Source organism: Loxodonta africana, chromosome 3 (genome assembly GCF_030014295.1).
Source record: "Loxodonta africana isolate mLoxAfr1 chromosome 3, mLoxAfr1.hap2, whole genome shotgun sequence".
NCBI classification, from domain to species: domain Eukaryota; kingdom Metazoa; phylum Chordata; class Mammalia; order Proboscidea; family Elephantidae; genus Loxodonta; species Loxodonta africana.
The window spans coordinates 76,256,272-76,400,450 of NC_087344.1; the positions used below are offsets into that span (position 1 = coordinate 76,256,272).

Consider the following 144,179-nt stretch of genomic DNA (forward strand, 5'->3'; position numbering starts at 1 on the left):
AGAACCTCTCGAAAGTGTTGAAGAGCAAAGATGTCACCCTGAAGATTAAGGTGCACCTGACCCAAGCCATGGCACTTTGAATCACATCATATGCATGTGAAAGCTGGACAATGAATAAGCAAGACTGAAGAAGAATTGACTCCTTTGAATTGTGGTGTTGGCAAAGAATATTGAATATACCATGGACTGCCAAAAGAACGAACAAATCTGTCTTGGAAGAAGTACAACGAGAATGCTCCTTCGAAGCACGGATGGCGAGACTGCGTCTTACATACTTTGGACATGTTGTCAGGAGGGATCAGTCCCTGGAGAAGGACATCATGCTTGGCAGAGTACAGGGTCAGTGGAAAAGAGGAAGACCCTCAAGAGGTGGATTGACACAGTGGCTGCAACAATGAGCTGAAGCGTAGTAACGAGTGGAAGGATGGCTCAGGACCGGGCAGTGTTTTGTTCTGTTGTGCATAGGGTCACTATGAGCCGGAACCGACTCGATGGCACCTAACAACAACAACATCATACTCAAAGTTGTACTTTGACTCTCGTGGGCTTGTTCTAATTTTCTTCATCTTCAAGTTGAACTTGCATATGAGCAATTGACAGTCTTTTCCACACTCAGCCCCTGGCCTTGTTTTGACTGATGATATTGAGCTTTTCCATTACCTCTTTCCACAGATGTAGCTGATTTGATTCCCATGTATTCCATCTGGTGAGGTCCATGTGTATAATCGCCATTTATGTTGGTGAAAAAAGGTATTTGCCATGAAGTTGTTAGTCTTGCAAAATTCTATTATGTGATCTCCAACATATGGCAAAGGCCATATTTTCCAACTACCGATCCTTCTTTGTTTTCAGTTTTCACATTCCAATCACCAGTGATTATCGATGCTGAAGATGATAATACTGGTTAACATTTACTGAGTACTTTGTATGAACATGGCTCAGTGGCAAGTGTTTCACTTCACATTTGCTATCGCTTAATTCTCACAACATCCTGATGGAATTGGTATGGTTATTATTCCCATTTAAAGATAAGAATCAAAGAGATGAGGCTCAGAGAGATGAACAACTGGACAGAGGTCACAAAGTGTTTCCCACGGTCCTGGGAGCCACTCAGGGCTGGAGCCGTCATCTCTCTGGTGCTTGGCTGCTGCTGTCCACCAGGGGGCAGAGAGAGCCAGGAATTCAGACACAGGCTGCATGTTTTCCTGAACTTCCTTTAGCCTCTTTTTGTGGCAAGAGATCTCGGTGATCAAGGAGTCTGACCTCTTCACTTTACCATAGGGTAAACTAAGCCCAGGGAGAGACAGTGGCCCACCCAGGTGGCAGAGCAGATCAGGGGCAGACCTGGGGTCTAAGCCCAGGACTCCAACATCCCAGTAACTTTTACCTGGAATCTAGGGTCAGTTTACCCCCAGCACTGGGGTGGGGGTGCAGGGGAGTATGGGGTGGTTTTAGAAGTCACAACTTTGGCTGAGGTTCTGGATCCAGCCTGTGGGTTTCATAGGCCCCAGACAGTCCTCACTCCCCATTCCCCAAAGTCACACAGTTTGTAAATGCTTCAGCTGCTGTTTTCTTTCAAAAAGGATACAGCTGCCATTTCCTGAGCAAGGCTCATTGTTACTAAGTTATAAGTTATTTGTAAAATTGGGAGAGTGTCTCCCTCATAGAACTATTGTGAGGATTAAGGTGAAGCACTTAACAGAGAGGAAAGTTCTCAGTAAGGGGTAGCTGTATAATTGTTGCTGCTATTCTTAATAGCATGTTGCCCGGCAACCAGGTGAAGTAAGTTTCTTTAACATTGGTTTTACGGAAGAGGAAGTGAGCTTCAGAGAGTCCCACATCCAGCAAGTGGTGGAGCTGGAGGTCAGCTGGACTCCAGGTCATGACACCCACAGCTGCCTCTCTGACCCATTCACGTGTGGAGTATTTGTGCAGGGTGCGCTCTGAGCCTGGCCCTGCAGTGGGCATGGGGAGCCATGTCCTGGGCCTGAGGGGAGTGAGGGGTGGCAGAACAAGCAGAAACTGAGGCAAGGCAGGCCAGGCCTAAGCCTATGGATTCCCTGGATCTGGGCACTGAGCTTCTGGGGCCAGAAGGCCAGGCCTGAGAGGCCGGCTTGGTGCCACCTGTGCCTGACCAGGACTTGATAATCTTTCACACAGAATCAAACACTAGAGGTCAGCACAACCTCTGTACAGCGTTCTGCCCTCAGGGAGCCTCAGAGGTACCTACAAGATGGGAGCTCCCTCATCCAAGGCCAAAGCATTCTTCCTGGGAAGAAGGCTCCCACCAATGGTGCTGGCAGCTGCTTCCGGGGGATCCTCCTGAGTCCTCGTCCTGCTGTCTAAGGCCGGTTTGGCCCAGTGAAGAGGGGCCACCTATGGATTGATGTCCTTTTGTCCAGCCCAGGGCGGATCTAGGGTTTGACCTGGGGATCAAGGGCCCAGAGTCTTGGATTTGGATTCTCCTAATAGGCATTGCCTCTGTACAAGACAGTGCAGGTTGGGTCTGCACAAGATAATAAAGACGAGAGGCAAGTGGGGGTTGAAGTCCAGTCCGGTGTCCTGCTCCACTTGGCGCTGCTGGCGGCCCTGGAGTAGGGCTGTGTCACCTGGAGGAAATAGCTTCTTTTTCTAAATCATCAAAGGCACCATATGGGCTGGCGGCTGCCCTGATGGCAGCAGTCACTGAAGCACAGATTTGGGAAAGACTTGATGCTGACCTGGGGCTTCAGGGCCAATTCCCTTTTGAATGAAAGAACTCTAGTGAAGTAATGTCCAGATCCATGCCCCTGAGGTCGTACGCAGGAGAGAGAAGGAAGGAAGGAGGGAGGACTGGTCATAGGCTGGCCAGTCCCTCAGGAGCCTGGGCCTCCCCTCTGAGGAGTTTCCTGTGCTCTGCTGAAGATAGGTCCACTGAGGCCTATACCACACCCTTGGGGTACCAGAGTCTTTCGTTCTCCCAGCCCCCAGTCTAGATTTATTCTCCCAAATGTCCGTCATTGATTATGCTAGAATTCCTTTGCTGTGTCATTTCTCCTTCATCTGCCTGGTCTGCCCCTTTGAGAAGCCAATGCTATGAGGTGAACCTGGGGGGATTCTAGGCCCTAGAGCTGTGAAGCCATCTGCCTAGACATGGGATGTCCTGGACACCATGCAGGAGGGTGGCAGTGACAGGAAACTCAGGAAGCCCAGCAGAGCCCCTGGGAGGAAATTGGCCTGGAATCCTGGGCAGCCAGGAAGGTGTTCCAGGTTGGGCATCGAGGCCTCTCCTCAGCCTCCAGAGGCCGTGTAAGGACCTGGCCTGGCCTGGCCTGGAGGTCAGATTCCTCAGCTGAGGAGCTAGAGGGACAAGGAGAGGTGGCCAGCCGTGGTGGGAGGACTCCTTTGTTCCAGGTATTTTCTCAACGGTGGGGCTGGGCTGCCTGCCAGGTGCCAGGGTGAGGCTCTGGCCTCCCGCCGCAGAAGCAGCTTTGCCGCCAAACCCTGTATCTGGCTCAGCAGCTCCTTCCCGCGCTTCCTTTGCCAGGCCCGGCAAAGTGAGAGGCAGGGCCTGTGGGGCAATCAGCCAGCAGCTCATTTCTCTGACAGGGACCCTGAGGCCAGACAAGAGATAGGACTCACTCAGGCGTTTTGCATTTAGAGCTGCATTCATCCAGGAGAATGGATGAAAGAATAAAAAAATTTTTAAACATTTGCTCAACAAAGTAGGATAAAGCTACAATGTTGGCCATGGACTGCCTAGGTTTGAACCCCAGCTCCACCATTTATTGGCTAGATGGCTGTGGAAAAGTTACTTAAACTCCTTGTGCCTCAGTTTCCTCATCTGGAGAACAGGGATGATAGTTGTACCCACCTCCTTGAACTGTTGTTTGTGACTTAAGGAGTTATCGTATGGATATCTCTCAGAACAAAGTCTGGAACATCATAAGAGCTGTGACATTGATGAGGATGTTAGTCAAGACTCTTGGTTGTACAAAACAGAAATCCACTCGGGTAAGCTTCAGCAAAAACCTCCAGAGGTTCTCATGGAACTTAAGGGCAGGGGGCAGCCAGGCCTCAAGAGGAACAAGAACCAGCATCTTAAAAGCCATTGAGAAGCCAGGCAGCTCCTCCCCCTCTCTGGGCCTCACTGTCTCCTACTCGTCTTCTTTCTGCATGTCTGTTCACTCTTGCCCTCTTGGCAGGTCTACTTCCTCTGCTTCTCTGAGCCCACGTCCAGATAAGGCCAGTGCTCAGCCTTCAGGTCAGGCAAACAGCAGAAATAGGCCAGCAGCTCTGAATCTCGCCAGCAAAATTATGGGAGAGGGAACCTGATTGCCCGATTTGGTTCACGTGACAAAAGCCAATCAACAGTAGCCGAGGGGACTGCCAGGGTCTAGCACCCAGCCAGAGCAGCATGGGCTGGGCAGACGTCCTGAAGAGCACTTACTCCAATGGCGCTCTGGCGTGAGAGTCAAGCGATCTGTGCACTAGTCTGGTATTGCCCCAAGAAATCCCCTCTTGACTTTTTCCCAGAGGCTTGGGGGTGAGGGGGCAGGGCAGAGAGGAGCACTTGCCCCTGGGAAACAAGTCCAGGGGGGCACCAGACAAAAGGTAGAATGACATTCTGAGGCGACACAAACATGAAAGGTGCCTGAGGCAGCCAGACAAGAGGTGAGAAGGCGTTTCTGGGGACGTGTCGCCACTAGCAACATCTATTTATCTTGAAATCAGGGGTGCAGGGGTGGGGGCAATTTAGAGATTGCCCCTGGGGACTCATTACCTTCGCTAACCCCCTGCCTTTTCCTTTTCTGTTCTCTAGGGGCTTTCTACAATCCTTTTGTTGTTGTTGTTGTTAGCAGCTGTCAAGTTGGCCCTGACTCATGGCAACCCTATGCACAGTGAAACGAAATGCTGCCTGATCCTGTGCCATCTCCATGATCTGTGGCAGATCAGACCATTGTGATCTATGGAGTTTCCATTGGCTGATTTTCAGAAGTAGATCACTAGGCCTTCCCCATCTGTCTTAGTCTGGTAGCTCCACTGAAACCTGTTCAGCATCACAGAAACACACACGAGCCTCCCCTGACAGACAGGTGCTGGCTGTGTATGAGGGGCATTGGCCAGGAATTGAATTTGCGTCTCCCACAGAGAGGACAAGAATTCTACCATTGAACCACTACAGTCCTTTACCACAGAATTCATGTTATATTATAATTATTCATGTATCGGTCTTCCTTACTAGACTGATTTTCATGCATTCTTTCAATATAGTAATTATCTACCAAACATCAACCATGTGTTAGGGATACAGAGATAAAGCCAACACAATGTGTGCTGCCCCCCCAGAGGCTCAGACTGGCTTGGAGTATAGTCATGCAAGCCTCACCACTGTCCACTTCCTCCCAAGTTCAGATGCTGGGGACTCTTTTCCACACCACTGATGACCAGTGTCAAGATCCCACCCTTTGTTTTATGAGGGTTAGAGGCTCCTGAGCTATTATGAAAAGCAGATGTCCCCACAAGATGGTTCAGATGGACCATGGCATGGGTGGGCATCACTTATGCTGGACAAGCTAAGGGCAACAGCAGGCAGCTAAGAGAAGGCTTTCACCAGCAAGTGAGGAGCAGGATAGTGGTTATAGCTCTGCAGTACAGGTGATGAGCAGTGAACTCAAATGGCCATGGATGGTTATTGGTATTGGCTTGGCTTCCATACTGCAGCCCAGTCCTGCTGCTGGGTAGGCTGTTGATGTTGACTTTGCTCCTTTCTACATCTTTCTTTCATCTTGGACCACTCCGATCTCTTCCAAGATCAACTCCTGTCCTCATTCACAGTCCGGGTGGCCCCTAATGAACCTCCCCATGGCAGGATGGGCCAGATACCCTTCCATGCTCTTTCCAGTCCACTGCTGAGGCATGAACTCTACACCCTGCTTCCTTCAGAGCCATCCCTTCGGGTCCTCAAATCCCTTCTTTCCATAAAGCCCAGCACTTGGCTTTCAAAACTGTTCATGTGTATGCCCACACAGAAACCTAGTTTGTGAACTCAAAAACTAAGCATAATTTTTTTTCCCTTTGCATTCTTACTATAAAAATCTTAATTCTTTACATGAATGCCTCTGGATGACTAGGGGAAGGGTTATATACAAGGAAGTGTGGAAAAGGAAAGCACAAATATTAATATTTCAGTATGTTTCCCCCTACGCACGTAACCAAATACTTATAAATGCAATGTGATAGGCTCTAAAGTTAGGGTTTACAGAGTTCAGAGTTCAATGGCTGCAGAGGAGAAAGTAGCCAACTCACTTGGCACATGGTGGGAGGACACAGCTAGCAGGACTTTGCAGAGGAGGTGATGCTTGAGCTAAGCCTTGAAGGGATGAGTAAGAATTTCCTGGTAAATAGGGTGGGGAGAGCATTCTAGGTGGCTTTGGCAGGACTGAAAGAACATAAAGGACAGAGGAAAAGCTACCATTTATTAAGTGTGGAGTCCCTGGGTGATTAACATGCCCAGCTGCTAACCAAAAGGTTGAGTCCAAGTCCACCCAGAGGTGCCACTGAAAACTCTGTGGAGCACAGTTCTACTCTGACACACATGGGGTTGCCATGAGTCAGAATCAACTCGACAGCAATTGGTTATTGAGTACTTACTATGTGCTGAGCACTGTTTTAATCAGAAAATTTAATTTAATCATCACAACAACTTTTGAGGGTCAAACTTTTAAAAAGATAATACTAAAGCCCAGAGAGAGTTAAACTGGCCCAATAATTCATATGTGGCAATTGATAGACCTGGGATTCCAGCCAGAGAAGTTTGGCTTCAGAAGTTTTGTAACCCAACTACTCTTTATCTTGAGGAATTGAAAGTAGCTTTGTAATGGCTGGTGGAAGATTAACTGAAGAAGTGAGCAGAAAAGAGACCACAGAAGACCTTGTACCTCATCCAAGGAGCCTCTTAAACTATGAGAAAATGAATTTGTGTTTGTTAAAGCCATCCACTTGTGGTATTTCTGTTATAGTAGCACTAGATAACTAAGACAGGAGTCAGTGAAAGCTTTTAATCAAGAGAGACACAGACAAGGCAATTAGAAGCATAATGGATTGGAGGTGGCAGGACCAGAGGCAGAGATCAATTAGGAGGCTGTTTTAAAGGTGTAGATGAGAGATAATGTGTTCTGAGGAGCAGTGACAGTTCGAACAGGTAAGTTTAAGGAATGTAAGTAAGTAGGATGTAAGTAAGATGTCCCCAAATATGTCTATGTCTTAATACCCAGAACCTGTGAATGTCATCTTATATGGCAAAAGGGACTTAGCAGATGTGATTAAGGATCTTGAGATGGGGAGATTATCTTGGATGATTTGGGTGAGCCTGATGTAATTACAAGGGTCCTTATAAGAGGGAGCCAGGGGATCGGAGTGCATAGGTCCCTGGGTGGCGCAATTGGCTAAGCACTTAACTATTAACTGAAAGGTTGGTGGTTTTTCACGGCTCCTCAGAAGACAGACTTGACAATCTACTTCTGAAAGGTCACACCCTGAAAACCCTGTGAAGCAGTTCTACTCTACATAGGGCCGCCATGAGTCGGAATCAAATGTACTTATCAACAATGGTAGGAGGAAGGCAATGTGATGATGGAAGCTAAGATCGAAGAGATTTGGCCACAAACCAAGAAATGGGGGTAGCCTCTAGATGCTGGAAAAGACAAGGAATGGATTCTCCTCTGAAGCCTCCAGAAGGAACCAGCCTTGCCAGCGCCTTGATTTTGGCCCTGTAGGACTCATTTCAGATTTTAGACCTCCAGAACTCTAAGATAATAAATTCATGTTGGTTTAAGCCACTAAGTCTGTGGTAATACAGTACAATGGCAATCGGAAACTAATACAGATGGTTAAGATCTGGTGACCAGGTAGTTATAAAAGAATGGAAGGGACAGGTCACAGAAAGGGTCAAGAATGATGGCCAGGATTTTGGCTTGGGTGATGGGGCTGATAGTGAGACCACTAAAATCAAGACTGGGAATAGTGGGGAGGGGACAGTTTAAGGAATGGTTGTAGTGGCCAGTTGCAATAACCTAATCACAGGCAGAGGGGTGTTCTCAGAGACAGGGTATGGAGTGAGGTGGACAGGTTCCTTGCATAGGTGCCCTGGAAAGCTATTGGGGTGCCTTCCTTGGTGTGTTTAGTCTTGGACGTATTGAGTTTGAAAGTGCCCATGGGGCACTCAGGTGGAAATGTCTAGGAGGAAAGTCTGGAGCCTATGAGGGAATTTGGGAGCCATATGTGTGCACACGTCCTGGTCTGCAAGTTGTTGGGAGAGTCTCGTGGCCAGGGACATGGGGTTCCCTTTCTAGCTCATACTCTGTGAAGTGAGGTCAAAAGCCTCTCCTAAAATGTTCTTAAGTCCCAGTTCTAGCATCCTCCGCATACCCTTCTTTGGACTGGGTGTCAACTTATTCCAGATGATGAAAACCAAATGGACTCTTCCAAGGAGCTGTCCAGTTCCTCATCTCTGGTGGCACAGGCAGCCTCACACCAGCCAGGGTCTTACAGGCAGCTCAAAGGCCAAAGGTCCAAGTAGATCACCTCTGCTGAGTCAATTCAGAGCGAGCTCTATTGGCTCCCTAAGGGTTACCCTTTCCCACCGGTCCATCTGAAGATGCCTTTTAGTGTATAAGCGAATTTCATCCAAGCTCTACCTGTGAACAGCACTAAGGCATTTCTGACAGTGACTCAAATGTCTCAATAGTTTCCCATGGGTCAAAGTGAAATATGCAAACACTGGATGCAAAGGGCATGGGGTAAATGTCACGTATCACTGAAAAACAAAGAAATGAAAAGCCTGCTCATCCTGCAGAGCAGGTGGGGGCTAAAGCCTGAGATAAGATTGTTTAGAGAGACTTGTGGCCTGACAGGAGAGGAGGGCAAAGGAGGGGAAGGGCAGGGACCCTGAAATACTCACCTTTATAGCCCCAGTGCTGACAGATGGTGGGAACACAAATGAGATTTGATGAATGAATTAATCTGTATTATATTTTCCGTACAATATAAAATGGAAAGAACGAGAATGTGGAAAAATACATGTGCAATGAAACAAAAACCAAAGAAACCAGATACCTGTTTATTATTCCAATAACTGCGTGAGATATGTAAGTGTAAAACTGGATTCTACTGAGAAAGAGATTAAAATATAAACAATGTTAATACACAGTTATCTCAGGAAAATGACGGTCGTACCAGTAAATAGAATGCAAATTCAATTATATTTTGATAATAATATAGGCTCATAAAATTAAAAAAAACTTTAGAAGTACTAAAAAACTTAGTTGGTGGGGCTGTGACGACCAAGGGCGCCCCAGCAGCCACAGGGTGAGGGCCATGTGGCCATAAAGGACAGACAGGAGCGATAATAATATGCACACATTGTAACAGGGGTCCTTCGGTTGCACAGAAAAGAAATTCACTTAAGCAAAAATGGGGGTGTTTTATAAGAAAACAGAAGTATTTCAGGAGCCCAAGGAAACACAGCTGGGCCTCAGGAGGATCGAGAACCAGAAACCGAGAAGTCAACAGGAATCTCTCTTTCTCTCTCTCTCTTCCTTGTCTGGACTTCCTTCACAGAAAGATCAGTTTTCTCTCTTTTATAGTGCACCCATTCATACAAGTATTTATTTTGTGTGTATGTCCAAACATGACTGTTAAAGTTGTGTGTTCAAGTGTGCCCAGCAAAGAGGGAGTTGCAATTTGAAATTCCTAGGAGAAAGTCTGATTGGCCCAGCTGGGTCCTGGTCCTCCACTAGGCTAATAAGCTAGGACCCATAGAGGCAGGGTCACTTGGTTCATACTGGTGGCAGTGACCTGATCCTGTGCAGAGGGCCATTCTCAGAGAGGGGTATAGAGTGGGCTGGACTTGCATTGGTGTCCTGGAAAGCTACTGGGGTGCCTGCCTAACATGAACCCTCCCCAACCTTTCCTAGTACTGACCTCGCCTCTCCATCCTATCCATACCGTAATGGTAGTAGAGAGTCTCAGAAAATATGCTCATACCACGCGACTCCGCCACCTCCCTTCAGCCCTCCTCTCACACTATAGTTGATTGGTTCAGAAGTTGGAACTTGACCCAAACTGGGCCAGTGAGCCTTTCTCCTGGGAATCTGGCATTGGAACTCGAAAATATCAGCCTCCTATGGACACTCTCCCAAACGGAAGAGTTGTAAAGACTAATAACCGTCCAGATGGGGAATCAAAAGCTGATTTGCACTAAAGAGATGAACCGATGCTGCAGCTGAGTGGAGCCGGAAGGAGACAGTGGAAGCTGCTCCCACCCCTTTCCCCAGCCAGCACCCCCTCCCCCGCCCCCCATTACCTAAAGAGGATGGAGTGTCCTGAGGCCATGGGTTCTCTTCTCTGGCTTTTTTTTTTTTTTTTTAAGTTGACTTTTTGGTGAAAGTTTATACAGCAAGTTAGCTTCCCTTTTGACATTTTCCACATTTCCTGACTTTCTGGAGATGGCATCACGCTTTGCTTCTGGCTTCTCAGGAGAAACAAAAATCTTTAAATTAGTTGTTCTCAAATTTGGTTGCATACTGCAATCACCTGGCAGCTTTTAAATATACTGATGCCTGGGTCCCACCTCCAAGTCCTCCAGGTTCAAACCCACCCAGCAGTGCTACAGAAGAAAGCCCTAGCTTCCGTAACAATTATAACCAAGAAAACCCTATGGGGCAGTTCTACTCTGTAACAAATGGGGGTCACCATGAGTCAGAATGGACTCCACAGCAATGGGTTTGGTTTGGTTTTGGTTGAGTCCCATCTTCAGAGATTCTGATTTAATTGGTCTGGGTACAGCACCAAACCAAAAACCCGTTGCTGTTGAGTCAATTGATCATAGTGACCCTACAGGACACAGAGCAGCTGGTAGGTTTGAACTGCTGACCTTCTGGTTAGCAGCTGAGCTCTTAACCACTGTGCCACCAGGGCTGCACAGGTATTGGAATTTTTAGAAGCTCCCCAAGGGACTCCAAGGGGCAGCCAAGTTTGAAAAGCACAGCTTTAAGCTAAGTCTTTGGAAGAACTGCCAGGTGGTACCTGTCACTGCTCAGCTTCCTGCAGGCAGTGGCTGTCCCAGGCTCTAGTGATCAAGCATTGTAGTAACCTATCCGACCCTAGGACCTCCATCCCCACCCTCACCCAGTGCTTCATGAGTGCTTCCAGAAGGGAGCTCCTTCTCTCACAGGGGATAATTCAGTCCTGCCCAGCTTAGCATGCAGCCACTGCGTGCTTTAGTCACCATCAGCTGTTTGCTGTGCCCCACACAGGGCTTTCCTCAGCTAGCCTCCAGTTGGTCCTGAGCACTTAGCCATCTGCACTCTCCTTCCTATGGAGTTCTTCTCAGGGTTCCCAGTCCTCTCTTGCCCTTGGCCCTCAGTCAGATCTACTTTAACTACCAGACATGTTATCTTAATATCTCTAATGGGGTTAAGATCTCTGATCCCTGTTCACAAGAAGGATCCTTTATCTCTCTGTAAACGAGTGGGTATGATTAGATATACTGGGAAGGGGTGCTTCAGGACAGAGAGACAGCTAGCCTTGTTGTTGTTGGGTGTCGTCTAGTCCATTCCGACTCATAAGGATGCTATAGGACAGAGCAGAACTGCTGCAGGCGGTTTTCAAAGCTGTAATTTTTCTGGGAGCAGATCTCCAGGTCTTTTTTCCCCCAGAGCTGCTGGTGGGTTCAAACCAACCTTTCAATTAGCAGCCCAGGACTTAACCATTTCACCACCAGGGCTCCTCAGCTAGCATCCCACCCAAAATTTCTGAGCTCCAGACCCTGGTTCCAGCCAGAACATACTATTAAATGTTTTATTGTTTCCACATTCCACATCATTATGTCTTATACTCCATTCTTCACATAGGATCCAGGCTTACCTTTTAACACATAAATTAGATCATATTCTTCCCTTTCTTAAAAAAAAAAACACACACACACAACTCTTCAGCTCCTTCCTATTGCAATTAGAATAAAATTCAAAATCCTTACCATGGCCTATTAGGCCCTACCTGATCTAGTCCTCCAGCTACTTCTATCTTTTATAATCGCCACCTCAGTCACTCTGTTGTAGCCACACTGATTTTCTTTCTAGCCGTCAAATATGCCAAACTCATTCCTACCTCAGGGCCTTTGCACTTGCTGTTCTCTCTGCCCTAGATAGTTGCATGGCTGAGTCCTTGCCATTCCAGACTCAGATGATATTATCTCCTCAGAAGTCTTCCCAGACTCTCATTTAAAATATAGGTAGTTCCTGACCTATGACGGGGTTCTGTTCTAAGAACTCCATCGTAAGTTGGTTTTGACTTAAGTCAAGTACTTCTTTTTTTTTTTTAGTTTTCATTAGTATTGGCTTTTAGTATCATTATAAACCCGATCTTTGTCTTTAGGGGTTGGAAACGTTGCATATAAACTTACAGATATATTTTAATAATACATATATTTTAAAAATACACAAATCAATTTATTCTGACAATGAAGAAGAGTTGGACAGTGTAGGCATTATGTCAGTTGTGGTAATAACTCCGTTTGTAGAAAGTTCTGGGTCATCTGAATTATCCCTGGAGATGGGGATGGCGTTTCTACTCAGAAAATTAGTAAGGGTTGTCTGTATGGTCTTTTTCTTTTTTTCTTCATATATTTCACCGTAACATCTCACTGCACCCGCTATCTGCCTCCTGACTTTAGCAAAGTCATCAGCATTTGTGTCCATGTTTTCAAGCCACTGAAGCCCCTGATTTTGCTTAGAAAAAGTCTTTTCACTGTAAAAATCAGCTAATCTTTTCACTGTAAAAATTTTTGACAACTTCTCTCTTTCCTCTCCCTCATTATTTCTTACTTCTTCAGCATTTCTTTCCTCTTCAAAATCCATTAAATCCTGATCTGTCAATTCCCCTTACTCATAACCTATGAGCTGCTCCACATCGACGACATCGAGTTCTAAATTCAGCATTGTTGCCATATGGATGATTTTTCTACCCATCTCTCCAATCATATCATCCTGATCAAATCTGTGGAGTGTGTTCACATAATTGAGCAATTTTTTCCATATCCCTTGCATGTATTTTCCTGTGACTTCCTCCCAGGGAGATGTACTAATGATACGATGTACGAAAAAAAGAACGGTCATGAGGTTTGTCCGTAACTTGAATACATCGTAAGTTGGGGACTACCTGTAGTAACGCTCTATCCTCCCTCCAACACGTATACACTAGACACTCTCTATCCTGTTTTTCAGTCTTTTCTTCATAATACTTAACATTTGCTGGAACTCTCTTGTTTGTTTTCTTGTGTATTTTTCTTTCGTTCCCTATTTGAATGTAAGCTGCATTTGAGCCAGGACCTAGCGTGTCTTGCGCTTTCATTTTTTCCCAATAGCACATATGACCTTGGTATTTAGTAGACACCAAAAAACACAAGAATGAATGCCCAAATAACTGGTTTCAGTGCTGTATCACAGGCATTGCAGCGCAGCACATCAGAGCAAAGCTTTGGAGTTGGATCGACTGGGTTCACCAGCTCCCCCGCTCCCTACCTGGAGAAATTTGCACTCGTCTGACTTATCTGTGTTTCAGTTTCCTCATATGCAAAATGGGGAGGATAACAGTAACCATCCCACGGTATTGCTATGAGGATTAGATGAGTTCATACACGAAAGGGCTTAGAAAAGTGCTTGCCACAGAGTAAGCATGAAACATGTTTTCACTTTTATTATTAATTATTAATCACTAGCCCATTCATTTTTTAATTCTTAGTATTCATCTTTCATTGCTCTGCCCTTGATATCTCTTATCATTTTTTGTATCTTTATCATTTTCCTCTGCGTTCTGGAAAGCTGTCTGAATTTCTTTTTTTTCTTTTTTACTAAATTGATCTCTGCTCAACCTGGCATTCACTGTTTCCACGCAGTTTTTAATTCAGCAGCCACATTTTCAATCTCCTAATCCTTCCTTGTCTCAAATCATATCATTTGCAAGATTGCTGGTTCTAATCATGTATCATCTTTTTGCATCCTACTGAAACGCCTATCAGATATTAACCTATATTTTCTTCTGTTCCTTGCAACAAGTCTTTTTCTGAGGCAGGCAGTTCCTCTAAATCTTCAGAGAAATGATAAACCTATTATGTAATATTTCTTACTTATCCTTACAGAAGCAGGTCTTACACCTTGAGTGACCAATGTCCCAGTTTGTCCAGGACTGAAGGGTGTCCCGAGACAAGGTACTTTCAGTGCTAAAAACAAAAAAGTCCCAGGCAAAGAGGGAACAAGTTGGTCATCCTACCTCCTCCTGTAGGCTTGGAGTCAAGGAGGAATTCTGTCATATTGTACAGATGCTCCCCCAAATCATTCATAAAAGGAGGAAAACATTAGAACTACTGGCCCCTTTCATATAGCATTAGAAGTACGTGAAAGTCGCTCTAAAATAAAGGGAGAAAGTTTCTTTCCACTCTAAGCCTCCCTCTAGCAACCACCCTCTCTCCTTCCTTTTATATCTTAAAGAGTAGATCACATTCACTGTCATCACTTTCTCTTCTCCCATTCACTCCTCAAACCACTGAAACTTGGCTTCCATTTTCTACCCCTCAAACAAACCTTCTCTTACAATGGTTACCGTTGATGTCCTGTCATGAAAATCCAACACATACTTCTCATTCTTATTGTACATGGCCTCTCTACCCATTCTACACAGTCAATGACTACTCTCTTCTGAAAGCTCTTTCCATTCATTCCCGTGACCCCAGCCTCCTGGAGTCTCCTCCCCTCTCTCTCAATCCTGTTTCTGACACAAGATCTTCTTCCGTAACTGTCAGTGTTCTAGGTTCTGAACTAGACCTTTTCTTTTCTCACTACACTCTCTGCTCAGGTGACCTCATCTTCTACAGCTTTAAATGCTATCTACACAGATGACTTAGAAATCCCTATCTCCAGGCCAGATTGTTCCCTGAACTCAACCTGAATATCCCCTTTCTTATTGTGATTTCATAAGGATCCTCCATAGACATCTCAATCTCAACAAGTCCCAAACTGAACTCATCCTCTGTTCCTGGCCCTGCTCCTCCTCTAGTGTTCTCTATCTTGGCCAAAGGAACCACCATCCAATCAATAACTCAAGTCAGAAACCTGAGGGTCATTCTTTTTTTTTTTTTTCCTAATTCATATATTTTTTACTTAGTATTATTTTTTTAATTGTGCTTTAAGTAAAAGTTTACAGTTCAAGTTAGTTTCTCATACAAAAATTTATACACACACATTGTTATGTGACCCTAGTTGTTCTCCCTATAATGTGACAGCACACTCCTCTTTTCCACCTCAGATTTCCCAGGTCTATTTAACCAGGTCCTGTCTCTTTTTGCCTTCCCATATTGCCTCTGGACAGGAGCTGCCCATTTAGTCTCATGTATCTACTTGAGCTAAGAAGCACTCTCTTCATGAGTATTATTTTATGTCTTATAGTTTAGTCTATAAAACATAAAAATAGTCCAGTCTACCCCCACGTGTCTGTCAGTTTGTCGTACTGTGGGGGCATGTGTGTTGCTGTGATGCTGGAAGCTATGCCACCGGTATTCAGATACCAGCAGGATCACCCATGGAGGACAGGTTTCAGTTGAACTTCCAGTCCAAGACAGACTAGGAAGAAGGACCCGGCAGTCTACTTCTGAAAAGCATTAGCCAGTGAAAACCTTATGAATAGCAGCAGAACATTGTCTGATATAGTGTTGGAAGATGAGCCCCCCAGGTTGGAAGGCACTCAGAAGATAACTGGGGAAGAGCTGCCTCCTCAAAGTAGAGTCGACCTTAATGACGTGGATGGAGTAAAGCTTTCAGGACCTTCATTTGCTGTTGTGGCCCAACTCCAAATGAGAAGAAACAGCTGCAAAAATCCACTAATAACCAGAACCTGGAATGTAGGAAATATGAATCTAGGAAAATTGGAAATGGTCAAAAATGAAATGGAATGCATAAACATCAATATCCTAGGCATTAGTGAGCTGAAATGGACTGGTATTGGACATTTTTAATCAGACAATCATATAGTCTACTATGCTGGGAATGACAACTCGAAGAGTAATGGTGTTGCATTCGTCAAAAAGAATGTATCGAGATCTATCCTGAAGTAAAATGCTGTCAGTCATAGGATAATATCCATACGCCTACAAGGAAGACCAGTTAATACGACTATTATTCAAATTTAGGCACCAACCACTAGGGCCAAAGATGAAGAAATAGAAGATTTTTATCAGCTCCTGCAGTCTGAAATTGATCGAACATGCAATCAAGATGCATTGATAATTACTGGTGATTGGAATGCGAAAGCTGGAAACAAAGAAGAAGGATCAGTAGTTGGAAAATAAGGCCTTGGTGATAGAAACAATGCCAGAGATCAAATGACAGAATTTTGCAAGACCAACGACTTCTTCATCACAAATATCTTCTTTCACCAACATAAATGGCGACTATACACGTGGACCTCGCCAACTGGAACACACAGAAATCAAATTGACTACATCTGTGGAAAGAGACGATGGAAAAGCTCAATATCGTCAGTCAGAACAAGGCCGGGGCCGACTGTGGAACAGACCGTCAATTGCTTATATGCAAGTTCAAGTTGAAACTGAAGAAAAGCAGAGCAAGTCCACGAGAGCCAAAATATGACCTTGAGTATATCCCACCTCAATTTAGAAACCATCTGAAGAACAGATTTGACGCATTGAACACTGGTGACCGAAGACCAGACGAGTTGTGGAATGACATCAAGGACATCATACATGAAGAAAGCAAGAAGTCACTGAAAAGACAGGAAAGAAAGAAAAGACCAAGATGGTTGTCAGAGGAGACTCTGAAACTTGCTCTTGAGCGTCGAGCAGCTAAAGCAAAAGGAAGAAATGATGAAGTAAAAGAACTGAACAGAAGATTTCAAAGGGCGTCTCAAGAAGACAAAGTAAAGTATTATAATGACATGTGCAAAGAGCTGGAGATGGAAAACCAAAAGGAAAGAACACGCTCGGTGTTTCTCAAGCTGAAAGAACTGAAGAAAAAATTCAAGCCTCGCATTGCAATAGTGAAGGATTCCATGGGGAAAATCTTAAACGACGCAGGAAACATCAAAAGAAGATGCAAAGAATACACAGAGTCATTATACCAAAAAGAATTACTCAATATTCAACCATTTCAAGAGGTGGCATATGATCAGGAACCGATGGTACTGAAGGAAGAAGTCCAAGCTGCTCTGAAGGCACTGGCGAAAAACAAGGCTCCAGGAACTGATCGAGTATTAATTGAGATGTTTCAACAAACAGGTGCAGTGCTGGAGGTGATCACTCATCTATGCCAAGAAATATGGAAGACAGCTTCCTGGGCAAGTGACTGGAAAAGATCCATATTTATGCCTATTCCCAAGAAAGGTGATCCAACCGAATGTGGAAATTATAGAAAAATATCACTGATATCACATGCAAGCAAAATTTTGCTGAAGATCATTCAAAAGCGGCTGTAGCAGTATATCGACAGGGAACTGCCAGAAATTCAGGCCAGTTTCAGAAGAGGACGTGGAACCAGGGATATCATTGCTGATGTCAGATGGATGCTGGCTGAAAGCAGAGAAGACCAGAAGGATGTTTACCTGTGTTTTATGGACTATGCAAAGGCATTCAACTGTGTGGATCATAACAAACTATGGATAACACTGCGAAGAATGGGAATTCCAGAACACTTAATTGTGCTCACGAGGAACCTTTATATAGATGAAGAGGCAGTTGTTTGGACAGAACAAGGGGATACTGATTGGTTTAAAGTCAGGAAAGGTGTGCGTCAGAGTTCTATTCTTTCACCATACCTATTTAATCTGTATGCTGAACAAATAATCTGAGAAGCTGGACTATATGAAGAAGAACGGGGCATCAGGATTGGAGGAAGACTCATTAACAACCTGCGTTATGCAGATGACACGATCTTGCTTGCTGAAAGTGAAGAGGACCTGAAGCACTTACTAATGAAGATCAAAGGCCACAGCCTTCAGTATGGATTACACCTCAACATAAAGAAAACAAAAATCCTCACAACTGGACCAATAAGCAACATCATGGTAAATGGAGAAAAGATTGAAGTTGTCCAGGGTTTCATTTTACTTGAATCCACAATCAACAGCCATGGAAGCAGCAGTCCAGAAATCAAAAGACGCACTGCATCGGGCAAATCTGCTGCAAAGGACCTCTTCAAAGTGTTGAAGAGCAAAGACGTCATTCTGAAGACTAAGGTTCGCCTGATCCAAGCCATGGTACTTTCAATCGCATCATATGCATGTGAAAGCTGGACAATGAATAAGGAGGACCGAAGAAGAGTTGACGGTTTTGAATTGTGGTGTTGGCGAAGCCGAAGCATATTGAATATACCATGGACTGCCAAAAGAACGAACAAATCTGTCTTGGAAGAAGTGCGGCCAGAATGCTCCTTAGAGGCAAGGATGGTGAGACTGCGTCTTACATACTTTGAACGTGTTGTTAGGAGGGATCAGTCCCTGGAGAAGCACGTCGTGCTTGGTAAAATAGAGGGTCAGCGAAAAAGAGGAAGACTCTGAACGAGGTGGATTGACACAGTGGCTGCAACAATGAGCTCAAGTATAACAATGGTTGTAAGGATGGCGCAGGACCTGGCAGTGTTTCGTTCTGTTATGCATAGGGCTGCTATGAGTCGGAACCAGCTCGATGGCACCTAACAACAACAAAGTCCAGTCTAGTCTTTGTCTGAAGAGTTGGCTTCGGGAATGGTTTCAGTTTGGGGCTAACAGAGTCTGGAGGCCATGTCTTCCAGAGTCCTTCCGGTCTCAGTCAGACCATTAAGTCTGGTCTTTTCACTAGAATTGAGTTCTGCACCCCACTTTAATCCTACTCCGTCAGGAGGTCTCTGTTGTGTTCCCTATCAGGGCGGTCACTGATGGTAGCTGGGCACCATCTAGTTCTTCTGGTCTCAGGCTGATGAAGTCTCTGGTTTATGTGGCCCTTTTGTCTCTTAGGCTAATATTTACCTTGTGTCTTTGGTGTTCTTCGTTCTCCTTTGTACCAGATGGGTTGGAACCAATGATGGCCATGTGCTAGCTTTTAATACCCCGGGCACCACTCACCAAAATGGGATGCAGAACATTTTTTTAATAAACTTTGTTATGCCAGTTGACCTAGATGTCCCCTGAAACCATGGTCCCCAGATCCCCGCTCCTGCTACTCTGTCCCTCACAGTGTTTGGTTATATTCAGGAAACTTCTTGGGTTTTGGTTTAGTCCGGTTGTGCTGACTTCCCTGTATTGTGTGTTGTCCTTCCCTTCACCTAAGATAATTCTTTTCTACTATCTAGTTAGTGAATATCCCTATTCCTCTCTCCCCACGCTCATAACCATCAAAGAATGTTTTCTTCTGTGTTTAAACCTTTTCTTGAGTTCTTATAATAGTAGTCTCATATAATATTCGTCCTTTTGTGACTAATTTCACCCAGCATAATGCCTTTCAAATTCATCCGTTATGTTTTGAAGATTCATTGTTATTCTTTATCGTTGCTTAGTATTGAATATACCATATTTTATCTGAAAGTGAAGAATATACCATAATTTATCTGTTCCTTCGTTGATGGGCACCTAGGTTGTTTCCATCTTTTTGCTATTGTGAACAGTGCTGCAATGAACATGGGTGTGCATGTATCTATTCATGTAATGGCTCTTATTTCTGTAGGATATATCCCAAGGAGTGCGATTGCTGAACCCTACGGTATTTCTATTTCTAGCTATATAAGGAAGCTCCAAATAAATTTCCAAAGTGGTTCCCACCAGCACTGTATTAAGTGTTCCAGTCTCTCCACAACCTCTCCAACATTTATTATTTTGTGTTTTTTGGATTAATGCTAGCCTTGTTGGGGTGAGATGGTACCTCATTGTAGTTTTGGTCTGCATTTCTCTAATGGCTAACGATTGTGAGCATTTCCTCATATGTCTGGTAGCAGCCTGAATGTCTTCTTTGGTGAAGTGCCTGTTCATATCCTTTGCCCATTTTTCAATTGGGTTATTTGTCTTTTTGTTGTTGAGGTTTTGCAGTATCTTGTAGATTTAGAGATTAGATGCTGATCAGATTTGTCATAGCCAAAAAATTTTTCCCAGTGTGTAGGTAATCTTTTTACTCTTCTGGTGAAGTCTTTGGATGAGTGTGTTTCATTTTTAGGAGCTCCCAGTTATCTAGTTTCTCTTCTGGTGTTTCTTCATTGTTAGTAATATTTTGTATTCTATTTATGCCATGTATTAGGGCTCCTAGCGTTGTCCCTATTTTTTCTTCCATGATCTTTATCGTTTTAGATTTTATATTTAGGTCTCTTATCCATTTTGAGTTAGTTTTTGTGTGTGGTGTGAAGTATTGGTCTTGTTTCATTTTTTTGCAGATGGGTAGCCATTTATGCCAGCACCATTTGTTAAAGAGACTGTCATTTCCCAAATTAATGGACTTTGGGCCTTTGTCAAATATCAGCTGCTCATAGGTAGATGAATTTATGTCTGGATTCTCAATTCTGTTCCATTGGTTTGTGTATCTGTTGTTGTACCAGAGCCAGGCTATTCTGACTACCTTGGCAGTATAATAGGTTCTAAAATCACATAGAGTGAGACCTCCCATTTTGTTCTTCTTCAGTAATGCTTTACTTATTCCGGGCCTCTTCCCTTTCCATATGAAATTGGTGATTTGTTTCTCCATCTTGTTAAGAAATGCCATTAGAATTTGGATCGGGATTGCATTGTATCTGCAGATCGCTTTTGGTAGAACAGATATTTTCACAACGTTGACCTTTCCTATCCATGAGCAAGGTATGTTTTCCCATTTATGTAGGTCTCTTTCGGTTTCCTGCAGTAGTGTCTTGTAGTTTTCTTTGTATATGTCTTCTATGTCTCTGGTTAGATTCATTCCGGAAGTACTCTGGGGACTATTGTTCTCTTTGTTGGTGTAGAGGAATCCACCTGATTTTCGTATGTTTATCTTGTATCCTGACACTTTGTTGAAATCTTCTATTAGTTTCAGTAGCTTTCCTGTGAATTCTTTGGGGTTTTGTGTGTGTAAGATCACATCATCTGCAAATAGAGATACTTTTACTTCTTCCTTACCAATTTGGATGCCCTTTATTTCTTTTTCTAGCCTAATTGCTCTGGCTAGGACCTCCAGCACAATGTTGAATAAGAGTGGTGATAAAGGTCATCCTTGTCTGGTTCCTATTCTCAAGAGGAATGGTTTCAGACTCTCTCCATTTAGATGATGTTGGCTATTGGCTTTGTGTAAATGCCCTCTATTATGTTGAGGAATTTCCCTTCTAGTCCTATTTTGCTGAGAGTTTTTTTTATCATGAATGGATGTTGGACTTTGTCGAATGCAGTTTGTCAATTGGTAAGATCATGTGGTTCTTGTCTTTTGTTTTATGTGATGGATAACATGGATTGTTTTTCTAATGCTGAACCATCCCTGCATACCTGGTATGAATCCTTGGTCATGGTGTATTATTTTTTTGATATGTTGTTGAATTCTATTGGCTAGAATTTTGTTGAGGATTTTTGCATCCATGTTCATGAGGGATATAGGTCTGTAATTTTCTTTTTTTGTGGTGCTTCACCTGGTTTTGGTATCAGGGTTATGCTGGCTTCATAGACTGAGTTTGGAAGTATTCCATCCTTTTCTATGCTCTGAAATACCTTTAGTAGTAGTGGTGTTAACTCTTCTCTGGAAGTTTGGTAGAATTCTCCAGTGAAGCCATCAGGGCCAGGGTTCTTTTTTTTTGGTTGGGATTTTTTAAATTACTTTTTTAATCTCTTCTTTTGTTATAAGTTTATTTAGCTGCTCACCCCTGTTTTAGTTTAGGTAGGTAGTATTTCTAGAGATTTGTCCATTTCCTCTAGGCTTTCAAATTTGTTGTTGAGTACAATTTTTCATAGTATTCTGTTACGATTCTTTCAATTTCAGTTGGATCTGTGGTGATATTGCCCACTCATTTCTTATTTGGGTTATTTGCTTCCTCTCCTGTTTTTCTTCAGTCAGTTTGGCCAAGGGTTTATCGATTTCATTGATGTTTTCAAAGAACAAGCTTTTGGTCTTCTTAGCTTTTTTTATTTTCTGTTTCATTTAATTCTGCTCTAATTTTTATTATTTGCTTTCTTCTTGTATCCAAGGGTTTCTTTTGCTGCTCTCTTTCTATTTGTTTGAGCTGTAGGGTTAATGCTTTGATTTGGGCCCTTTCTTCTTTTTGGATGTGTGCATTTATTGCTATAAATTGACCTCTGAATACTGCTTTTGCTATGTCTCAAAGGTTCTGGTAGTTTGTGTTTTGTTTGATTCTGTGAATTTCTTTACTCTGTCCTTAATTTCTTCTATAACCCAGTAGTTTTTCAGCAAGTTGTTGTTCAGTTTCCATGTGTTTGATTTTTTTTTCTTGTGTTTTCTGTTACTGATTTCTACTTTTATGGCTGTATGGTCAGAAAAGATACTTTGTAGTATTTCAATGCTTTGGATTCTGTTAAGGCTTGCTTTATGGCCTAATATGTGGTCTATTCTGGAGCATGTTCCATGTGCGTTGGAAAAGAAAGTACACTTGGCTGCTGTTGGGTGGAATGTTCTGTATATGTCTATGAGGTCAAGTTGGTTGATTGTGGCACTTAGATCTTCCGTGTCTTTACTGAGCTTCTTTCTGGATGTTTGGCAACCCTGGTGGCATACTGGTTAAGAGATACAGCTGCTGCCCGAAAGGTGGACAGTTTGAATCCACCAGGTGCTCCTTGGAAACTGTATGGGGCAGTTCTACTCTGTCCTATTGGGTTACTATGAGTTGGAATTGCCTCAGTGGCGCCGAGTCTTTTTTTTTTCTGGATGTTCTTTCACCAAAAGTGGTGTGTTGAAGTCACCTATTGTTGTGGAGCTGTCTCTCTTTTCAATGCTATTAGAGTTTGTTTTATGTATTTTGGAGCCCTGTCATTGGGTGCATAAATATTTATTATGGTTATGTCTTCCAGGTGTATTGATGCTTTAATCATTATATAGTGTCCTTTTTTGTTTGTTGGGTTTATCCTTTGTGGTGGATTTAAAGTCTATTTCATCAGAAATTAATATTGCCACTTCTGCTCTTTTTTGACTGTTGTTTGCTTGGTATGTTTTTTCCCATCCTTTGAGTTTTTGTTTGTGTCTTTAAGTCTAAGGAGTGTCTCTTGTAAGCAGCATATAGATAAATATTGTTTTTTTAATCCATTCTGCCACTCTCCCTTTATTGGTGCAGTCAGTCCATTTACATTCAGCATAGTTATTGATAGGTATGAAGTTAGTGCTGTCATTTTGATGTCTTTTTTTGTGTGTGTGTTGTTGACAGTTTCTTTGTTCCACTTAATTTTCTGTGCTGAGCAGTTTTTATGTGTTTTCTTTTCATTGTCATTGATTTTGTATTTGTTGAGTCTTTATGTTTTTTGTTTTAATGTGTAGGATTGTTAATTTCCCTTGTGGTTACCTTAATATTTACTCCTATTTTTCTAAGTTTAAGCCAATCTTTTATTTCTTTATATCGCCTTGACTTCCTCTCCACATTACAGATCTATGACATTTTTAGTCCCTCTTTTTTGTTTTAATGTTGTCATCTTTTATATATCGATGCTTCTGTTTCCCTATTTTCAGCATTTTAGCTTTATTTTTGTGACTTCCCTATCTGGGTTGATATCTGATTGTTCTGTCCTGTGTTCTAGTCTTGGGTTGTTATCTGATGTTACTGATTTTCTAACTGGAGGACTCCCTTTAGTATTTCTTGTAATTTTGGTTTTTATAAATTCCGTATTTCTTGTAATTTTGGTTTTTATAAATAAATTTCTTAAACTTCTGTTTATCTGGAAACGCCCTACTGAAGCTCATTCTTCTTGAACTCTTCTTTCACCAACATTTAATCAACCAAATCTTAGAAATTACATTCTACCTGCTAAATACCTTAACTGTCCCCCAGCCTCTAGGCTGTCCCTAACCAATTCATTGTGTTGCACCAGTGATTTCTCTAGTACACACATCTGACATTATCTCAGGATCAGGGTGAAGTCCTCTAATGGTTTACAGGGTCCTCTACAGCCAAGGGCCAACGGACCTCTCCAGGCTTTTCTCCTACCACTTCCCTACTTGTCTTACTCCCATTATGCTTTCTGGCGTTTTCTTAGATGCTACTTCTTCGGGAAAGCCTTCCCTGACTCCTCTGGACTAGGTCTGGTACAATCATGGGTGTTCCCCTAACACCTCTATTTTACCACTTATCACATACACTGAAGTAGCCTAGAAGACTTAAACACAAGAACTGTCTTGTTCACTGATAAATCTTTATCACCTAGAATAGTGGATAGTAAGTAGTCTGTTTAATAAGTTAATAAACAGACATCCCTAATTACAAAACTCTTACGTATTTGTTAGATTGGGTTCCCAAAGTCTTCTTCTTGCCTTAGTCAACTTCGATTTTCTATGTATCTAAAGAAAAATAAAGCTACTTCGTTGGAGTGCTCATTCAAAATAGGTAGGTGAAGTAACATACTCCTGAGACAGGAGAGCAGGGTTCTAGTCTCAGCTCTGCTGCTGTGTTGCTGTGACTCGTTTAACCTCTCTGGGCCTCAATTTCTCCATCTGTCAAATGAAGTGGCTAATCAAGAAAAGAAACCCTGGTGGCGTAGTGGTTAAGTGCTACGGCTGCTAACCAAAGGGTCAGCAGTTTGAATCCGCCAGGCACTCCTTGGAAACTCCATGGGGCAGTTCTACTTCATCCTATAGGGTCGCTATGAGTCGGAATCGACTCCAGGGCACTGGGTTTTACTGGGTAATCAAGATCAGCTGTTTTCAAAAGGCATCCCACAGGGGAGGAGATCACATTAGAGAGACCAGATGACCTATGTACTCCACCCAGACCCCAAGATGCTCTGCTTTGATCTATATATTAGGGTTCATGTTAAGGTTTTATTTGGGGGGAGAAAAAAAAATTCCACAGCTAAAACAAGTTTGAAAATACCTGAACCAGATGATCACTGAATTCTCTACACCTTTACATGCTGACATTTTAAACAAATGAATGGTACTGGTGTCACTATCAAGAAGATAGTGTCTGAAAAGCACTTGAAGATTCTAACTGTGAAAGTTAAGGGGCAGGAGGGGCTGGCACTGCTGTCTATGTCAAGAGCCTACTGGTTTCCAAGCAACTCTGCCTCCTGCCTCATTATGCACATCTAGCAGGACATAGAGACAGTTTTGAATCCACAAATAACATTTATATAAAGGTCTTCCCCCTCAATCTCCTTGATATCAGCAAGGAAGCTGTAACAGGACACTGAGGTCCAAATGATTTTAAGTTTTGCTTTTAGGTAGCTCATTGTGATCATTAAGGTTGTGTGTTAACTTGGCTGGGCCACGATTCTCAGTGGCTTGGCAGTTATGAAGTAGTTTGGCTATAGTATAATGATGTAATCACCTCCATGATGAGATCTGATATAATGTAATCACCTCTATGGTGAGATCTGCTATGAGTAGGCAATCAGTTGAAAGGGAGTTTCCTTGGGGGTGTGGCCTGCACCCAATATACGCAGACTTTCTGGCAAAGCCTTCTGGCTTTTGCTCTGCTCTGGATCCTGCATTCAGCTCTTTAGCATCAAATCTCCAGTTCTTGGGACTTGGTCCAGCTGCCTGCTGTCTTACCTGCTGGTATTGGATTCGTCAGCTTTTGCAGCCATGAGCCAGCAGCCTGCTGTGTGACCTGTGGATCTTGGGTTCATCAGCCCCTGCAGCTACATGTTTCAGAAGCCTCAAGCCTGATGCCTGACCCATTGACTTGGGACCTGCCAGCCTGTACAACTGCATGACCCATCTCCTTGAGATAAAGCTCTCTCTATATATATATATGGTTAAGAGCTACAGCTGCAAACCAAAAGGTCGGCAGTTTGAATCCATTAGCTGCTCCTTGGAAACTCCATGGGGCAGTTCTACTCTGTCTTATAGGGCCGCTATGAGTTGGAATTGACTAGAGGACAATGGGCTTGGTTTTTTGGTTTGTGAGTACACACACACACACACACGCTCACTGGTTTTGCTTCCCTAAAGAACCCAGCCTAAGCAGCCTAAGACACTCATCATCCCACTTCTGGTGACTCAAAGGCTGAACCCAACCTCATACCTGACAATGCACCATCCCAGGATCCGTGCATAGATAGGGCCTTCATTTTGTACGGGAAGTACTCAGTTGTTAGTATGTACTACAGAATTGTAGTCAGAAGAATTGGGCTTGTCTCCTCATCGGCCACTTACTTGCTCTGTGTCACTGCTGTGAACACCTACTGTTTGGTCTACTCAGAACCAACCCCATCCCCAATCCCTTTCTGGAAACTGTTTCCCCTCCCAGCTCCATTCCAGTCATACAGCTCAACAGGGAGCTGCCATGTTCTTGGATGACTGGCTCTCCTGGCTGTAGCTGCTCAATCCAGAGGTGGACAATAGAATTCAGCTGAGTAGAGCCCTTTCCTGAGATTTTTTGAAATTGGGACTCAGGGTCCACTTCTTTGCAGTGGAGAAAAGCTATAAGATGCTAGGTGTGGAGAATTCCAAGGATCATTTAAAGAAATCTGATTTGTATGGAGAAAAAAGTGAAGGCAGCATGCAGAGAAAAACAAACGAGGGCAGATACAGTGCTGGCAGTGTCTGAGTCCCCGGGGGCAGCTGTTCCTGAGGCCCAGCTGCACTCTGCCTGCCCTTTGGGAGGGGCTAGGGTGTTCGCTGAACTCTACCTTGGATTCCATGAGCCAGTAAATCCTCGGTTATGGCTAAATTAGTTCAAACTGACTTTTAGTCCCTTACAACTGAACTAATGCCGACTATATGTAAGCCACTTAAATACTGTGTTTCTTCGTTTGTAAAGCCTACTTCAAAGGCTCTTCGAAAGGACTAATGAGATACATAACTCTGTCAAAACCATACTGAAGTGTAAATTTGTAAGGAGTGACTACTACAGATACCGGATGATGAAGATAATGGCACGTTACCCAGGTGGAATTTGGATTTAGCATAAGCTCACCCCTGCTGCTGGAAAAACAAATTGTCTTACTGATTGCAAGGCAGTAACTCTACAGTGGATACCCACTGCTTTGTCTATCCACCATGCCCTTCCTTCCCACCAACCCCCACACCCTTCTTCTGGAAATCACATCACCTCCACTCCATCCATTTGGTTTCCACAGGAACTACCCTACTCCTTCAAGAGTCCATCCTCAGCCTTGGAACAGGCACTCGACCCAAGCTGGACTAATGAATCCCTGAGACTTTTCAACGTAGAACCAGAGAAAACAGCACAATTTTTCTCCAGTTGTCAAAGCTGTAAGAAGTAAAGTTTAGGAGCTACTGGCAACCCTGTTTCCTACCATGTAGAGAAAGCCTGTTTGCAGTGAGAGGATGAGTTGATGTTCAGAGAAAGACAGAAAGGCTCCACAGCATAAGATTAGGTAGTGCCAATAGTTCCTGGGGCCTAGATGTTTTCTTGCCCTTGAGTTTGACGAGACACCTCAGTAACTGTATCATAACTTCATCTTTTTGTTTATTAGAGTCGAGCTGTTGTCACTTGTAACCATGAGTCTTAACTAATATAAACATCTTAGTAGAAGATTTAGTTCTTAAGAAATCTCTTTTGCTTTTTTCTTGTCTTGATTCCTTCTTAGAAGTAGCTGTAAAGTAAAAACCCTAAAGGAATCCTCTTGGAGAAATATAACACAGTGGTTACAGCACGGGTTTGGAGCCGGCCCAACTTGGCTTCAAATCCTAACTCAACAAATGTTTACTGAGTGCCTTTCACACAAGCAGCCTCCTTCTAGGTGCCAGGAATAAAACAGTGAACAATGGCCAAAAATCCCTGCCCTCACAGAGCTTTCTTTCTAGTGCTCAGCAAATATTTATAGCTACTCTGTGCCAGCCACTGTTAATTAAACTCTGAATGTTTGCTTATTTAGAAAATGGGGATAATAAAATACCTTGTACGTTTGTTTTGATTCTGACACATAGCAAACACTTAATAAAGAGGAGCCGGGCTGATATTTAGACTCACGAGATTTGCTTTTCTGGTAATTATCCCCCATCTATTGGGTGTCCACTACATGGCCCACACTAACCTTAAATAGGATTAACGTACTGGCAGAATTTGTTCTCCCAAGGGGCAAGAAATAGTTACAGGTGTATGTGCTATACAGAGTAAGGAAGCACTAACAGTATAGTGGATAAGACCATAGACTCTGGAGCCACACACCTGGTTTCAAATCCCAGCTTGCTCTACTCAGTTTTCTCATTTGTAAAATAGAGCTAATAACAACAATGACTACACCACCTCATGGGGCTGCTGTGAGGATTTAATGAGTTAACACATGTAAAGTACTTACAACAGTGCCCAGCCCATAGTGCTATGTAAGTAGTTGCTAATATGAACTGGTATGGGAATATATAGGAAGGAGAAACTAAGCCTCCCTGGAAGAGCCAAGGAAGTTTATTCCAAGAAGACATGGGATCTGGGCCTTTAAGGATATGCAGGCGCTCACTAGGTGAAAAGTAGGGGAAAAAGCATTTCAGGCAATGAAAACGGTTCAAGAAAATGAGCTGATCTATGAAAGAAATCATATACATTAAAAAAAAAAATTTTTTTTTTAAAGAATAGCTGAAGCTTAGCTGGGTGAAGATAAAGCCTGAGGCAACATTTTTAACTATTAGCACGTTTTAATCTCACTCATTGTTTCTGGGGAAACGATCAGTTACTCTTCTGTGTCAGTTATGAGCTGGAGCTCGCTTGACAACTTTGGAGAACTGACACCATACCATAAACCAACACTTCAGTAGCATTAGCAATTTCTCCCCAATGAAACGAATAAAGCCAATTTATACCTACTGTTTACCGGCACTGAAGTGCCAAACAATATACTGTTTGGAAAAGGCCCTCACTCAACCCTGATGTCCCCTGTAATGGAGGTAATAACTCCATTTTATATGAGAAATTCAGGCTGCTTAAGCAATTTTCCCAAGGTCACACAGCTGGTATGTAGGACAGGGAGGAAGTATTCAACTGCAAGTACAACAGGAGTTACTTTTTTCACATAAAAAGAAGTTAGTCATTAGTTAAATTATTCAACAAGGCCACCAAAACACCTTCCATCTTTCCTCCTCACCATTCTCAGTATTAGCCAGTGGCTCATGTTCCATGTAATACTTTATCCCACCAGCCAAGATTTTGTCAAGCTTTACTTTTTGAAATATCTCAGAGGTCAGTTCATACAACTCAATAATTTCACAGATGGGTAAATAGAAAGATTTGCTCCTGGTAAACTAAAGAGCTAATTAGTTAAACGAGCCTGGACTAGAACCCAGGTCTTCTGGTTTCCAATCCAATGCCCGTTCCATGATGTGCAGGCTGCAAACTGTCCACCAAAATCTGTTCTCCCAGTCTTTCTTGGCACATGGCTGGACTACATTTCTCAGCCTCCCTTGGGAGGTGTGGCCATATGACTAACTTCTCCCAAGCGTGCCATGGCAGGGTCTAGGCTTTAGGCAATGGGTGTGCTTCCTCCATGTTTTTCCCCCTTCCCATTGGCTGGAACTAGAGTGATGACCCAGCTTCAGCCATGTAGGTGATAACAATGCCCCAGAGGATGAAGAAGCATGCAACGTGATATACGGATCCTATGTCCCCGAATGACTGCTTGGAGCAGAGCTGGCCCACTGCCCTGTACAGCTCACTTCAAAAATGTCAACTCCCCTCAGAGCTATTATGTGAGAAAGAAAACTATTTTTTCTTCAAGCCACTGTACTGCTGAGTCTCTGTTACAGTAGCTTAGCCTTTTGCCCTAATACAACCACGCAGCCTTCTCTGTACGTATTCAGAACAGCTTTTAAAAAGACCAGTTAGCCACCTTTTTAGAAAACAGGCCTAACCACCCAAGTAGGTGATAATCAAATAATGAAATTCCTTCCTGTGCCTACTATCCCAAGATTTCTTCATCCTGGTTAAAGGGATATAGAGACTGTTCTAAGCTTTTATTCATTCATTCAATTAATTCACCAAATATTTGCTTCTAGCTTGCTTTCTAATGTGTACATGTTCTTAATGCTGTGTTGTCTGTTCTAAGCAGAAAAATCTTCTTTGTATAATGTGGAACTGAGGCTAAGAGTACAAATAATTACTGAGTGTTACAGAGGCTCAAACCACATACCTGGACTATAGAGATGGAGCTGTTCTCTTGCTTAGCCCTAGAATTCAAACAAAATATTTTTAAGACTAAGAATATAGTTCTCTTTTCAGAATCAAAGTATGTCCTACCCACTTAAAGTTATATACTCTGAACTATACGAAGTATCTAAAGCCTAGTCAAGATGTTCACTGACAGAGGTAGATGAACCTAAAAGCTTCCTGAGTGTTGGAATTAGTTACCAAAGTCGTTGCAATAGCGCTGCTGGTATGATGGACTGGAGACTCCCGGCACCTGGACTGAAGGGCTCCTGCTTGTCTGGGCATTAGCTGAGCCCAGATGATGCAAAATAACATTCCTCATCCTCAATCCAGGCTGAGCAAAGAGCACAAATCTGGTCCCTATGGTCCTTCCCAGCTCTTGAATGAATGAGATTTGTATGGTGTTTAGTAGTCAAGTGAGAGGGAGAGCTGAGGTTTGTCGTGACTTTGCCACAACTTGCTCTGAGACTGTGGAACATTCATGTTTTGGGGCCCAGTTTCTCCATCTGAACAAGAAGGGGCTGAGGACCCTTCCAGCTCTACATTTATGACAATCACTAGGCAGAACTACTTCCCTTCCCTACACTCAACAGCAAAGTCATTCAAAGGACTGCAGGCAGAAGGGAAAAATCTGTATCAGGGCAATGCCTGAGACCAGAGCACCAAGGAGATTTCTAGTGAGGGCTCTCTGCCTTCCTAAGCCTCTCTGCTGCTGGTGAAGGAATTAAATCTTGTTGAATTTACAGTTTCTAAGAATAGGGGCAGTGGGCACAACCACAGTGCCTTGAACATAGTAGGCACATCATAAATATTGGGCACTTTGATTTTTTTTGCAAAGAATTCCTGATTTCTAAATTGCCATGGAGATGCAATGACTTCAATGAGAAGCTGCTGCTCCAGGTATTTCAGATGAAAGGATTAAAGGCTTTTTGAGGTAGGATTATTAAAACGGGTTTTTCCTGCTCATCCACTGAAGCTTTTTTTTTTTTTTAAAGCTTTGAAACATATTAAGCAACTTGAGTGACTAAGGTTCCTCCCTAAAAACAGTCACCTCCAGCTCTTATGTCTACTGGCCTCACCTTAATTCCAGTCTGCCACTTACTAGCTGTACTGCTCTGCTTAGTCTCAGTTTCCCCATCTCCCTCCAAGGGCTGTGTGAGAAGATCCTGTGTATGAAACGCTTGGTACCGCCTGGCTCGCTGTAGTGCTTATCTCCACTCCCAGTAGAAGATGTGACTTTTGGAGCTCATTGGAGCTCCTCCTCAAGAAGTTAATACACTGATTACAAAAATTATACCATGTTTAACGTAAAGGACAAGATAGGGTGGATACAACGATAATCCCTTCTTTGACTAGAGAATAAATTTATTCTTGGGGTTCAAATCAGTTAAAGGTGGGCAAGCCTCTGGAATTTAACACCTTTAAAAAGGTCCATCTAGTTAGATGGTTCATTTACTCTACCTTCTCCTCTATGCAGTCTTTTATGAATAGGTGACAATACATTTACCAAGAATTCTTCTTAATTAAAGGTCCACCAGAAACGTTCCTTCTGCCATGACCCTTCCCCCTCCCCTCCAAAGTAAAATTCTACACAGCTCTTAGGGCCTTTGATACTCTCTTACCTAGACTAGTTGTGTATAAATACAATATTTACAAACTCCCTGAAGGTAAGAACCACATCTCATTCAGCTCTGTATTCCCTCTAGCCTGGACCAGGGCCTCTCATATAGTAGATTCTGAACACATAAAATATACTTAACACTGCTGGCAATTCAGGACACTCCAGAAAAAGGACTTCAACTGGAAATAACCAAATCTCTAATAAAACCCCTCTTCGGATATCTTTCAGAAATATACTAGGTGCTCAACAAACACATATTTACATATGAAGATGTAAAATTTGAGAAAAGGCTATCGTATTGACAACAGACCACATTATGTATAAACCATACATGGAGATATATATATATGACCGAACAGGCTCTTATAAACTTTTCCTTTATTTAACTTTCAATAAAAATATAGATTCTTTACTCAATAGATCGTTGTGATAGTGATTATCACACAGGAACTGTTGAACAAATTTCAAAGTCTTTAGTCCTCAAGCCCCATGTCCACAATCGCCTTGGTCTGAGTCCTGACTTTTCTGTAGAAATTCCAAGAACTACTTTGGTTCACTTAATCATCTCACGGGGGCTGGATCTTTCCTGCCATTCACTCAAATCCAGAACTCCTGATGTGTAGCTCACAATACTTCAGTCACCTATAAAAGTGTCTGGAAATTTGGTATTTTTAGCCAAAGCCAGGGACATAAAACTTCTTTTAGGGATGCAGTGAATCCTGATATTCACCACTGAAAAAATCCTCAAGTGTAAAAAAGTGCAATCTATGCCTCTTTTAAAAATAAAACCTTTAAGATTCAAAGAAAAAAAAAAATCCTTTCCAGAACTACATCATTACCAGACACATCAATCACAAAAGAAGCTGACAAGCACCTGCTGTCCCCATGACAGAGAACATGAGACTTTAAAACCACACCATCTGAATGGAAGAAAATGGTGGTAGTTTTCCGTGTAGCACTGCTCAGCCCAGACTGGGAGACACGCGTACCTCTCCCTTCTGAAGTGGATCCCCTCCACCTTTGCAAAGGCACTGGACATGTCTCTTAAATGCTGGACTTCAGCTCTTGATCATTTTGCTCTGAGGATCCCTTCTCTTTAAGCTCTTTGTCATGCTCTCGGGAAATACTCTGACTTCCTAAGGTGGTGAGGGCATCTGAGTCCAATCTGCTTCTTTTCTTCAGCTGGTACAAGTGGGATTTGGATTTCATATGTGCTGGTAAAATAAAAACAAAACAAGAAACTCATTAGGATTTTCCTGAATTAGTCCTAGAGGCAAATAAAATTAACTACACAATCCTTTTAACAATAACAAGATCAACACATGTATTGGTACAGCTGCTTCGCATTTTTAGGGGAGGAGTAAGTTGTATGACCAGCTAGCTTGCAAATTAGAGAGAGCCAGAGCTACCTAGTACCCCTGAGAGTGCCCGGCACCCTGCTAGGTGCTTATTTTACATTGCAGGGTGCAATGGTTGAGTGCTGGGCTCCTAACCAAAGGGTTGGCAGTTCAGTTCAAAACCACACAGAAATCCGTTCCTGTACAGACTACAGGCTGGGAAGCCCCATAGGGCATTTCTACTCTGTCAAAAGGGGTCGCTAAGAGTCGAAAATCACCGAACAACAATCTTACAGGATGGTACCATTCTGCTCATTCTGTACATGGGGAAACTGAAGCTAAAGTGGTCTTACATTTCATCCAAGGTTGCACAGCAGGTAAGCTCTTCTGCTTACCTATAGCTCCAAAAAGAGACCCCGCTTTCCAGAATCAGGGCTCTGTGGTATAAGGCCTCCAGTTACAGATGCACTTCAACTTGCAAGGTTAAAAAGTTACAAACTCAAATCCTCATCTGTATTACAAAGAGATGCGCTGGAGGACTACAGATGCCCTGCCTGTCCGCAGCACCCACCCCACAGAGATGTGACCACCAGAGCTGCACTTCCCACTTCTTCTCTGCTGCCAGGAAGCCCCTCCTGGTCTGACCACCCAATGACTAACCCACAAGGTTCACATTCTCCTAGCACACAATGCTCCAAAGAGGTAATAAGCAGCATTCTTTTCTGCCAACCTCATCCGAAGGTCCAAAGGAGCAGTAATAAAGCTGAAAGGCCTCTGTCGCCTGATATTAGTTTCTGATTTCTCACCCCTAAGACAATTCCCACCATCTGACTAACTCATAAGGTTCATTTTTACTGCCTTGTGCTTTTAAAAGGAAATCTCATTTGGGAATACCTATGGTTTTTTTTAAAGAGAGAGACTAGTAGATTAAACTCTCTTGCATACATATTAAAAATAGGTCATTTCTAAGGGGTATGAATCAAAAATAAGAAGGAAGAGGTTAGAAATCAAAGAAAAGTTAACTTGGGAAAAAAGTCAGCTTTGTCCTCCAGCTAGAGCCTAAGGCAAAAAGCGGGTTTCTGGCTGGGCTCTCCATGGCAGCAGGAGATGGGAGCAAGGACTCGACAGATGGCACTATAGAAGGGCTTACACAAGCTAAGCTCACAAAGGCTCACAAATGTTGCTTCTCTGAGGCTATCCCTAAAGGACAGTCTACAAATTGAACCACTAAGTTTCTTTTAGAAAAAACAATCAGATACTCTCTTTCTCTTTCCCCTTTCATAAGCCAATGACAATCGAGGCTTCTTCTGCTACTTGGGCAATCACAGTCGTCCTGTCTCTGACAATTAAGTTCATTTTGCCAGTTACCAGTTAATAGAACTAATCATTCTACTGGTTGGTATGGGGAGAAAAATCTACTTCTATGAGGATGCCATGCAAAACAGTACTCTCAACAGAAGGATTCCAGCCACTGGGTAAACTACAAGCCCCACTGTGCCTAAAAAGAGTGAGCCATAAACGTGTTTCTAAATACGATGGAAATTCAAGGCTTAGAGGCAAGGACTCTCTGGTCTTTGACTAGATGACTACAGAAATCTGACAGGGCAGTACAAGGTGGCTTCATGGTAGAGGCAGAACCAGGCTCTAAAGTCAGAGAGATAATGCCTGAGGACAGGGATGATCCTTGATTGGTGGGGGGTAAAGACATAGCCCCTTGGATACCTTCCATTCATACACATATGATGGTCTTGCTTTCACACAGTTTCTCTTAACATCTTTTCATCACAGTTTTAACCACCACCACTATTTCAACATATTGCCTTAAAAATTACTGAAGACACCACTTTTGAAGAATGTATTCAGGAGGAGTTTTAACAGCACTTCCTGCTCCCTCCCACCTATGCTTCTGCTTCTTTGTGTCTCTTGGAGGAGTTGCCTGGCTTCCCTTCCAATGCTTTCTCACCCCACTGAGTTCCAAACATGAAAGGCCAAACAACTTCTGTAGGGCAGGATCATTAGGTCAAAGGAGCTCTAGGAAGTTACTGCAGACCTCTCAGTACAAAACACCTACTCCAGCTGAAGCTGGAGGGCATACGGTCTTCCTTTGAAATTCAGAATACAGAGACAGCTCCCTAATTCTGGAAAGACTCCAAGAAATTTGAGCACAGGCTCTTAAAGGAATCTAGCCATCCCTTTACAATAAGCAGACTCCATCCTTCAACCTACCAAAGATCTTAAATTTCATGAAGTCAACGTGACCCCACCCTTACAGATTTCCCTGTGCCTTTCTGCCGACTGTACCTGCCCATTCTCGGTCCCCAATGATAATTCGATCACAGAGGTCACACATATGATAACTTCTCTTGTTCTCAGTTTCACTGCACGGCATCTTTATCGGAGCGGTTGCAGGCTTATGGCCCTGAAAGAACAAGCGGGGCAGAAAAGCATTTGATTCAAACAGATTTGGGTATCATTCTCTGATATCAAGGGGAATGGGATTTCCCCACGATTTTTCTCATCCCAAAGAGCAGGTGGGCTGTGAACAGATTTTAGCAACAACCTTTCTAAATGTGAAAGAAGAAATACAGCCTCCAGGGATCTAAAAGCTGCCAGCCCTTCTGCTTTATTTCATGGGAAAGAAGGCTTGGTTCCCAGACAGAGCAACAAAGGTGTCAGCTACAGAAAGTTCTCTGAAAACCAAACAAGAGACTGTACCATGATTAATAATCACCTGGATAAAACTTTGCACGATTTCAAGAGCAGGTTCAAGAACAGACTCCTCCCACTTCGAGACATCAGATACCTCTAAGCCATACACCGGAGGGACACTGGGACCAGGTCCTAATGATGACAAAGAAAAGTTGAGAGGTCAGCCTCAAAGGCTCAAACCATTCTGCTCCCAGGACTCCAAAATCCTCAAGGGAAACACCTAGGGCCAAGGAAACAAACATTCTGACCATGCTATTCACTCTAAATAGACACATGAACCAAACAGCTACAGACCATCCAAGAAAGACCTAGAAGGTTGGCTGGTCTGAAGCCAGTAAGTCCAGCTGTATGATCCAGAGACGCAAGTGCAGGATCTTCTAGGTCAGTCAGGAGCACAGAATAGAGTAACGGCTCTACTGACTACTGTGTGGACTACAATTTAAAGACAGCACATCCTAGGAGGAAACAAACTATCAGCTTTAAATGCCTGTTCTAAGTTCCGTATCATCAAACAGTGATGTCACTCCGTGACAGGAGAGCTCACAGGTTTCCTTAGGAGCAGACGCTAGTCTCAGGTTTGTATATCCCTTCAGCAGTCTGGCGTTCATGAAACTTCTTGATACCATGCTGATAATGACGGGCTGGGAATAGAATGGTATCAGCCAACGAGCCACTAATTCAATAACTAGAAAGCAGCTTTAGAATTGACCTAGTTGAGCCCCTTCTTTTAGGAAACAGACCTAGATTCAAGAAATATGCTCTGGTGAATACAACCGAGACTAAAGGTAGCAAAGAGGACAGCCACAGGCCTTTGACCCATCTGAGCCAACCACCTTGCAAAAGTTTAGTCTCTGCTGGTAGCTCCCCAAGCTTACATGCTAACGTGCCTTCCACAGCTAGGTTAAGTCAGCTGCCTACAGGCAAAGAGCATCACCCCATGGACAAAAACATCAAAGCCTCAGGATGCCAACGACTGGCAGGTGCTGGCCTTTTGACTGCGCCAACCACAAATAAGATTGTTCATAAACTGGACTGGGCTGCACCTGCCACCACACAGAAAGGTGAGACTGGGAGGGTCCAGGCAACATCCATAGCACACCTGGCCTTGGCTAAGCTCTGCACCTGTTTCCAGGCCACTCTACATTTTCCTTTCTCCTCTAAGTCCTTTGTTGGGCTTCTGTGCCCTGTCTAAGCACCTTTCAACAAGTTCTCGGCTCCCAGCTGCTGCTTCTGGCATGGGTCCAAGGCCAAGCTGGGGTGGGGAAGTCCCTCTGGCTTCTTGCCAGAACCATATCCCACAGATCAGCCCTGGCCAATCACAGGCAGCTCCTGATTTACAGGGCAGCTGTGCCTTTCACTCTAGCACCAGGACTGTGCCGGCACACACACGAATAAGGAACGGGCTTATGACAAGCTGCACCGTCAACCCCGCCTGCCTCAGAGATGGCGGCTGTTGTGGCTTTACCACAGGAGGAAGTTCCAAATCATTACCAAAAATGTCTTTTGTTTCAGACTGAGTGTCAGCCCTGGGGAGGGGTGCATCAGAAGTCTGTAGTACTGAACTTCAATTTCATCTGATGCTAATACTTCTCCTATCTAACAGGACATGCAGAAAAAACAGGGTGAGTAGAAGAAGGCGTAAAGAGCCTCCTGGCACCAGAACTACACTGGAGAGCTCCAGCAGAGCAGAACTGGAAGAGAACTTCAGCAATCTCCTGGTCAACAGCATGGATCGGGGATATACATTCAAAGGGATCAGCTCTGAGGTGGACGCCTCGGCTGTCCTTATCTGTAACTGAGAACACAAGACTAATGGCAAAAGGTAAACATGGGGTGAGTCACAAACATATTTAAAAAGGGCCCACAAAGTAAAACTGGGATTTTACTTATGCTTAATCTTCTTTTAGCTTATAACATGCAATTTGCCACCTGAGGCCCAATACTAACACTGTCTGGCTGAAGTTACAGGTAAAAGAAACAAGAAGAGGGGCATAAGGCAAAGTGTGCTGGACTACATTCAATATTCCACCACTTACTAGCTTTGGCAAGTTAGTCAACCTCTCTGGGTCCCCATTTCCTCATCTATAAATAGAAAAGAACAACATCTACCTCAAAGACTCAATAATAAATGTCTAGCACCAAATTTAGTGCCAAGGATATAGGACAGAGTCAAATGAATGAGAATTTCCTTCCCTTTACCTTAACAGAGCTTGTTTGACTAAAGCTAAAGTGAAGCAGCCTGAAGCACCATGTATCTGAACACAAAAGAGATGCCGGAAGAATGGTGAAGACTGTTCATACCGGTCATCTGGCCCAAGAACTATTTTTAATCAGGAGAGCCTCCCTGAACATTTGGTTCAGGTACCAAACGTGAAGCTAAAACCAGCCCTGAGCACCACCTCTGCTGAGGAAAATGTTGCTATTTTGCTCTTACCTATTTGCAGTACCCATCTGTTTAAGGCATAGGATCAACTTCTCAAAGGAAAGACTTAATTTTTCTTAAGACATCATGAGAAAAATATCCCTGGACAATCATTCATGCAACAGACCCTCCCCCAGGTCAGGTCACAAATCTTAGAGTTAATTTTCTGGGTGAACTTATGACATCTACAGTCCTACTGAAAACAGACCCAGGGGTTAAGTAAACACAAGAGACTTACTGCTCAAGAAACGGTTTTTAACCCATCGGTTTTGCTTCCTAGCGTATCTCTTAGTCACTTGTTTCAGAGCCTCAATACCTGAAAGATAAAGTAGCTGTAAGAGTATCTAGGTAAGTACTTTTTACCTTGCTAAACGACAGCCCCTCCCAGCCCAGCAGAAAAGAAAATCAGCCTACAGTAGCAACTCTTAGACTTGGGGACAGAAAAATCTCAACTCTGAACTGAAGTTCATTTGAGGCTCTTCTAGCCTCAGCTTTCTCAGAGCATACCAGTTAGGGTACTCTGCCACCCAAGGATGTCCAAGGCTAGATTAGATGAAGGAATTCACACCTTTCTTTAGGAGCTGGTTACTGGTCTCTGGTGTGCACTTTCCCTCAGTGGTCAGGAACTCGTGAAATTCCTTGAAGCCAATTGACTGGAAGATACCATGTTGATAGTCCTGGCTGGGAACAGGAAAACATCAGCAGATGAGCCATTTCATCTGAGGGCTAGCAGTGGCCTTGAGATGATATAACTGAGTCAGTTCATTTTACAGATGAGGAAATTGAGATCCTGAGCACTTACTGCCTCTCTGAAATCCTCCCCCGCCCCCACAAGCTCCCAGGTTACTTCCCTCGAAAATTATTTCCTGGGAATGTCTGAAAGGTTTTAGAAATTGCAATTGTAACAAGTACAACAAACCTCCTTCCAACAAGCCTTGTTAATGCCAAGGACAAAGGCTAATAAACAAGTAGATCCAAAGCCAGTGTTATGTCTACTGTCTTTTGAGAACATCGACAAGCGATGGACAGTAGGTAAAAGTAACAGCCAAATCCTCACCTATTTTCAGCTACTTTCTTCTGATTGTAGTGTCTGTGAAAATGTCTTAGTTCCTCCAGGAGCCCAGCAGCAACCATGTCATCTACCCTCTTATCCAAGCGCTCATCTAGAACTTGAATCACATTAGCCCATCAACCAGCAAGCATACTGTAGGTGTTTACTATACATCTACATGATGAACAGACAGGCAATACAAACAGGAAAATTCGTACAAATGGGAGAGAGGATTCAGATTTCAAAGTTTAGGTAATAATTCAGCTTATATTTGGTCACATTTAAGACTGTAACTCAAAAAAAAAAAATCAGTATGAATGAAGCATATGCCTTCTGACTATATAAAGAAAAAGCATACACTTAACAGCTATTTTTATGATGGATAAGTATTTTATTCTCGTATGGAATGTCTATCCATTGTGTTTTTAGAGGCAGCTGAGGGCCTCCTGGGTCACCCTCCTTATTTTTCCTTCATTATATTTGTTTACTCTAACCTTTTGTTATTTCACATTTAAGGACTCTCAAATGACACAACTTGGGTAGAAATGAGGAACTTTAATCTAAGCCATCCGAGGTATATCTCGAGGCACAGAGCCAGACAAAAGCGCAAAGAGCGAGAGGTTATTATCATTCCAAACTGATGGCCAAACACACCTTTATTATGAATCAGACACCATTTTATGCTGGAATTGTAGTACACATTTTTATTGACAAAAATTTCATTAAAAAAAATTACCTTTTTCTATAACTTTGTAGCTGAGATTAATTTAACATCAATTCTTCACCATTTCAGTTATGCTCTTTTATATCTCTTCCATTGCTATTTCTCGGTCTGCAATGATAGTAACCTTTCTTCCTATCACCCTGTAAAGTTTGCATTTTTTGTAGGCTATGTGTCAGGCACATTCTGAGCACTTTGTATGTATTAATTCATCTCATCCTCAGTCAAGCTATGAGATATGCACTATTTTCTTCATTTTAAGAGGCAACTGGGGCACAGAGAGGTAAACTATGAAATTTGTCTTAAACTCACACAGCTGGAGGATGGTGGAGCAAGAATTTAAATCCAGAGAGTCTGGCTCAGAGCCCGTGCTTATCACTAGACTATACCGGGTCCTCACATGATTAACCTCCTCATCCTCCCAGACCTAGCTCACAGGTTATCTTTATGGATCGGTCCCTGACTCTCCAGGAGAACCTCATCATCCCTTCTCTGTGCCCCCGCGGCACTCTGACTACATCTCGAGGCCAGCATTTATTGCACTATAGTACTTATCTCGTTTTTCACCCCACTATTAGACTGGGAGTTCCTTAAGAGCAGGCACTGCCTCTTATTCATCTCTGAAACCAAGTACCACACAGCATACTCTACATTCCCTTGAATGCTCACTTAATGCTGGCTGAATACTCCTATCACAGAGCATTACTATACTTGAGTAACAAATACCCCACCAGGCTAGCTAGCTAACAATCATACCCACTTCTCAGACCTGCTGCTTCTAGAAAAATCGGTGATCCAGCCATCCCAGGGGGTCAGACATCCTCCCACAGGAGCATTCCTTCTCTTTCTCCTTTAGACTTTCCCTAGGTGGTAGTCTCTTTCCCATCCCACCCTATTTCACTCCTTGTATCTTATCCTGGCCCAGGGTTGTCCTGCCTCCCTTTCCAGATATTTACATTTACCTAGGATGGGGAATGGCACTGCACCTTACTAAGTCAATGAATAATGACAACAAAATTAAATAACACTCCATTTCTTTAGTGCTTATTATGAGCCAGACTGTTTTAAGCATTTCATATATAGTTAACATACATACATACATACATACATACATACAAATACACATGTGTGTGTAAAATTTGTAGATGGACTATACAGGGCATCAAAAAGCCTTTACCTGTCTGGTCAGCATGAAGCCAGAGGATGCAAGGGTTAGGGAACTTCAGAGGGCCTCCAAGGGGGCCACCACCCTCCTCTGCATGTTGTCGATGAAGAAATTCACTATGAGAGATTCCTGTTTCTTCAAATACTTGCAAGCTCCTAAATCATTTTAAAAAGCAGGGGTGAGGTGGAGGGTACAGGGGACACACCCATAAAAACCATTAGGAAATATTCATTCTCAAGTGATACAAGGAAAGAGGCTGTTCATTACAGAAAGCTTCATTCTTATTCTCATTGCATAAGCCCCTGAAGACATGAAGGTCCAGCGTTTCTCCAATCCTATAGCTACTCAGAAAAGGTCCTAAATAAAACTTAATGTAAAGGAAGAAATAATACTATTCTCCTAAACACTGTAAAGGAAGAAATAATACTATTCTCCTAAACACACATAAATTTCTCTGAAATCAGTTAGATAGGTTCAGAAACAATAGGTTTCTTCTACACAAATAGAATGGGACTTACTTCACCTTCAGGTAAGCAGTAAAAGAGCTTGTTTGGGACATTTCATTACAAGCCAACAAGTCTAGTCTCGCTGGAGAGCCTTTCCCACAGTACAAAAGTATGTCATATATCCAGTACATCAACTTTCTTTTTAAATATGCCTAAAAGTAATGAAGAATGCTCCTGGCTAATTCAGGGATCTACTGGTACAAAGATCACTGAACAAAGAACTCACATTCTTATTCTTAACCCACCATCCGCTTCCATCTGTAACTATTAATGCTACGCAGCACCAAGATAATTTAACTCCCAAATCTATACTCTACCACTCTGGGTGACTGTAACTTATCAGCTTAAAAGTGATCCTTCCCTTCCTGACCCAATTCCACTTCCTGAAACCCTAACGCAAGATTAGAAATCCCTTGTTTTTTCTGTATCTGTGGTTGCTCAAAGAGGATCTATGAGAAAAAAAATATAGTACAGGCAGTCATCGGGTTATGAACTTCTAACATACATACAACCCACAGTTAAGAACAAACCCCCATAATGCATATTATATTAAAAATTAAAAGTACATACAATGGGTCATAATAACAAATGGGTGTTACTTTGTGATGCATATCAAACCATTATTATTATTATTACTGTATGATTATGTTAAAGATGTTTTAGTGTATCTGGACGTTTCTTTAATGGTTTTTATGCACAGAAAGGTACACTACATACTATATACTAAGACAGATACTTGACTAACTGACACTGGACACTACCTGTATTTAAACTATTCCAATTTACGTGCAAGCTTTGGAACGGAACACATCCCTAACCCAGGGACCACCTGGGATAGATATCTCAATTATCTAGAAGTTAGAATACAAGCCTCGAACCCAAAGAAAGATGAAAAAAGTCCTCCAATCCTTTCTATAGAAGAGACCCTTGAGTTCTTGCTAAGAACCAATAACTCTTACTAAGACACAATTCTCAAACTCATTACTAGATGTTGTTGTTGCATGCCACTGAGTCAATTCCAACTCACAGCAACCCTACAGGGCAGAACAGAAATGTCCCACAGGATTTCCTACGCTGTAATCTTCACTAGAGAAGATTGTCAGGTTTTTTTCTCCTGCAGAGCCACTGGTCGCTGCACGCTGCCAAACTTCTGGTTGGCAGCTGAGTGCTTTAACCATTGCACCACCAGGGCTCCTCCCATTACTAGTTTAGAAGTAGCAAAATGAGGAGAGATGAGAAGGAAGAACTGATTAGTAAAAGGAGAGAATAATAATGATCAAGCTCTAAAACCATATAATGAAACAATATAAAAATGAAAGTGTTCATCATAGTGTTCCTGAGTTTTCATAATTTTTTTGAAAAATTTCTATTAAAATGTTAAAAATAAAACACCTAGATACTTTTAACTATCAAATTCATTTGTCTAAAAAAGGCATTGTCACCAGGGTGATACTGCCCTCAATGAGGCAAAAAAACTTAAATATTACAATGGTTTGTGGCCCATCAAAGTATAATCCTACCTGAAAATCTTATTCTTTAGTGATAAATTTCATGGAAAAGGTAGCAAAATTAGGAAAAAGATTTTCTAAAAAGGATCCTGGGGTGGGTGGGGCAAAAAAAAAAAGGATTAAGAAACATTGATCTAGAAAATACATTTGAGTAGGATACTTCATAACCCCTACCAATACTAGGTGTTACTATAATATTTAATTTGTATAATCATCTATATTTTAGGCTCTTCATTAGGTCCTCTACTATATCAGATGTGAAGTTATTCCCAACACTGTAAAAAAAATAAACCTAACACAAGGAGCTGCAACACCAAAACAACCTAAGAAAACATGACCTTATAAGTTCATTCACTACCTCTCTTCCTACAGAAAGTCCCATGTATAAAGGTGAACTGATCTGTGAGACAGTTTATAAAATCCACCACCCACAGGGAAAGCTGCTAGGGCAGAACTCAGCATTGCACAATCAATTATGAAACCCAAATCACAATGTAAATGCACTGCATGCCAGAAAGAAATTTATATGAAAACTGTTATATAAGCAAAGATCAAATAGAAAATGAAGCAAGATTACATAGGCCCTAGGCAAAGACTACATTGTACTATACATTCTAAATGTAACAACAAAGTAGAGTGCAACTATTTATTGAGGTAGTTGGACTGAGGCATTAACTCAGGGCCTCCTAACCTGCTGAGCTAGAACATGTCAATCTCCACTAGCTGATGTTACCAAACCTCTCTCCTTGCCCAGGCAAACTGAAGAACTGACTGCCCTTCAACTCTAAAGGAATTCGGGGTCAGCAGGCCCAGGCTTTCTTACCTGGCCACTTTGCGCTTGTCATGTGGGTGCAGCTTGGCAGCCATTTCTGGATCCACCTGGCTCAGGCGTTTATGAAGCGCATGGCCATCCTCCTTCTCAAGTTCTACTTTCCGGTCCATCACTTTCATAGTGTCCATCCCCTGGGGCTATTAAATGAAGGTCTATAAGTAAACTTAACTCAACTATTCAATAAACATTGAGACCAAGTATGTGCCAGACACTTTGCTAAGAGTTAGGAATACAGACTAGAGATGAATCGGAAGATCTTGCCACACAGTGAGAGACATCATAAACAGAATTCTAATACACAGTGGCTTTAAGTGCTGTGAGGCCACAACAAGCAAAAAGGAAGCAGGACTTACTGCCTAGGGGAGGACTCAGGTGCCCTGCTTCCTGGTCAGAAGTGCACACAAGAACCAGGGCTACCACATCTATCTTAACATATCCAGGAATCCAGTCTTCTTAGCAAAGGTGACTAAAGAGTGGATCAGAATTAACATAACACCATAATAGTTTGCAAAAATCTTAACCCATGCAATAGTACCTCTGCAGGGAAGGTGAGTGTTGGAAATGTCCTTGACATGTGGACTCTGTTGCCAGCCAGGAAATGCTGCTTTAGACTGATATACTGTTTACTTATGTGGAGATACTAATTAAGCCCCAGAGGAGCATTTTTCCCACACACAACCCCTGCCTTTAGGCCAGCCTAGAGGAGCACACTTCACATATAGAAGTAGCATATGCTTCAGAATATCAAGTAGGAAAATTACAGTTGCTGTGTGTAAGAGGCAAAAGTCAACCTTCCACTAAAATTCGCTGGTAAGAAAATGGAACCTGTTTTTTTTTTAGTGAGTTACAAGTGAACTAAACATACCTTGGTATTGACAAGAACTTTCCAGAGCAGAGACTCAACGTAATAATTTGTTCCTCCCACGACAATAGGAATTTTGTCTCGGGCAAATATATCTTCAATGTGAACATTAAGAAAGACATCACAATATTTTATATCAAGAAGAAACTCCTGACTCACTTGGGAAGGAAGGTATTAGCAAGAAACCACATTCATTTGTCTTCAGAGCAGAGGAGAAAGGGTGTAAACCAAGATGAATTGGTATCACTCTTCAGTGTTTCTCATGAATTCTCAGAATCATTTCCAATCAGTTCTGAAGGAACTTACATAAACCAGACAAATGCATGATGGTAATTCCTTCCAGTTCTAGAATTTTCTAGACCTTGCTGCTAAAATTCAGTTTTGTTGGTATTCCAAATCAGTATAAGGAGCACATGCCCAAGGACTCTCATGGAACCAAGTGTCTGCTACTCAAAAGCCATCAAGGTAACACCCGTTGTGTGACTTTGCCTTCTAAGGCAAAACACAAGATGGCTTTTCTAAGCCATGGTTCTTAGACTCAGTCAGTCTCCACCATCACGCAGTAGTGTACATGTTTTTTGCTACCTGAGACCTCACCAAATAAACTACAAAGCACAGGCTCTGGAAACAAGTAGTCTTATGCAAGTTAACCTGTCTGAGCTCCAGTTTTCTCACCTGTAAGATTCTCATGAGTTTTTATGAGCATTATATGTGACAATGCACATAAATCCCCCTACCACAATGCCTGGAAAATATTTACTCAATTTACTTTAGCCACTGTTTTTTATCTCTCTGCTACTTTGAATTCTTCTCTTTAGAATCTCTGTTGAACATAAAATTATCTGCTTTAAGAAGGGCTTTGCTTCTGAGGATAACTGGTAAAAATTACTTTCAATACCTCCAGAACCATTTACATACTTCTTTCCCTCACTAGCCAGTCTATGAGCACAGAGATAGATAACCTCTTCTATCAGAAGCTCAATAACCCATAAGAGGTTGGGGTGGGTGAGGAGAAAGATGTTACCAATCAAGGATCATAAAGAATAATCACTGCCAATTTGTTTTACAAAGAGAAACAAATTCTCTATTATACCCTTTAAATTAATTATAGGGAGCATATGGTAAAACAAAACTTCAACTAAGTAATATAATTAACAAAGGGAAAGGGAGCAAGAAAACAAAAAGGGGACAGGGAAATGGTGAGATATTAGAAGAAGGACAGCAAGTAGAGAAGAGGGGGGAGATGGAACAGGAGATATATGGTGGGAAAAGGCTTAATTTCTTTGCTCAAAACCATGAAAAAACTGATCTTCCTAAAACCCTTCTCCTGTCTGGACCTCAGTATCTAGTACCTTTATCTGTCAAATCAAGAAGGCTGACATTCTGATACTCTGATTCTAAGCTCTTCCCTAACTTTACAAATATCCTAACCTATAAGTGATCTGATTAAGTCATTCCCTATTGTTGCTGCCCTGTGAAAATCTTAATTGGTTATTCATTTTATATCAGTCCTTTCTAAACAACCCAACTTTCTTACTACGTGGTATTTATTTTAATTTGCAAAGGCTTAACGTATGCATTATGTCATCTGATACAACAGCCTTGTAAAGCAGGTAGGGCAGGAACTGTTATCTGCATTTTAATCTCTAGCCATTACATAGGTTAAAAAAAAAAAAAAAAAACTCATTATTTTGATTTGCACGTCCCTGATTAACAGCAAGGGTAAAACCTTTTTCATATTTATCACCACTTGTATGTTTTCCTTTGTAAATTACTGCTCATATCCTTTATGTATTTTTCTCATTGATTTGTAAGAATTCTTCCTATGTTAAGAATATTAACCATTTGCCTTTCATATGTTACAAATATATTCCCTCTGGTTTGTAGTCTGCTTTTCAAATGTTGTTTATAGTGGGCTGTTTTCCTTTCTTTTAATCATAAAATATTCAATACATACAAAAGAATATATGTAACATATGTAAATTATGAAGCCTAATAATAAAACAAATACTCATGAACCCAATGTAAGGAATGGACTATTACCAATTCCTTTGAAACCTCTTGTGTATTCCTTCCTTCCCATCCCAACCTCCTACTTAACCTCTCAGAGGGAACGACTAAGCTGAATTGTTTTGTTTTTCATCATTCTGTTGCTTTTCTTTGTATCGATGCTGGTATGTATTCCTAAACAATGTATTACTTTTGCTTGCTTTTTAACCTTAATAATAGATAGTATCAACATGTATACATCCTTCTGTATTTTTCTCCACTTAAAATTGTTTCCAAGATTCCTACATATGTGTTGATATATGTAGCTACAATTTATTCAGCTGCTATTTCACTGCTAGAAAGTACTTATCTATATGAATACAGCAAATCTCACACACTCTTCTGGAAGTGGGAATCTGGGTGTCTGCATGTTTTTGCTATTAAGAGCAATGCTATTATGAGAAAGATTTACCACATCATCTCCTGTATACTGCACAGGAATTTCTCTAGGGTATCATATAAAAAAAAAAAAAAAAATTTTTTTTTTTGTATGTCCAGGAGTTCTGCTTGATACACTTCTCACCAATACAAATTCCTAATTCTTACGTATTCAAATCTAGCTATTTTCCTTTTTTTTAAAAAAAATTATATTTACAAAGCCCTTTCCTAATATAAATCATATAAGTACCCAATTGTAAGTTCTCCCATTTGTTTTAAAGTGGCACTAAAATAGTCAACTCTAAAATCTATCTAGAATTTATTACTGTGTCATATATGAGGATCTGATCTTATTTTTTTCTAAAAGAATTAACTGTCCCAGGAACAATTATTAACTACCTCATTTCTCCATTGTTTAAAAACACCAACTTCATAACAAGCTAAATATACACATACATTTGAGTTTGTATACGGGCTTTCTATTCTATGGTATAAATTTTTCTAGGATTATGTAGTTATGGTATTTTCAACTGCCTCATATGCATACGAAAGCTGGCCAATGAATAAGGAAGACCAAAGAATTGATGCCTTTGAATTATGGTGCTGGCAAAGAATACTGAATATACCATGGTCACCCAGAACAAACGAACCTGTCTTGGAAGAAGTACAACCAGAATCCTACTTAGAAGTGAGAATGGCAAGACTTCATCTCATGTACTTTGGACATGTTATCAGGAGGCCCCAGTCCCTGGAAGGACATGATGTTTGGTCAAGTACAGGGTCAGTGAAGAAAAGGAAGACCCTCAACAAGATGGACTGACACTGTGGCTTCTTCAACAATGGGCACAAACATAACAACGATTGTGAAGATGGCACAGGACTGGGCAGTGTTTCATTCTGCTGTATACAGGGTCATTATGCATTGGAACTGACTTGATGGGACCTAACAACAACAACAATGTTAAGTTCCACGTTATTCTAATTATTATGACTTTTCAATGTTTTAATATCTGGCAGTGCAAGCCCCCCTTATTCTTTTTCAAAAACGTCTTAGTCTCATCCAGACCTATTTTTTTCCCAGTCCTCCCGCACCCAACAACTACTTTGAAATTCTAATTGTAACTTCAATATATTTATAAATTAATTTGGTATCCCCATTTAAAGAGTAGGAAGCTGAAGCTCAAAGGAGTTCATTAAATGCATTCCCCAATAAAGTTCACATGGTAAAGAGGAAGTTCTAGGGCTAGTACACAGATGTTCTGATCCCTAAATCAGTGTTCTCCCTACTAAGCCAGTGCTTCTCAAATTCTAATGTGCATATGAATCACATGGGACTCCTGTTAAAATGTAGATTATGATAAAGGTAGGTCTGAGGTGGGACCCAAGATCAAGCATTTCTAACAAACTCCTAGGAAATGCCGTCTTTCAAGGACCATAGTTTGAGTAGCAAGGCACTCTGTTTCAATTCACACAGTTCTGACAGGGATGCTCCCTCTTGGTAGTTAGGTCTTGAACGCCCCTGCTTAGAAAAAATTATCCCTAGAAAAATGAAACTTCTTGCTTGGCTTGGGCTGCCTTGCACCCACCAAGCCTAGTCGCTGGCTTTCTCAAGGATATCAGAGCAGTCGCCTTGTTCCTGAAGTCCACCACCGTGTAATCTGTCACAAGAGGATCCACAAAGCTGATCATGTGGTGCTGGCAGATTCTCTGATCTTGGGTAGAAACTTTGTTGGTGATGATGTCCAAGCCTTCATAGACCTAAGGGAAAGAAAATGAACGTGAGAAAGTCATCCACCTCTATAAAATGCACACTTGATGGGTGGACTAGTGACCTAGCCATCCCTCCTGCCACACACTTGACCAAGCCAAAGCGCCAGGGTAGGTGTGTTCTAATACAAGTACTGAGAGCAAGGCCAGGTCCACAAAACCTAAGAAGACAGGAAGTAGAAGAAAATCGAGCCATTGGCTTTTTTATTAAATAGTAGCTATTAGTACGCCAGCATTCATTGTAACACTAGTCACAACAGGCAAAAGGTAGAAACAAAAGTCTGTCAACAGACGAATGGATAAATAAAATGTGGTACATACATACGATGGACTATTACTCAGCCGTAAAGATAAATGAAGTCTTGATTCATGCTACAACATAAGCCTTGAAAATATTACACTGAGTTAAATAAGTCAGTCACAAAAGAATATTCCATGATCCAACTTATATGAAATATGCAAATATATAGAGACCAAAGCTTATTAGTCGTTACCAGAGGTGAAAGGGAGGGGGAGTCATTGCTTAAGAGGTGCTGAGTTTCTGTTAATGGTGGCAGAACAATTTGGAAAAGAATAGTGGTGATGGCTGTACAACATGATGAGTATAATCAATGTCACTGAATTGTACATGCAAACACTGTTGAACCAGCAAATGTTGTTACACATATTTTCACTGCAATTTTTAAAAAATGAAAGGAAAAAAAAATAGTGTCTATTAGTTCAGACTTAAAAAGGTAAGAGGGTATGCAAATCTATGCCCAAGTAAGAGCTAATTCTGCAAGATTAAAGGAGCTTCATTAGACCTTAATTTTAAGCTTAATTAAAAATGGACAGGTTGTTTTATTTCTTCTACTTATCACAAGTCTCCAGAAAGGTAACAGTTCACAGTGCTGATAGTTCTACCTCAAAATGCTTAGAAATTTCTTGGATTTCAATGGCTCTAAAAGGTTTTTAGAATTTGTATAAGATTGGTGAGTTTGTGAAGTGGCCTGTCTACCAAGATACATATAAAATACATAAACACTTTGAAGTCGGAACTCCTAATGCTGCTGCACTCTGGTGGAAACATTATGATCTATCCAAATTACTGCTTCGAGGGGTCAGCACATACAATCTAAATACTCACATGCAATATCCTATCTGTAAGCTCTTGATCTGCCAATTCAACTAAAAAGTTCAACTGTATTTTTTCTAAATGTAAGGTCTTAAATGGAGAACAGATCTGAAAATACTGGTTTGAAAATAGGAATGAATGCTTTGAGATTAAATGTTCTCTCTGTAATCACTGATTCTACACAGAGCACTAAGTGAACAAATAATAAGTTCCATGGAGCCCACAAAGATTTTAAAAGCATTTTTTATCTCACATTTCCCTTTACTTATATGGGTGTCAAATAAATATAGTACAGTATAATGGTTAAGAGGAAGGACCCTGGCGCCAGGCTGCCTCAGATCAATTCCTAGCTCTGTCACTTACTAGTTATTACTACTTTCAGTAGTTAGTTACTTAACCTCTCCGCGCTTCAATTTCTCCTTAGTAAAATGGGGATAATATCTATCTCACAGGGCTGAGTGAGGATTGCGTAAATGAGTTAACAATACATGCAGTAAAGCACTTAGTTTTTTTTTTTTTTTTGCCTGGCACACTGTAAATGCTAGATAAAGGCCATTATATTATTACCATTACCACTACCGCTACCAAAACAACAACACGAAGAGAAAGAAAAACAATTTTAGTGTCATTATTCATCACTCTGAAGCCTTTGGGCTCTTAGCTATGAGTTTACCTACTCAGCAAGATATAAGCTATCAACAAAATAAAACTGTTAAGTAGTAAAACAGTGTACAGAAAAAACAGTGATGTAAGTAGAGTCATAGGCAAAGAATCAGCTCTGCCTTCAACACATTATTCTGCGCCTGACAGTAGAACTGCATTCTTATACCTGAACATTAACGGAAACTTAAATCGTAGGCTGTTCTTTTCTGTGTAGCTTGAACAAGACTTCCTTCTGCTTTTATAAAAGTGCCGTAGGGAATACCATATACTGGTACCTTCTACTGTGCAAATTAAGGAAACTAAAGGGAAAAAGGAGTGAATAACTGTGAGTTCCTCTCTCTTCTTCATTTCCCAGAGCCCTTAGTTGGCTCTGTTGTGGGTTAGAATTCCAAATTACCTGATATTAAAGAACTTATAGCAACAACTTGATTTTGCCAGTCAAGGGTTTCTGAACTCTGATAAGTAATGCACAGTAAAGAGGATTCTCATCTCTAACACTGAGATTAAAGTTAAGGAAATTTATAATTGCAAATATACAACAACTCCCCCCAAACCCAAATTTTAAATACCTCTACCAACATGTTCTATCAGAGGCCCAAGAAGGCTAGATAAACTTTCAACCTGTAATATGCCTTTAAGCATATCTTCTAGCTGCCCCTATATTAACGAGTTAAAAAAAACACATTACCTTTGCCCTGAGACCAGAAGAACTAGATGGTGCCCAGCTACTATTGCTGAACATTTTGGTCAAAGATTCTATAGAAGAGTCCGGATCAAAAAGGGGAAAATGTGGAACAAAATTTCAAATTCTCCTGGATTCCAGACTTTCTGAAGCCATGGGGGCTAGATACACCCCTGAAACTACTGCCCTGAGGAAATAATCCCTGAAGTCTTCTTAAAACCAAATACTAGTTTAGCTTAACTAGTAAAGAGTGTCTGCCTTGAGCATTACACTCTTTTAAGAACCATCTATATGGGAACATATTGACAACACCAACTCGAAAGATTAGACAGGAACCTTACAAGGCTGTGAATTTATGTTAATGGAGGTAGAACTACTTAGAAAAAGAAGGGTGAGCATGGTTGCATAACTAGAAGAATGTAATCAGTGTCACTGAACTGTACATGTAGAAACTGGAATTGGTGAATGTTTTTGCTGTATATACGCTCAACAACAAAAACAAATTATTTTAAACCACCACATAATCAAACAAAAGATAACCGCAGAATTAGCGTTAACTTATTTACTGAAGAAAGAGGCCTACTGTCAAAGTGCTGTTTATGGCATTAAAAATCCAACAAACAAGAGAAAAAAGAAGAGTGTTAATGGTTTAAAGAAAGTAAAGCTCTTGTTCATATAAACAGTTAAACTAAAAACTGTAACTCATGTGAAAGTACTAAATCGTGGTTAAAACCAAAAAAAAACCAAACCCAGTGCCATCGAGTCAATTCTGACTCATAGCGACCCTACAGGACAGAGTAGAACTGCCCCATAGAGTTTCCAAGGAGCGCCTGGTGGATTCAAACCGCCAACCCTTTGGTTCGCAGCCGTAGCACTTAACCACTACGCCACCAGGGTTTCCAAATCGTGGTTACCAATGCAAATTCTCATATTTAAGTGATCTGCTAACCCTTTCCCTCCTATGGAGCCCTGATGGCAGAGTGGTTAAGAGCTCAGCGGCTAATCAAAAGGTCGGCAGTTCGAATCCAACAGCCGCTCCTTGGAAACCCTGTGGGGCAGATCTACTTTGTCCTACAGGGTCACTATGAGTTGGAATTGACTTGATGGCAGGGATTCCCCCCCCCCATACCTTCAGATTAAAAGAAACTGGGCATTAAGATATGGGTGATACTGACTAGATACGTAAAACCAAACCCAGTGCCGTTGACTCGATTCCGACTCATAGCAACCCTACAGGACAGAGTAGAACTGCCCCACAGAGTTTCCAAGGAGCACCTGGAGGATTCGAACTGCCAACTCTTTGGTTAGCAGCCGTAGCACTTAACCACTGCACCACCAGGGTTTCCAGATACGTAAAGATAAAAGAATTACTGTTAATTTTTAAGTGCAACAATGGTCTTATGATTATGTTTAAAAAATACAAAGATTCCTTAACTTTACTGAAGTATACAAGATGAAAATACATGTTAATGTGGATTTATACTGCAATAATGGAGGAGACAAAATATACCTGTTACGAGATTAGCTTCATAACTATTGAAGCTAGACAATGGATACATGGGAGTTCAATCTACTATTGGCTCTTATTTTTCTATACATTAGAAATATATATAGGAAATTTTCCATAACAAAAAGTTCATTTAAAAAGATTGGGATGATAGTGTTTACGCACAAGAAGACACCAGAGAATATCGGCAATAAAGTAAATTTTTCAAAATTTTTGAAAGGGGTTATAAGGCTCTACTTCTTGAGCTGAACTGTGGCGACACAGCTATTTTTAGTCCTGGACAATCTATTGAAATATAGTTATGAACTGTACATTTTTATGAGTCAGCATCGACTCAATGACAACTAACAACAACAACATGGGTATACATTATTTATCAATCTAAATCTTTTAGAAAATTATACCCCACAGCTATAAAGCGAAAAAACACAGCAAAATTTTACACATATGCACTAAGGATAAATATCTAAACAAACCTAGAAACCAATCAATTTTGTAAATGTCACATTTGGCCCAGGTAGGTGGCATTCATATGGTAAATGCCACAATCAGGCTTATAATTTTATTAAGTGCCTAGAAAAACATTGTTTCACCAGGACACATTAGTCGTATAGCTGAATGATTACATTTCCCCTCTTTTTCGGCCTCAATTATAGTTTCAGTGTGACTCCACATATAGAATCTGGCACAGAACAGCCAGCACTGAGTGCTGGGAACAGAACTAAAAGGATCTGTGCCATCTTTTTAAAAGCAGCATGCCACTATGTTCCAGTTCCCAGATTCCCAAAGGACACCTGTGGTCTGTGTACATAGAAATGAATTTGGATAAAATGCTCCTCTCTGCACAAATCAGATTATGCCAATACTAAGGGAATTATCCCCCAAGCATCTGTCAGTCTGTCATATTGTGGGAGCTTGCTTGTTGCCGTGATGCTGGAAGCTATGCCACTGGTATGCAAGTGCCAGCAGGGTCACCCATAGGGACAGGTTTCAGCTGAGTTTCCAAGCTAAGAAAGACCAGGAATAAGGACCCAGTGGTCTACTTCTGAAAAGAATTGGCCAGTGAAAACTTTATGAATAGCAGCAAAACACTGATACAGTGTCAGAAGATGAGCCCCTCAGGTTGAATGGCACTCAAAAGATGACTGGGGAAGAGCTGCCTCAGCAAAGTAGAGTCGACCTTAATGATGAGGATGGAGTCAAGCTTTCGGGACCTTCGTACGCTAAGGTGGCACAGCCCAAAATGAGAAGAAACATCTGCAAACATCCATTAATAATCAGAACCTGGAACGTACCAAGTATGAACCTAGGAAATCGTCAAAAATGGAATGGAATGCATAAACATCGATATCCTAGGTATTACTGAGCTGAAATGGACTTGTGTTGACCATTTTGAATCAGACAGTCTATATGGTCTACTATGCCAGGAATGACAATTTGAAGAGGAATGACATTGCATTCATTGTCAAAAAGAACATTTCAAAATCTATCCTGAAGTACAACGCTGTCAGTGATAGGATAAAATCCATTGGGCAAATCTGCTGTAGACGACCTCTTTGAAGAGTTAAAAAGCAAAGATGTCACCTTGGAGACTCAGGTGCGCCTGAACCAAGCCATGATATTTTCAATAGCTTCGTATGCATGCCAAAGCTGGAAAATGAATAACGAAGACTGGAGAAGAACTGACTCCTTTGAATTGTGGTGTTGGAGAAGAATACTGAATATATCATGGACTGCCAAAAGAACGAACAAATCTGTCTTGGAAGAAGTATAGCTAGACTGCTTCTTAGAACCAAGGATGGTGAGACTATGTCTCACATACTTTGGACATGTTATCAGGAGGGACCAGTTCCTGGAGAAGGACATCATGCTTGGTAGAGCACAGGGTCAGAAAAAAGAGGAACACCCTTAACGGGATGGACTGACACGGTGGCTGCAACAATGGGCTCAAGCATAGCAACAGTTGTGAGCATGGCACAAGACTGGGCAGCCTTTCGTTCTGTTGTACATAGGGTCGCTATGAGTCGGAACCAACTTGATGGCACCTAACAACAACAAGGGAATTGTGACCTCTTTATGAAGCCTGATGACTGAAGTACTCTGAAAAATTATAGGTTTAACCCACTTAGTCAATTATCTAACATAAATGACTCATCTCAGCAAACATTTGTTGAGAGCCTACTATGTGCCAGGTACTCTGCAAGACATTAGGCATGCAAAGAAAATTGAGAAAGGGTTTCTATCCTCAAGGAGTTCAGGTTGGCAGGAATACAGATACAAATAACTGTAATATAAGGAGATATGTCAGACAGAAGTTTATAAGAGATGTTAAAGTTTGACTATACGGTCTTCTTTAAATATCGTAATCATTGAACAGTGATTAAGCATTGAACTGGATACTACAGGAAAATATACCTCTTTGTCTCACATCTGTGGCAGATTTATTTCCAAATTAAAGAAATTTTGGGAAAAGACCACAAGGCTGAAATAATCGGAAATCTGCAAATCCACAGAGCTGAAATGCCCAGAGGAGCAAATGAAGGTGGGAGAAGTCTACAACACAGACCTAATGGAAAACCAGCGGAATCTAGAGCAACTAGAAGTGATTTTGCCAATCAGGGGACGTCTGGCAATGTCTGGAAACACTTCTGATTGTCACAACGGGGGGGGGGGGGCGCGAGGAAGAGGGTGCACTACTGGCATCTAGTGGGTAGAAGCCAAGGATGCTGCTAAACATTCTCCAGTGCACAGGACGGTCCCCCTCCCCAAACCAAGTATTATCCTGCTCAAACATGCGAACAATTCTGAGGCTGAGAAACTGATTGAAAGAAATTTCCCCCAAAAAATCTTTCAGTGCACAGTCAAAGATTCAGCTCATTTAAGGTTCCAATTCTTTGTGGCTACCGTGCCGTGGAATGTGCAAATTAGTGGTGTCCTTGGCACTGGTCAGACTCTGGAGTCCTGTCCTGAGTGCTGGCTGCTGGCTAGTTAGGATACGTATCCCAACACAGCAGTCTGCCAGGAAGCCAACCCCTAGCTCAGGTTCCTCCTCCCAAGTTATCTTCCCCTTCTTGACTTAACCAATCCAAATGAGATCCTGAAGTCCTTCAGTCGTTTTCTTGCCTCTGGATTACACTTGATCTGAAAACCACAACCTTGGATTAATACAACCATTTACCTTCTTTGCTGGCTGCCCCGACTACTCCGTGGATATCTCATTCACTGTGATCACTAATGAATCCTGATTGCCAAATACAATACTTTTCTCAGAGCAAGTCATGGAAGAAGCAATAATCTGATACTATTGAGCTCTCCTTGCTTCATAAATCACTTCTTTGGGGCTTCAACAGCACCATTCTCTCCTGGTTCTCTTCCTATCTCACTGGCTCCTCGGTCTTCTTTACTGAGGCCAGACAATGACCTATTAGTAATGTCTGCCACGGAAACAATGAGCATTGGCAATCTTTATTGCATCAACCTACCATTTCTAAACTATAAGCTTTTGCTGGGAGACATCCATGGTTTCTATGACCATTTTTGTGCAGTTAACATCCCAAATCTGTATCTGTATCTCTCTGTTCTGGGTGCCAGACCTACATATTCAGCTGCCTAGTGAACATCCCCATCATCACTGAGAGGCAATACAGTACAGTGACGTGGTTACTAGTAAGGTCTCTGGAGCCAGGTTGCCTGGATTTAAATCCTTGCTCCACCATTTACTAGCTAAGTACCTTCGGACAAGTTATTTTAACTTCTCTGTGCCTCAGATTCCTCATCTAAAGTGGAGATAATCTTAAAATCTAATCTCAAAGGATTACTGTGAAGATTAAATGACTAACACATGCAAAGCATGTAGAATAGGGCTTGCCATACAGGAAGTGACCACTAAATGTTAGCAGTCATCATCATCATCACCACCATCCCAAAAAGGCACCTAAAACTTGATGTGTCCATAACTGGTAGTGTTCATAGAATCCTTTCTTTATCTCTCTCTCCCCCTTCCTCCCCATTTCCAATCTGTCCCAAGTTCTATCCATGCCAGTTCCTAAAATCATCTCAAAGTTTACTGCCACCCATTATATCAACTGAAGGCCTTGTGAACTCTCCACTATTCAAACAGCTTCCTCACTGACCTTCCTATCTTTAAGGTACTGTTGCTGTTGTTGTGTGCCACTGTGTCAATTCCGACTCATAGCGACCCCTCCAATTTACATCCACACTACAACCAGTGATCTCTCTAAAATGAAAATCTGATCTCATCCAGCCTCAAACTTATTAGCATTACTCTTTAAGACTTCCGTGAGACCTCTCCCAACTCCTCCCTCATCTGTGCTTGTCATCTGAGTTCTCCTAACACCCTGTATTTACCTCTATCACAAAACTTACTGTACACAACTATAAAATATTTGTCTCCCTCACTAGACTACAAGTCCTGAGGGAAGAAATTGTATATTTTATCTCTAGTTCCAGCACCTAGCACACCACCTAATACATAAATACCAACTAAATCCTCTAAGAGGTACAGAGTACCAGACTCTAGGCTAAGTGGTTTCACAACCTATGAGGTAATTTTATCCTCATTTTTCTAATGAGGAAACGAAAACTCAGATACATTAGGTAAGCTGCCCAATGTCACAAAGCTAGTTAGTGGCAGCAGGAGACTTCAAATCCATGTCTTCTGACTCCAGAGTCAGTGTTCTTTTCCCACTATGTTGCGAATCCCTGTTTTATACAAATTAGCTTTGTGACTTTGGGAAGTCACTTTCTCTCCTAGAACCTCAAGTTTCTCTTATCTAATATCACTCCAAGTTATAAGTCTAAGCTTCAGGAAAAGAGAGTTTTGCATTTAAAAAAATATATATTTTTAAAGGATGTTGGCACTTACCAGAAAGTCAATTTTTCTTTAGTCAGAATTCAACTAAAGAGATGCTGAACAGTAGGAAAATGGTCAGTCTTTTGATAAACTTTTCTTCCGTAGTAAAAAGAAACTAACTTTTTTAAAACTTTACTAGATTAGAAAGAATGAATTAACTGTACCCAAGAACATCACAGCAGGCAATTACTCCTTTTGGCTTTGTCTGGCAGAAATTCAACTGCAGACCAACTGAATAGAGAGACAAAGATGCTCAGAAAGTGGAAGAACCTGTATCTGCCCTGTTCAGTCAGTCTGGAGAGAGTAGTAGACTGGAATTTACAGTGCAGATCTTGGCTTTTATTCTTCCACAGCTGTCTCTCTACTTAAGGGAGAAGAGAGTAGAATCATATAAGGCCATGCTTCTCAAACTGAGAAGTGCATAGCGGGTAGGTGATGCATGCTTCCAGAGAATCAATATTACTAAGTGGTAAAAAAAAAAAAAAAAAAAGTGAAACATGTTTATATTTAACTAAATGTAGACAGACCAGGGCAGAGAATTCAAAATTGGCACAAACTTTTAAATTAAAATGTGAGAAGCTCTGTAATACAGAGCCTTTGCAGTGGCTGCTTGGAAGTCCATCTACAAACACTGAAGACACATGAATATAAAGAAACTTCAAAGATTATCCATCCAGTCCAATCCCCTGAATTTTGCACTTGAGAACACTAAGGCTCAACAGCTCTCCTGGCCATGCAATTGGCTGGTAGTAGAGACAGGACTAAAGCCTGGATGCTCTGCCTATAACTCAAGCTGTTTCTGCTGCCTCTTACTAGTAGAATTTTTATTTCCATCTGACTCTGGTCTGTTCACTTGTATATAGTAATGAATTCCCACTGAAGTAAATTAAATTCCAGAAGCTGAGAAGACAGCTACCATACACTGAACTCCTTTAAGATTCTCAAAAGTGAGCAAGAGAGAAAGCTGGAAACACACGTACAATGCTGTGTGACTATAATGCTGGGACAGAAACAAAAGGGCTCATTTAAGAGAGAAAATAAAGTTAATAATAAAGTTTCCATTCTGTGGTCATCTTTATAGCCTCAAGACTGGCCCATGTAAAATAGTGGCTATTAAAATGGCTCAGCAGCTGTGGAAAACAGTTTGGTGGTTCCTCAGAAAGTTAAACATAGAATTACCATGTAGCCAGCAATTCCACTCCTAGGTGAATACTCGGAAGAATTGAAAACTGGTATTCAAACAATACATGTACACACATGTTCATAGCAGCACTATTCACAATAGCCTAATGGTGGAAACAACTCAAATGTCCATCAATGGATGAATAAAAAAAAAAAAATTTAACCATAAGAAGGAATGAAGTCCTGATACATACGACCACTAACGTAAGTGAAAGAAGCCGGACACAAAAGGTCACATATTGTTATGATTCCATTTATACAATAGGTATATCCACAGAGACAGAAAGCAAGCTGCTAGTTGCCAGGGCAACAGGGAGTAACTACTTAATAGGTGTGGGGTTTCCTTTTTGGGTGATGAAAATGTTTTGGAATTAGAGGTAGTAGTTGCATAACGGAAACCCCGGTAGCGTAGTGGTTAAGTGCTATGGCTGCTTAACCAAGATGTAGGCAGTTCAAATCCACCAGGCGCTCCTTGGAAACTCTATGGGGCTGTTCTACTCTGTCCTATAGGGTCGCTATGAGTCGGAATAGACTCAACGGCAGCAGGTTAGTTGCGTAACACTGTGAAATGTACTAGACACCACTGAGTTGTGCACTTTAGAATGGTTAATTTTGTTATGTGAATTTCACCTCAATTAAATAAACAGATAATCTAATAAAGCTCTTGGAGAAAGGAGGGGAGTTAGAGGCGGGACGTGAATACAACATGTGCATCCTCTCATCTAACAATCCTCTTCAGGAATGGACCCTGAAGAGAGAATCACACAAGGGCAAAAGAAATAACGGATATATGTGTAAAAATGTTCACCTCCACATCATTTATAACGGGCAAGAAACTAAACACTCTAAATGCCCTTCAGTAGAAACCTGGCTAAGTAAATTATGACACAGCTATAAAATGGAATACTACATGGGGATTAACAACAATGATGTAGAACGTTGGAGAACTTACAGTACCCAATTTCAAGACTTAGTTACAGTAATCAAGATGCTATGATAGTGGTGAAGGAAGAGACATATAGATCAATGAAACAGAATAGAGATCCCAGAAAGAGCCATACAAATATAGTCAACTGGTTTTTGACAAAGGCACAAGGACAATTAGTGAAGAAATGATAATCTTTCAAAAACAGTGCTAGTTCAATTGGGTGGCCATTCATATCTTATACAAAAATTAACTCAAAATAGATCACAGACCTTAATGTAAAGTGCAAAACTATAAAACTTACAAAAATAAAAATGGGAGAAAATGTGCATGACTCTAGGTTTGGCTATGAGTTTTTAAGATGCAACACCAAAAATACACTCCGTAAAAGGAAAAAAAAGTCATAAATTGGACTTTATGAAAATTTGTAACTTTTGCTCTGTGAAAGACATTGTTAAGAGAATGAAGACAAGTCACAATCTGGAAGAAAACATTTGCAAATAACATATCTGATAAAGCATTTGTTCCCTGAATATATAAAGAACTCTCAAAATCCAACAATAAGAAAACACACTCACCCAAAAAAATGAGCAAAAGATCCAAATAGGCAATTTACCAAAGATATACAGGTGGCAAATATGAAAAGATACTCAACATCATTTGTTGTCAGGGAATGTAAATTAAAACCACAATGAGATACCTGTACACACCTATTAGAATTGATGGAAAAAAAAATTTTTTTTTAACTGACATTACCAAATGCTGGAGAGAATACAAGGGAGCAGAAATTCTCATTCATCACCAGTGGGAATGCAAAATGGTACAGTCGTTTTGGAAAATAGTTTGGTAGTTCCTATAAAGTTAAATATACACTTATCATAAAATCTAGCAATCCCACCCCTAGGTATTTACCCAAGTGAAATAAAAACTTAAGCTCAAACAAAAACCTGTACATGAACGTATATAATAGCTTTTTTTATAACCACTAAAAACTGGAAACAATCCAGATACCCTTTAACAGGCAAATACATGAACTATGATACATTCATACAATGGAAACTACCCAACAATAAAGAGTAATGAACTATGGGATCAAATTGACAACAGCAACTGGAAAGATTAGATAGGAGACTCAGGTGGCGGTGAGTTTATGTAAATGGAGGTGGAACAACTCAGAAAAGGAGGGTTAAGAATGGTTGCACAACTCCAGGATGTTGTAATCAATGTTCCTGAATTATACATGTAGTAACTGTTGAATTGGTGTATGTTTTGCAGTGTATATTCCCAACAACAAAATAAATAATCTTAAAAAAAAAAAAAAAGACTAATGGGCTAATGATTCCCACAACGACATGGAAGATTTTTAAATGTATTTTGCTAAGTGAAAAAAGCTAGACCCCAAAGGCTACATACCGTATGATTCCATGTATATGACATTCTAGAAAAGCAAAACTAGAGAGATAAAAAACAGATCAGTGGTTGCCAGACGCTGGGGGAACTAGAGGGGGTTGACTACAAACAGGCCACACAAGAGCATTTTTTAAGCAGATGGAAGTGTTAGGCCATAGTACTGTGGCGGTAGATATCTGATTCTATGCATCTGTCAAGACCTATAACACTGTATACAACAAAGAGTGCATTTTACTGTATGCAAATTTTTTTTAAAATAACCAGAATGTCTGGGGAACTAAGTACAGCCGCAGCCCTCTTACCCAGGTTTATCTAACAATCCTAAATTGTTTCTCCCTTGCTAAGAATCTACTCTCCACCCAGCCATGTTACTTCATGAAATATATTTACATCAGTTCCCTGTTTAAAATCCCAAACCTCAAGGCATGGCTTTCAAGGGCCTCTACAATTTGCTCTCATTATCTGTATTTTTAGTTCACCTCCTACCACTGCAAGTATCCTCTATGTGAAATAGTTGCTGGTCATTCCTTGAAAACATACCATGAACTTGTACTCTTCCTTGACTGTGTTCATGCTGTTCTTTTGTTAGGAATATCCTTCTTCCCTCCTCTCTACCTGATAGAATACACACAGTAGTACAAAGGAAAAGAACAGGAGGAAGAATGAATGGATAAATAAATAGGAGGCACTAGAGGGAAAAAGGAGTCCCTGGGTAGTGCAAATAGTTAAGCACTCTACTACTTGCCAAAAGGTTGGTGGTTCAAACCCACTCAGAGGCACCTGGGAAGACAGGCCTGGCAATGTGCTTCCAAAAGGTCATAGCCTTGAAAACCCTATGGAGTAGTTCTACTCTGCACACATATGATTACCAGGAGTCAGAATCGACTCGACGGCAACTAACAACAGAGAGGGAAAAACACAGAATGGCAAGGAGATAAGGGATCGAGAAAGTAATTTTTGGTAGGGGCGAAATAATAATAGTGCCTACCTCATAAGGTTGTAGTGAGGCTACTAAATGAGATAATACATCAAACCCTTAGAACAGCGTCTGGCATGTATCATTGCTATTATTTTCAGTATAATTATGACTGTTCATTGTGCGGAAGCCCTGGTGGCGTAGTTGTTAAGAGTTTGGTTGCTAACCAAGAAGGTCTGCAGTATGAATTCAGCAGGCACTCCTTGGAAACCCTATGGGGCAGTTCTACTCTATCCTATAAGCACTCCTTGGAAACCCTATGGGGCAGTTCTACTCTATCGTATAGTCGCTGTGAGTCGGAATCGCTCAACAGCAACAGGTTTTAACAGGTTCATAGTGCAGTGGTGAAAACCCTGGTAGGATAGTGGTTAAGAGCTATGTCTGCTAACCAAAAGGCCAGCAGTTCGAATCCACCAGGCACTCCTTGGAAACCGTATGGGGCAGTTCTACTCTGTCCTATAGGGTCGCTATGAGTGGGAATCGACTCAACGGCAATGGGTTTGGGGTTTTTTTTTTTTGGTTTAGTGCAGTGGTAAGGGCTTGGACTCTGGCTGCCACAAAGAGGAAGGAGGAGTGCTGAGACTCCAGCTCAGAAGCAGGACCAGGAGGGTAAGCAGACAATCAGGACTCTGGTCTGACTGAAATTTACCTAACCAGGAAACCAAGACCAATTCAGTTAAGCCACACTACTGCACATACAGAGCATATCTGTGAATTTCTGTACACTCCAAATAAATTTTATCCCTCAAAACATACATTTCTTTTTGAAATGGAGGTGCTTCAACACTCTGCCCCAGGCACTGGAGCACCTCATCCTTATGAATCTGAATCTGGAAGCCCCATCTGTACTCTCCTGTGCTTCCCCATTTGGCCAGTAGTCACTTCCCTTTCCTTACACGACAAAGGATGTTTGACTCCAAAGTTCTCCCTGTAATTGCAAAAAAGTCACCATATATGTACAACCCACCCAGCATATATATTATTATTAGGCCAAAAACTGAGATTTCCTTCTCAGCCTCATCAGGCTCAGCTCTTTTAAAAGATTGCTCTGTCAGTTGTGGCAAATAGCTTAGGATAGCCACCATCTCTCCTCGTTACTGGTCTCCATGCTTTTTATTTCAGGTCCTAAAAAGCCACTGCTATCCCCCATCCCACTTCTGCTTTCATATCCCTCCCCCATGCATCCCAGATCCCCACCTTGAGCACTCTCAGACAGTCCTTTGGTACAAAATACTGCTCCTGAATTATGTCCCAAAGCAGACAAAAAGAACACAAAACTATTAGATGACACAAAGCCTGTTTACTCATCAGGCTGCCAAAAATCATTGGCTTCTCCTCTTATAGGTTTATGCAAACACAAAGGGAACTGTGCTCCCATGTATGACTACTGCTTCTCCACAGGACTTGCAGAACTAAGGCCTTAGAGATACATCCTCTCTATAAACTCAAACAGAATACTTTGTTTACTTTCTCTTAGCATACAGTTGGTAGTCTGTATTTACAGGCAGCCATTGTACATCTTTTGGCAAATACCTTCAAGCTTCTCAGTACAACGTTTCATCTAGTCACTGAAGGCAATGCACTGTACCTTGAAATGCACATGCCAAGAAAAAGGCTCAGACTGAAAGGAAGACCTTCAGTATCATCTTCCTGAAACGTATCAGACACTGCAGATGAGTTAGAGGACCCAGATCCAGTTCCCAGGTATGCAAGTGTCTTGCAGTGTGATCTCTAGTCTGTTCTTTTATCTTTCGGTACACCTCAGGTTTTCTACCTTGGAAAACAGGGATCAGGTTTCCTGTCCCTCCTTGAATTCAGACTCTTAGCTGCGTAATAAGAGTATTTGTTTCTATAATGTGTGAAACAACTGGGGTTTGGAAAACTCAGAAAAGCAAGCACAAATGCTGTTTCTCACTTCTGTCAGAACTGCCATGCAGAAATCCACAGTTCCGCTCTGTAGGAGCCCCTAAGCAAGTAATCCTTTGGAAAGTAGTTTTGACCTCCCGCTCAACAAATCACGTACATAAGAATAATGGGAAGCAAGCGGCCAGACGGTACCTTCAGATGCTAGGTGGCTATTGAAGCAAGTCATTGTATAACAGGATCCATGGTGACGTTATCACCCTAGACACACTACCTTTAACACCCCGTTATGGTTTTAATTTTTTTTTTTATGGTTTTACCTCAAAGAAGCTACCTCAATACTTAAAGCACTTACTCATTCAAGGTTTACAAAAACAAGTATTTTCCCTGGGTGGGACCTGCCCTAGTAGGGGTTGCTTTGGGGTGACCCTACAGTTATAGTAGGACAAAGGGGTGACCACTGAAGTATGAGATACAAGACATTTTAAGATTTAAGGGAGTTTACAATCCTTTTTGAGTTACTGGCACACTTTCGAATACAAAATTCTATGCAGCACACTAAAAGGGGTTATTAAAATGCAAATACTGGTTTTTACAAAATTCAATTTGGAAACTTGAAAAAACTCCCTAATTATCACACTTTCCATTTGCTCACCCTTTGGTCCGTGTGATTGTTTACAACAGAGTAGTTTACTGCTCTGTCTAGGCTCTCCACCGGGCCAAGTTTCCCTTTGTTCCAGTAAACATGCTCTCCCTCTTTAGTGCCAACTTGACATTAAATTATACCTCTGAGCTGCAGCAAGTTTTATTCCCTCAAACAATGCATCAGGTGGCCACTCAACTCAGCACTCTGCCTGATAAGACATCACTATAACAATAAGAATCTTACACTTTACACCCTGATCAAAATGCAGTACACTCCTATGAAGACTGAGTGGCATACAAGCTGAATCACTCTCATGACTGAATCCTCAGCTCCTGCCTCATCTAAAAGAGATGGCTTTATGTGGAGGGCAAGGCACTGGGCATGGGAAATAGAGACCTATGTCTAATTCCAGGTCAGCTACTTACTGTGAGACCTTGGGTCTCAGTTCTTTACCTATGAAATGATATTATCTACCTTATGAAGTTACCATATTTTTACGCAAATAGCACGTGCCTTCTATGTGTGCCAACCATGCCCTCCCCCCCACGGGAGGTATTTTCAGAAGTGCTGTTAGGCCAATTTTTTTTTACATGTTGCTGTAAAAAATTAGCATAGCATGCTTAGGAAAATAACTCGCTGGGCGGGGGTCGTGGTCGGCAAACAAACATAAAAGATGCGCATTATTTGCGTAAAATACAGGACTGTAAGGATAAAAAAGCACATGTAAGCATTCTATAAACTGTAGTATACAAATAAAAAATATACAGACGAGTTGTGGAATGACATCAAGGACATCAGACATGAAGAAAGCAAGAGGGCATTGAAAAGACAGGAAAGAAAGAAAAGACCAAGATGGATGTCAGAGGAGACTCTAAAACTTGCTCATGAATGTCCAGCAGCTAGGGCAAAAGGAAGAAATGATGATGTAAAAGAACTGAACAGAAGATTTCAAAGGGCGTCTCTAGAAGACAAAGTAAAGTATTACAATGACATGTGGAAAGAGCTGGAGATGGAAAACCAAAAGGGGAGAAAACTCTCAGCGTTTCTCAAGCTGAAAGAACTGAAGAAAAAATTCAAGCCTTGAGTTGCAATAGTGAAGGATTCTATGGGGAAAATATCAAACAATGCAGAAAGCATCCAAAGAAGATGGAAGGAATACACAGTCATTATACCAAAAAGAATTAGTCGATGTTCAACCATTTCGAGAGGCAGCATATGATCAGGAACCAATGGTACTTGAAGGAAGAAGTCCAAGCTGCTCTGAAAGCATTGTCGAAAAACAAGGCTCCCGGAATTGACGGAATATCAACTGAGATGTTTCAACAAACAGATGCAATGCTGGAGGTGCTCATTCGTCCATGCCAACAAAGATGGAAGACAGCTTCCTGGCCTACTGACTGGAAAAGATCCATATTTATGCCTATTCCCAAGAAAGGTGATCCAATCGAATGCGGAAATTATAGAGCAATATCATTAATGTCACACACAAACAAAATTTTGCTGAAGATCATTCAAAAACAGCTGCAGCAGTGTATCGACAAGGAACTGCCAGAAATTCAGGCCAGTTTCACAAGAGGACACAGAACCAGGGATATCATTACTGATGTCAGATTCATCCTGGCTGAAAGCAGAGAATACCAGAAGGACGTTTACCTGTGTTTTATTGACTATGCAAAGGCATTCGACTGTGTGGATCATAACAAATTATGGATAACATGGAGAAGAATGGGAATTCCAGAACACTTAATTGTGCTCATGAGGAACTTTTACAGAGATCAAGAGGCAGTTATTCGGACAGAACAAGGGGATACTGATTGGTTTAAAGTCAGGGAAGGTGTGTGTCAGGGTTGTATCCTTTCACCATACCTATTCAATCTGTATGTTGAGCAAATAATACAAGAAGCTGGACTATATGAACAGGAACGGGACATCAGGATTAGAGGAAGACTCATTACCAACCTGCGTTAGGCTGCTTGCTGCAAGCGAAAAGGACTTGAAGCACTTACTAATGAAGATCAAAGACCACAGACAGCCTTTAGTATGGACTGCACCTTAACATAAAGAAGACAACTGGCCCAATGAGCAACATCATGGTAAACAGGGAAAAGATTGAAGTTGTCAAGGATTTCATTTTACTTGGATCTACAATCAACAGCCATGGAAGCAGCAGTCAAGAAATCAAAAGACGCATTGCACTGGGCAAATCTGCTGCAAACGACCTCTTTGAAGTGTTGAAAAACAAAGATGTCACCTTGAAGACTAAGGTGCGCCTGACCCAAGCCGTGGTATTTTCAATTGCATCATATGCATGTGAAAGCTGGACAACGAATAAGGAAGACTGAAGAACTGACGCCTTTGAATTATGGTGTTGGCGAAGAATACTGAATACACCGTGGACTGCCAAAAGAACGAACAAATCTGTCTTGGGAGAAGTACAACCAGAATGCTCCTTAGAAGCAAGGATGGCAAGACTGCGTCTTACATACCTTGGACATGTTCACAGGAGGGATCAGTCCCTGGAGAAGGACACCATGCTTGTCAAAGTACAGGGTCAGCGGAAAAGCAGAAGACCCTCAACGAGGTGGACTGACATAGTGGCTGCATCAATGAATCCAAGCATAACAATGATTGTGAGAATGGTGCAGGGCCAGGCAGTGTTTTGTTCTGTTGTGCATAGAGTCTCTAGGAGTCAGAACTGACTCCACAGCATCTAGCAGCAACAACAACATACAAATTTAAGTTATATATTCTACCTGTGGATTTATTTAAAATTCAAAATATTCTCTCAAGGAGTTGGTGATCCAACATTAAAAATGTCATTTTGTTCACCTGCTTATGAAATATTTTTTGAGCCCCCTTCAAGTTACTGAAAAGCAGCCTCTCCTTCCAATGGCTAAAAATCAAGCAGAACAGCACTACCCTAGGACAGGATGCGGAGCATGGGCAGAAATGAAGACTTGTGTATACCCATAGTAAATGGAACAAGGATGCTTTCTTTCATTATTTGGGCTGAAAAGTAAAATCAAAGATCAAAGGTTTCCAATGGAGACCAAGAGCAAATGTTATGAATATCCAAAGTATAATAACCATAAACACAACCTATAGCCAGTTTAGAAAGCTTGGCAATCTTGAAAATGTTTTTCATGTATTAATCGATCCTCATGGCATCTTTGGATGAAAGAATTTAATTTTCATATTCTAGTTACTTAAAATCCCAGGAAGAATCTGATCGGGTTGAGATGTGCCGTTTTAATAAGGCAGTTTAACAAATAGTTTATCAAATATTAAGGACCCACCATACCATCAATGGTATACGAGGCACAAAGTATCCCACTGGCACGGGCCAGCAAGACCTCTAGCAACCTTTCAGCCTTACGGTACACAGCTATGAGCCCCAAGCAAAGAAATATTTCTGAGAAATGGATGATAGCCATTACAGAGCTATACTCAACCTTCACTGCCAGAAACCACTAACTTACTTATAAATAGATGTAAAATTAAGATGATTTATTGAGAACATTTTCCTTACAGGGACTATGTGTGGGATGCGTGTAGGGGAAAGGGGGAGGCAATGGTGTGTCATTTTAAATACTATGGTCAGAGAAGGCCTCAGTAAGGTTACAGCTGAGTAAAGATCGAGACAAAGACAGGGAGAGAGCTATGTGGTATGCATGGGCCATACATTCCAGGCAGAGGAGCAAGTCCAAGAGTCCTAAGTGGGCTCACACCTGCTGTGTTCTCCATATATCCACTAGACTTCCACTTAGATGTCCTGTTGCCACTCCTGCTGTGACTCAGTCAGATCTCTCTGACTTCCAGGTTCACAGTACTCTCCGAGGCACCTAAACCTGAATCCTGCACCACTTTGTATTATTTTCGTCTTTCTCCAGTGATCAACTCATATTGTAACATCGTAATACCTTGAAAATGTTACATATTTCTCTTTCCTACCATTCCCACTAACGCCACACAAACCCAGAATTATAGAAGTTATAGAACATTAAGACTGGAATGGACCTTTGATATCATCCGTGTAATTCTATCTTACTGAAGGCCATATTACTCAAGTACCTGAAGTATCAGGCCAAAAAGCTATACTGAGGTTGCCTTCCCTTCCCACTTTCCCAGTCCAGTTCACAATGCATACTGCTCACAGATGAATGCTCCCTACACACTGCCTTCATCATGTTACTCATCTCCCACTCTACAATACCTACAATAGCTCTCTATTGAACAGTCTTTCTTCACTGTCCTCCCTACACACTAAGCCCATTTCACCCTCTAAATCTTCATTCATGTTCCTTCTTTTGATTTGCCTTCCTTTCTTTCTCATCTATTCAAACTACATCTCTTTCAAGCCTTTTTTCAGAGAACTTTCCATGACTACACCAACCTTCCCTGATTTCTCCTTTTCAGAATTCTATTGTACTTAATAGTTTTTCATAAAATCTCTCTTCCCCAACCCCTCCACCTTGCAAAGCACCATTAATAGCTCTGTTCACACTAACTCTGCCTTGTTTCATAGTTAGCTGAACTAAAACTCCTTGAAGACAGGGATTATGGTTTTGTCTCTCCCACAGGGCCTTACAGAAAACAACAGCTACCACACTTTTAGCACTTACTCTGCCATATTTTGTATTGTATCCACCCAGAGGCACCTCTGAAGAAAGGCCTGGAGATCTACCTGCGAAAAGCCAACCCTTGAAACCCTACGGAGCACAACCATACTCTAACACATATGGAATCAACTGACAGCAACTTTTTTTTTTTTTTTTTACATACTTTATCTAATCAAATCATCACAATAACGTTGTGTCACTGATATTCTTCCTATTTTACACGAAAAAAAACGAAGGCACCAAGAAGTCAGGCTTAAGTCACATATCTTGGAAAACGCAGGGCTCAGATTTGAGCCAAAGTCTGTCTCCTGAAGCTGGCATAAAGTAGGTTCTGAACAAGTCTTTGTTGAAACTATCCTAATCATTTCATGTGTACTGACGATCTTGTCACCCCAAATGAACTACTGAGAGCAGAAACCATGCCAGGAGGTTTATTGGGTAGAGTAGGGGCAAGGAGTCTTGGCTGAGTACCCATCAGGTGCTAGGTTCATACCAGGCATTTCATTTCTAGCATCTCATTTACTCTGTGAACATTCATAACTGTCAATTCTCTTCAACAAATAGCTATCGCAATTCTTCCATCAGGCACTTATTCCAAATTTACCCAGAGATTTACCACTCTCAGTTCAGCACAAATGCCTCCAGGAGTGGTAAGTACTATACCTCTCTGGGTCTCTCCCTGGCTAAAAGAACAGGACAAAGTCCCCCTCGACTCTGATCAAGCTGAAAAAAAAAAAAAAAAAACCCGTTGCCAAAGAGTCCATTCCAACTCAAAGCGACCCTATAGGACAGAGCAGAACTGCCCCATAGAGTTTCCAAGGAGTCCTGGTAGATTCAAACTGCCAGCCTTTTGGTTAGCAGCTGTAGCTCTTAACCACTACACCACCAGGATTTCCCTGATCAAGCTAGCACGGTTAAAAACCTCAGTTGCAACAACCATTTACCAAGGGCTTGGTCTTGCCCAGGTCAGGCCACCCTGCTCTTCACCCTAACGCTCACGATCTTATTTATTAAGCACTACAGCTCTGTGAGGTAGGTGGCATTTTCTCCACTTTACAGGTAAAAAAAATAACGTCCAAGTAAACGAAATTATTAACCCGAGGACACACAGCCAGTGGCAGATTTGGAACTAGAAGCCCTGTCTCATGACTATCCACCCTATTCCATTCGCCAGCAGACACTCAGAGATGGTAACCAATTTACCCTGATCTCGCTAGATCACTCTAAATACCAAAACCTCTGAAGTAATTTCCATTCAAAAGATATTTATTGGACGCCTATACGAAAGCCTTGTATTAGGCTTCGGGCAAACCTAGGTTAAAATACAGTCTCTCACTTACTCGCTATGTGACACAAAGTCACTTCATGTCTCTCCCTAGGCCCCAATTCCACATCCACAAATGAAGACACTAACCCAACCCATTGCCGTCTACTGGATTCCGACTCTTAAAGACCCTATAGGACAACCCCATAGGGGTTTCGAGGCTGTAATCTTTATAGAAGTAGACTGCCACACCTTTCTCCCGCAGAACGGCTGGTGGCTTCGAACCGCCGACCTTTCGGTTACCAGCCGAGCTCTTAACCACTGCGCCACCAAGGCTCCTCGAAGAGAAGAGTAGTACCTACCAAATAATAATGTCATCAGAAGTAAACGAGATGATAAATGTGACACACCCAGGACTTTATCTGGCACATGGTGGGCACCCAGTCATTATGAGTTCCTTTCACCTGCCCCCTCCACCCTCACAAGCCTCGGGGTTCACTCAACACGACTACGCGACAGAGAATTAACCCCGTCGGAGGCCTGCACGCGGCCTCTGGGTTTCATAGGCCCGGGGCCAGCCGCACTGCCATACCTGCATGGAGTCAGCGCTCACGATCTCGCCACCAAGCTGCTGCCCTAGCTGCAACGCCAGAGTGGATTTGCCGGTGCCAGTGGCCCCGAGAATCACTACAAGAGGCAGTGTCCGTCGCAGGCCCCGGAGGCCAGAACCCACAGAAACAGCTCGCGCGCCCGCCACCGCCGCCATCTTGAATACTTCTGCGCATGCGCCGAAGCAGCTGTTCCCATGGCAACCGTCAGTACGCCTGCGTGGGCTTTGGGCTCTGTACCCCGTTGCGGTCGAGTCCGTTCTGGCTCTGTAGGGAGAACGTAAAAGGTTAGGTCTCCAATCTTAAGAGGCTCCCAGCGTGACTATGATCGATAACTGGTGTCCGAGCCTCAACTATCTCCTCTGTTAAATGGGGGATGGCAGCCCCATATAAAATAGATCTGTCCCTATTACTCTCTCTTTTATGCACCTGGTTCTTTTTCTTCATACCCAAAAACCCAGTTAGGACTTACGAATTGTTTGTTTGACTTCTACTCCAGGTCGTTGGTTCCATAAAGGCAAGGGACGAAGTCTGCCTAGGTCATAGCTTTCTCCAGTACCTAGCACAGTACCTGGTACCGAATATCCCAAACCCCAAGCCCACTGCTGTGGAGTCAATTCCGACTCAAAGCGACGCTATAGGACAAGGTAGAACTGCTCCCACAGGGTTTCCAAGGCTTCCTTAAATCTTTAAGGAAGCAGACTACCACATCTTTCTCCTGCGAAGCTGATGGGTTCGAACTGCCAACCTTTTGGTTAGTAGCCAAGCACTTTAACCACTGCACCACCAGGGCTCCTTTGGTACCTAATAGACCCCTAGTAATTGTTATATAGAGAGGAGAGTGGCTTGCCTATGTAGTCCTGGAGCCAGTGAGCCAGTGTTCTCCAGGATCAGGTCTGCCCAGCTCTCAGGCAAGGGCAGCTACTCTGTTTTTATCTCAGAATACAAGCTCAGAAGCAACCAAAAGGCAGGACAAGACTTTCCAACTCCTTTACCAAAGGATGCAAGAGATGGGGTGAGAACAGAGAAAAACAATCAAACAACCTGCAAAATATAACTAGGGAAAAAGAGGATAAAGCGGGTAGCAACCCTCAGATTAAAGTGGGGGTCGGGAAGAGTAGGGCCAGAAGGACCAAAATTTTGGAGACTCCACAACCTTTAAGAAAGGTCTTTGGAATCAGACAGACAGGGTTCACTGATCAGCTGTGTGATCTCCTGCAATTCGCTTCACCTCTTAGTCTTGGTTTTCTTATCTTTAAATACCTGCCAGGATTGCCATGTGGTCAAAAGGAAGTAATGTCTGAAAACTGCCTGCTACAATGCCCTGGCACATAACAACCACCATTTGTTGAAAACTTTGTATTATTATAATAGTAATACCCCACCTGCCTCACTAAAGAAGTAAAAGCAGCAGTCTAAGGGCAGAGAAATTTTCAGTACATGTGAAAGTGCCTAAATACCCATTCTGGTAGCCCTTGTTAACCAACCTAAGAGTCGTAATTGCTTTCTCCCTGAGATTACCTGACTCTGCCTAACTCTCGGGTCATATCACCAGGACCCCTTGTGCCAGAGAAGTCCACACTGGAAGTTTAGAGCATATGAAGGTCCTGCCTGAAATCACTGCCAGTACATCTCTCAATCAGTTGGATCACAGGTTGGCATAATGACTAATGGCTGCTCTTACAGACCCAGCCTAAACTATGTAGCCACATATATTATTTGGAGAACACCAGTTTCCAGTTTTGGCTCCCCTGTGAGTAAGTCCTTTTCTCAGTTCAGCTTGCTTTGATCGAAAGCTCTGTTCTGTCAATTTGTGGCACCCGCCTGGAGCTAGGTTTAAAATGGAGATATGTGGCCACACATTGGCACACACTCTTATATGATGGTTGTTAACTGTAGAGCCTTGGCCTGGAGACTTTCAGAGGGTACAGTTACCATGACAACCACCAGAAAGATGGCAGGCCAGAGAAATTATGCAAATAAAGGAAAAGGAAGGCCAATTTCATGATGACAATCTGACCATAACAGAATACCCACACTCACAGGTAGGAAAGCACTGTTCAAGCCATGAGCAGGTGACTGTTACTAGAGAAACAAAATAAAATTGAAGGGAGGGGAGTTGGGTTGGAATTTACCACCAAGAGACCAGAAGAGGGAGAGGCTGGTTACCAAGGCAACGAGAAAGAAAGGAATGAAAAAATGGGGCTTCACCACAGCAGTAGAAAATTGCTTCTAGCCAAGCAACACAGGACTGTTGCTATAGAAACAAGGAGAACAGGGATCCTGTAGACCATGGGAGAATTATCACTGAAATGCTGAACAGGAAAGACTCCTAAATCAAAATGGAGCCTGTGGTCCAAAACAAATGTGGAGCAGTGAGAAAAACATAGTATCATTTCCATTCCTTGTTGTTCTACCAGTCCTATCAAAAGGAACTGGAAATACATTTTTTAAAATACGTTTAAGCTATTTTACTTGTATCCCTAATGATCCTCAACTCTAAATTATACTGAAAATATTTCCAGAATGATAATCTATAACTTAAAATTCTAATTGGAGACATTAAATTCAAGGGGAAAATTGGTAGATTGAAGTCTATGACAAAGATTTAGTATTTCTGGAAAAAAAAAAAAACACTCTAGTAGGAAGCTTTGTAAGGTAATAAGGAGACAAAAGAAGGCAAAAAGGAGTCAGAAAAGCTGCTCTGTAGTCATGCCCAGGTATTAACACTGATCCCTCTCTCTTCCTTCTATGAGGCCAGGTGGAAAGTAGTCTAATCTATTGTGAAAAGGAAGCTCAAGAGGAAAGGTACTCTCTCATTTAAGCAGAGTGTATGCATGGAGCCTGCAGAAGTCCATCTCTGACATATTACACTCATTACAGATTATTTTAGGCGAAGAAATCTAGTTTTAAAGGCAAAAACGCCAGGATAAGTTCAGTCGGTAGGCAGAACATATCTAAAATGCAAGAGTAAGGTGATAAAAAAAAAAAAAAAAAGATGATAGGGATACTCAAATTACTTGGAGGGTCATAATTCCTTGCCTACCCTTCTGAATGTCTGCAATCAGCCAGCTAATTCTCACTCCAATGTGTGTGGGCGGGGAGGAGGGGTGCGTGGGTGTGTTGCACCTTTGGGGTAGCTATGTAGTCAGGTCGGGGCCCCGCTGCACCTACCTCACCATCTTTAGGAAATTGAGGGCAGTCCATGGGGTGGGGTGCAGATGGGAATATAGCAGAAAAGGAGAAAGAGAGGGCAGCAGAAAGGTAGGGAGAAAAATCTGGGCAATGGCTCTTTAGTGTTTATTATATTATTTCCTGTCCTCTATATGTTTAAAATAATTCATTTAAAAAATTTATTTAGAGAAAGAATTGTAGAAGAAGGTGAAAGGTGAAACCATTACAGTGGAAGGGCCATTTCAAGCAGAACATACAGAAACACGAATGTCTAAGATGGAATTCTAGAGGGTGCTGTGAGATTCAGGATAGAAGGAAGAACATGCCAAAGAAGGTCTGAAGCAGCTATCTCCAATATAAGGGAAAAGAGTTGGGTTAAAGACAAACACTAGCTTTTCGGTACAACCCAAGATGCCTTTTGAGCCCAGCTGTCAATACTATTTAGCTATCACACATATTATGGATTGAATCGTGCCTACCAGAAATGTATGTCAACTTGACTAGGCCAAGATTCCCAGTATTGTGTTATCCACCATTTTGTGATCTGATGTGATTATACGATACGTTGTAAATCCTAACCTCTACGATGTTAATGAGGAAGAATTAGAGGCAGTTATGTTAATGAGGCAGAACTCAATCTACAGAATTAGGTTGTATCTTGAGTCAATCTCTTTTGAGGTATAAAATAGAGAATGGAGCAGAGGGTAGAGGGACCTCCTACCACCAAGGAAGAAGAGCCAGGAGCAGAGCATGTCCTTTGGACCCAGGGTTCCTCCACCCAGAAGCTTCTAGACCAAGGGAAGATTGATGACAAGGACCTTCTCCCAGAGCAATAGAGAGAAAAAGCCTTCCCCTAGAGCTGGCACCTGAATTAGACTTCTAGCCTCCTAAAATGTGGGAGAATAAATTTCTGTTTGTTAAAGCCATCCACTTGTGGTATTTCTGTTATAGCAGCACCAAATTACTAAGACACCACATTCTAAAAAAAGTGTTTTTTTCTGTAGGAAATAGTTCATGATGAACTTGGTGCCTATTAGTAATCATAATACCTTACTTTGGTTGGATGCCTTGCTGTTTACATTGCTGTTCTCATGGGTGATTGGCCAAGTCAAATTTGGGAGCATGAAAATTGCTCAAAACAAGTGACGGGAAGTACAGAGTAGAGCTCACCATGTTACAGGGTTTGTGTTACACCAGAAATTGAGTGGTAGGGTTTGCTACAGCCTGCTCAGCCCTCTAAGAGGGTCTGCACACCTACAGGGGATCCCCAAAGGCTGCAAAATTGGGACTGGGCTGATGCAAAAGGGGAAAAGAGGCTGGCCCTCAGAAATCCTTTCCAGATCTAATCCCATGGCTCTTTGAAGTCCTCTCTTCTACTTCTCTTCTCCCTCCATTTCCCGTCACCTGGCATTCTGATCCTTTATCACCTTTCTATTCTGGGGAGTCTCAAACCTGTATCTTCCATTCAAACCCCTTTCCAAAGCATCAGTGTCACATTTCCAACTTCCTGTTGGGTGCTTCTTTTTATGACCCCATCACCTCAGTCTTCTTGTGTCCAAAACCACAATAGTTTCTTACCCCAGCTTCCTTATTTCAAAGAATCACAGAGAATGTTTGCTACTGAAGAGATTCTCTTAGAAGTCTAGCGTAATCCACCTTGCTTGAGCCCCTCCAGCCAGCAAATCAGACCAGATTCCTTCCCTTTCCCCAGATTTGATGCAGCCTCCCCAATCCCTCTTCCCCAAACTATTCCCTTAGCCTAGAACACCTTCTTCCTCTTCACTTAGTCAAACATCACCTATATTTCTAGTCCCAGTTGAAGTCACAGTACCTCCAACAAGAACTCTCTGAATGACTCCAGTTTTCTCTTCCTCTTCTGAGGCTTGTAGCCCTTGTCTGAGACACATACTGCCATATTTTGTGATCATGTTTGCATGTTCATAAACCTCTGGAAGGAAGGCATATATCATCGCTAACATATTGCTGTTACTATATGGCAGACACTGCTCTAAACACTTTACATGTAATAACTCATTTAATGTTCACAACAGTCTGTGAGTTAGGTATTACCATTATCTCCATTTTACAAAAGAAGACTTCCAGGACCCAGAGAGGTTGGGTGATTTGCCCAACATCACATAGGAAGTAACCCCAAGTCAGAGTTCTTAACCATTACACAGTTCCTTCTGTGAATACTTTTGTATCTCTGCAGAATCTGGCTCCAACACTTTATACCAGTGTTTTTCTGAGTATGGTCTCAGGATTCTGCATCCCTGCAGAGCTTATTAGCAATGTAGATTCTTGGCCCAGACCTAGTGCAGCAGGGTCTGGGGGCAAGGTAAGAGAGAGAGGTGAGGGAATAGATTCTTAAGACACACTCAGGTTGAGAATCACTGCCTTAACAAAATAGGCGTTAGAGTATTTAGTGACTGAATGGAGTCAGTCCTGGTACCAACGCCAGTTCAGTATGAAGGCACCACAGTGCCCAGTGAGGACAAATGGAGGGCCCATGTGTATACCAGCATTACAGACACGCAACCCCTGCACTATGGGATGCCTGGACCAGTTAGAGGGTTGAGTCTTTGCCCTCTCTTCCTCCTCCACCTATCTCCATCATCCAAAACCCTGGCTACTCTCCCCCTGATGATTTACTGCCTCTTTATGCATCAACGTGTGCACTCCAGATTACCTTAAGTACTTCTGGGAAGCAGTTCTTCTCTTACCAATTGCTTCTGTTCCTCCTTTCAACTATGACTATTTAATCTGCATTTTAGGTGTGACTTGTTAACATAGTTTATGTAACACTAACCATTTACTAATGGGGGCAGGGGTGGTTCCATGGTGGAATTCTTGCCTCCCATGTGGGAGATCTGGGTTCAATTCCCATCCAGTACATCTCATGTGTAGTCACCACCCATCTGTCTGTAGAGGTTTGCATATTGTTATGATGCTGAACAAGTTTCAGCAGAGCTTCAAGACCAAGACAGGCTAAGAAGAAGGCCCTGGTGATCTACTTCCAAAAATCAGCTAATAAAAACTCTATGAATCACAATGATCTGATCCTCAACTGATCACGGGGATGGCCCAGGATTGGGCAGCGTTTTGTTCTGTTCCGCACGAAGTCACTATGAGTTGGGACCTACTTGACGGCAGCTAACAACCACCATTTACTGAACACTTACTATTTCTTGCAGGTGCTATTATTTATACCTGCATGATGAGGAAACTGATGCTGGGAGAGGCTAAAAACTTGCTCAAGGTCATGCATCTCAAAAATGCAGAGCCAAGATTTGGAACTGAGATCTACTTGGTAGGGCTGACCACTTAACCATACTGACTCCCTCAAAGTTAAAGGCAATCCAACATTTACTGGACACCTACTGGACCTCTGGCACTGAGCCTAATCATTTAATAACACACCTGATTAGAGACTTTTAAGAACATATTTACATTTCCTCGCCAAGAGAATGGTAAAATTAACACAGATCCCCTTGGCAGGAGAAGCTCTAAATAAACAGACATTAACAAAAGCTGCCTACTGGGCTGAAAGTAGAAATGCCCACATACCAACAGGCTGACCGGAACTTCAGCTGACATTTGGAACATCCCTACCCCAGGGTACCCAGCCATCAGTCATTTCCCAACTGATATTCCCGTCCTTGGAAAGGAGCCTCTCTCATTCCCTACTATCTCCTTCCAGGTCAGCAAAGATACTCCCCTTTCACCCATCTAAAGTGGATATTCTGCAGTATCTTTACCCTGGGGTACTTCAGACAAATTCAGACATCATAAATCATTCAACCTGTCTCCGTCCCCTAAAGTAGGAACAGGAGTTAAGTACCCACTTTAGCTTGTAATTATCTAATGGGGAGATGACCTTTCTTTTTTATATCAGTGTGCCTTCTCGGCCACCCCTCGTTGTTTACTTTCTTAATTTGGATGTGTATTCCCTTAGGTGTACTATTCAGAGGCAAACCTAATTTGTAGAAATTGTTCTCTGAAATTCAGGAATAAACTCTTTGCTATTTTCAGACAAAGATAGAGGTAGGAGTCTGTAGAAATGAGGTAGAAAGGAGCTTAAAATACCTCACATTCCAGAAACACCCCCCTCTCCCCCAGGAGATAGCTTTTCTCCCACTCCTTTTTCAGCAAACAGGGACTCAAAGGAGCTGAAGCTTGGAGTCAGGCAGCTGGTAACTAGCTGTGTGGGCTTAGACAAATGATTTAAATGTCCCTGAGCTTCAGTGTGCTCATCTGTGAAATGGGGCTGATACCACTCTGCTCTCAAAGTTATCGTGAGAAATTAAGTTATGTAAAATAGCTAGCGTTAGTGCCTGTACCCAGGAGCACCTACCTGAGTGTCCAGTAAGTTAAGAGAAGTTCTATACCTTTGCCTCTTGACAAATGGCCTCAAGAAAGGGGGATGAATACATGGGAAACAGGGTGACTATTACTAAAAGAGAGAAAGTGTTTTAAGAGTTCCCGTAACCCAAGTCTGTTTTATCAACCAGCTACCTGTGAAGCGGGTTTGGTGACGGAGGGCAGTGGAGACTGAGTGGAAAGTTCACCTGATGGGAGACTGGACTTGGAATCCTGATCTTGCTGTGTGACCTTGAGCGAGAAATGACCTTTCTTGGCTCCGGTACCATATGGCTGATATTGCTTACTTCCCAGGCTATGGTGAAAGTCATTAAGAGGGCCATTTGTAAATATAAGAAATTAAGAATAGCTTGTTGACCCTACGCAGGCTTCATCGGAGTGCAGGCAGGCAACACCGACCCCAGGTCCTAGATGTAAGGTGGGATTAGCAGAGGCAAAGCGGCCTTCTCCGGACTCAATGCTCATGACCTTTCTAAACAGCAACTGTTTTCTTTCCACAGTCTCAGAAAAGGCCTCTGTGGGGCAAGGTTATCCCATTCTGCCCACAAATGCTGCAGAGAGGTTGGTCTTGGAACATACACTGTAATTCATCCCAACAAATGCCAGGCTCAGTGGCCCCAAGGAGAGAGAATTCAAATTAGCAATTAAGTGATGGAATCCCCTGTTAACCTCCTTCACACACCCCATGCTAACAAAACACGCTGATCATTACAATGCAGTGGTTAAGACTTTGGCTCTAGAGATAGGCAGAGCTGGTTTCAAATCCCAACTCATTTACTTACTAGCTGTGGGACCCTGGGCAGTCTTGTTTCACTCTCAGAACCTCGGTTTCCTCATCTGTAGCCCTGGCCCATGCTTGTAAAGGTGCAGAGTACCTAGATGTAGGCAGGGCTCCATCAGCAACTAAAAAAACCAAACCAGTTGCTGTGGAGTTGACTCTAACTTACAGAGACCCCACGATATCAGAGTAGAACTGTGCCCCATTGGGCTGTCAATGGCTGATTCTTCTGAGGCACCTCTGGGTTGACTCAAATATCCAACCTTTCGGTTAGCAGCCCAGTGTGTTAACCATTTGTATCACCCAGGGGCTCCCCATCAGGAATAACTACTATTAAATTCTCCCCTCTTACATTTATGGCAAGTTTATGAGAATCATGGGAGGGAAACAGAGCCTTAATTTTCTTTCATTACTGCTGGGAGAAAGAAAATAAACTCCCTTTCTGTTAGAAAAATCACATTACATCAGGGTGACTTTTAAAATATCACCAAGATAAGGACAATGCCACCCTAAAGAATATAAGGCTTAGAACACCAAACACACAAGGAAAATACAAGCCCAGGAGAAACAAAGGGCCACATAAACCAGGGACTCTATCAACCTGAGACCAGAAAAACTAGATGGTGCCCAGTTACCACCAGTGACCACCCTGACAGGGAATACAACAGAGAGTCCCTGACAGAGCAGGAGAAAAGTGGGGTGCAGAACTCAAATTCTAGTAAAAAGACCAGACGTAATGGTCTGACTGAGACTGTAGGGACCCCAGAAGGCATGACCCCCAGACTCTTTGTTAGCCCAAAATTAAAGCCATTTCCAAAGCCAACTCTTCAGACAAGGATTAGATTGGAGTATAAGACATTAAATGGTACATGTGAAGAGTGTGCTTCTTAGCTCAGATGGATACATGAGACTAAATGGGCAGCTCCTGTCCAGAGGCGAGATGAAAACGCAGAAAGGGACAGGAGCTGGTTGAATGGACACAGGAAATCCAGGGTGGAGAGGAGGAGTGTGCTGTCACATTATAGGAAGAACAACTAGGGTCACATGACAATGTGTGTATAAATTTTTGTATGAGAAACTAACTTGAACTGTAAACTTTCACTTAAAGCACAATTTAAAAAATGAAAAAAAAAAAGAATATAAGGCTTTATAGTTTATAAAGCAGTTTAAAGTCTATTACTTCATTTAATACCTGCAAAAACTCTGTGAAGTAGCAGTTACTCCCATTTGTAGGTAAGGATATAGGGCTCAGAAAGGTAAAGCTAAAAAGCCACAGAACAGGTAAGTGGTGGAGCTGGGGACGTAGTGGTTAAGAGTTCGGCTGCTAACCAAAAGGTTGGCAGTTTGAATCCACTAGATGCTCCTTGGAAACTCTATGGGGCAGCTGTACTCTGTCCTACGGGGTCACTATGAATGGCAGTGGGTTTGGTTTTGGTTTTTTAAAGCACAAATTCAGCACTCTGCAATTCACAAGAGAATTTCACATTCACCAAGTACTGAGCCTACATTGTTTAGACATGTCTGAAATGGCATTTCAGGAACCCAGAGTGGAATGACCAGGTTAGCAACATAGTTAAGGAAATGTAGCCCTGTAGATCACTTGTGGCTACGCTGAAAGAGTTCTCCTTGGTTTAAGGAACTCAGATGGTATAAGCTGCCCCAACTCTGACATGTTTGAGAAATCTTTTATTAGAAGAAGGTGTCCCAGAAGGCAACATTTAAAATCAGGCCATCGATAACCACAAGAAAATACAAAATTTCAGGTAAACTTGTCTTTCAAAATAAATCATACCCTTGCAACAGGAGAATTGCCCAAGAGTTTTTTTCTTGTACAAAAACAATTAACACCACTTTGCAAAAGTCATACAAAAATACAGTATATAAAAGAAAAAAAAAAAAAAAAAGACTGCCCCCAGCATAATACCCAACAGCAGCTTATAAAACGCAAGCTTTTCAGGTGAGACATCAGTAACCTACATCCCACCTATCCTCCAAAGACAGTTCCAAGGGTCAGTTGGTTCCGGAAAACCATGCTCCAGAATGTACAGAAACTATTTGCAAACTTCCACTGGGGTTCTTTGAGATCAGGAAGCAATCTCAGAAACAGATCATGGACAATAGGTTTGGGAGCAGCAGCTGGTTTTCCAGAGCCACAGATAGAGCTCTGCCAACCACACCCCACCCCACCTCCACCCCCACTTTCAATCCCACTGCCAGTAGGCACCTGTTGCACTGGGCAGAGTTCTAGAGGGGCTGGTCCTTCTTTCAAACCAGACCTAGGGGCTCCTGAGGTTGCCTGTATGACACCTGTTGAGTTGGGTGCTTTTGCTACGCTGGAGGCTGCACCCAGACTCCACTTGGAGCTACAGAGTCCAGCTGGGACAAAATACATCATGGTTGGCTAAACAGAGCTACTGGAGGCTCCTTTAAAACCCACCAGGAAGCAGGTCCACCTTCTGGAGCACTGGCTCCACCAGATGAGTCTCAGTGGCTCTCCCCAGAACTTCGGTAAGGCCCAGGTTCTGGAAAAGAATCTGACTCACGGCAGGCTGGTGGGGGCCTAAGGGTGACCACAGAGCCAGTCTGTTTTCCTTGGAGTTGGTTGCATGAGGATAGCTTTGCATGGTTCCATAGAACTTCAAACTTAACAATCAGGAGTTGAAATGAGAGGGAGGTGGGAAAGAGGAAGTGGTACAGTTCTCCCTTCTCAGGTGCCTTACGCCTGCCTGGAGAAAAGATTCCAACATGAGCCTCAAGGGCCCCTCAGAAAATAACCCAGGCTAGGACCAATTTCTCTGTGTCTTGGGGAAATATTTCTGACCTGTGGGAAAGAAGTGCAGTAGATTCCATTGCATAACAAAGGTAGAATGAAATAGAAAAAAAGTCCCTTGTGAGGACAGAATGAATGGTCCTTCCCTCAGAGGAAAGGGCCCAGAGAGCTCTGAGACAAAGAATCTAGAAGGCAAGCTCTTTAAAAGTTCTCAAGGTCACAGCATTGAGAGTTTAGGTAAAAGGTTTATATATACACCAATATATCTCAAAGGTTTACCAACTTCTCAGCTACTATAAAGTGTCTGACAGTGAGGTAATGGTCCGTGTTGATCAAGTCTGCAAGCTTGTCTCCATCTAAGACAGCTCATGTGTCTCCTGGAAAAAGGAGCCTCAGGAAGAATATCTAGGCCCAGCTGTCCTAGCATCACCCCAGAGACCCCACTGGGAGCATCTTTTCCCAGCCTAAAGCTCATCCGGAGTGTGAGATTTCATGCAGGCTGGAGCCCCTCGACAACGTCCACCACCTGTTGCATAGCATCTGTCAGGCTTTTCTTCTGAGCTAGTGAGCTAGGCAGACCCCAAGGCTCCACAGTCAGCTGCCTGCCTGAGAAGCCAAAGGGCCAGAGAAGACACAGCATTCCAACCAGTCAGGGAAGAGAGAGAGCCGGGTTTCAAGGTTTCCAAGAATGCAAGCCCTTATTGTGTGCACTGGCTACAATGCATTCTGAGATCTATTGTCCAGACTGTCCCGCCGTAAACAAAATGTGCAAATTACTAAGGGGGAGGGGGAAGGATACAAAATAAATCTGTGTTTTTGTAAGACAGAGAAGTCAGGCTTTTTGGTCAGTTAGTAGCCACTGAGGTACGCGATTCTTTTCTGCAGTTGCTGTTGCTGGCATCGGAGCTGCCTCTTCTCCGTGGCCATCCTCTTCTCTGCACCCACCAGAGTTTGCAAGTATTCCAAGGCCTTGCTTAGGATCACTACTTTGGGGGCCTTGGAGCAGCTGGCGAGGGTGGGTACCTGGTCCCTCAGGGCCAAGAACCGAGACCGGAGGTCATTTCGCCTTTTGCGCTCCAGGAAGTTGTGGTTCTTCCTCTTGGTCACATCCTCGGTATCAAAACTGACAGGTCGGGGGTGGCAGGACTGGGGAGCCTCGCTTTCCACGGGTGGAGGGCTCACAATCTCTTCTTCCTCATCTTCCTTTTCCTCTGGAGCACGTCTCTCCAGAGTTCCTTCTTGAGGTTCCCTCTCTGGAGCCCCTTCCTGGGAGCAGCTTTCTGGAGGAAAACGGGCAGCATAGTTGTGTTGCTGCTGATGGATGGAGATGTGGAAGTGTTTCATGCAGGGATCCAAAGGGTCTGCGCGCACCGTGATGGTGACCGGCTGCCGTACACCCAGGGACTGTCTCTTTTCCACTGTCACAACATCGATTTCTTCCCCCTCTGTCCAAGAAGAGAGAGCAAGAGAAGGAACACACCCCGTGAGAAACACATACACAGACGCTACAGCTTGAGCTCTCTATGCTGGAGCTGGGGAAGGGAGGTGACTTTTTCCCAATTTAGATATAAATAAATTGAAGTGAGGAGAAGGCCGGCTGAACCATTCGTAATTGGGTAAGGGCAGTGTAAAGCAAAGGAAGGGAAATAAGCAAGAAGGAAAATATTCTCCAATTTCCTTTTGCACAGCAAGGCTTAGATAAGAACAAAAGACAAACCCAAGCCAACAGCCCCCAGTCTGCACAGGCTCTACCCTCCCCCACTGAGGGGATGGAGAGAAAGAGCTACCGGCCTGGGACAAAGTTTAGTTATAAAGATCTTCCTCAGTCGGGCTCTTTCATGCCCCATCAGAATTGTAAATGAGGGGTCTGTGGGCAGAGCCGCCCTTTGTTCCTGCCCAGCACAGCCTGCACTTGGGGAATTGTTACTTTTCACAAGTTATAAATCCTATTATTCCCCCACCTCTCTACTCTGCAAGCCCTTTCAGCTGAAGATTCAGAGAAGGGAGGGCCACAACCCAGCCTTCCTCACCCACAGAGGGGAGGGATAGGGTTTCCCTAAGGAGCATTTTGCTCCTGGGTTCAACGGGTTTCTAAAGTCATCCATCATTTATAGGTCGACGGCCCCGCCCCCTTCCCTGGACCAGGAGAGGGTTGGATTTGTAATCACAGGTCGGTGAAAGCTGTAGGAACGTCACAAAGCTACCACAGCAGAAACTGAGCAGCAGGATGATGTCCTGCTACAAGGACCAAACCACCAGGAACCTGGATAGACACCTGAACCGGCCCCACCATTTCCTGGCCCGAGTCTTTGAGGTTACCCCCAGCCAACAGAGGGGCAATTGGGAGAAAACACTCCGTGTTCCACACATTTTGCAGGCCCCACAGAGGAGGCCTCCTTAATGCATTTCAGCCTGACAACAGAAGAGCTCGGTTCTCGGCCTACTTTGCATCTCAGGATGCTAGAGCCCCTTTGTCAGGAAGGCTTCCATTGTGTGGACAATCACATTATTTCTCCATTAATAAAACCTGACCATTCATCCCTCCTGGCCCCAAAGCCTGTGATTGGCTGGCTAAGCTGTGTTTGGAATGCTGTTTTAACCAGCCCCTAGTCCCTATTGGCTGAGCTCTGCCGTCAGTCACTCTGCCCACCCCCCTCATTGTTTGCAATCTGTTGCATTTTGTTCTGGGCCATGTGGCCTGTGAGTGAACCAGGAGCCTCAACCAGGTTCAGGTTAAAGGGCAGGTCAGAAAATGATTCAGGAGGCTTCCCCTGATCCCATATCTTTAATATTTCAGTGTTAAACCCCATGACTGAGAAAGAAATAATTTAACACACCATTCTCTTTTTCAGAGTAGCAAGTATCTAACTCTTCTTTATGCAGACAAGAACTTCATCAGGACAGGCCTTTAATACACAAAGAGAGAAACTGAAGCCCAGAACCAAGTCCACACATCACTTTAGTGATGTTCTGGATCCCAAACTGAGATCTCCAAAGTCCTCAAAGAATGCCGTTTCCACACTACCACTCCACCAGGCTTGGCAGGATACATCTTTATTGGATTCTTGATATCAAGGATTCTTATTCAAGCCATTAAACAAACACAAGTTTTTGGTATAGAAAGCAAGCAGAGGACTGAAAAAAAAAGTGAATTTTAATTTTTCTGGTTGTCCTTTTTATTCCCCTCAAGTGTGTGACAACTCCCATACCCCATTCCTCAGTTTCCTCTCAAATGGTCATTTTAAAAATTATTCTTAAAAGCTACAGTGAGTTTCTTCGGTCCTGATTTACCTGAGCCAGCCTTGGTCTGCACCCTACCAAAGTATCCTCTCCAGTATTTCCCATGAGTCTGAGGGGCTGGGCTAAGAACAATGTCATCTGGTGCACAGGATGCTGCAGAGCCTGCCCTCAGTGAGGCTTGCACTTCCACCAAAGGACTGGAGCGCCACGTCTGTGGCCTCAGCACCTAGCTCAGAGACTGGCACAAAGTAGGGGCCCGTGAACATTGCTTGAAGGCCAGGGAGCAACTGAAGCCCTCAGATGAATGGGGAGGGAGCTGGGACACCTTTCCACCTCAGGCTAAGGCAAAAAGGCAAGGTACAACCTTCTCAGGTAAGTGACAACGAAGACTAAAAATCAACGTGCCTGGTTGAGACGGAGGGTTGGGGAAAGAAGGCTATCTAGACGGCAGGAAGCTGGGGCTCACTTCTAGGGACTCCTCTATCTCTAAGCCTCAGTTTTTCTATCTGTCGATGAGGAGTGTTCATTCCTCCCCAGCTTGTCTGGTGGGTGGTGGTGAGGATGGACCATGGTAAGGGGTGGGAGGTGCCATGGAAGGGCATTATTGGCATTTTTAAATAAAGTGGGCTGGAGACCTAGTTTTCTTTTCTTTTTTTTTTTTTTTTAAAAGGATGAAGGCAGTTTTGCACAAAAGGTTTCTCAGCTTCCTCCCTCCCTAGGGAGGGTGTGAGTTTCCCAGAGAAAAGAGGAAGTGACAAAAATGCTTCAAGCCTGAAGTGATCCTTAAGGGACCCCTTCCAGCCTCCCAAGGACAGAAATCCCCCACAGTCCAACACCAGTATAGTCCTCTGCAAGGGCCAACACTCTCTGTCTTGTCCCCTGGGGCTCCAATCATCATCAAAAGGATGCTGACTCCCACACCACTTCTCCAAACTGTTTACTAACACACCCACGTGTCAGACAGACACTGCTGGGGGCTACACTTGCAGCTTCAGCTAGGGAATAGGGGAGGTGGGTAAAGGGCTTGCCAAAACCTAGCGCCTGACCTCAGTCAGCGGTAGAACTTTGGCCACCCATAGGGTGCCCCCTCTTAGGTGGCCCGGGGCGATCCTTACCGGAGTCGCTAGGGCTCTCGGACCCCGAGCAGGCCTGGGTCTTGGGCTCGCCCAGTGGACACTGGGCGGCGGGCGCCGGGTTGCCGGCTTCGAGGCTGGGAGCGCAGTCCGGGGCGGTGGGCGCCTTAGGCGTGTTCCCGCGGGGCGCGCCGATGGCTAGCCGGTCGCTCACGGCTCTCTCTAGGCGTTCCCGGGCCGAGAAGCCGCTCCACATGCAGTCACGGCGGATGATGGAGGCGTAGTTCCTGCCCCAACCTTTTGACTGGCCCCGGTATTCCGCCTCATCCCCAGCTCCCCCTCCGGGCCACGGATCCAGGAGACCAATCCCAGGGGTCGGGTCCCCGGCGCCGGGACCCAAGCCCCAGGGCGGCGACGTGGGGGGCGACGGCACCAGCTCGAATTTCTTCCAGATGTCCTCGCTGGGCGCCGTGGAGCGGTAGAAATCCTCCCCGCAGTCATAGTCGTAGAAATAGTGCTGGAACGAGTCGAAGTCCATGTCCGCTCTCTGCGAGAGAGAAGAGGGGACGTGCTGACCCGGGTGCAGGCCGGGGGAGGGAGGCGTCCCTGGGTTCCTCAGCACAGCCGGCCGCCGGGCTCCGGTCCTTCCCCAGCCCCACCGGCTTGCAGCCCGCGCCCTGCCTCGGAGTCCTGGGAAGCCAGACCCTGGGTCAGCGCGCCCAGGGAAGCCACTCAGTGCGCTTAGACCAGGCTGCCGGGAATGAGTTCAAAGCAAACTTTGCCAGCGCCGCCCGGAGCGCAGCTCCCAGGGTCGGGCTGGGCCAAGCGGGGGCGCACTGTGTCCAGAAGGCAGCCTGCCCCCCCACCCCCGCCCAGATCGGTCCCCGGGCCGCCCGCCGCCTCACCTCGCTCCGGCGGCCAGCCACTAGGAGCAGACCGGCTCCCCGCCGGCTCGGGTCAGCCCGGCAGTCCGCAAACACGACCATGCGCGCCACCGAGCGCGCGCCCCACACTCAAGAGCGCGCTCCCCCCCGCGCGCACTCCCCCTCGCTCGCGCACGGCGGCCCGAACGCTCCCGGGATCGGCGCGGGAGCGCGAGCTGCAGGAGCATTGTTTCCCGGCTGCCTTATATCTGGTCGCGCGCCCGGGGCTCGAGGACAGGGGGGCGGGCCCTGCCGGACAGGGCCCGCCCCCTGTCCCGCCCCTCCCTGCAGCGACAGGTTGGGGCTGCAGAGTCGCGGCCTCACCCCTCCTGGCCGCTCTCTCGGGCTCTGCTTCCCAAAATTAATTGCGCGCTAGCAAGTGCAAAGCAGGCGGCTAGCTGATGCAGCCCGGCGGTCGCCTGGTGGACTCTCTAACGAAACCACAGCGGTCCCCAGCCGGCTGAACTAAAACTCCGTGCCTATTGTGGGCTGAGGAATAAAGCGGCTCCTCATCCCGCCCCGCGAGCCTGCTTCCTCCGGCGCGCCCCGCTCGGTTCAGGTGCGTCCGGCCCGCGGGGGACAGTTGCGCCTCCACCAGCGCCACCTGGCGGCCCTCAGCCGTGAGCTCGGGCTGGCTGCCTGCATCCGCTTCATCACCCGTCTCTTAGCGCTGTAGCCAAAGGCTGGACCGCAGAGGAGCGAAGTGGCGAAGACTCCGGGCTTTGGATCCTAAAATTTCATCTTTCTGAGCCTCAGCTTCATATATAAAATGAAGGAGTTCTAATACCTACCTCACAGGGTTGTTGTGAGGATTTAAATAGAGCATCCAGCAAAGGGTATCGGCCCTGGAGGAGAGACAAGCAGAACAGGATAAGGTGGTGGGGCCAACAGAGAGGGAGAACTCCTCCCCAACCCCTCGGGGCCCAGGCTAGGACTGAAACCTTCCTTCTTCCCACGCCTACACAAAACACTCTATAGCTGCTGTCCCAGTAGAGGAAAGACAATGATCATTTGGAGTCTGGAAACTTCATTCTAGCCCTTGCTTTGCCATATGCTGACTATGGAACTAAGTCATTTGAAGCTCTGTTTGCTCATCTGTAAAATGGGAACATTGCTGGTCCTGCATTTCAGGTCAAAATGATGAACACATAAGCCCTTTGTGTCATCTTCTATGCAAAATACCTTTGGTGAAAGACGAAAAGCTACTAAGCTACAGCACCAGTCTGAGTTATAGGCCCAAGGGAAGTAATTTGGGACAGGAGCCAATACATCTAGAAGGTTCCACCTGGCATTCTAGTCTGATTTCTTGCTGTCTCTCTTTCCTTCCCACACGTGTGGTCTAAGAATACCAAACCCAGCAGAGGGAAGTGAGAAGTGCAAGCAGTTCAATGTGGTTGGAGTATGGGCTTAAGGTATGAGTTGATATACGGGTTGGGAGAGAAGGCAGGGAAGTTGATACCCTCAGTTTTGGACATGTTGGGTCTGAGGCACATGTGGAACACCCTTAAAGGCAGGAACTAGTTCTTACTTGTTTCGTATTCGCAGCACCTAGGACGGTTTCTGGCAGATACTTGTTAACTGACTTCCTGAGTGATTCAGGCAACCAGATTTTATTGAGACAGCCTTGCGTGTGGTTCTTGCTCTGTGCTAAATTCCGGGCACAGATCAGAAAAGTTCCAGTTTTGGTCCCAACCCTGAGGCAAAGGGATTGGAACTGCCTCTTGGTGATTGATTCTCTGGTCCACAGATGTCTGAAATGCTTGCTGGCAGGGTTCTTGGTTACAAACTACAGAAATCAACCCTAAATAAATTTAAGCAGAAAATCATGTTATTAGAAGAATTTTGGATATAGGTACCACAGAAGGCTGAGAATCTATGCATGGAAAATGGGCCTTCTTTCTCTATCTAGACTAGACCCTTCACTCAGCAACTCCCCCCTTTTTTGGTTTTATTGTCTGTAGGTGATATCTGAGAGCAACTAGGAGGTGCCTGCTCCCACCCAAAAACTAGGAAAAAGGAAATTATCTTCTGGGAATCAGGGTGCTCTTCATTTTGCACACTTTTAATTTTGTTTGTTTAATATCTGTCTTCCTCACACTAGATTGTAAACTCCATGAGAGCAGGGATAAGTGCCAGTCTTGTTCAATGCTGTAACCCCAGGGCTTAGAACAGAGCCCAGCACATCATGGCCCTTAGTAAATGTGTTACCTGTTTGACTGAACACAAACCTCTAATGCTTTAAAGTGGAGATGAGCCATCCTACCTAATGGAGAGAGAATAACTCTCAGGCCCAGTTTAGACTATAATTTGATAAAGGTATTAATGCAGCTAAAGAAATAAGGTGCCAGTCAGGAGGGGTCTGCGCAGCAAAGGAAGCAGAGACCAAGGAGAGTTGCCAAAGCAATCACCAGCAGTGTCCATCATGGCACTGTCTGGGGACAAGGTTGCTGATCTGGGAACAGGAGAGATGGAGGCATCATTCACTGGCATTGGAACCACTCAATTTACCCCCCTCCTGACTTTGCCCATGCCCTGGATCACCAAGCAACCTGCTGAAAACCATTCAGTTTCCCCTGGTGGTCTGCCCACAGGGAGAGAATGCAGTCATCAACGAATGGCAAAATCCTGTCTGCTTCAGAGCCCTGCTTCCCCTTATAAATTAAAGAATTGGCATCTGATTTGAAATTTCAGTCTCCCGAGCCTGGTTAATGTGTGTCTGTTCCATAGAGATGTTGCTGCTTTTAGGACCAACAACTCTGGTTTCTGAGCTGATGTCTGGATCCAGGATGGTGATGAATTCACCAAGGTAGCAAATGCTACCCAAGGGACACTCAATTTTTCTATGCTTTTAACTTCCTTCATTCTTCTTAAAACATATTTTTAAATCCAAATAATACGTGGACATAACTTTAAAAAAAATCACCCAGGCTTATGACAAGGTTAAAAAAAAAAAAAATTAAGAAGGAGGCTTCTGCCCTTCCCTTACTACCTCTGATTGCTACCCCCCAAAGGCAACTACACTTTCAGCTGTTTTGTATTTTTCCTAATATTTATTTCTGTATTTTAGCCAAAATGCATAATCTACTTTTTTTCTGATTTTAAAATTTCTATTGGCATCCTGCAATAGAAGGAAAGATATAGCTATTTTTATGGTTGTAAATACGTATGTTGTTGTTGTTAGGTGCCGTCGAGTCAGTTCCAACTCATAGCGACCCTATGAACAACAGAACAAAACACTGCCCAGTCCTGAGCTACCCTCACAATCGTTACTACGCTTCACCTCATTGTTACAGCCACTATGTCAATCCACCTCTTGAGGGTCTTCCTCTTTTCTGCTGACCCTGTACTCTGCCAAGCATGATGTCCTTCTCCAGGGACTGATCCCTCCTGACAGCATGTCCAAGATATGTAAGATGCAGTCTTGCCATGCTTGCTTCTAAGGAGCATTCTGGTTGTACTTTTTCCAAGACAGATTTGTCTGTTCTTTTGGCAGTCCACGGTATATTCAATATTCTTCGCCAACTCCACAATTCAAAGGCGTCAATTCTTCCTCGGTCTTGCTAATTCATTGTCCAGCTTTCACATGCACATGATGCAATTGAAAATACCATGGCTTGGGTCAGGGCACCTTAGTCTTCAAGGTGAAGTCTTTGCTCTTCAACACTTTCAAGAGGTCCTTTGCAGCAGATTTACCCAACGCAATGTGTCTTTTGATTTCTTGACTGCTGCTTCCATGGCTGTTGATTGTGGATCCAAGTAAAATGAAATCTTTGACAACTTCAGTCTTTTCTCCGTTTATCATGATGTTGCTCATTGGTCCAGGTGTGAGGATTTTTGTTTTCTTTATGTTGAAGTGTAATCCATACTAAGGCTGTGGTCTTTGATCTTCATCAATAAGTGCTTCAAGTCCTCTTCACTTTCAGCAAGCAAGGTTGTGTTATCTGCATAATGCATGTTGTTAATGAGTCTTCCTCCAATTCTGATGCCCTGTTCTTCTTCATATAGTCCAGCTTCTCGGATTATTTGCTCAGCATACAGATTGAATAGCTATGGTGAAAGAATGCAACCCTGGTGCACACCTTTCCTGACTTTAATCCAATCCGTATCCCCTTGTTCTGTCTGAACAACTGCCTCTTGATCTATGTAAACGTTCCTCATGAGCACAATTAAGTGTCCTGGAATTCTCATTCTTCTCCATGTTATCCATAATTTGTTATGATCCACACAGTCGAATGCCTTTGCATAGTCCATAAAACACAGGTAAACATCCTTCTGGTATTCTCTGCTTTCAGCCAGCATCCATCTGACATTAGCAATGATATCCCTGGTTCCACGTCCTCTTCTGAAACTGGCCTGAATTTCTGGCAGTTCCCTGTCGATATACTGCTGCAGCCGGTTTTGAATGATCTTCAGTAAAATTTTGCTTGCATGTGATATTAATGATATTGTTCTATAATTTCCACATGCAGTTGGATCACCTTTCTTGGGAATAGGTATAAATATGGATCTCTTCCAGTCACTTGGCCAGGAACCTGTCGTCCATATTTCTTGGCATAGATGAGTGATCACCTCCAGCACTGCATCTGTTTGTTGAAACATCTCAATTGATATTCCATCAGTTCCTGGAGCTTTCTTTTTCGCCAATGCCTTCAGAGCAGCTTGGACTTCTTCGTTCAGTACCATTGGTTCCTGATCATATGCCACCTCTTGAAACGGTTGAACATCGACTTATTCTTTTTGGTATAATGACTCTGTGTATTCCTTCCATCTTCGTTTGGTGCTTCCTGCATTGTTTAACATTTTCCCCATAGAATCCTTCACTATTGCAACTCAAGGCTTGAATTTTTTTCTTCAGTTCTTTCAGCTTGAGAAATGCTGAGCGTGTTCTTCCCTTTTGGTTTTCCATCTCCAGCTCTTTGCACATGTCATTATAATACTTTACTTTGTCTTCTTGAGACGCCCTTTGAAATCTTCTGCTCAGTTCTTTTGCTTCATGAATCCTTCCTTTAGCTTTAGCTGCTTGACGCTCAAGAGCAAGTTTCAGAGTCTCCTCTGACATCCATCTCGGTCTTTTCTTTCTTTCCTGTCTTTTTCAGTGACCTCTTGCTTTCTTCATGTATGATGTCCTTGATGTCATTCCACAACTCATCTGGTCTTTGGTCACTAGTGTTCAATGCATCAAATCTATTCTTGAGATGGTCTCTAAATTCAGGTGGGATATACTCAAGGTCATATTTTGGCTCTCGTGGACTTGTTCTGCTTTTCTTCAGTTTCAGCTTGAACTTGCATATGAGCAATTGACGGTCTGTTCCACAGCCGACCCCTGGCCTCCTTCTGACTGATGATATTGAGCTTTTCCATCGCCTCTTTCCACAGATGTAGTCAATTTGATTTCTGTGTGTTCCATCTGGCGAGGTCCATGTGTATAGTCACTGTTTATGTTGGTGGAAGAAGGTATTTGCAATGAAGAAGTCGTTGGTCTTGCAAAATTCTATCATTTCATCTCCAGCATTATTTCTATCACCAAGGCCATATTTTCCAACTACTGATCCTTCTTCTTTGTTTCCAACTTTCACATTCCAATCACCAGTAATTATCAATGCATCTTGATTGCATGTTCAATCAATTTCAGACTGCAGGAGCTGATAAAAATCTTCTATTTCTTCATCTTTGGCCCTGGTGGTTGGCAAGTAAGTTTGAATAATAGTCGTATTAACTGGTCTTCCTTGTAGGCGTATGGATGTTATCCTATTACTGACAGCATCATACTTCAGGATAGATCTCAATACGTTCTTTTTGACGATGAATGCAACACCATTCCTCTTCAAGCTGTCATTCCCAGCATAGTAGACTATATGATTGTCTGATTAAAAATGTCCAATACCAGTCCATTTCAGCTCACTAATGCCTAGGATACCGATGTTTATGTGTTCCATTTCATTTTTGATGATTTCCGATTTTCCTATATTCATACTTCGTACATTCCAATTTCTGATTATTAGTGGATATTTGCAGCCGTTTCTTCTCATTTTGAGTCGTGCCACATCAGTAAATGAAGGTCCCAAAAGCTTTACTCCATCCACGTCATTAAGGTCGACTCTACTTTGAGAAGGCAGCTCTGCCCCAGTCATCTTTTGAGTGCCTTCCAACCTGGGGGGCTCATCTTCCAGCACTATATCAGACAATGTTCCGCTGCTATTCATAAGGTTTTCACTGGCCAATGCTTTTCCAAAGTAGACTGCCGGGTCCTTCTTCCTAGTCTGTGTTAGTCTGAAAGTTCAACTGAAACCTGTCCTCCATGGGTGACCCTGCAGGTATCTGAATCCTGGTGGCATAGCTTCCAGCATCACAGCAACACACAAGCCCCCACAGTACCACAAACTGACAGACACATGGGGGAAATATCTATATACGTATATATATTTTTTATATATATAGAACAGATTTCTCATGTGTAGAATTTAGTGACATCAATTACATTAATCATGTTGTACAACCAACACCAATATCCATTGCCAAATTTTCCATCACCATACACAGAAACTCAATGCTTCCTAAATGATGACTTTCCTTTTTCCCCTCCCTCCTGTCCCTGGTAACCACTAATAAACTTTGGTCTCTATACATTTGCTCTTCTAGATATTTCATATGAGAGATCATATAATATTTATCCTTTTGTGGTTCACTTACTTCACTCAGAGTAATGTTTTCAAGGTTCATCCATATCATAGCATATAGCAGAGCTTCATTTTTCTTTATGGCTGAGTAGTATTCCATTATACGTATATACCACATTTTGCTTATACATCAGTATTTTGGTGGATGTTTAAGTTGTTTCTGCCTTTTGGCAATTGCGGATAGTGCTGCAGTGAACACTGGTGTACATGTGTCTGTTTGTGTTTGTCTTTCAGGTCTCTTGGGTATATACCTAGGAGTGGGATTTCTAGTCCATATAGTAATTCCGTGTTTAACTGTTTGAGGAACCATCAAACTCTTTTCCATAGTGGCTGTACCATTTTGCATTCCCACCAGAAATGGATAAGGGTTCCAGTTTCTCTACATCCTCACCAATACTTGTTGTTTTCCTTTTTTTTTTAAATCTTAGCCATCCTAGTGGAGGTGAAGTATCTCACTGCAGTTTTGATTCGTATCTCCTAATGAAGGATCCCTGTTGGTGCAGCTCAGCTGCACTCAGCTGCTAACCAAAATGTCGGCGGCTTGAACCCACCAGCTGCTCTGAGGGAAAAAGATGTGGCAGTCTACTTCCGTAAAGATTACAGCCTTAGAAAATCTGCGGGACAGTTCTACACTGTCCTATAGGGTCGCTATGAGTCAAATTTGACTCTATATAAGTGAGTTTGAAATGACTAATGATGTTGAGCATCTTTTCACGTGCTTGTTAGCCATTCGTATTGAAGAATATGTAGCTCTTATAATTCTCTTCCCACCCCAACATACATAGTTTTCCCTTATCTTCTCAATAGAATTAGTCCAACTTTTAAATAAATATTTAACATTTACAGTATTTTCACTGTATGAATATGGTGTAGTATACATTTCTTTTCGAATACAATTTTTTCAGAGTTAAACTTTTTTTTTCTTTGTGCTTAGATTTCTATGTATGTATTATGAATTTAACCCTACACATTCCCACCAGAGCTACAAATATCACTTGATGTGGCCAAACATCAGGTAATCTAACAGTTCCATTTTTTTTCTTGGAAACATCCTTCTTGGAGACCTTTATTTTCCTGCTCCAATCTGAACTGGTTGATCTCTGTCTGCTACACAATTGTAATCCTGCAACTTCCCTTCACCACCACTCTAGAAATTCCCTTTGCTTCTCTCCTGTGTTGGATCCCCTGTTTTCTGTAGCTCATTTCTTCCTGGTTTTTGATTTACTTTCTCACTATGGTGTTGCATATTCTTCATGTCTTAGTTGTCTGAGAAAGGGTACTTGGGGGGTAAAATTTTTGAGACCTTGTACTTCTGAAATTGTCTTTATTCTACTTTCATATTTTGTTGATAGTTTGGCTGGGTATAGAATAATAGATTGCAGATAATTTTCCCTCAGAATTTTTAAGGTACTGCTTTCCTGTTTCTTAGCAACAGTATTCCTATTGAGAAGACTGATATTATTTGATTTGCAGAACTTTATATGTGATTTGTTTTCTCTTTCTGGAAGCTATTAAATGTGCTCTTTGCCCTGGGTTTCATGAAATTTTTTCAATGATGTGCCTTGGTGTGGGACTCTTTGCATTTTTTGTCTTTAGTCTTTTAACCTGGAGACCCATGCATTGAAAATGTTCCCCTCCATTTCCTCTCTTCTTTCTTTCTGGAACTCCTGTTAGTCTTTCCTTTTATCTTTTTTTTTTTTTTTTTAATCTCTTTGTGTTTCTTTTGGCTTTCTAGGAGAGTTCTTGAACTTCCAATGCTTCTATTGATTAAAACTTTTTTTTTGTTTAGTATTATGTATATTTTAATTTTTAAGAGCTCTTTTTTTGTTGTTTCCTAAGTGTTCAATTTTTGTGGAGCCCTGTGATTTTTTCATGGATGCAATTTTTTTCTTTGTTCTACCCTGAGGTGGTTAATAATAGTTTTTGTATTAATTAAAATTTTTGAAGTTTGCTTCTGCTCCCTGTATTCTGTATTTTCTGTGAAATTTCCTCTGTTTGTTTTGCTCCCTACTTTTTTCTGTGAAAAGTTTTCATCAAATGTCTGATAATCCCTACTGTCAGTTTCCAATTTATACTAAAAAGCCTATTGAAAGCTCTATGTGTGTGTGAAGGAGAGGGGAGTGTTGAGTATTTGGCTTCATTAAAGGGTTATTGGCCAGGTATCTGGTGGTTTTATTGATGGAGGTGGAACTCCTCAACTGTCAGTACCTGTGGGTCTTTTAATTTCCTCATAGAGAACTCCTCTAATCTTCTACTAGGTGCAAGGGTATAAACCTGGTTGCCAGTGTTTTGGGACCTGAGAAGGGGAAGTGGGATAAGTGGGTCTTGTGATTCAATAAATCTCACTGTTTTCAGTAGTCTATCACTACCATTCTTAGCTGTGGCTGGTGTTGTCAAATACAGAGTTTCTCAGCTCAACTCCTGCCAGGTTGGGAGAGGGAAGTCATCTGGCTACAGAGGCTGAGGGAGGAGATTTAAGGCTCCAACTCCTTATCCTTTCATCCAAGACTCGTATTTTCAGCCCCACTTTACAACCCTGCCTGCAGAAGTATCCAGCACCTCTAATTTCTGAGCTGCTTTTGGGTTCAGATGACTAATGGACTTGCTTCTTGTTGACACTTTTCTCCCCTTCTCTCCACTCTCACCATAAGTAGTTACATCTCGACTTTCTCTGGCCTTTTACCAATTCATCTAGCCCTTATTCATCTGTTCTACAGCTTCACAGTTTTTGTAGACATATCTCAGTTGCTGTTGTCTCCCCCCCACACACACTTTTTTTGAGATAAAATTCACATAACACAAAACTCCCCATTTGTTTACTGGTCTGTGTCAAGAAATTTGGAAGACAGCTTACTTGGCTAACCAACTGGAAGAGATCCATAGTTGTGCCCATTCCAAAGAAAGGTGATTAAATGGAATGTGAAAATTATAGAACAATACCATTAATATCTCATACTAGCAAAATTTTGCTGAAAATAATTAAAAAACTGGCTGCAGTCATACATTAACAGGCAACTGCCATAATTTTAAGCCGGATTCAGAAAAGGACATGGAACAAGGGATATCATTGCTGATGTCAGATGGATCTTGGCCAAAAGCAGAGAATACCTGTGTTTTATTTACCACTCAAAGGCATTCAACTGTGTGGATCATAACAAATTATGTAGAACATTATGAAGAGTGGAAATTCCAGAGCATTTCGTTGAATTCATGCAGAACCTGTACAGAAATCAACAAAGGGATACTGCATGGTTTAAAATTGGAAAACGTGCACATCAGGGTTGTATCCTTTCAGCATACTTATTCAATCTGTATACTTAGCATATAATCTGAGAAACTGACTATATGAAGAAGAAGCAGCGTCAGGATTGGAGGAAGACTCATTAACCATCTGTGATATGCAAATGACACAACCTTGTTTGCCAAAAGTGAAGATGACTTGAAGCACTTACTGATAAAGGTAAGAGACGACAGCCTTCAGTATGGATTACACCTGAACGTGAAGAAAGCAAAAATCCTCACAACTGGTGCCATAAACAACATCATGATAAATGGCTAAGAAATTGAAGTTGTCAAGGGTCTTATTCTATTGGATCAACAGTCAATGCCCATGGAAGCAGCCTCAAGAAATTAAATGATGTATTGCATTGAGCAGATATCTGCAGCAAAACACCTCTTTAAAATCTTAAAAAGCAAAGATGTCACTTTGATGAATTCTCAACGGCCTCATATGCATATGAAAGCTAGGCAATGAAAAAGGAAGACAGAATAATATTCTAATTGTGGTGCTGGCAAAGAATATTGAATATATCGTGGAGTGCCAGAAGAATGAAAAAATCAGTCTTGGAGAAAGTACAGCCAGAATGCTTCTTAGAAGTGAGGATGGTGAGTCTTCATCTTGGTTACTTCAGACATGTCATCTGAGGGACTAATCGCTGGAGATGAGCATGGAGTTTGGTAAAAAAGAGGGTCAGTGAAAAAGAAGGAGGCCCTCAATGAGATCGATTGACAGAGCGACTGCAACCACGGGCTCAAGCAAAGCAATGATTATGAGGATGGCGTAGGACCAGACAACGTTTCATTCTGTCATACATAAGGTTGTTATGAGTCAGTATCGAATTGATGGCACCTAACAACAAACAACAACTATTTTCAAGTGTACAATTCAATGATTTCCAGTACATTGACAGTGTTGTGTACCATCACCGCTGTCTAATTCTGGAACATTTAAATCATCCCAGAAAGAAACCCCATATCCATTAAGCAGTCAGTTCCCATTTCTGCCTCCCCCAGCCCCTGGCAACCACTGAATCTACTTTCTCTTTCTATGGATTTGCTTATTCTGGGCATTTCATGTAAATGGAATGACAAAATTTAAGATTTTTTGGGTTTGGCTTCTTTTGTTTAGCATGTTTTCAAGATTCATCCGTGTTGTAGCATGTGTCAGGGCTTCATTCTCTTTTATGGCTGAATAATATCTCATTATTTGAATATACTGCAATCTCTCTATCCATTCATCACTTGATGAACACCTGGGTTGTTTCTACTTTTTGCCTATTACAAATAGTGCTGCTATAAATGAACATTTGCATGCAAATTTTTGTGTGGAGGTTGTTTTCAACTCTCTTGGCTGTATACCTAGGAGTGGAATTGCTGGATCATATAGTAATTCTATATTTAACTTTTTGAGGAGCCATCAAACTATTTTCTATAGTGGCTGCACCACTTCACATTCCTGCTAGCAATGTATGAGGGTTCCAGTTACTACAATTCTCAGCAACACATGTTATTTCATGTTTTTAATTTAGAAAACTTTATATATAGTCACCTTAGTGGTATCTCATTGTGGTTTTGATTTACATTTTCCTAGTAATGAATGATGTTGAGCATCTTTTCATGTTCTTATTGGCCATTAGTATATTTTCTGTGGAAAAATATCCATTCAAATCTTCTGCCCACTTTTAACTGGATTATTTGTCTTTTTGCTTATTCTAGATGGTAGACCCTTACCAGGTATATAATTTACAAATATTTTCTCCCATTCTGTGATTGTCTTTTCACTTTCTTGATAGTGTCCTTTGATGTGCAAGTGATTTAAGTTTTTTCATTGTGATGCAATATACCTTTAAAAATTTTGCCATTTCAATCATTTTTACATGTACAATTCAGTGACATTAATTTTGTCTCTCCATGTTGTGCAGTCACCACCACTTCGCATTTCCATATTTTTTCATCATCTTTAACAGAAACTCAGTGCCCCCTGAGCGATGACTCCCTCTTCCCTCCTCCTACCTGCCCTGGTAACCACTAATAAACTTTGTTCTTCATGAATTTGCCTATTATACATATTTCATATAGGTGGGATCATAAAATATTTGTCTTTTTGTCTGACTTACTTCACTTAGCATTACGTTTTCAAGGAGTCCCTGGGTGGTGCAAATGGTTAATACACTCGGCTCTTAACTGAAAGGTTGGAGGTTCAAGTCCACCCAGAGGTACCTTGGAAGAAAGGCCTGGCTATCTACATCCCAAAAATCAGCCGTTGAACAGTCTATGGAGCACAGTTCTATTCTGACACACATGCGGTTGCCATGCATTCGAATGGGCTCAACAGCAACTCTTGGTAATGTTTTCAAGGTTCATTCACGTTATAGCATGTATCAGAACCTCATTTCTCTTTGTGGCTGAATAAAAGTCCAGTGTATGTATATGCCACGTTTCGTTTATCCATTCATCTGTTGCTGTATTAACGTTTGGGTCATTTCCACCTTCCGGCTATTGTGAACACTTTGCATTGAATATTGATGAGTATACCAGTATTTGTTTATGTCATTGCTTTCAAGCCTAGGCATATACCTAGGAATGGAATTGCTGGATCATGTGATAATTCTATGTTTAACTTTTTGAGGGACTGCGAACTGTTTTCCACAGCAGCTGCACCATTTTCCACCAACGATGGATGAGGGATCTCTACGTCCTTGCCGACACTTACTGTTTTCCATTTTTCTGATAATAGCCATCCCAGTGTGAGTGCAGTGGTATTTCATCGTGGCTTTAAAAAAATTTTTTTTTTTTTTACATTTCTCTAATGAGTAATTGAACATCTTTTCATGTGCTTATTGGCTGTTTGTATATCTTTTATTGTGAAATGTCTATTCAAGTCTGTGAGGGTTAGGTTGTGTGTCAACTTGGCTGGGTCATGATTCTCAGTGGTTTGATAGGCATATGATGGTGTGTTCACTTCCATGATGAGATTTAATATTATGTCATCACCTCCATGATGGGCTCTGCTGTGAGTAGCCAGTCAGCTGAAAGGGAGTTTCCTTGGGCGTGTGGCTTGCATTGACTGTAAGTGGATATTCTGGCAAGGCTTGGGGCTTTTTGCTTGTTCTGGATCCTGCAGCTGGCTCCTGTTCATCTGATCTCCTATTCTTGGGACCTGAGCTAGCAGTTTCCATGAGCCCTTGTCTGCTGATCTTTGGGATTCATCAATCTTCACAGCCTGTGTGCAAGAGCCCTACTCTTCAACCTACTGATCTTGGGTTTTCCAGCCCCTGTGGCTACATGCATTAGGAGAGGCCTCTATCCTGACCCATGGACTTGGGATGTTCCAGCATCTATAATCATGGGAGCCATTTCCTTGATATAAGAGAGCCCAGCCTAAGACATTTGGTACCAAGAGTGGTTCTAGGGAAACAAAACTGTGAAGATGAGTTTTCCAAATTTGTTCTTAAGTTTGGTTAGTTTTAAAGATTTTGCTGACTCTCCTTCCAGTAGTAAAGAGGGAAGTGCTAATCCATGGCATGAGGTGGCAATTCAAATATGCAACATATCACCGCCAATAGATCAGGTATTGGTGAAAGACGAGGCTCTGTGTGACTGCATGTGTGACACCTTTCTACAATTTTGTCAGAACGAGAAGCATAAGGAAGCTGGTTGGTTGGTCCTACTTTCGCTGGGCAAACTGGTGAAAGAAAGAGATGCACTCAGGGCTTCAGAGTCAAAGTTCAAGTGCTGCATAAACAACCTTAAAGTTTCCACTTGTGCTTTGAAAAAAGCCTCATTTCTTGTAGTAACAGAGCTGATATTGCCAAAAACAAAATCCGGAGTCTTATCGTAAAAGTGGCTGAATTACAATGCCAACTCAATTGCCAATCTAGAGAGGTGTTTGAAGTTAAAGTGAGGGCATTGATTGGGAAGAAATGGGATCCTGAAACATGGGATGCAGATACATGGGCAAATAATCAGGAAGCTGGAGACAATGAGCCCCTAAATTCTGTTGAACTGCTCCCACCAACAGAACTGGCCCTGTTACTCCCATCTGAAGAGATTTCTCCATGTTTGCTGCTAAACCACCCTGCCAGGTAAAACCAATAGCTCCTCTACTCCCATCTAATGAGATTAGCCCAGCTGCCTTGTCTGAATCATTTCTTTGGGCATTGCCAGAGGCATATGCTTAACAAGACTATGATGAAGGTTCTCAAAACACTTCCCTACTACCAATTTTGGCTTCTAAACCTATAACTAGCCTGAAGTCCCAGCGAGCCCCAAAAGGTGAGGTAGGAAGTGTGACCCAGGAGGAGGTACACTACATTCCAAAAGAAGTGCTTGACTTTTCTAAAATGTACAAACAGAAACCTGGGGAATACATGTGGGAATGGCTACTAAGGGTGTGGGATAATGGTGAAAGGAACAAAAAGATGGATCAGGCTGAGGTTATTAATATGGGTCATTCATAGTAGTGATTTCTCTAGTTCCAGAATGCATAATTGGAATAGATATACTCAGCAACTCCCACACTGATCTCTGACAAATGGAGTATGGGCTATTATAGTAGGAAAAGCCGACTGGAAGCCATTGGAACTGCCCCTACCTAGGAAAATAGTAAACCAAAAGCAATGCCGCATTCCTGGAGGGATTGCAGAGGTTACTGCCACCGTGAAGGACTTGAAGGATGCAGGGTTGGTGATTCCCAAAACATCACCATTCAACTTACCTATTTGGCCTGTGCAAAAAAATAGATGGATCTTGGAGAATGACAGTAGATTATCAAAACTTAACCAGATGATGATTCCAATTGCAGCTGCTGTTCCAGATGTAGTTTCATTGCTTGAGCAAATTAATATATCTCCTGGTACATGGTATGCAGCTATTGATCTGGCAAATGGCTTTTTCTCCATACCTGTTTTGAAGGACCATCAGAAGCAGTTTGCCTTCAGCTGGCAAGGCCAACAATACACCTTCAGTTGCCTACCTCAGGGCTACATCAACTCTCCAGCCCTATGCCGTAATTTAGTCCAAAGGAAACGTGATCACCTTTCCTTTCCACAAGATGTCACATTGGTCCATTACAGTGATGACATTATGTTGATTGGACCTAGTAAGGAAGATGTGTCAGTGACTATGAACTGACTGGGAAAACATTTAATCTCACAAAAATTCAGGCACCTTCTACCTCAGTGAAATTTCTAGGGGTCCAGTGGTGTGAGGCATGTCAAGATAGTCCTTCTAAAGTGAAGAATAAGTTATTGCCTCTGGCTCCTCCCAGAATTAAAAAGGAGGCACAGTGCTTAGTGGGCCTCTTTGGATTTTGGAGGCAACATATTCCTCATTTGGGTGTGCTACTCCAGCCTATTTATCAAGTGGGGACCAAAACAAGCAAAGACTCTGCGGCACATTCAGGCTGCTGTGCAAGCTGCTCTGCCACTTGGGGCATATGATCTGGATGATCCAACGGTGCTTGAAGTGTCAAGGGCAGAAAGAGATGCTGTTTGGAGTCTTTGGCAGGCCCCATTGGTGAATAAAAACATAGACCCTTAGGATTTTGAAGCAAAGCCCTGCCATCCTCTGCAGATAACTACTCTCCTTTTGAGAAACAACTTTTGGCTTGTTACTGGGCCTCAGTGGACACTGAACACTTAACCATGAGACACCAAGTCACCGTGTGGCCTGAGCTGCTCATCGTGAACTGGGTGTTATCTGACCAACAGCGTCATAAAGTTGGACGTGCACAGCAGCACTTCATCATTAAATGGAAGTGGTATACACAAGATCGGGCCCGAGCAGGACCTGAAGGCACAAGTAAGTTGCATGAGGAAGTGGCTCAAATGCCCATGGTCTCCACTCCTGTCACATTATTTTCCACCTCCCAGTCTGCTCCTATGTCCTCATGGGGAGTTTCTTATGATCGGTTGACTGAAGAAGAGAAAACTTGTGCCTGGTATGCAGATGGTTTTGTGCGAAATGCAGGCACCTCTTGCAAGTGGGCAGTAGCAGCACTACAGCCCGTTTCTGGGACCTCCCTGAAGGACAGTGGTGAAGGGAAATCCTCTCAATGGGTAGAACTTGGAGCAGTGCACCTGGCTCTTCACTTTACTTGGAAGGAGGAATGGTGAGATGTGCAACTGTATACTGATTTATGGGCTGTGGCCAATAGTTTGGCTGGATGGTCAGCCACTTGGAAGGAACATGATTAGAAAATTGAACACAAGGATTTAGGGGAACAGGTATATGGATAGACCTCTCAGAATGGGCCAGAGAACTGAAAATATTTGTGTCTCATGTGAATGCTTACCAAAGTGTGGTCTCAGCAGAGGAGCATTTTAACAATCGAGTGGATAGGATGACCCGTTCTGTGGAAATCACTCATCCTTTTTCCCCAGCTACTCCTGTCGTTGCTCAATGGGCTCATAAAAAAGTGGCCATGGTGGCAGGGATGGAGGTTATGCACGGGCCCAGGAACATGGACTTTCACACACCAAGGTTGACTTGGCTACAGCCACTGGTAAATAACCAATCTGCCAGCAGCAGAGACCAACACTCAGTCCCTGAGATGGCACCATCCCTCAAGGTGATCATCCAGCCACCTGGTGGCAAATTGATTACATTGGACCACTTCCAGCAGTGTTTTGTCCTTCCTGGAATAGACACTCTGGATACAGATTTGCCTTCCCTACAGCCATTGCTTTTGTCAAAACTACCATCCCTGGACTTACAGGATGCCTTTTCCACCATCATGGTATCCAATACAGCATTGCCTCAGATCAAGGGATTCACTTCACAGCAAATGAAGTTGGGCAATGGGCCCATGCTCATGGAATTCACTGGTCTTACAATGTTCCCCAATGTGCTGAAGCAGCTGCCTTGCTAGAATGGTGGAAAAGCCTTCTAAAGATACAATTATGGCACCAGCTAGGCGGCAATACCTTGTAGGGTTTGGGCAACGTTTTCCAGGAGGCTGTATATGCTCTAAACCAGTGTCCAATATATGGTGCTGTTTCTCCCATAACCAGGATTCATGGATTCAGGAATCAAGGGTTGGAAATGGGAGTGGCACCACTCACTATTACCCCTAGTGACCCACTCGCAAGATTTTTGCTTCCTGTCCCCATGACGTTATGCTCTGCGGGTCTAGAGGTCTTAGTTCCAAAGGGAGGAATGCTTCCACCTGGAGACACATCACTGATTCCATTGAATTTAGAGCTGCGAATACTACCTGGCTGCTTTGGGCTCCTTATGCCTCTGAATCAACACGCAAAGAAGAGAGTTACCATACTGACTGGTGTGATTGATCCTAATTACCAGAGGAAATCAGATTAATATTACATAATGGAGGTAAAAAGAATATGTGTGGAATGCAGGAGATCCCTCAGGTTGTCTCTTAGTACTACCATGCTCTGTGATTAAAGTCAATGGAAAACTACAGCAACCCAATTCTGACATGAATACTAATGACCCAGGCCCTTCAGGAATGAAGGTTTGGGTCACCCCGCCAGGCAAAGAACCACAACCAGCTGAGGTGCTTGCTGAGGGCAAAGGGAATACAGAATGTGTGGTGGTAGAAGGTAGATCTAAATACCAGTTATGTTCACATGACCAGTTGCAGAAATGAGGACTGTAATTGTTATGAGTATTTCTGCTTTGTATGTGTGTTCGTTGTATCATGTCAGGTGCAAGTATGACTTTATAGTTGCCTTTATTCAGAGATTATGTATGGTTTGAGGAGATGTGTACTGGTGGCAAGTTGACAAAAGGTAGACTGTGATGGTTAAGATTGTGTGTCATCTTGGCTGGACCGTGATTTTCAGTGGCTTGATAGTTGTATGATGGTGTGATCGCTTCCATCATAAGATTTGATATTATGTGGTATCTCCATGATGGGTTCTGCTGGGTTGCTTGTCTTTTTTTGTTGAGTTGCAGGAGTTCTTTGTATATTCTAGACATTAAACCCTTATTAGATATATAGTTCCCAGATATTTTCTCTCATTCTATAGGTTGTCTCTTTACTTTGTTGATAAAGTCCTTTGACAGGCAAAGTTTTAAATTTTGACGAAGTCCAATATATCTGTTTTGTCTTTTGTAGTTTTTCTTTTGGTGTCATATCTAATACAAGAATCCACTGTCAAAAACTAGGTCCCGAAGCGTTGCCCCTTTGTTTTGTTTTAAGTGTTTTATGGTTTAAGGTCTTACATTTAAATTCTTGACTCATCTTGAGGTAATTTTCGTATATGTGTGAGGTATGGGTACAGCTTCCTTTTTTTTGCATGTCTTGCCCCAGCATCATTTGTTGAAGTTGTTGTTCGGTGCTGTTTAGTCAGTTCCAACTCAAAGTGACCCCATGTACAACAGAATGAAACACTGTCCTGTGCCATCTTCACAATAGTTGTTATGCTTGAGCCCACTATTGCAGCCACTATGTCAATCTGTATCTTGAAGGTCTTCCTCTTGTTTGCTGACCCTCTACTTTACCAAGCATGGTGTCCTTCTCCAGGGACTCGTCCCCTTGACAACATGTCCAAAGTACATGAGATGAAGCCTCTTCATCCATGCTTCCAAGGAGCTTTCTGGCTGTACTTCTTCCAAGACAGACTTGTTTGTTCTTCTGGCAACCCATGCTATATTCAATATTCTTTGACAACACCATAATTCAAAGGCACCAATTCTTCTTCAGTCTTCCTTATTCATTGTCCGGTTTTTGCGTGCAAATGAGGCAACTGAAAATACCGTGACTTGGGTCTGGCACACCTTAGTCTTCAAGGTGACAACTTTAACACATTAAAGAGGTCTTCTGCAGCATATTTGCCCAATGCGATGAGTCTTTTGATTTCTTGACTGCTGCTTCCATGGGTGTTGATTGTGGATCCAATTAAAATGAAATCCTTGGCAACTTCAATCTTTTCTCCATTTATCATGATGTTGCTTATTGGTCCGGTTGTGAGGATTTTTGTTTTCTTTATGTTGAGGTGTAATCCATACTGAAGGCTGTGGTCTTTGATCTTCATCAGTAAGTGCTTCAAGTCCTTGTCACTTTCAGCAAGCAAGGTTGTGTCATCTGCATATTGCAGTTTCTTAATGAGCCTTTCTCCAATCCTGTTGCCACATTCTTCTTCATGTCCAGCTTATTAGCTGTCTCAGATTATTAGCTCAGTGTACATATTGAATAAAGTATGGTGAAACAATACAACCCTAACGCACACCTTTCCTTAGAACAAAACACAGCAGCAATGCTTTGGGACCTAGTTATGGACTGAATTGTGTCCCCCCAAAATGTGTGTCAACTTGGCTAGGCCGTGATGCCCAGTAGTATGTGGTTGTCCACCATTTTGTGATCTGATGTGATTATCCCATGTGTTGTAAATCCTAACCTCTATGATGTTAATGAGGCAGGATTAGAGACAGTTATGTACATGAGGAAGGGCTCAATCTACAAAATTAGGTTATATCTTGAGGCAGTCTCTTTTGAGATATAAAAGAGAGAATCCAGCAGAAAGGATAGGGACCTCATATCAACAAGGAAGAGGCACCGAGAGCAGAGTGTGTCCTTTGGACTTGGAGTCCCCGTGCTGAGAAGCTCCGAGACCAGGGGAAGATTGATGACAAGGATCTTACCCCAGAACCTACAGAGAGAGAAAGATTTCCCCTGGAGCTGGCACCCTGAACTTGGACTTCTAGCCTCCTAAACTGTGGGAGAATACATTTCTGTTTGCTAAGGCCATCTACTTGTGGTATTTCTGTTATAGCAGCACTAGACAACTAAGACACTGACTTTAAACCACACAGTATCCCATTGTTCTATTCGAACAAATGCTTCCTGGTCTATGTACAGGTTCCTCATCAGGACAATTAAGTGTTCTGGAATTCCCATTTTTTGCAATGTTATCCATAATTCGTTATAATCCACACAGTCAAATGCCTTTGCGTAGTCAATAAAACACAGGTCAGCATCTTTCTGGTATTCTCTGCTTTCACTCAAGATCCATGTGACATCAGCAATGATATCCCTTGTTCCACATCCTCTTCTGAATCTGGCTTGAATTTCTGTCAGTTCCCTGTCAATATACTGTTGGAACTGCTTTTGAATGATCTTCAGCGAAGTTTCACTTATGTGTGATATTGATGATATTGTTCAATAATTTCCACATTCTGTTGCATCACCTTTTTTTGGAATAAACACTAGTATGAATCTCTTCCAGTCGGTTGGCCAGGTAGCTGTCTTCCAAATTTCTTGGCATAGAGGAGTGAGCACCACTAGCACTTCAGTATCATCATTTCTTGAGTAACTCTGTGTATTCCTCCCATCTCTTTTTGATGCTTCCTGTGTTATTCAGTATTTTACCCATAGGATCCTTCACCATTGCAACTCGAGGCTTGAATTTTTCTTCAGTTCTTTCAGCTTGAGAAATGCTGAGTGTGTTCTTCCTTTTTAGTTTTCTAACTCCAGTTCTTTGCACATTTCATTACAGTTCTTTGTCTTCTTGAGTCACCCTTTGAAATCTTCTGTTCAACTCTTATTTCATCATTTCTTCTATTCAGTTTAGCTACTCTACAGTGAAGAGCAAGTTTCAGAGTCTTTTCTGACATCCATTTTGGTCTTTCTTTCTTTCCTGACTTTTTATGGCCTTTTACATTCTTCATGTATGATGTCCTTGATGTCATTCCACAATTCATCTGGCCTTTGGTCATTAGTATTCAATGCATCAGATCTGTTCTTGAAACAGTCTCTAAAATTCAGGTGAGATATACTCAAGTTTGCAGTTTGGCTCCTGTGGATATGCTCTAATGTTCTTCAGCTTCAACATGAACTTGCGTATGAGCAAGGTACATGGCCTTTTTTTTTTTTTATGCCACTAGCGTTTTATGTTTTTTGTTTCTTTAATAATTTTTATTGAGCTTTAAGTGAATGTTTACAAATCAAGTCAGTCTGTCACATATAAGCTTATATACACCTTACTCCATACTCCCACTTACTCTCCCCCTAATGAGTCAGCCCTTCCAGTCTCTCCTTTTGTGACAATTTTGCCAGTTTCTAACCCTCTCTACCCTCTTATCTCCCCTACAGACAGGAGATGCCAACACAGTCTCAAGTATCCACCTGATACAAGTAGCTCACTCTTCATCAGCTTCTCTCTCCTACCCATTGTCCAGTCCCTTCCATGTCTGATGAATAGTCTTCGGAAATGGTTCCTGTCCTGGGCCAACAGAAGGTTTGGGGACCATGAACGCCGGGATTCCTCTAGTCTCAGTCAGACCATTAAGTCTGGTCTTTAGGTACATGGCCTTGATCTGACTGATGATATTGAACTTCTCCATCATCTCTTTCCACAGATGTAGTCAGTTTGATTCCTGTGTATTCCATCTAGCGAGATCCACATGTAAAATTGTCATTTATGCCATTGACAAAAGGTATATGCAATGAAGAAGTCATTGATCTTGCAAAATTCTATCATGGGATCTCTGGCATGGTTTCTATCTCCAAGGCCATATTTTCCAACTACTGATTCTTCCTTGTTTCCAACTCTCACATTCCAAACATCAGTAATTATCAATGCATCTCAATTGCCTGTTTGATCAATTTTAGATTGCAGAATTTGATAAAAATCTTCAATTTTCTCATCTTTGGCATTAGTGGTTGGTTCGTACGATTGAATAATAGTGGTATTAACCGATATTCCTTGTAGGCTTATGGATAGTATTCTATCACTGACAGTGTTGTACTTCAGGATACACCTTGAAATGTTCTTTTTGACAATGAATGCGATGCCATTCCTCTTCTCTTTATCATACCCGGCATAGTAGATGATATGATTGTCTGAACCAAAGGCCTGATACCAGTCCATTTCAGCTCACTAATGCCTAGGATATCAATCTTTACGTGTTCCATTTCGTTTCCGACAAATTCCAATTTTCCTAAATCCATACTTTGTACATACCATGTTCTGATTATTAATGGATGTTTGCACCTGTTTCTTCTCATTTTGAGTCATGCCAATTCAGCAAATGAAGATCCAGAAAGCTTTACACCATCCATGTCATCGAGGTTGGCTCTACTTTGGGGAGCCAGCTCTTTCCCAGATGTATTTTTAGTGCTTTTTCCAATTTGAGGAGCTCATCTTCTGGCACTGTGTCAGACAATGTTCTGCTGTGGTTCATAAGGTTTTCATGGACAGTTTTTTCAAAAGTAGACCGCCAGGTCCCTCTTCTTAGTCTGTCTTAGTCTGGAAGCTCTGCTGAAACCTGCGACCATGAGTTACTCTGCTGGTATTTCAGGCTTTCTTCATCACAGCAACATGCAGGCCACCACAGTATGACAAACTGACAGATGAGTGGTGGATTTATTGAAGAGCCTATCCTTTCTCTATTGAATGGATTTAGCATTCTTGGCAAATACCAATTGAAAGTTTTTAATTTCAACGATATTCAATTTGTCTATTTTATTTCTTTTGTTGCTTGTATTTTTTATGCCATACATGAGAGTTCATTGCCATATCTAAGGTCATACAGGCTCACCTTTATGTTTATTTCTAGAGTTTTATAATTTTACTTTTACATTTAAATCTTTGATCCATTTTGAGTTAATCTTCATATATGGAGTGAGGTAAGGATCTGACTTTCCCCTTTCTTTTTGTGTCCTTGTGAGTTTATATCTTTTTTTTTTTTTTTTATCCATTTACTGTCATTTTAGTGAAACTTCAGGAGGCAGTGGAGTTAAACACGTACGATCAGTTCTCAAATTTAAACAGAAATCTGCTCTTCCTTCAAACTGCAACAATTCTCGCTTCCATCAGGAAGATTCCTGAGCAAGGTGGTCTGAGAGGGCTTTCTGAAGGAAGAAATTTGATCTGGGTCTTGATGATGTCTAGGATTCCAATTGAAGTAAAGGGAAGATGAAGGTAGGAAAGGATGAGATGGGAGAATTGTGGTTTGGGTGGGGGGGAAGAGGGAGAGAATGGACTCTGGGAACAACACCAGAAGAATTTAGCCAGATTGGAATCTGGCCTCTCATTCCATGTCCGTGTCTCTGTTATCTCAGCTTGGGTTTTACCACAGAGCAGTCACTTCCTTAGAATCCCAAGATCTGTGGCCTTGTCTTGAGTGAAGTAAGAAAGGGGGTCTGGAGATATGATGTCTCACTCTGCAGCCAGCCTGGGGCAGGGGCTAGGGCTAAAAAAGGCTAAGAGAGGCTTTCAAAAACAAAGAGAAGTAGGCCAAATAGGAAATTTCTGTTTGCAAGCTGTCACACTGAGCTGGTTTGTACTGATCCTCAGTTTCCTCATCTGTAATGTGGTTATCCCTATTTATCAGCATTATGAGGCCCTGGTGCCACAATGGTTAAGAGCTTGGCTGCTAACCAAAAGGCCTGCAGTTCGAATCCACCAGCCGCTCCTGGGAAATCCTATGGGGCAGTTCTACTCTGTTGTATAGGGTTGGTATGAGTTGGAATGAACTCTATGGCGATGGGTTTGGTTTGGTTGGTTATCAGCATTACTGAAGAATTAAAGCAGATGCTGTTTGTAAAGCATTTAGCATAGTGCTGGCCCAGATGAAAGATCCAAAAATGTCAGTTTTCTTCTATTTCCTTTTTTGGAGATTTAAGGTAAACAGTCTGAGTGGGGTCCCAACTAAGGCCTTGAATGCTTGATTTTGGAGCTTGGACTCTAATATGAAGTCGTGGAGAAGTATAGGAGGTTTGTGAGTGGAGGAGTGACATGGTCATGTCTGTGTTTCAGAAAGACCACTCCTGGAAGAAGAGAATCCAGGTGTAATGCAGGGAAGGGAATTCTGAGCATTGGCTCTGCCTCTTCTCACCTCTGTTTTCTCATATACGTCTAACACGTAGGAGTGGTCTCCTTCATTGTTTCCCCAGTTGGCTATGAGTTGTGTGTGACCTTAATCCTAATATCACTTGGGACTGGGTCTTCAAGTTTGCATTCTTAGAAACAAACCTGATTGAGAGAAGGGTTCCCCACACCCAAAGTCGAAGGGCTGATGCAACCATCCTGAGCTGCCACATGGGGAACAAAGATGGGATATCTGAGACTCTGGACACCTGAGCTGGGGCCTCCAGAGGCCTTTCTGGCATTGCCCCTCAGGGAAGCAGGGCACCAATTGCCTGGTACCTGAAAACAAGTGTGAAACTGTATGAACCCTCCTTAAGAAAGTGCTGCCAATGAGGGATGGCAAACCTCATTCACACCCTGCTCTGGGTGCTGAGCTCTGGGCACAGGTAGAGCAAGAGAGTCACCTGGAAATGACTATTCTGTCCACTAGAGGGAAACCCAGGCTAGAGAGACAGGGAGTCCTGAGTGTAGAAGCACCAAGCCCCAGGATCTGAGTGACCTTGGCTCAGTGCTATGCTGGAGTCAGCTTATACCAGTTTATGAGAGCTGACGTTACATTCTCAGGAATCTTGGGAGCTGATTGTTAACATTGTCATTAGAAATCATATGATATAAACGTACACTTAAATTATAGTCAAAACAGATTAGTAAATACTCCATTCTCTAATTCATTTACTATGTTTTGTTAGTTTTAATTATTTATGATATTACTTATTTTATTACTATGTGTTTTATCTGTTGGAGTCCCTGGGTGGTGCAAATGGATTGAAAAGTTGGAGGTTTGAGTCCATCCAAAGGCACCTTAGAAGACAGTCCTGGTGATCTACTTCTGAGAAACCTATGGTGCACAGTTCTACTCTGACGCACTTCAGGCCACCAGGAGTTGGGGTTGACTTGACGGCAACTGATTCGATTTTTATTTCATCTGTTATCTGATTTTTACTGTATCTGTTAAGGAGCCCTTGTAGTGCAGTGGTTAAGCGCTAGGCTGCAAACCAAAAGGTAGGTGATTCTAACCCACCTGCTGCTCTGCCAGAGAAAGATGTGGCAGTCTGCTTCTGTAAAGATGACAGCTTTAGAAATTCTATGGGGCAGTTCTACTCTGTCCTAAAGGGTTGGTATGAGTCGGAATCAACTCAGTGGCAGTGGGTATGGTGAAGTCTAACGGTGTATCACCGTGCAACTCCAAATTGGGTAGCTTGAAATTGAGCCATGGTAGAATATTTACTCCATGGAAACTGGCAAATGTTACAGATCAGGGTCCCCCCTCCTCCAAGCCACTTGTTAAACATTTACCAGCACAACACTGCGTAGGTCTTTTCCACATCAGGTCTTGTAAGGAGGAGATGGGCTAGAGATCTGGCCAACACAGGCACACTCTGTGGGGTCCCTGTAAGGGAGGGAGCACCCCATTTCATCAGGCAGAGAATGTTGGGGGAAGTGTCATCGCACTGCTGCAGGAGCTCGGCCCAGAGGCCCTCATCCAGTCTCAGGCTTTTGCTCCAGCTGTGTCCTCCATCTGAAATCTGTGCTTAAGAGCTCAGGCATGCCTCTCTCTCTTACTAGGAATGAAGTAGGAGCCCTTGTGGCACAATGGTTAAGCGGTGGGCTGTTAACTAAAGAGTCGGCCAGTTCAAACCCACCACCCTGCTCTGCAGGAGAAAAGACCTGGTGATCTGCTCCCGTTAAAGATTACAGTAGGAAAAGTTGTAGGGCAGTTCTATTCTGTCCTACAGGGCCACTATAGGTCACTATGAGTCAGCGTCGACTCTATGGCACACAGCAACAACAACAAGCAATGAGTTTCTGGATCATCCAATGTTAGAAACTTTCCCTCACCAGGAAAGAAGGCCCCTGAGGGCCAGGAACAGTGCCCACCTGGATCTGTATCCTCAGGCCTGGCTCAGGTCCCTGGCCCTAATAATGGGGCAGCCACACAGGACACTGTGCAGGAACAAGCAAGACACTGCAGTCAGACAGATTGGGGCTTGTCACCTCCTAGTTGTATGGCCTGGGGGACGCATTTAACTAATCTGATCTTCTAGAGCCTAACCTGGATCACACCTGGCTGTTGTGAAGATTAAATGAAACCATCCAGGCCAAACAAAGCTCGGACTTTCTGTCACCTAGGTGTTCCATGACCTGAAGGCTACTTTTTGTTGTTAGGTGCCAGACTTTCTCCACTCATAGTGGCTGCACTGTGACAGATCAGAACTGCCCCTGAAGGTTTTCTGGGCTGTAGCCTTTGTGGGAGCAGATCAGCATGTCACCAGGCCATTTTCCCAGGGAGATGCTTGGTGGGTGGAACTGCCAACTTTTCAGATAGCAGCCGAGTGCTGAACCTTTGCACCAATAGGGTGTCTTATACTGGGTGGATAAAACCAGCTGCCTTCTAGTCAATTCTGACTCATGGCGACCCCATGTGTGTCAGAGTAGAACTGTGCGCTATGGAGTTTCCAATGGCTGATCTTTTGGAAGGAGATCACCAGGCCTTTTTTCTGAGGCACCTCTGCTAAGGGTCTTAACTACAAAACAGAGCACCTAGGGCAATTAGTATTAAATCGCTGAATGATCTCTCACAGCTGGCTATGGAAACTGATGGCCAGTCGAAACTGCTGATTGGTGTCCCACCTCAGGCAGAGTCCAGGACACTGGCCCTACCTGCTGGCTGCAGGATCCCCCCCCCCCCCATTAGGCATCTGCCTCTGAGTGGACTTGAACTGCCAACCTTAGGTTAGCAGCCAAGTGCTTAATCGTTGCAGGGATGCCTTTGGGTGGGTAGGTGCTGAATTTAAACTGGCTCTGGGTGTCTGACCACCTTGGCATCCTGTGTGTCAAAGGGGGCGTGGGGTGGGGAGGGCTTAGCAGGCAGACACAGGCCTTCCATTTAGCAGGGGCAACAAATCCGTGATGGCTAGAAAGTGGCCAGAGGACTGGAAAGCAGCCCTCCCTCCAGGGCTCAGCAAAACGCTCCGTGCCCGGCGAGGGGTGCCTCCCCCCCCCACCTCGTCCCTCCCTACCCTGACCCGTGGCTTCAAGGGTAGGGAGGGCGGACAGCCGGAAGTCTCAGGCCCGGGGCTGCGCGCAGGAAGCTTTGGCTGGCCGGGTCTGTCCGGGAGCCTCAAAGCGACGGAAGGGAGGGAGCAGCCAGCACCTGCATTGTGAGAGCTGCACTCCCCGCTGAGCCCCCGCGAACCCCGGCCTGCGTTCTAGGCGTTCTGGGATGGGGCAGGGCCAGCGGCTTTCAGGCAGGTGGTAACTGGGCAGGGAAGACCAGATGTGCACTTTCATTCATTTAATCTTGCATTCACTCGTCCATGCATCCATCAGCTATTGAACTGTGGTGGAAGCTGATGCGCAAAAACACAACCAGTATCCCAAGGACCAACAGTTTGAGGCTCTGTGGTCAGATCGCTGAGTTGGAAGGCTGGCTCCTCCACTCACTAGCTGCACAGCCTTGGGCGAGTTACTTCACCTCTCTGAACCCCAGACACTGAGGTGCAGGATTAAGTGAATCACTTGTAAAGCACCTGGAACCATGTCTGCAACCAGTAAGCATTAGTGAAGGGTAGGGTTTGTGAATTTTAGTTTTATTATTACGAAAGCCCATTACAGGCGTGGTATGGAGGATGGACTGTTGTTGTACAGTGACCCTATAGGACAGTAGGACTGCCCCATAGGGTTTCCTAGGCTGTAAGCAGATTGCCAGGTCTTTTTTCCCGTGGAGTCACAGGTGGGTTCAAACTGCTGGCTTTTCAATTAGCAGCAGAGAGCTGAACCACTGTGCCACCAGGGCTCCTTGGAGGATGGCCTGGAGGGTCCAAAACTTGCAAACTGGTGGTTGCACAGTCGTTTTAAAGATTTTTAAAATAGAAAAAAAATTGTGAAATTCCATCTAAAATCTGGGTGTTTGTCTTCTTTCGAAAAGACTTAAGATCTTGGAAGCTTTTGCTTTATAAGCTGCTGCCGGTAATTGTTCTACAGGCAATTAAAAAAAGTAGTTTATTTTTGTAAGTCTTTTACAAAGTGGTGTGAATTGTTTTAGTACATAAAAAAAACTCTTGGGCAATTCCCCTGTTGCAAGAATCTGTAATTACTGGAAGTTTATTTTGAAAGGCAGATTTACCTGAAATGTTGTGTTTAGTTACAATTATTGATTCCTATGAGTTGGAATCAACTCGGTGGCAATGGGTTTGGTTTTTCTGGTTTTATTGATTGCCTGATTTTAAAATGTTGCATTCTGAGGCATCCTCTTCTAATAAAAGATTTCTCAGATATGTCAAAGTGGGGGCAGCTTATGCCATCTGAATCCCCTGAGCCAAAGACAAGATCTGTGGGCCTTTGAGTTGTCACAGCTAGGCTAGAGGTCTGAAAGAGTTAGTAACGGACTGAGAGCAAGATGGAGTGAACTTACCTGGAGTTGGAGTGGGGCTGAGAGAGAGAAGGCTCAGACAGGTGACAGGTATTTACAAAACAGAATTGGCAAGATGTAGGGTATCGCAGACAGAAAGAGAGAGAGGAGACAAAATTGACTCTTGGGTTTCTGATCTGGGAGAATGGGTGGAAGGTGGACCGGTCCACTGACCAGAAGGCCCAGAGGAGGAAGGGGGAGGAGAAGAAATTTGCTTTTAGCCATGTGGGGTCTGAGAGTCTGGGTCAGGCATGAAGATATCAGTGGGCTTGAGCCTAGTCCTTGGTCCTAGGTGAGTCAAGGGGCCTGAGAAGTGGGTAAAATCACCCTGCAGGGGTGTGTGGGAAGAGCAGGAGGCCTAGGACAGATTCTGGGGATGCATTTACATTTAAGGGACCAGGGATTTTTAAGGGAGCTAGGCAGGAGAAAGATGTGGCAGTTTGCTTCTATGAAGACTGCAGCCTTGGAAACCCTATGGGGCAGTTCTTCTTTGTCCTATAGGGTCGCCATCAGTTGGAATTGACTGGATGGCAACAGGTTAAGGGAATTGGAAGGATATTGCGGGGGTAGGAGAGGAGCCTGCAAGACTCTTTAGGACCCTGCAGCCTTAGCCTCTATCCTGTAGGCAGAGCCCCTCCCCCAAGACCCCACTGTGGAGGTGGACTGAGGAATAGCTGGGAGGAGGGGCTCTGACCAGCCCTGCTGCAGCTGGGGGAGGGGTGGGGTGGGGGGGGCAAGATCCCAGTCAAGTTCAAGACACCTAAGTGCCCTTCAGAGGCTCCTTCCTGCTCTCCAGGACCACTTCGTGGGCCTCTGGGATACTGCCGAGCTCAGAGGAAAGGCCCAAGGGGCCCCACTGGCTAGAGAGGAAGCAAGCAGAACCCCCAGAACATGCTGCTAAACTGTGAGGAAGTTGGGAGGCCAGAGGTGCCTGAGGCTGTCACACTGGCTCTTCACCCTGTCCCCAGTGGCACTCCAGGCTGGGTGCAGACCAGGCTAGGGACCTTCCATGTGAGCTCCTCGCCTTGTAGGTGGGAAGTATTTCGATCATCGTGGATACAGACCTGTGGTCTGCTTGGGATCCTGAGATCTGGGCTGGGACAGGGCTAAGCTATGGAAGATGCATTGACTCCTGCTGTGTTTCAGACACTGTCATAAGTGTTTTGTCTAATCCTCATGACAAGTTTATGAAGGAAATACGTTTTCCTCATTCTACAGAAGAGGAAACTGAGGCACAGAGATCACAAGTAATATGCCAAGGACAAGCAGCTAATAAGAGGCCCTGGCCTGGATCTGCTATAGCGACAGCAGCAGCTCCAGGCCCAGTCCCTGGCTCAGCTCCAACTCTGATTCTAGCTCTGACCTGCCTTAAATTTTAGCTTCAGCTCTTGGCCTGCCTCCAGCTTTGACTCAACATCCAAGCAGTGGCTCCAGACTCACAACCCATTCAACTGTTTCCTTTCCCCTCATGCCCAGCCTCAGTACTCCTCAATCAGAAGGAGCATCTGTCCCCTTCTGGGATCATTATCCATTCCCTGGAGCCACCACGCTGCAGCCTTCCCAGCTTAGGCCGCTGGTTTGTGTTGAGAAGACAAACAGTCTCAGGTTCAAAGCAAGACCCATGATTTACTGGCTGTAAGACTCTGAGTTCCTCTTTGGATGTCCACAACCGTGAGGTCCTTTCCTCTTCACCCTTTCCACAGGTCCATTGGGTCAGCTCTTGTAGGTGCCTGTGTGCATTCCACAGTGCCCGTTGCCTAAGGGCTTTTCCTGCCACCGCGTTGTCCTGGTGCTGCCTTGCTTCCAGACAGCTGGGACGTTGTCCTGTGGGCAACATACTGGTTCCCCTGCCCATAACTCCATAACTCCATGTCCCTGATGTCAGGGGCAAACACAGGTCCATAGGGCAGTGGGCGAAGGGCAACCTTCCTTCTTTGCTGTAGGCTGAGTATACCTATTTGGGTTGGGGAGACAGGGGTACTTCCTTCTCCCCTCTAGTTGCCTTACTGACCCACTGTCCCATCAAAGCTCAGAAGACAAGGGTTCCTATGGATAAGAGAATTTAGGGACTCTCTTAGTTATCTCGTGCTGCTATAACAGAACTACCACAAGTGGGTGGCTTTAACAAATTAATTTTCTCACGGTTTAGGAGGCTAGAAGTCCTAATTCAGGGTGCTGGTTTGAAGGGAAGGCTTTCTCTCTCTGTTGGCTCTGGAGAAAGGTCCTTGTCTCTTGAGCTTCTGTTTCCTGGTTCCTTGGAGATCTCCATGTGTCTTGGTATCTATCTTACCCTATCTCTCTCTCTGCTGGCTTGTTTAATCTCTTTTTATATCTCAAAAACAAATGCTCAAGATACACCCTATACTAATCCTGCCTAATTAACGTAACAAGGACAACCCATTCCCAAATTGGATTATAACCGCAGGCATAATTTACAACACATATTTTGGGGGGACATAATTCAATGCATAACAGGGACATTGCCCCCAGAACACCGGAACCAGCATCAGTGGGAGTCTGGGTGTAATATGCTTGTGAGTGAGTGTGTGGGTATGGAGACATGTGTGGGATGTGTATGTATAGTACAATGTATGGTGAGTGTGGGCATGCCAGAATGTTATGTATGTACTGTGTGTATTTTTTTTGTGTGTGTATGTCTGAATGCAGTGTGTGTGTCTACATGGGTTGTTTCTATATATATGTAATGTGTGTGATGTGTGTATGTGACTTTTATGTGTGAATAACTGAATATGTGGAGAGAGATGTAGACCTGAGTATGTGGTATAAATGATGTGTGTTGGTGTGTCTGTGATAAATGTCTCCTGCATGTGAATGTGTGTGTGTGTGCGTGTGTGTGTGTTGGAGGGGCTGTGAGCAGGATAGCTCTGCTAGGCAGTGGTGATGTGGTAGAGGCTTTGGGATTCCTTGCTGAACTCTCTGAGGTGGCCTGGTCATCGTCTACTTGCTGCAGGAGCTGAGAAGGGCCATAGGGGCAGAGCCAAGGGGATTGGTTCCATTCCTCCAGAGAGTCAGATGCCCCATGCCCAGCTGGCTGCCCTGCCCTGATGTGTGGAAACACACCAGGGAAATAAACATAACCTTTGGAAGTTCTGGTGATGTGTCTGGGGAGAAACCCAGCTGACTGCTCATGTAGGCTCAGCCCTACCCTTCTGCACCCCCATCACCCTGCTGTTGACCAGCGGTTGAGGCTGGTAGGGTCAGTGGCCTTGATACCACTAACTGATCCTAGATGCTTACCTTGACACTGCAGCCCAGCTCCAGAGCCTCCAGGGCCTCCCTGACAAGGAGAGTTGGCCAGATTACACACTGGCTTCTCCTGGAACTGCAGGCCTGAGATGGAAGAGAGTTTAGGGATTTCCAGGGCCAAGCTATACCCCAGGTTGTTAGTCTCTGGAGGAACTTAATTTTAATCCAGGCCGGCTCCTCCCTGCTCCACTTCTAGGTGCACCTCTTTCCTCAGAATGGACCATGCCTCCTCCCTCAGGGTGACATCTTAGATGATGTGATCCTGCCTGTATCTCCCACCACCCCCGAATCTGCACTCCAAGCTGGAGATACCCCCAAACCACTTGCATTTCCAAGAATACACTATGCAGCCCACCTCCTAAAACACTCTACTCTGCTTGCGTAACTCTGACTCATCGCTCAAAACTCAGGTTAAGCATCAACTAAGTCATCGGGAGGCTTTCTGAGGCTGAAACTACCAGTTGTCTTAGCTATAGAAACCCTATTTTTAGCTGGGCACATAGTTGGCCTGGAATAAAAACTGTATTTCCCAGCATTCCTTACAGCCTGGTGGGGCTACGTGACTAAGGGTCACATACAGGTTTGAGGTGGTGTCGTGGATTGAATTGTGTCCCCCCAAAATATGTGTCAACTTGGTTAAGCTATGATTCCCAGTATTGTGTGGTTGTCCTCCATTTTGTGATTGTAATTTTCCTTTGTGTTGTAAATCCTGATCTCTGCCTGTGGTTAATGGGGCAAGATTGGATTATGTTGAAGGGGATTAGGGTGGGATGTAACACCCTTGCTCAGATCACATCCCTGATCCAATGTAAAGGGAGTTTTCTGGGGTGTGGCCTGCAGCATGTTTTATCTTACAAGAGATAAAAGGAAAGGGAACTGGGGGGTGGGGACCTCAAACCACCAAGAAAAAGGCACCTGGAGCATAGCATGTCCTTTGGATTCAGGGTCCCTGCACAGAGAAGCTCCTAGTCCGGGGGAAGATTGATGACAAGAACCATCCTTCAGAGCCGACAGAAAGAGAAACCCTTCCCCTGGAGCTGACGCCCTGAATTCGGACTTCTAGCCTACTAGACTGTGAGAGAGTAAGCTGTTTGTTGAAGCCATCCACTTGTGCTGTTTCTGTTACAGCAGCACTAGATGACTAAGACAGGTGGAAATGGTTTGTGCAACTCCCAGGAACATTTTTTAAAGGGAGAATATACCACTTTTTACCCCTTCCTCCTTCTGACTGGCTGGAATACAGATGTGATGGCTAGAGCTTAAGCAGCTGTGTTGAACAATGAGGATGGCAGAGGCATCAAAACAGAAGCATGAGGGGGCTCTGATCAACATGCAGCCACCATACTAACTCTGGATTAGTTATTTACTGACTTCTAACTGGTTCAGTGGGTTAACTGGTTGTAATTACTGTGATTTGGGGTTTTCTGTTACTCACAACCAAACCCAAGTCTAATTAATACAATTCCCGTGGGTCAGTTGCCCCTTCTGTGGCCCCATCAGCTGTCCCTACCAACACCCTCCATCCTAATTGCCTAGTTATATATGTCCGTCTCTTCCACCAGACAGTGAGCTTGTGAGGGCAAGGTCCAAGTTATCTTCCAGGCACAGTGTTTAACAAACCAAAAAATGTTGGTTGTCTCAATGGACATGCAAAATATCTATTCAGGCATCTGGATTTTGATGGAGCTATAGGTTTTTTTTATAGGTTTGGGAGTTAGTATAAATAAGTCACTGAAGTGGTAGGAGAGATTGGGGTAAAGAAAAAAGAGAGCTAAAGGAAGGGGTCTACGGAGCATAGATAGCCATTTGAGGTCAGGTTGAAGAGTAAAAGCCCTGCAATAAGGTTGAGAAAAGTCCAGAGAGATGGCAAAGGCTGGGCAAAGGGTTGGAGAACAGGTGGGCTCAGAGACCGTGGGAACAGAGAAAGAAATCATGGGGTCTGACCCAGGATGGGGCTTTGCAGGCCAGGGGCAGGGGGAAAGTGTTGGCAAGAGAAAATGCTAGCCCTGTGGGAGGAAAGCGGAAGTAAAACTAGGTTGGAAGAAGATGGGGGGGGGCATGGAGGGAGGACAGGTCCTAATGGGGCTGAAAACAGGTGACCCAGGAGTGCAGATCTGAGGGAGCTGGAAAGAATTGGATATTTTTTGGGTGTAACCAGGCTACACCATACCTGGCATAAAAACAAGGTGACATAAGCATCCACCAAACAGTGTTTCTCTGACTCTGCAGGACCCTGACTTCCCTCCGATTCCCCCTGAAGAGCTCTGGGAATCCAAGGGGCTTCTCACATATGTTTGGAGAATTAGCCCAGAGTCCCCCCCCCCCGCCCCATTTTTCTCTTCTGCTCAAGACCCCAGTGGAGCTGCCTCTTGTCACTGCCAATGCCCTCTGAAGTTACTGCTGCTGGCAAAACTCAAGGGGGGCAGACATGACTGCTGGTGCCCACCTGGGTCTGCACTGCTGAGGTCACCAGTGTCCACAGTCAGGGGCACTGATGTTGAGGGAAGCAGTGTTTAGGGACTCAGTGTTCTAGAGGCCAGGAGACCTAGGTTTCCATCCTGGCTCTGCCACTGACTAACTCTGTGACCTTGAGGAAGTTGATTAACTTCTCAGAGCCTTAGTTTCCTTATCTGCAAAGTGGAGGATTATAAAGAACCAAACTTACGGGGTTGTTGTGAAGTTAAAATGAGAAAATACATATCGACCATTTAGCACAGTGCCTAACCTGTTGCTGTCAAGTTGATTGCAACCTGTGGCGGCCCTATAGGACAGAGTAGAACTGCCCCATAGGGTTTTCATGGCTGTAATCTTTACGGAAATGCATAAGGAAGACCGAAGAAGAATTGATGCCTTTGAATTACAGTGTTAGTGAAGAATATTGAATATACCACTGTCATGGATTGAATTATGTCCCCCCAAAATATCTGTGAACTTGGCTAGGCCACGATTCCCAGTATTGTGTGAATTGTCCACCATTTTGTCATCTGATGTGATTTTCCTATGTATTGTAAATCCTATTCCTATGATATGATGAGATGGGATTAGTGGCAGTTATGTTAACGGGCAGGACTCAATCTATAAGATTAGATTGTGTGTTATGCCAATCTCTTTTGAGATAGAGAAAAGCAAGCAGAGAGACATGGGGACCTCATACCACCAAGAAATAAGAGTCAGGAGAATAGTGTAGCCTTTGGACCTGGGGTCCTTGTGCTGAGAAGCTCCTAGACCAGGGGAAGACGGACGACAAGGACCTTCCTCCGGAGCCAACAGAGAAAGAAAGCCTACCCCTGGAGCTGATGCCCTGAATTTGGACTTATACCCTACTAGACTGTGGGAGAATAAATTTCTCTTTGTTAAAGCCACCCACCTGTGGTATTTCTGTTACCCCAGCACTGGATGATTAAGACAATGGACTACCTAAAGGATGAACAAATCCATCTTGGAAGAAGTGCAGCCAGAGTGCTCCTTAGAAGCAAGAATGGTGAGAATACGTCTCACATACTTTGGACATGTTATCAGGAGGGATCATTCCCTAGAGAAGGACACCATGCTTGGTAAAGTAGAGGGTCATCGAAAAAGAGGAAGACCTCAATGAGATGGATTGACACAGTGGCTGCAACAATGCACTTAAGCATAACAATGATTGTGAGGATGGCACAGGACTGGGCAGTGTTTTATTCTGTTCTATACAGGGTCACTATGAGTTGGAACCGACTTGACAGCACCTAACAACAACAACAACAATCTTTACAGGAGCAGACTGCCACATCCTTTCCCCTGCAGATAGGTTCGAACTGTCGACCTTTCAATTAGCAGCCGAGTGCTTAACCACCACACCACCACGGCTCCTTGCATAGTGCCTAAGCCTGAGAAAAAGGCTCCTGTCCCAGGCTACTGGAGAAAACTGCAAAATCACATGTGGTCTGTGAGCTCACTTGCTCTGCAGCCCTTTGCCCTGCCCTTGCCAGCTCTCTGGCTTTGTCTCACCGTTCACATGGAGTGAATGGTTAACTTTGTTGACAATTATGATTTTTTTGTTATACTCCTTCTTGCACTCATTAACTCTTTTCACAAACAAGCTCTAGGTACCCCCCTGCCCCCGCAGGTGCCAGCACATCAGTCAAAATGTTTTTCTTGATATTTCCCAACATTTAACATGTTTCCTCACCCCTCTGCAGCTTTGCACATGCTATTTGCTCTGCCTGGACCTTTCACTCTTCATCTGCCTGGTGAACTTGCCCTTGGACTCTCACCTCTAATGCCTGGGCTCCTTACAGGACTTCCCTGAACCTCCCAGGTGCAGTCAGATGCCTCCTCTGGGCTCCCAAGTAGCCAGGGCCGCCTCATTGCACAACTCCAGGGCAGCCACTCATATAGACCCCCAGAGTTGTGCAACATGGCAACCTTGCCCATGTCTCTCCTCTGTTTCTCTCTATCTTAACTTTTTATCACACTTTTACTGTAATGATTTATTTATCCTTTGGTATCTCCCTCTGGACTCTGAACTCCTTAAGGACTCTGCCTGGCCTAGAGTTAGGGCTCAGCGAATGATCATCTGAATGAAGGGTCCCTGGTTTTCTCCCTGTATCCTGGGGCCCTCAGACTGAATGAGGAAACAGAATGAACAAACATGAAACAGGCCCAGAACTGAGCATGGCCAGGGGGTTCACAGTCTTCTGTGCTTCAGATTGAGACTTTTCTAGGATAGTCAAACAGAGCTGTAAGGGAAGTTGTAGTAGTCCAAGTGGACTGGAGCTGAGTGTAAAACATGAATATGTACTTGGAAGACCCAATGCCCACTCTCATGGATTGCTCTGCTCAGGGGTGGAGAGAATTTCAGTCCCTCCCACCCCCATGATTTTCATGTGGTCTAAAGTGAAGACAGTAATCATTTCAAAGCTCTTACAGGGACATTGTGTATCCAAGGGAAACATCATGGGTCGATGTTCTTTACCAAACCATTTTTTGTGCATGGCAGCCTGAGGCACAGCCTAGAAGCAGGAAGATGAACCTAGGGGATTTGACATGGCTTAAAAAATAATTTGAGCACTATCCCCACTGTAGGCAGAGATCAGATTATGTGACTCTTAAGAAAGTGTTTCTCTTCTTCAATATGGATTTAGACTGTATTATTGCTGAGAATAAATACTTGTCTTCTGTAGGTGAGTGTGTATGTGTATTTGACCAGTTGTCCTCCCTTGTCCCTAGAAAGTCAAGTCTGGAGAAGGAGGAGGACACATAACCCATCACTTCTCATTGGTAGAAAGACTTCAAAGGGACAGGATCTTGAGGGCCAAAATGGCCAAGCCCACCCTAGGCTGTTTGGCTGAAGCCCATTTCCTGCTGTGACATTCTACTAGACTGGATAACTCAGACATTGGGAAGTGTTCTGCTAAGTGTTTTTATCCTGTTCGGCCTAGCCCATGTGACTTGGGGTGTGAGGGTTCCTGCCCAAGCCTGATGGAGATTTTGCCCATGAAGAACTGAAGAGGTGGTCTATATCTGCGAGTGTTGTGGAAGAAGGATCTTGAGCAGGAGAATAAAGTTAGAAATTGGGTGTACCCATGAGGGAACATCCTGTGAAAAGTTTAACTGCTTTTGGCTGTTTTCCCTTTGGACAGTCATGTCACACGCACAGTTTTAAACTATTTCCTCTAGTTGTATTTCCCTACCGTAATTCCTGCCCTTTTAGTAAAGTCCGTTGCATTCACATGAACTTTGTGTTGATGGGCTGGAGGCGAAGAGTTAGGGGCGGGCAAGTAAAAGAAGTCTAGCCTGCCTTGGTCAACCTTCTAAGGAGGTCTGTGTTGAGGGAGCAGCATTGTGGAGTGGGTGCAGTCAGCAGTGGGGCTGGGGAGAAATCTTGCTGGATGGAAGGCTCTGGAGCATATGTGGGAAAAGGCAATCCTTGAAGGGGAACAAAATGTGGAATGGTATAGGAGAAGGCAGTCAGGGTGAGGGGCAGCGCATGAGCAAAAGCATAGGTGAGTCCTGAGAATCGCTTCTTCTAGGTACAGAAAGCCCAACTCCTGACTAAAACAGAGGGTAAGGTGAGGTCTTGGGGAATACGTAGAGGAGGTAGGGGTAGGAGCCCCTCAGCAGTCCCAGGCCCTGGTTGCTGCCTCTCTTCCTTGCTCAGGAAGCCAGGCTGTGGGCTGGGCCTGGGTTTCCTCCCTGCTCTCTGCTCTCCAGAAAAGTCCTTGATAAAAACCTGGATGGATTCTGGCCACCTGAGGACAACTCCATGTGCCACCTGCCCTATCCTTCACCTTCCATATCTTCCTGTGACCAGGGAGGTCCTTAGGCAGCTCAAAGAATGCTATTAGCACCTTTGCTTTGGCCCATTCCACCAAGAGAAGGGAGAAAAAATGAAAGTCTCCAAGAAGAGGAGTGGTGTGAAGGAAAGAGCTCAAGAATTTGCTACTCTCCCTTCTTTGACACCCCTAACATAAGCCCAGAGCCATGAATTCAGAGGACAGAGACCACAGCCTACCGCCTAAGGTCCAAAGCCCAGCTCAGTCTAGTCCTGCCCTGCCTAACCAAGAGCCCAGCCCAGCCCAGCCCCAAAGTCCAGCAAAAGCCTAGACCCAAAGCCCAAAATGCAAAACCCATCTCAGTGCTCATAACACTATCTGGAGCCTAGAACTTGGAGCCTAAACCAGTCCAGCCCTAGTCTAAAGCCCAGAACTAAAGCCCTAAGCCTAGAACCCAGATCACAGAACTAAGAGCACAGCTCAGTCTAGGTCAAAAGTCCACCCAAAGCCAAAGAACAGAGCTCAGAATTTAGAGCCAAGCCCTGGACCTATAACCTAGCTTACAGCATAGAACCCAGAATTTAAGCCTCCAATAGTTCAACTCAGCCCCTAGGCCAAAGAAAGCTAAGCCCAAACTCTAGGGCCCAGGGCAGCCCAGAGTCCAACCTAGAACCCATCCAAGAGCCCAGAACTTAGCACAGACCCTATTTCAGCTGCAGAACTCAGAGTCCACCCCAATACTCAGTATGGCCTCGAACCCCATTGCCAGCTCAAAGCCCAGTAGCTCCTTGATGCCCCTTCTAGGGGCAATTCCAGAGGAGGGGGAGGCTAAGCCTATAAGCTGAAAAGAGAGAAGTTCAAATCCTAACCCTACTTCTGGCAGGACAGGAGAAGAGGCTGGGGGTGTATGTATGTGTAGGGGGGTGCTGTGGTCCTCCTAGCCCTGGTTCTGGAGGGTCCCTCCTGGGAACTCATGGCTAGGGCTTTTTCTACAAGAGCTGCCCCTCAGAACCCTGATGGGGAAGAAGCAATGTCCTGCTGCCATGACTTGCTATGTGACCTTGGGCAAGTCCCTTCCCTTCTTTGGCCTTACTTTTCCCAGAAAGGAAATCAGGGGGTGCTTTATTTAGACTCATAGACCTAGAAACACCAAGGGAGGGTCTATGGTGGATCATTCATTTATTCTTCATTCATCAAACATTTCTTGAACACATATAATAGGTGGGTTTTAAGCAAGGAGAGGACACTATCAGACTTGTTTTTAGAAAATCCATCTGATTGTTGTTGGAGATTGGATCACAGTGAGGAAGGCTGAAAACAGGTGGAGCAGTTAGGGCACTGTTGCAATAGTCTAGGAGACATGGGATGAGGATCTGAGTGTGGCAAGTGGCAGTATCATCTTTGTAAAGCACAGGTGTGATCATCTTACTCCTCTGCTCAGAGTGTTTTCAGTGGCTCCCCACTGACTTCAGGATAAAGATGCAAGGCCTTCTCCTACCTTCTCAGCCTTGGAGCCTACTAACTTCACATCCAGCAAATGCCCAGCCAGCTGAAGCTGCTCACTGTTTCTGCACCCACCATCCTCCATCAAACCTCCATGTCTGTGGTGTTACCTTTGCCTGGCATGCCCTTCCTTGTCTCTGGAATTCCTAATCATCCTTCAGAGCCTGGCTCCATCATCATCTCCTTTGTGAAGCCTTCCCAGACCTTCACCCCTCGAACAGAATCTGGTGTTCTCTATTCTGTACTCAAACAGACCTTCATTAGGCCTTTGCACATTGTTTTGTCACAGTCCTGCCTGTGTTTTTCTCCCAGACTAGAGGTGATTCCCTCAAAAGACAATACTGTCTATGTCTTGCTCATCTGTGTTGCTGGGTGGGCCCAGAGTTGTTGTTGTAAGGTGCTGTCAAGTTGGTTCCGACTCATAGTGACCCTATGTACAACAGAACAAAACACTACCCGGTCCTGCACCATTCTCATGATCGTTGTTATACTTGGGCCCATTGTTGCAGCCACTGTGTCAGTCCACCTCGTTGAGGGTCTTCCTCTTTTTCGCCGATCCTCTACTTTACCCAGCATTATGTTCTCCAGGGACTGTTCCTTCCTGATAACACATCCAAAGTGTGAGACAAAGTCTTACCATCCTTACTTCTAATAAGGACTTCTACCAAAACAGATTTGTTTGTTCTTCTGGCAGTCCATGTTATAGTCAATATTCTTCACCAACACCATAATTCAAATCCATCAATTCTTCTTGGGTCTTCCTTATTCATTGTCTAGCTTTTATATGCATATGAGGCAATTGAAAACACCATGGCTTTGGGTCAGGCACACCTGACCCAGAGTAGGCTGAGTAGGCTCAATGAATGCACTGCCAAGGCCACCTGTACACCTCCAAGTATCATTCTGAGTTTTCCTTCTGAGAAGCCTGTGTTGTTAAAGATTTTAATCTCAGAAACATTGTAAGAAATTTGTTTTGTCTATTAATCAAAGAAAACTTTTTTTCTAGTTGCCATCTAGTCCCAACTCATGATGACCCCATGTGTTTCAGAGTAGAATTGCGCTGCATAGGGTTTTCAATGGCTGTAACCTTTTGGAAATAGGTTGGGAGACCTTTCTTCTGAGGTGCCTCTGGGTGGATTTGAACCACCAACCTTTCCTTTAGTATTCTAGTGCATTTGCTCCACCTAGGGACTCCATAAACATACATCTTGCCAGTTGGAGGGAAGAGAAAAAGGAAAGAAACTGACATTTATTGAGAACAAAATGTGAGGTTTATTTTATACATCAACATTGCCTCACATAATACTGTGAGGTAAGCGTTATTACAGATAAGGTAAATAAGGCTCAAAGAAATTAAATGACCTGTCCAAGGTCACACAGCTAGGTAGAGGCAGAACTGGATTCAAACCCTCATTGAGCCTGACTCTAGGCCCACACTCTATCTCTTGCTGTTAATTACCCTGAGATCACAGCTTTACCAAGCTGAATCTGGAGACAGCCACCAAATGCCTGAGGTCCTGGCTTGCACTTACTGGATGTGGGAGGTGACTTGAAACACTGACTCCGGTACAAATTCATGCCAACATGCTCTTTGTACAGATGAGGAAAAGGAGGCCCAAAGAGGGGGCAGGACTCCAGGGTACTCAAGGGCAAGTTCTGCTTCTGCCACCCTGGCCTGAATCCAGCAAGTCACTTTGAAAGACTCTTCAATCTCTGAGAGGATTAAGGCCAGCAGACCAGGGCAAGGACTCCATGTGGGAATGTGGTATGAGCATGAGGAGAGCCAAGGTAGAGTGCTGGCCAGCCAGAAAGGGAGAGGTATTGCTCAGGCATAGGTCCCTGCCCATTCTTCTGAAGCCAGGCTCTGGGCTCCTGCCTAGAGAGCACCTCACCTTATCCAATGGTGGATCAACAGGCCAGTTGGTCTAGCCACCACATTTCTCTCAGAGCTGCACCATGGTCTCAGGTGGCGTGACTCTCTGATCAGAGGCTGATGTTGCCAGCTTCTTCTACTCCATCATTCTTATATCTTCCCAGCATTCAGAGTCTCCCTGAGGGAACAGGGCTATCTTTCTTCTAGGGAGGACCTTGAACTTTGGGGAGCTCAGAATGAGAAGACGCAGGGACACTGGTTGGGGTGGGAGGGGGAAGCATCAGTTGTCCCAGGGAATCTCTGGGCACTCTCTATGCCCCTTAGCCCCCTGAGAACTGAAGCTCAGAAGTCAAACCCATTTTCCAGCCCAGTCCCAAAGTCCAGACCAGGGGGCCTCCCTGTGAAGTGGTCTAAAGCCTTGTGAGATCAGATGGGTCATTTTTGAGGCCTCTCCTGCCCCATAATTGCCCAATCCATATCTAGGCAGGAACTGGCAGCTTCGAGTGGCTTCAAGGACCCTTAGATACCTCTCCAGAGAACCTCGCTTGGGGCCCATAAGAGTCCCTCCTTCCTATTTTCTGCCCTGCCTCCTCCCCACAGGGCAAACAAGGGGCCAGGTGGGGAATAGGCTGAGGTATCCCCAGCACAGCAGGATCTGCCCAACCCCTTACCTACTCAGCCTACCTCTCAGGGAGAAGTCCTTGTCCTCAGTGCTGTCCTAGGTGGAAAAAATGTTGCTACAAAGAATGGGCCCAGATCTCTGCTCCAGGCTTCTGAGGCTAATAGAGCTGGTTAGGTTGCCCTGTGCCCACCATGCACTGGAGCATCAGCAAAGCACCTTGGGCTCCAGGTCTGGCAGGGTGGGGTAGGAGTGGGAAGGAGAATGGCCAAGGGGCCAATGGGAACACGTAGTCAGGACTGTAGGTGCCTGGAAGACGGCTCTGAACGATAAGTCTCCAACCAAGCTCATTGTCAGAATAAGGGTCCTTATTCTGGGTTTATAAAATCTGGTCCCTGCTTACCCTCTCTTAGCCTCAAGTTCATCATCTATAAAATGGTAGTAATAAAAACTACCCTCCCCCAGCGGTGTTGTAAGGAGTAAATGAGATGGTATACATAAAGCACTTAGCATACGCCTGCTCAGCATACAGTAGATGCTCAATAACTGGGAGCTGTTGCATTAGCAGTGCCCTGAGTCAGTTAATGGCAAATGAATATCTTGAGTGGTATGTTATAGAGCTCGATCCTGATCAGGAGCCCTGATGGTGCAGTGGTTAAGAGCTCGGCTGCTAACCAAAAGGTCGGTGGTTCGAACCTACCAGTGGCAGTGGTTAAGAGCTCGGTTGCTAACTGAAAAGTCTGTGGTTCGAACCCACCAGTGGCTCTGCAGCAGAGAAAACCTCAAATCTGCTCCTGTAAAGATTTCAGCCTAGGAAACCGTATGGGGTAGTTCTACTCTGACCTATAGGGTTGCTACGAGTCAGAATCAACACACAACAACAACAACAGCCTGATCAACAACACAGGTGGTAGTGTTGAGGACACAAGGGGCAGGCTTGATCTAAAATTTGAGAATGAGTGAAAACAGTGAGCAATAGAACCAGGATTCAAAACCATCTCGACAGGCTGGAATAAGCAAGATAATATTGTCCTGCTTCAAGACACTGTACAAAGCAGACTGGGGGGAGACCTGACTTGACCCCAGTGCCAGTGAAAAGGATCTGAATGATTTAGTTGACCACAACCTGATGGGAACTAATCATGGGAGAGAAGGCTCTGAACCTCAGCAGTCTTAGGCTGCATTAACAATGTGTTGTGTCCAGACTGGGGGAAATAATAGGCCCATTGTGCTGGCTTGGTCAGGCCATATCAGGAATCTTGCGTTGCTACACTGACAGACTGGAATTAGGCCAGAAGGGGGAACCAGCCCAGCCTCAGCTCCCAGGCACTTGAGCTAAGCACTTCCTGTGCATTTTCTCATCATCCCCCAAACAACCTTATCAGGTAGGTACTATTAATATCCCCATTTTACACACAAGGAGGTCAATTGAGTTACCCAGGATCAATCACACAGCTAGTAAATGGAGGAACCTGAGGCTTTTTCCAATAGGCCCATCCTGTCCTTATGCCTGAGGAAGACGGAGCATCCATTCATTGAACTCGTATTTATTAAGCTCCTGCTAAAGGTTGGAGGCTCAAACCCACCCAGCGGTACTGAGAAGGAAAAGACCTGGTAATGTGTTTCTGTAAAGAGGACGGACAAGAAAACCCTACGAAGCCGTTCTACTCTGTAGCACATGGGTCACCATGAGTCGGAGTCAACTATGGCAACTGACAACAACAGGAGATAGGCCCCAAGCTGGGCACTGGGGATGGAGCAGGGAATAAGGTGCGGTTCCTACCTCCACGGACCCCATGGTCTGGAGGGGGATCCAGACCGTGCAGGTGGAGATTTTAGGGTTGGAAGAGAACGTAGAGTTCACCTGATTCAAGCCCTGCGAGGGGAAGAGACGTTACAGCGTCACACGGCTCATGGCGGAGCCATGACGCCAGCCCACGCCCTTTGAACTACGTCACTTGGATTTGCCTCTGCTCAGTGGTGACCAAGAGCTGAGTGGCCAGCAGATGGGGTTTGCTAGGACATACAAAGAAGCTTGACATCCCAGGGCAGCCAGACTTTATCAGTCCTCCTGCAATCACAGATTTCAAGAAAGAAAAAAGGAGCCTGAGATTGACCAACCAAAAAATCAGGGATAAGAAGTGACCTTTGAAAATTCCAGCAGCCCTTTCACTTCCCTCTTGAGAGTCTGGGAAGACTGGATGATGTTGGCTTAAAGGACCCAGAGGTTGAAGAAGAGACGATTTTCTGGCATCTGTGCCTGGGCTCTGTTCTAAACTAGGGTCCTCCCATCTTCTTTCAAGGACCAGATTACACAGCACTTGCTTTCTGAAAACTTTCTTTGATTATTTCAACCCAGAGTGCCATGAGAGCCTTGTACCTCCCGGGTCTTAGTGGGGGACACACGTATCCCATTCAGCCTTCTGTTAGTTTATGCAGAGTGGGACAGAGCACGGCTGTTAAGAGTGAAGGCCTTGTAATCAGACAAAACTCGCCCAGGCCTGGCTCCACCACATAAAGCTGCTTCACTTTTCTGAGTCTCCCTTTCCTCAGCTGTAAAATGGGGATAATAATAGTCCCACAAAATAGGGAAGACAGCTTCCTGGCCAACTGACTGGAAGAGATCCATATTTATGCCTATTCCCAGGAAAGGTGATCCTACCAAATGTGGAAATTATAGAACAATATCATTAATATCACATGCAAGCAAAATTTTGCTAAAGATCATTCAAAAATGGCTACAGCAGTATATCGACAGGGAACTGCCAGAAATTCAGGCCAGTTTCAGAAGAGGACATGGAACCAGGGATATCATTGCTGATTTCAGATGGATGCTGGCTGAAAGCAGAGAAGACCAGAAGGATGTTTACCTGTGTTTTATTGACTATGCAAAGGCATTTGACTATGTGGATCATAACAAATTATGGATAACGTGGAGAAGAATGGGAATTTCAGAACACTTAATTGTGCTCATGAGGAACCTTTGCATAGATCAAGAGGCGGTTGTTCAGACAGGACAAGGGGATACTGATTAGTTTAAAGTCAGGAAAGGTGTGCATCAGGGCTGTATCCTTTCACCATACCCATTCAATCTGTATGCTGAGCAAATCATCTGAGAAGCTGGACTATATGAAGAAGAATGGGGCATCAGGATTGGAGGAAGACTCATTAACAACCTGCGTTATGCAGATGACACAACCTTGCTTCCTGAAAGTGAAAAGGACTTGAAGCACTTACTAATGAAGATCAAAGGCCACAGCCTTCAGAATGGATTGCACCTCAACATAAAGAAAACAAAAATCCTCACAACTGGACCAATAAGCAACATCGTAATAAACAGAGAAAAGGTTGAAGTTGTCAAGGATTTCGTTTTACTTGGATCCACAATCAACAGCAGCTGAAGCAGCAGACAAGAAATCAAACAACACATCGCATTGGGTAAATCTGCTGCAAAGGACCTCTTCAAAGTGTTGAAAAGCAAAGATGTCATCTTGGAGACTAAGGTGTGTCTGACCCAAGCCATGGTATTTTCAACTGCATCACATGCATGTGAAAGCTGGACAACGAATAAGGAAGATGGGAGAATTGACGCCTGTGAATCGTGGTGTTGGCGAAGAATATTGAATATACCATGGACTGCCAAAAGAGCGAACAAATCTGTCTTGGAAGAAGTGCAACCAGAATGCTCCTTAGAAAGAAGGATGGTGAGACTGCGTCTTACATGCTTTGGACATGTTGTCAGGAGGGATCAGTCTCTGGAGAAAGACATCATGGTTGGCAGAGTACAGGGTCAGCGGAAAACAGGAAGACCCTCAACGAAGTGGATCGACACAGTGGCTGCAACAATGAGCTCAAGCATAACAGTGATTGTAAGGATGGCGCAGGACCGGGCGGTGCTTCGTTCAGTTGTGCACAGGGTCGCTATGAGTCGGCGGAATTGACTCGAGGGCACCTAACAACAGTTGGGCTTCTAAGGCCCCACCTTTCTAGGCCTGGGGGTCAGAGGTTAAGGGTTGTAGATCTGCTCAAGGAAAACTCACTGTGGGGGACCTTGAGCAGGTCCCTTTTCAGCCTCTATCCTCAGTTCCCCATGTTGTCAGGTGTGTCTCCCGCCTTCTCTCTGGGTTGACTGGAGCAAGCGCAGCCGGATGCCGGTTCCGGGGCTTTGAGAATGTGGTTCAGTGGCACAGCGCAGCCAGGCGGGCGGGGCAGGCTGGAGGGCTGGCGGGCGTGGGGATTGGCTAGAAGCAGAGCAGCCGGACTCTGGGATTGGCCCGAACCGAGAGGGCAGAGCCAAACCTTTAAGAGGCGCGGAGGGGGCGTGCAGGCGAGTGTGTGCCTAGCCGGGCTGTCGGCTTTCCTAGTTCTCGGCCAGCGGGGCGGGTGCGGCTACGACGTGAGCCCTTGGGGAGCGGAGGCCCGCGGCACAGAGGAGCATCCCGGAGTTCCAGTCCCAGGCGGCTTGGCCCACGGGTCATGGCCAAAGGAGAGGGCGCCGAGGGCGGCTCGGCGGCGGGGCTGCTGCCCACGAGCATCCTGCAAACCGGTGAACGCCCGGCCCAGGTGAAGGTGAGGGCCGCCCGGCACCCTGGGTGGACGGCACGGGGTGGCGGGGCGGCTGAGACCGGGACTTGCGGGCATCGGGGGATAAACTGGTCCTGGGACAGCTTGGGATAGCCGGGGACAGGCAGACTCAGGAGCAGGAGAGGGGCCGAGGGTGTCCAGGGGGCAGGGGGTGATGGAGAAGCTTTGTAGGCGCTAGCGCCCCTTTTCCCACCCCACTCGGCATCTCCGCGGAGGGGCTCCTCCAGCAGCTTCACGTGGTGCCCGGCTCTGCCTAGCCGGTTCTTCAGTGAGGAGCGACTCTGGTTTGCAGCTCTAGGAGTGGGAGACACTCCAGGAAGCTGGGAAAGTCCCCGTGGTTCCCCTTCCCTTAGCCCCCTGCCCCGTACTCCCACACGCCTACGCTCGCCCCTTTACTCAGCTGTGAGGGCCGCTCAAGTTCATTCATAAGAACTAGGCTCCGCTCTTAAAGGAGCCGCAGTCCGAAAGGGTTTGTGTGTGTGTGTGTGTGTGTGCATGCGCGCTCTCGGTGCTTAGAGCGCCTCTCTACAATCGGCCCCATCCCCAGCCCTCTGGACCGAAAGAAATCAGGCGGTCCCAGGGAGGGATCTCAGGCAGTAGATGTCTGCCTGGAAGGTGGCCGCCTTTTCCTTTTAATTTTATTAACTGATCCTTGGAAGGTGCGAGGGTGAGCAATTATGCTGCTACTATGTATGAGTAATCTTTACTTTCTCTGGGCAACCCCAGCCTCCCTAATGCCTCACCTGGAGCGGCCCAGCCCTGCCCCTGGAGGCCTCGCCTCTCTCCAAGGTCCCCTGGGAACTGGGAGTGGTGGGGGTGGAGGACAGCTCCTGGGTTTGTCTGAAGCTAGACAACAGGGGCCAGGAACGCTCTGGGACAGATGGAAGAACAGCTGTCCCCACAGCCAACTGGGCCAGGTCCCTATAGCTCTCTAGAGCCCTCACCCAGTAGGCAGGTGGGTCCTGGCCTTTGAATCAGGGCAGGAGCCTGGGCTGGGCTCAGGCAGTCTTGGCAGCAAGAGGATTTTCAGGTTGTGGCAGTTGGTGCCAGATGGGGACAGGTCTATGATGGAGCGTGCTTCCCCTCCATGACTTGGAAAGGAGCATGTCTGGGGCCTTGGGGGGACTTCTTTAGGGATGGTGGGCTGATAACAGCTTCCTCAGAAATGGGGGCAGGAGGGTGCCTGAGGGTTTCTAAGAACAGAAAATTCCTTCCTCTTTCCTTCTGGGAAGAGGGATCTTCCTGGGTGGGAACAGGGCAAGGCAGAGTTTGTGCTCTAGTAGTGCTGGCTGTAGGGATGATTCTGTCTCTGGAACCTCCTAGGATGGAGGCCAGGAACCTGGGCCTCTTTTCATCCTTTCCTTCTCTTCCCAGAAGGAACCGAAGAAGAAGCAACAGTTGTCCATTTGCAACAAGCTTTGCTATGCTGTTGGGGGGGCCCCCTACCAGGTGACAGGCTGTGCCCTGGGGTTCTTCCTGCAGATCTACCTGTTGGATGTGGCTCAGGTGAGTGGACTGAGTGCTCTAGGGCTCCTCCAGCATCCTGAGGTGGGAAGGACTAGGGATCCCCCTGGATAAGTTCACTCAGTTTTCCCCATCTGTGAAATGGGACCTGGAAACCCTACTTTGCTGCCTCTCAGGATAACAGTGGATGAGGAATACGAAGCTTTGGAACGTATCCAGGAGGGGAGTCTCTTCACTCCGGGAGTCTTGGCTAGCAAGGTCAGGCAACTCCTCCTTGCCTGGCAAGCCTGGAGGGGTAGGCGGTGGTGTGAGGGAGAATGGGGCCCCACTGGTGACCCTGTTCTAAGAAGAGATGGGCAAACCATGTCCCTGGCTGAATGACAGTCAGCTGGCTTGGCTTTGAGGTGGATGGATTGTTGCCAGGCCAAGGGATAATGTACATCTCTCCTTTACCTGAGGAGTGAAGGGCATGTATGTGGGCAGAGGGGCCCTAAAGCACTGGGCTGAAGGGTGCCCCAGTACACAAGGCCTTTGACAGAGAAGGGTGCTTAGGGCAAAGCAGGCCTCCTCTGTGTGTTGAGAAGCCTTGGCCAGCAGCCTGGCATCCTGAGAATTCTCCCTGTCTAGATGGGAGAGCGGGAGGCTGGACAACCGTCCTTCCCAGGGCTCAAACTATTGGCCATCTTTTTTGTGTAGCACCTGACTTTGCAAGCAGGGTATCTTAGTTGTATCCATTTACCGGTGGGTACATTGAGCCCCATTCAGCAGCTTGTTTTCAAGCAACTCCCATGGGCTGGGCCCTGAGTGGAGTGGAAAGATGAGGAACCTGTTGTCAAAGTGTAAAACCATGTGGTGGTGAGTGTCAGAGCTCGGTGGGTTAGACTGGGGCGAGTACGGTGTGGGGGAGGCCACCAGCTTCCCAGCTTCCTGGAGCAATAGTAATAGCAGAGCCTTGATGGAGGAGGAGAAGTCCAACGAGGCTGTCTATTTAGCAACTAGAAAATTTTTTTAGGGGGTTAACTTGAGTGGGTAGTGACAGGCTATTTTTTAAAAGCATTCATAGACTCCTTTTGCCACATCCAAGATAAAGTTTGACTCTGTAATATATAGATCATAACTCCCATTATACAGGTGGAGAAACTGAGGTCTACTGTTCTCATTCAGCTAATTATAATTCTGATATCAGGTGGTCAGAGCTCAGGGCTGTGAGGGAAGGAAAGGATTCTGGATTTATTCTAATTGGCAGGAGTGTTTTCAAGGACAGGGGAGGGAAGGAAAAAGGGGCCGGATCTGAGAAAGCTTCTGAGGAGGAGGCAAGCATTTCACTGTGATTAACTAGGCAAATGAGGATGTTAAAGGCCTGGTTGGAAGCAGCACAGGGACCCAAGGGCCTGTCTGAGTAGAAGGAGCCCCTGCTTTCTCCCCACTACGTAGAAGGATGAGAGGGCCATTTTTTGCCTCTTTTCCTTTCCAGGTGGACCCTTTCTCTGCCTCCATCATCCTGTTTGTGGGCCGTGCCTGGGATGCTATCACAGATCCCCTAGTGGGCTTCTGCATTAGTAAATCCTCCTGGACCCGCCTGGGCCGTCTTATGCCCTGGTGAGTGGAAGAAGCTCCTTCAAGGTGGCAGAAGGTGGGGCTTCTAGCACATGGCGCATCTGCACCCTGTTCCCTCCATCTGCATGTCACAGGCTGAGGTGAAGGAATGATGCAAAAGCCCAAGCGTGCCGAAACCCTAGCTGATGCCTCAGCTGCCCCAGGCACTGGCACTGAGGTGCCCAGCCAGCTCATTCCCAAGATGGCCAAAATGCTAGCCTGGGTGGCTTCTCCCAGCCCAGGCCTCATTGCTCCCCAAGGCTTGCTCCCCTTCATGAAGCTGGAATTATAACTTCTCCGGGTCAGTCACTTCCCATAGTGGTTGAAAGCTTACTCTCTGGAGCCAGCCTGCCTGGGTTTGAATCCTAGCTCCAAACCGCTTACAGCTATGCCACCTTGGGCAAGTCACTTAACATCTCTGACCCTCAAGTTTCTTCATCTGCAAAATGGGGATAATAATTGCTTGTCTCATAGGGAGGATGAAATGTATTTTGTTTTGTTTTTATTTTTGTTTTCACCTATAAAGTACTTAGAACAGTCCCTGGCATATATTACCAAACCAAAACCAAACCCAGCACCGTCGAGTCAATTCCGACTCATAGCAACCATATAGGACAGAGTAGAACTGCCCCATAGAGTTTCCAAGGAGCGCCTGGTGGATTCGAACTGTCGACCCTTTGGTTAGCAGCCCTAGCACTTAACCACTACGCCACCATTGTTTCCAGCATATATTAAGCGATAAGTAATTTTTTCCTTCAGGGTGGTGGTACAGTGGGTAGTACCAGGAATAGGATAGCAGACCTATAACTTCTGGCCCCTTGGACCTTATGAACTACCTTTTCCCTTTGTACAAAGCCTACACTGCTCAGCCTCAGGCAGCGGGGCGGGTGCCAGATGGGGTGGTGTTGGAGGAGGCGGATCAGATTAGACAGATTAGACAGCGGGAGGGACAGACAGGACAGGCTGGCAACCCGGAGCTCTGGTTCCCTTCAGGACATCCTGCTTCAGGGGGTGGGGGGGCCGTACCCCTTTCATCTCCAGCCCATCCAGGCTCCAGTGGGCGCCTTCCTGCCCAAGGGGCGTCCATACCTGGTCTCCGGCCTTCAAAGCTCTTCCCACAGCCCCCGACTCCCCCTACAGCTTCCTTTCCCACGGGGGCCCCTTCCCACCCCAATCCGCCAGCTCCTGGCTAAGGCCCAGGTTGGAGCCTTTGATCCAGGCTTCAGGGCTTAGGGTAGCACAGCCTGCCTTACCTGGGCAGGCTGCTCTGGGCTCCCCTTGAGCCAGCCAGTGAGGCTGGGCTCTGTGCCCGCCCCCCCTGGCAGTCCATGGGAGGCGGGGCCCTGCTACCACATCGCCTCATGAGGCCCAGCCAATGAGAGGCAGCTGCTTATGCAGCCCTGGTTACTCCCAGTCAAAATCAGTTCCTCAGCGGTGGCTGCTGAGCTGCCTACGAGGAGAGTGTTTTTGACGAAGGCTGAGGAGGAGCCCTTGTTCTCTGAGAAGACACATAGATTGGGGGGGGTGGGTGCAAAGGGTAGAGATGGAAAGAAGAGTAGGCCTTCCCCATGGAAGGAACAATCTGAGGGACTCTCACTCAGCAGGTGTAGCCGTCCGCTTCAGAAAGTTGCTGAGGGTCCATCAGGCTAATTTCGGATTTAGCATGGTGTCTGTACACACCCTCACCTGTCTGGTGCGGGAATACCTGTCTTGGTGGTACCCCCACCCCTGTGTCTGTGAGTGCACACCAATTACTCGTGGGCTGAGGGGCCACCATGTGTGTGCCACAGCGTAGTTAGGACCCGGGCCATGCCTCAGGCCTGGGGACCCCGCCACCCCTTCTTCTGCAGCATAAGAAAAGGCTGGGCCTCTTGGGAGGCATAAGCCCTGTGGCTCCCTCTCCTCCCAGTTGGCAGGCGTCCCCTGCTCTGAGCCTGTATTTAAAAGCTCCGCTTCAGGCCAGGAAGACTTTGACAGATACTCGTTGGAGCTTCCCAAGAGATGCAGGGTGTCAGCAAGCTCACACAGAAGGCTGAGATACAGTAGAGCTGGACCTCAGGTCTGACTTCCAGCCCTGCTTTTTACTGCAGCTCGCTGGCCGCTGGCTGTGACTCGTTACCCCTGCCGCCTCCCCTACTGCGCTTTCCTGACGGAATAATCACAGCAAACACTCACTGTGTCCCAAGTACTCTTTTACATTTTAATATTAACTCATTTAAGCCTTAAAACAACCTATAAAGTAGAACAAATGTCTTTATAATGGCCTGGAAGGGCCTCCATGATCTGGTGTCCCATTTCCTCTCCAGCCTCCTCTCCTAATTTCACTCTGCTGCTGCCACACTGGCCTCCTGGTGGTTCTTCAGATGTGTCAGGCACGCTCCCACTCAGGACCTTTACTCCAATTGCCCCCCTTTCCTGGCATGTCTTGCCTCAGATGTCTGTGGCACCACTGCCCCCCTCATTCAGTTCTTGGCACAGATGCCCCCTCCTTGAGGCCTACCCCATCCACCTGGTTGCGAATCGCACCCCCATACTCACTTCCAATCCCCTTTAGCCTACGTTATTTCTTTTCTCCGTAGCCCTTGCCACCTTCTAACATGTTATATGACTTCAATTATGTTTATTTTCTCTGCCAACTAGAATATAAGTTCCAGTGCTTTTTGTCTGTTTCGTTCACCGGTTATCCCAAGTAGAATAGTGCCCAGCCCATAGCTGGCATTTAATAAATACTTCTTGAGTAAAGGGGTTGTATGGAAGGTGGAGGCTACTATTGTCTTCATTTTCCAGATGAGGAAATGAGCCCAGAGAAGTTAAATAACTCTCCTAAAAAACCAAGTTATTTATAGTTAATTGGTTGAGCCAGAACTGGATCCCCACAAGTATGGTGCCAAAGGCCATTCTCTTAACCATTGCACTCTGCTGCCGTTCTGTGCTGATTTCATGACGTTAGTCCTTCCTGAAGTCTAACCACTTGTGATTGTGTGGGACTTACAAGTGGGGAGACCAACGTTTGCTCCCCTCATAGTTACTTCACTTGTCCCTGTCATCCCACCAGGAACCTCCATGCTCCTTTGCCTGGAGTAGGCCTCCCCCAGCTTCCCCGTGTGTGTGAATGGTGTGTGTGCTTGTGTGAGAACACATGGATGTTGTAGTTGCTCCTTCTCCCTGCCCTACCACCTGAGGTCTTGGACTCCATTCTCAGCTCCCCCAGCCTGTAGAAATCTCTTATCTCTGGAACACTTGCTCCTAGGGAGGCGTAGGTGAGACTCAGGGTCTGGCCTCACATTCCATGCTCAGGATTTCTCAGTCCAAGGACCCTGTTCCTGTCTGCCCTTTCTGGCCTTAGCACCAACCTCTTCCCAGAAGCCCTGGCATGGGAGAATTCAGGGGAAGGAATTTCCTTCCCAACAGGAACCCTGTGGGGAGCTGCCTTTCAAGCCTGTGCCAGGCTCCTGGGGTTCTGGCACCCAGCCCCACTCAGACCCTCCCTTCCTCAGGATCATCTTCTCCACACCCCCGGCCATCATTGCCTACTTCCTCATCTGGTTCGTGCCTGACTTCCCACAGGGCCAGGCTCTGTGGTACCTGCTTTTCTACTGCCTCTTTGAGACACTGGTCACGGTGAGTGTGGGCACCTTCCCATGGCATCTCTGGGGGCAGGGTGAGGGCCATCCCTGGGGGCTCCAGGGTTGGTGCCCACAGCTGCATCTGTCTCTCCATCCATCTGACTGAGCAAGGGCCTCTCTTCCATGCCAGTGTTTCCACGTTCCCTACTCAGCTCTCACCATGTTCATCAGCACAGAGCAGAGTGAGCGGGATTCCGCCACTGCATACCGTAAGTCTCTCCAGTCCATCTGACCTCACTGCCAGGGACCCTGGGCCTCTCTACTCCTAGACCCTCCTGCCACTCTTCTCCCTCTGGGGCCCTGCTTCCTGCTTTGCTCTTGACAGTGGATGTGTGACTCCATCTTAAAAACATCTCTGCTCCTTATTGCTCAAATGAGGCCCAGAGAGGGGCAGGGACTAGCTCGAGGTCACACAGAGCAAGGCCATGAGTCTAGTCCACTGTGCCATCTGCTTTGTCACTGTATACCCTCCCTACCTGGGGCTGCCACCCTGCCACCTGGGACTTGAGCTGGGCTTCCATCCATCTGACCTTCTCCCCTGGGGCCCACAAGCCATAAGGCCCTTCCCAAGGACCTCCTTTTCACTGCCCAGGGATGACTGTGGAGGTGTTGGGCACAGTGCTGGGCACAGCGATCCAGGGGCAAATCGTGGGCCAAGTGGATACACCTTGTCTCCAGGACCCCAATGACTTTGCGATGGCCTCAGAAGGTGTCAATCGCACACACAGCACCACTTCACTCAAAGAAACGGTGAGGCCCCCTAGCAGGGCAAGGATTTGGGGAGACAAGAAACAATTGGGGTGGTTTGCAGTTATCCTAAAGATAGTAATAATAGCTGGTGCTTGTTAAGTGTTGGGCATTTCTACTGTCAATGTGCCTACTTTGCAGATAAAGAAATTGAGGCTTAGAGAAGCTGAATAATTTTCCCAGGGTCATAGAGCTAGGAAGTTGCAGAGACTAGGTTTGGGGAGATTTGAACTGTGGGCTGGCTGTCAGACTCCACAGTCTTGCTTCTCGTCTCAACTTTGCCCAGCTGTGGAAAGCAGCAGCAGTCCCGGGATGGTTCTATTTCACAGATGGAGACAGTGAGGCCCCCAGAGGAAAAGGGACTGGCCCAAGGTCATAAGTTGGGCAGCTGGAACTCAGGAGGAGATCAACCTGACTGTCTCTCTCTGTGTCCTCTTCATCCCCTTAATAGCAAAATGCATACTTGCTGGCAGCAGGGGTCATTTCCTCCCTCTATGTCATCTGTGCTGTCATCCTGACCCTGGGTGTGCGGGAACAGAGAGGTGAGAGGGGTACTAGGGAGGGACGCAGGCCCTGGCACGAGGTGACTGTGTCCCCTCAGTCTGGGCCTCTGGCTTTGGGAGGGGCCTCGGTTTCCTCCTCATTGTCCTCTCTGGCCCCCAGAACCCTACAAGACCCAGCAGACTGAGCACACGTCCTTCTTCCGCGGCCTTCGGCTGGTCATGAGCCATGGCCCATATGTCAGGCTCATCGCTGGCTTCCTCTTCACCTCCCTGGCCTTCATGGTGAGTGGGGGCCTGATAGCTCAGCCTGAGAGGGGTATGCAGTAGGGGTGGGATAGGCAGAGGACTCAGGATGTGATGTAGCCTGAGGGACAGATGGAATGCCATGGGCTGAGCAGAGAACACTGGAGCCTGGGGAACGACTTGGGGAGGCTCATCCTTAACACAACCTCTTTCCTTGCTTTTCCTTCCCCCTCACCGCGCCCTATCCCCCAGCTGGTAGAGGGGAACTTCGCCTTGTTTTGCACCTACACCTTGGGCTTCCGCAATGAATTCCAGAATCTACTCTTGGCCGTCATGGTACGTATGGGGCCCGAGGGTACAGTCGGCCAGAGGGTGTGTTCTGGGCTAACTAGAGGTCATGAAGAGATGAGGGAGGCTTCTCATAGCAGGAGATGAGATTGGGACTAGATGTCAGCTCCCCTGGGAGCCATCAAAGGTGATATCCCAAGCTGATATCTTCTGGCTACTGCCGGGCCCGACTACGAGCACCTTTGGAATCTCCTGGGAAGGGTAAGCATGTGGGGGGGTGGTTTCATGGCTCTTACTCACTCTCCTTACCCCCTTTATCTACTCACAGCTCTCGGCCACATTTACCATTCCCGTCTGGCAGTGGTTCCTAACACGTTTTGGCAAGAAGACAGCTGTGTACATTGGGATCTCAGTGAGTGAGGCTAGAGGGGTAGGGTCTTGTTTGAGTTGGAGGTTGCTGAAAGGAGCTTCCTAGCTGACCCAGCTTCCTACACCCTCTCCCTCAGTCAGCAGTGCCATTTCTTATCTTGGTGGCCCTCATGGACAGTAACCTGATTGTCACTTACGTGGTAGCTGTGGCAGCCGGCATCAGCGTGGCAGCTGCCTTCTTGTTGCCCTGGTAAGTGTGCATAGGCCTAACTGGGTATGGGCTTCTTGGGGAGAGTTCTGTGTTGCTTCTCCACCCCCAGGCCATTCTGTAGGTCCAGATTGGGAATGGGACACGTCTGCCCTATACAGTCGTGCAGATTGTGAACTGCGCAGTAACGCCTAGCCAAGGTAGTAAATGGGAGCTAAAATCTGGCCTGTACTCCACTTGCCAAGCTGAGCACCAAGAGTGGCTACTTCAGCTTGGAGGAAGAGGCCTACTTTGCTAATTCATGTGAAGGTGCCGTCTCCTCACTGGGCTGTGTGCCTGCAGGGCTGCAAGCTCCCAGAGGGCCACCCCTGCTCATTTACACAGAGGCACCATATGTACTAGCAGGAGACCTGGGGTTGTGAGGTGGGTGGGTCCTCATGGCTGCCCCGACCTGCGCAGGTCCATGCTGCCCGACGTCATTGATGACTTCCATCTGAAGCAGCCCCACTCCCATGGAACTGAGCCCATCTTCTTCTCCTTCTACGTCTTCTTCACCAAGTTTGCCTCTGGAGTCTCGCTGGGCATCTCCACCCTCAGTCTCGAGTAAGTGGAGTGGGGCTGGGCCGGGCCGGGCCGGGCCGGGCCGGGCAGGGCCAGGCCCTGGGTGCCCCATCCTCACCACTCCCCTGCTCACTGGGCCCACAGTTTTGCCGGATACCAGACCCGTGGTTGCTCCCAGCCGGCACGGGTCAAGTTTACACTGAAGATGCTGGTGACCATGGCTCCCATAGTCCTCATCCTGCTGGGCCTGCTGCTCTTCAAGCTGTACCCCATTGACGAGGAGAAGCGGAGGCAGAACAAGAAGGCCCTGCAGGCTCTGAGGTGAGAGCGGGGAGGGGGCGGGGGAGGGAAAGGTAGTGGAGGGGAGTCATCCAGTCTAAGCCCTCAAGT

The 144,179-nt window shown here is 44.4% G+C and overlaps 3 protein-coding genes across 6 annotated transcripts in view; 1 reads left to right on the forward strand and 2 right to left on the reverse strand.

Annotated features, from left to right (window-relative positions):
* Positions 1-17,519: 17,519 nt before the first annotated feature.
* TRIT1 (tRNA isopentenyltransferase 1) lies at positions 17,520-71,724 on the reverse strand. 2 transcript variants are annotated; one of them, XM_064281779.1, is made up of 11 exons: positions 71,526-71,723; positions 49,058-49,200; positions 45,019-45,115; positions 44,145-44,290; positions 41,320-41,462; positions 39,428-39,539; positions 38,939-39,051; positions 38,609-38,686; positions 35,971-36,080; positions 35,541-35,658; positions 17,522-33,116 (listed from the first exon to the last, which is right to left on the reverse strand). In XM_064281779.1, exons 1-11 carry the CDS (start codon positions 71,697-71,699, stop codon positions 32,947-32,949), a joined length of 1,404 nt encoding a protein of 467 aa, XP_064137849.1. In that variant the 5' UTR covers positions 71,700-71,723; the 3' UTR covers positions 17,522-32,946. The 2 variants fall into 2 exon arrangements, with proteins under 2 accessions (XP_064137850.1, XP_064137849.1); XM_064281780.1 differs by lacking the exon at positions 38,609-38,686 and having other exon boundaries at positions 17,520-33,116; positions 71,526-71,724.
* Positions 71,725-74,540: 2,816 nt separating this feature from the next.
* On the reverse strand, positions 74,541-88,038 carry MYCL (MYCL proto-oncogene, bHLH transcription factor). The gene is made up of 3 exons (XM_003415524.4): positions 87,862-88,038; positions 86,999-87,503; positions 74,541-84,088 (listed from the first exon to the last, which is right to left on the reverse strand). Exons 1-3 carry the CDS (start codon positions 87,940-87,942, stop codon positions 83,493-83,495), a joined length of 1,182 nt encoding a protein of 393 aa, XP_003415572.1. The 5' UTR covers positions 87,943-88,038; the 3' UTR covers positions 74,541-83,492.
* Positions 88,039-133,933: 45,895 nt separating this feature from the next.
* The window catches only part of MFSD2A (MFSD2 lysolipid transporter A, lysophospholipid), a 12,906-nt gene continuing 2,660 nt past the window's right edge, over positions 133,934-144,179 (forward strand). The window contains exons 1-13 of one of the 3 annotated variants that reach the window (XM_064281782.1): positions 133,934-134,169; positions 135,562-135,690; positions 137,123-137,247; positions 140,742-140,865; positions 141,001-141,079; positions 141,463-141,620; positions 142,069-142,159; positions 142,281-142,402; positions 142,616-142,699; positions 142,980-143,063; positions 143,158-143,270; positions 143,688-143,831; positions 143,934-144,110. In XM_064281782.1, coding sequence (XP_064137852.1) covers positions 134,077-134,169; positions 135,562-135,690; positions 137,123-137,247; positions 140,742-140,865; positions 141,001-141,079; positions 141,463-141,620; positions 142,069-142,159; positions 142,281-142,402; positions 142,616-142,699; positions 142,980-143,063; positions 143,158-143,270; positions 143,688-143,831; positions 143,934-144,110 — 1,523 coding nt within the window. In that variant the 5' untranslated portion in view covers positions 133,934-134,076. Of the gene's footprint in view, positions 134,170-135,558; positions 135,691-137,122; positions 137,248-140,741; positions 140,866-141,000; positions 141,080-141,462; positions 141,621-142,068; positions 142,160-142,280; positions 142,403-142,615; positions 142,700-142,979; positions 143,064-143,157; positions 143,271-143,687; positions 143,832-143,933; positions 144,111-144,179 lie in introns of all 3 variants that reach the window. The other 2 variants (XM_023554569.2, XM_064281781.1) reach the window with 2 other exon arrangements.

Excerpts from the sequence above, each read along its gene's own strand:
- TRIT1 (XM_064281779.1), bottom strand. The coding sequence starts at position 71,699 with ATGGCGGCGGTGGCGGGCGCGCGAGCTGTTTCTGTGGGTTCTGGCCTC. Across the intron at positions 41,463-44,144 it reads GACAAGCGCAAAGTGGCCAG|GAGCTTGCAAGTATTTGAAG; the intron begins GTAAGAAAGCCT and ends AAAATGATTTAG. Across the intron at positions 39,540-41,319 it reads GCTTCATGCTGACCAGACAG|TTCTAGATGAGCGCTTGGAT; the intron begins GTAAAGGCTTTT and ends ATGTGATTCAAG.
- MYCL (XM_003415524.4), bottom strand. The coding sequence starts at position 87,942 with ATGGTCGTGTTTGCGGACTGCCGGGCTGACCCGAGCCGGCGGGGAGCC. Across the intron at positions 87,504-87,861 it reads TGGCTGGCCGCCGGAGCGAG|AGAGCGGACATGGACTTCGA; the intron begins GTGAGGCGGCGG and ends TCTCTCTCGCAG. Across the intron at positions 84,089-86,998 it reads CGAGAGCCCTAGCGACTCCG|AGGGGGAAGAAATCGATGTT; the intron begins GTAAGGATCGCC and ends CTTCTTGGACAG.